General features: G+C 38.6%; 3 protein-coding genes across 10 annotated transcripts in view; 1 reads left to right on the top strand and 2 right to left on the bottom strand.

Annotated features, from left to right (window-relative positions):
• Positions 1 to 42,671: 42,671 nt before the first annotated feature.
• Positions 42,672 to 110,544, bottom strand: PLAG1 (PLAG1 zinc finger). 7 transcript variants are annotated; one of them, XM_017677404.3, is made up of 5 exons: positions 92,395 to 92,592; positions 60,371 to 60,474; positions 52,856 to 52,954; positions 49,986 to 50,344; positions 42,672 to 49,474 (listed from the first exon to the last, which is right to left on the bottom strand). In XM_017677404.3, exons 4-5 carry the CDS (start codon positions 50,225 to 50,227, stop codon positions 48,217 to 48,219), a joined length of 1,500 nt encoding a protein of 499 aa, XP_017532893.1. In that variant the 5' UTR covers positions 50,228 to 50,344; positions 52,856 to 52,954; positions 60,371 to 60,474; positions 92,395 to 92,592; the 3' UTR covers positions 42,672 to 48,216. The 7 variants fall into 7 exon arrangements, 6 of the variants coding, with proteins under 6 accessions (XP_017532893.1, XP_073085634.1, XP_017532894.1 ...); XM_073229533.1 differs by lacking the exons at positions 60,371 to 60,474; positions 92,395 to 92,592 and adding an exon at positions 110,423 to 110,509; XM_017677405.3 differs by lacking the exon at positions 60,371 to 60,474.
• CHCHD7 (coiled-coil-helix-coiled-coil-helix domain containing 7) lies at positions 92,971 to 98,296 on the top strand. Of its 2 annotated transcripts, XM_017677410.3 has the most exons (5): positions 92,980 to 93,120; positions 95,228 to 95,372; positions 95,890 to 95,959; positions 97,337 to 97,435; positions 98,157 to 98,296. In XM_017677410.3, exons 3-5 carry the CDS (start codon positions 95,906 to 95,908, stop codon positions 98,259 to 98,261), a joined length of 258 nt encoding a protein of 85 aa, XP_017532899.1. In that variant the 5' UTR covers positions 92,980 to 93,120; positions 95,228 to 95,372; positions 95,890 to 95,905; the 3' UTR covers positions 98,262 to 98,296. The 2 variants fall into 2 exon arrangements, with proteins under 2 accessions (XP_017532898.1, XP_017532899.1); XM_017677409.3 differs by lacking the exon at positions 95,228 to 95,372 and having other exon boundaries at positions 92,971 to 93,120.
• A 23,305-nt stretch (positions 110,545 to 133,849) lies between the features above and the next one.
• Positions 133,850 to 144,179, bottom strand: part of SDR16C5 (short chain dehydrogenase/reductase family 16C member 5) — a 13,967-nt gene continuing 3,637 nt past the window's right edge. Inside the window, exons 3-7 of the mRNA XM_017677411.3 lie at positions 141,821 to 141,952; positions 139,566 to 139,665; positions 137,349 to 137,493; positions 136,613 to 136,738; positions 133,850 to 134,161 (exon numbers count right to left, since the gene is read on the bottom strand). Of these exons, the coding sequence (XP_017532900.1) occupies positions 134,068 to 134,161; positions 136,613 to 136,738; positions 137,349 to 137,493; positions 139,566 to 139,665; positions 141,821 to 141,952 (597 nt within the window). The 3' untranslated portion in view covers positions 133,850 to 134,067. The remainder of the gene's footprint in view (positions 134,162 to 136,612; positions 136,739 to 137,348; positions 137,494 to 139,565; positions 139,666 to 141,820; positions 141,953 to 144,179) is intronic.

The raw sequence follows: 144,179 nt of genomic DNA, 5'->3' as shown, positions 1-144,179 counted from the left end.
TTTTCAGCAATTATTTCTTTAAAGACACTTCCTATCCCTTTTCTGCTCTCTTCTTCTTCAGGTACCCCTATAATACGGAGATTGTTCCTTTTGGATTGGTCACATAGTTCTCTTAGTATTGTTTCATTCCTGGAGATCCTTTTATCTCTCTCTATGTCAGCTTCTATACGTTCTTGTTCTCTGGTTTCTATTCCTTCAATGGCCTCTTGCATCTTATCCATTCTGCTTATAAATCCTTCCAGGGTTTGTTTCACTTCTGTGATCTCCTTCCTGACATCTGTGATCTCCCTCCAGACTTCATCCCATTGCTCTTGCATTTTTCTCTGCATCTCTATCAGCATGTTCATGATTTTTATTTTGAATTCTTTTTCAGGAAGACTAGTTAGTTCTGTCTCCTTCTCTGTTGACTCTGTGATCTTTGTCTGCCTGTAGTTTTGCCTTTTCATGGTGATAGAGATAGTTTGCAGAGCTGGTACGAGTGACGGCTGGAAGAGCTTTCCTTCTTGTTGGTTTGTGGCCTTCCTGTCCTGGGAGAATAGCGACCTCTAGTGGCTTGTGCTGGAAAGCTGTGCGCAGACAGGGCTTCTGCTTCCTGCCTGGCTGCTATGGAGTTTATCTCTGCTGTTGCTGTGCGTGTGGCCTGGCTCCGGCTACTGCTTCAAAATGGTGGAGCCCCGTTGGAGGGGGAGCTGCCCGGAGGCTATTTATCTCCGTAAGGGGCCTCTGTGCTCCCTGCTGCCCAGGGGTTTAGAGTGCCCAGAGATCCCCAGATTCCCTGCCTCTGGACTATGTGTCCTGCCCTGCCCCTTTAAGACTTCCAAAAAGCAGTCTCCAAACCAAAACAACAACAGCAACAACAACAACAAAAAAAATTAAATAATTAAAAAAAATAAGAGAAAAAAGAAAAGCGCAAGATTTTCTTTGTCCTCAGGCGCCGGTGTCAGGCACCCACTCACCAGTCTTGCTGCCCTGTTTCCCTAGTATTGGGGTCCCTGTCCCTTTAAGACTTCGATAAAGCACTCGCCAAAAAAAAAAACTATGGCCTCACCCGTTTCTTTGTTCTCCGGCGTCGGCCTCAGGCACCTGCTCACCAGTCCTGCCGCCCTGTTTCCCTAGTATCCAGGACCCCATGCACGCACTGTGTCTGCACTCTGGTTTGGACGGCTGGGGCTGGGTGTTCAGCAGTCCTGGGCTCCCTCTCCCTCCCTGCTGACTCCTCTCCTCCTGCCGGGAGCTGGGGGGAGGGGCGCTTGGGTCCTGCCAGGCCGGGGCTTGTATCTTACCCCCTTTGCAAGGTGCTGGGTTCTCGCAGGTGTGGATGTGGTCTGAATGTTGTCCTGTGTCTTCTGGTCTCTATTTTAGGAAGAGTTGTCTTTGTTATATTTTCATAGATATATGTGGTTTTGGGAGGAGATTTCTGCTGCTCTACTCACGCCGCCATCTTGGCTCTGCCTCCTGCTGCCATGTTTTTTGGTTCAACAAGTTTATATATTGTTTTTAAAGTTGTGCATTTAATAGTTGTGTCTTTTCCTTTTTTAATGTTTTAATCTTAAATATGTGTTCTGCTATTAATAATGCCACTTGTGATGCCTTTTTGCTTGTATTCATTTACTAATCATTTTTCATCCATTTCTCCCCCCAAGAGTTTCTTCTGTAATTGTAAAATTAAGATAATAAAAATATTTTCCCTTGTGAGGATGAAAGAAGATAATGACTGTAGGACTATTTGTAAACCATACAGTACTATACATGTAAGGAGTATTATTCTTCCTGCTACTGGGCCTACTAATCAGTCAAGACAATGATGTCTGCCTTCAACAGTACATCACTGGGTTGACTGTCTTTCCACCCACAGATCTGTCTTTTTATCTATCTATCCATCCTGATGATCATCCTTTCCGTTTTAGTCACTACCAGTGAACCATCTCTGCTATTAAAAACACATATAGATAACTGTACTATACACCTGCCAATTTTCATTGCCAACACCTGGAAGAATACCTAAACCATTACTATTTTGGAGTCCATAAATTGTTGAACAAAAAACGTGTTCACTTTTTATTTTTAAGAAAACCAGAGACTGAAACATCAAATAAAGAATAGGGGGTAGGGAGTTAAATGAGGGAAGCCAGGATTTTTAAATTGGTCTTAATAAAGTTATAATTGCAAGCAGTCACATGACAAAACACATTCTTTAGGCCTCCATATATTTGAAAAAAGTATAAACTCAAATCATTTGTCCTTTCTTTCTTTGCCATATTTATATCTTGTCAGCAGACACTTATTTCTGCATCATCAGTCTAGATCCTTCTTTGTTTCCTTACCTCCTTCTAGACATTAAAAAAGGAAAACCCATTTATTTTTAATCTTATTTTATCCCTTGGTCTTAAGTATGTTTTTTGTAAACAACATGTGTAAGTTTTAAAAATTCCTTTGTGACAGTGTACATCTTTTAATAGAAGACTATGACCCACTTCATACATCTGCAGTCACAACTGATATTCTACTTTTTATTTATGTTTAGTATACATTTTACTTTGGAGTTTGTTTTGATCTAATTTCCTCATTTTGTAAGTTTTATGAACTTCTGATTGGTTATATTTTTCTCACTTATTAATTTGGAGTTCTACTTCTCTTTTCATTTAAATAGTTTCATTTAGCCTTTCTTTTTACAATACTCATAATCAAACTCACATATCACCAGTATTATATGACAAGAAGCTTAAGCTATTTCTATTATCTTTTAATAGGAAACATCTTCTTTTTTAAAAAGTCTTGTTTAGGATTCACACAGTTTACATTTAATGTAATAGCTAGATAACATTTCATTCTTTTCTAACTTATTTTAATATTTATAGTTTATCTGAGTTTCCTTGTTTTTTCCTTTCCTTACCTTCACTGACCTGGTTGACTTTCTGTTTATCGCCAATTCCCCTTATTAGTTTCAGAGCTCTATTGTCCTTTCCAGTGCTCCTAGTAGTTGTCATCCTAATCTTTATACCATAATTAAAATGTTTTTCCATTATTATATTAAACAATAAACATATCCTTTCTCCCTAAGACATTTTCCTAACCTCCTCCCACCAAGAAACCCAATGGAACACTTTTCAGTGCCCCCATCTCTTACCTAACTGCTGAGCCTTACTGAAACAGATTAAAATGTTTAGCTACAGGCTAAAATAATTCTTTCTTATAAGAAAACTTACTCAACTTATGTTACAAACTCCAAGTTACATGCTAATCATTTATTAATATGGAGATATAACAGATCTGTTAATAATTCTTGCCTCTAATTTTCATTTTGTGAGAGTCAGAGTGTTTTCCTCAAGTAAGTTACATAAATCTTCTATTTTCTGAATTCTTGCATGTCAGAAAGGCTGGAGAATATGTCACACTAGTGAGGGAGGTGCCAGAATTTTCAATAGTGCTTTTCTGGCTATTCCCTCTAAGCCAGGAATTCTAGTGTAAGATGCTGTAGTTGAAAAGGGCTCCCTAATTTTAATAGTGACAGATGGTGAAGGCCAGAAGGTGGCACTTTGAGCAGCTTATTTTCAGTAACAGATGACAGGGCAGAGATAGCAATCAGAAATATTTGTCCCAGATATATTTGGCTGGGTTAATTATTGGGCAGTTCTTAAATATGAACTAGGTGAGCCATGTAAGGCATTTATTTAATTTCTGTAACAAGTGTCCTTGTGTGATGAACAGGTGCCTAACTTGAACCACTACAATAGTAAATGGTCTGTTTCCAAGCCCCAGTTTCCTTGAAGGAAGAGGAAGAAAACCACCAATCAAAATGGTTCAGTGATATCATACTTCGATGCAATCTGTCTGCTCTAAACACATAACAATAAAAATACATAAATATAGGCAAAAAGACATGGTCCGGTTCAAAAACTAAAATAAAGGTCTCTAGAAACCATACACAGAGAAAAAGTGCAAAGCAATAAGTGAGGCTAAAGCCACATGTTATCTGGGTTTGGCATCCAGAGGCTAGCAGTGGCTGCAAGCCTAGGTTGTAGATCCTAGGTAAATGGAGATGGACCTTTAAGCATTATACTTAGATAGGGGGATAAAAGCCAGGCTGGAAATCAGGATCTAGAGGAGAGATAATATCTCCTCTTTTGTAAAGGCTGCTGCTCTCTACTATCTAGGGCTATGGGCTTATGAAGATGGACAGTCTAGTGGCATGGGAGAACAAACCACCTTTGGAACCAGGAACTGAATCAAGCTTAAGGGGTGAACCTCGGATATTGCCAATTAGTCACCATGTGACAGGAGCCAAATAAAACATTATAAGAGCTCTTCTGGAACAAGGACCATAAGAGGAGGGGGCCTGGCCTTAGAGAAATGCAAAACTGACAATGAATGGTAAAAACAGGGAGCAGAGAAAAACAAGTAAATCTCAAGTATCTCATTCAAATAGTCAATTGTTCTGGTTATTTATTGCATCCCAACATGAAATAGTTCAAAACAAGCAATATTTTTGTTTTCCTTATGAGTCTCCATTTGGGCAGGGCTCATAGGGACTAGTTTGTAGTTGGAAATAGCATCCATCTGTATCCAAAATGTAGATGGGCTGGCAGCACCTGGAGGTTCACTCACTTTCACGTCAGGCATTTGGGCTGGGAATAATCCAACAGTCAGGGGTTGGGACAACTGAGGTTCTTTGTGTTTTTCTCTATTCCTTCATGTGACTTTTTTCTACATGGCCGATTCTAGGCAGCCATTCCAATAAAAGCCAGCTCAGGGCAACCAAAATGTGTGTTCTAGGAGAGGCACTGAGTCAAAGGAAAGCTGTATCATTTTTATGACCTAGCTTTACAGTTCTCACAGCAGCATTTTTACTGCACTGTTTTTCTTAGAAGTGACTCACTAAGGTCAGCCCATATTCCAGAGAAGGGGGATTAGATGGCATCATTTGAGAGGAAGAATGTCAGATTTTTTGGACATGTTTTAAATCTGCCACAGTCTGCTCTCTAGCCTCAAACTACTTAGCAATGGTGTCTCAAATGCAGCTTCTTGATACAGCTCTTCAGGTACAGTACCTCTCAGTCTGAGACCTGAGAATTGAAGAGACTAATAATAAGTATAAAAAACAAACGAACAAACAGAAACAAAAACGATTATGGGACAGGCATAGAAAAACTGCTATATGAGAGAATAACTTTTGTTCATAAAGGGAAAAAAGTGGCACACAATAATCACTGGTTTATATAATTATGAAATTCTGTTAGGCAACATGTTATCTCAATGAAGGCTCATCCCGAAGTCTGGGATGATATGCCATGGCTCTGGGTTCTTGGTTTTGCCTTTTGAGTTAGCCTTTCTTTTCCATGAAGTGCAGCCAAATTGGCAACTAAGGAATTTCTGTAGCCTGCTTCTCGCCCAAAGTGGCATCAGGGTAAAATGGCCTCTTAATTTTGTAAGGTCTCTGTGTCTTTTAGCCATGTTGATACAATTCCTTTAAAAGTTTTTGTGGGTTTGCTAGAATTAACACATGAAGATTCATACCCAAAAATCTTGTTGACTGGGCTTCAAGGGATTGTTGTGTCTCAGATAAAAAAACTAAGATTATTAGGATCTCTACTGTTTAATGGAGACAATCTGTGAGACACACACTTAAGATCCTTCATTTTGTATTGCCTCTGTCCCTTTCATTTCATGCTGATACAATTCCTTTAAAAACATTATGGGTTTCCCATGAATCAATTTACAAATACATTCCATTAAAAATCACTATATCCACATATCTCACTTAGTGAGCTTCCAGGCAGGCTGCTGAGGGACAATAAACCTAAGATTCATAGAAGTCCTATTGTTTAATGCAGAGGATTTTTGAGCCATGCCCTTCAGGTGCATTTTATCTACCTTCAGTGGTTTTCTGAGTACTTAAGTCTTTCTGAGATATTAACAAAAGACTAGCAGTCTACTTGGGATCTGATCTTTTATCTGTAGCCCTTTCTCAAATGGACTACCTTGGAAAAGATGGGAATAAGAACCATTAATTTTGAAGCCAGCAAGTCCAGGATCCCTTAGCTCTTTCTTGAACCTCTCTCTTTCATCTCTCATTTTGTTACAGGAGCAATAGGAAACTAACCCACTTATCAAGTCTCTTTAGTTTTCTTTAATCTGAAACAGTTTCTCAGTCTTCCTTTGTCTTTCATGACTGATATTTTTGAAGAGTATTTTGTAGAATATCTCTCATGTATTTGCTTTGAGATATCAATGTATTTGATCAATATATTTGACATCTCACAATGTACCAGGTTTGCCTGATATTTCCTCATGACTAAATTTAGGGTATAAAGTTTTGGCAAGAATACCAGTGAAGTAAAATGCTGTTGTGTCCTCAGTGTAGCATGTTAGGAGTTCTACTGATTTGTTCTATACTGATGCAGTTAGCTTTGATCAGTTGTTTAAATTGGTGTCTGCTGGATTTCTTTATTGCAAAATTTCTCTTCTCATAAATCATAACTGTTTTGTGGGAAGATAGTTCAATCCTATGTAAATATCCTGCTTCTTGTCATAGTTTAGTCCACTAATTTGCATCCATTGATGTGTCTTTTATTAGGATATTGCTAATACATAGTTTTTGAATTTCATCATCCTTTCTTCAGTTATTAGTTGGAATCCTGTTTCTATACTTATTTATATTTCTTCATTTTATTTTTATCACCATGACCTTATATATTCTCGTCCTATTTAATGGGATATAATCTGTTACTGTCACTATTTATTTTTCCTGTATTTCTCCAAATTTGGCCAGTGTATCCTTTTAAGTTGGCTCCTGTGTCATTTTTCACATTTTCCATATATTCTTTTAACATTTCCTCACTTTCTAGTACAAGATGTTCCAGTATTATCTTGTACTTTCCTTGCCCCAAGAACTAGAACCAGCCATTTCTCCAAGGCGTTCTGAACCTTTTAGTGGATAATGGTAGTTAGAAACCAAGATTTGGGTATTAATGTGTTCATTGCTGCTAGGTATCACTGTTTCTATGTCCTCTCAGAGGGCAGAGTTAAGAAATACATGTGTATGAGTATTAACATATACATACATCTACCTCTATGCCACGTACACATACTGCTTTTTAGAACATGTATTTTATTTATTTATTGACTTTGTGGACAAAATGTCCTTCTTTATACTCCTGAGAATATTAATTTGAAGACTTAAAAAATTTATTTTCTTTTCTTCATTGCCTTTGTTTCATCTGAGTTTCCTTTTTCTATTTTGCCACATTGGTCTCTGTCTCTTTTGTGTGGGAGGCTCCCTGAAATGTCTAATAGTCATTGACTGTCATTTCATATTTAAGAGTAATGCACCAGGGATTCCTGGTTCTATGTAATGGTGGAATACTTTCTTCAAGCTAATCTTTTGATGTAAATAACTACAGATACTGGAGAAAAATATAAATATATCTTAGAAGCAACATAAATGGGAATACATGTGGGTACATACAGATTGGAGAAGAATTTGAGAAATCAACAAAACTGCATATGCACTTACCTTTTGACCCATCAATTCAACTTCTAGAATTTACCTTGAAGATATACCTCCAACAATATGAAAATGTATATGCATAAAGTTATTAATTGCAGCATTATTTGTAATTTCCACAAAAATGGGAAATAATATGTCACATAGGAGAGTAGTTAAACATACTATGCTACATCTACACAAATTAATAATATGTAGTAAAATAAATAATAAGGATTATTTCTATGAACTGACATGGAGTGATATCCAAGATATGTTGTTGATTGGAAAAGCAAAATGTAGAATTGGATATACCTATACCTTCTGTGTAGAAAAGGGGTGATAAGAAAATATGGATTTGATTGTGAAAAAGAAAGGGAGAAAGAAGGAAGGGAGGTAGGCAGGCAGGCAGGCAGGAAGGAAACAAAACTTAGGAGGAATAGACCAGAAACTAATAACATTGTTTGAGGCTAATGGGTCAAAATTGGGCAGAAAGCATGAGGGTATTGAAATAAGATAAAGGTGATGACAGAAGGACATTTCTTTGATTTACTTTTTCATTTGTTCTGAATTTTAGAAACATGTTAATGTTTCACATACTTGAAGAAAACATTAACAAGAGTGGGGAATTAAAAAAAGAACAGAAATAAATTAACCTAAATATATTTTAAATGGATAACACAGCATACTAAATGAAAATGAGGGATAACTTTGAACACAGTATTTTGACTGTATGTCCTCAGGCTAAAGACCAAAAGAACTGTAAATAAATGTTATGCTCTAGTTGGTAAGTATAGGTTAGCAATTATGTAACTACTTTATGTGTATTTCATAACTAGATAAGTAAATATATTGTGGGTAATGAAAGCCAGACTTCTCACTGTTAGAGAAAGAAATTAATATGGGAAAAATAGGAAGACTAGATTGAAGTCTGAGTTGTTGGGTTGAAATTTTTGGATGCACAACTGTAAAATGATAGAGATTATCTATCTATCTATCTATCTATCTATCTATCTATCTATCTATCTGCCTACCTACCTACCTATGTACCTATATCTATTTCTATCTCTCTGTATCTACACACACTTATTCTCATGTATCCACAAGAAAACTTCAGACCATTGTCTCTCATGAACACAAACAATAAAATTCTTAACAAAATACTAGCAAATCATATCTAGCAACATAAAAAAAAGAACAATACCTCAATTCAAGTAGGGTTTATTCCAGGAATTCAAGGTTGGTTCAACATCAAAATCAATCACTATAACTCACCACATTAGTAGACTAAATAAGAATAAACATGATCATATCAGTACTTGTAGAACAGGCATTAAAAAAATTTCAGAATCTACTCATGACCTAAAAAATGCATACAAACTAGGAATAGAAGGGAATTTCCTTAACTTAATAAAATGTATTTATGAAAAAATCTAAGCTAACATTATACTTAATGGTGAGAGACTGGATGCATTCTCCCTAAGATCTAGAAAAAGGCAAAAGTGTTCTCAATTCTTCCATTCATTAGCATCTGGAAGTCCTAACTTGTTCAGTAAGGCAAGAAATAAAAGGTATATAAAATGGAAAGCAAGAGATAAAACTGTCTTTATTCACAGATGATATGATTGTCTACACAGAAAATGCCAAAAAATCTACAAACAAAAAATTCTTACAAAGTGAGTTTAGCAAGGCCATAGGACACCAGGTTAATATACAAGAGTCAACTGTATTCTTATATACCACCGATGAGCAACTGGAATTTGAAATTTTTAAAAATACCATTTATAATAACCCCCCAAAAGTAGACAGAATATTTCTGACAAATATGTGCAAGGGTGGAGCCAAGATGGTGGCATGAGTAGAGCAGCAGAAATCTCCTCCCAAAACCACATATATTTTTGAAAATACAGCAAATACAACTATCCCTAAAAGAGAGACCAGAAGATACAGGACAACAGCCAGGCTACATCCACATTGGCAAGAACCTAGTGCCTCGCGAAGGGGGTAAGATACAAGCCGTGGCCTGGAGGGACCTGAGCGTGGCTCTTCCCAGTTCCCAGCAGGAGGAGAGGAGTCGCAGTGGGAAGGAAGAGGGAGCCCAGGACGGCTAAACACCCAGCACTAGCCATCTGCACTTGAGTGCAGACACACAGTGCATGTGTGGGGTATAAGAAACTAGGGAAACAGGATAGTAAGACCTGTGAGCAGGTCCCTGCAGCTGGCGCCCCTGGGACAAAGAAAAGTGAGTGCTTTTTGAAAGTCTCGAAGGGACAGGAACCCCACAGCTGGGTGGAAATATCCCAGGAAACTTAGCCCATGCAGATGGGAATCTGGGGGAACTCCAGGTGCCCTAACTGCTGGGCAGCAGCGCAGCTAAGAGACCCCTCATGAAGATAAACAGCCTCCCACCTGTTCCCCCTCTGATGTAGCTCCGCCATAGTGGAGAAGCAGCCTGAGGCAGTAGGGCAGAGCTTCTTTTACAGTGGCTGGGCAAGAGTTAGAAAACCCGTCTGCATGCAGCTGCCCAGGAAAAGCCACCAGGGGTCGCTGTTCTCCCAGGAGAGGAAGGCCACAGACAAGCAAGGAGGGACATTCTCCCAGCCAACACACATGACAACTCCCCACAAATACCTTTAAGGCCATGAAAAGGCAAAAGAATTTGATACAGACCAGACTAACCCAGACATCCTCCCCTGACAAGGAATCTGGGGAGATAAACCAAACCAATCTCCCTGAAAAAGAATTCAAAATAAAGGTCATAACCATGCTGATGGAGCAGCAGAGAAATATGCAAGAGCTAAGGGATGACATACAGAAGGAGATTACAGAAATGAAACAATCTCTGGAAGTATTTATAAGCAGAATGGATAAGATGCAAGAAGCCATTGATGGAATAGAAACCAGTGAACAGGAATGCACAGAAGCTGACACACAAAGAGATAAAAGGATCTCCAGGAATGAATCAATATTAAGAGAACTGTGTGACCAATCCAAATGAAACAATATTCGCATTATAGGGGTACCAGAAGAAGAAGAAGAAGAGAGAAAAAGGGACAGAAAGTGTATTTGAATAAATAATTGCTGAAAACTTCCCCAAACTGGGGGAAGAAATAATCGTTCAGACTATGGATGTATACAAACTCCCAACAGAAGGGACCTATGGAGGACAACAGCAAGACACATAATAATTAAAATGGCAAATATCAAGGACAAGGACAGAGTTTTAAAGGCAGCTAGAGAGAGGAAAAAGGTCACCTACAAAGAAAAACCCATCACGCCATCATCAGACTTCTCTACAGAAACCTTACAGGCCAGAAGAGAATGGCATGAGAGATTTAATGCAATGAAACAGAAGGGCCTTGAACCAAGAATACTGTATCCAGCATGAGTATCATTTAAATATGAAGGAGGAATTAAACAATTCCCACACAAGCAAAAGTTGAAGGAATTTGCCTCCCACAGCCCACCTCTACAGGGTATTTTAGAGGGACTGCTCTAGATGGGAGCACTCCTAAGGCTAAAAAGATGTCACCAGAGAAAATAAAATCACAGCAAAGAAAGCAGACCAACCAAATACTAACTAAAGGCAAAAATAAAATCAACTACCCACAAAAGCAGTCAAAGGAAACACAAAACATCACAGAATTAAACACCCAACATATAAAGAATGGAGGAGGAGGAATAAGAAGGGAGAGAAGAAAAGAATCTCCAGACAGTGTGTATAACAGCTCAAAAAGCAAGCTAAGTTAGGCAGTAAGATACTAAAGAGGCTAACCTTGAACCTTTGGTAACCACGAATCTAAAGCCTGCAATGGCAATAAGTACATATCTTTCAATAATCACGCTAAATGTAATGGACTGAATGCTCCAATCAAAAGACACAGAGTAAAAGAATGGATAAAAAGCAGGACCCATCTATATGCTGCTTACAAGAGACTCACCTCAAACGAAAAGACATGCACAGACTAAAAGTCAAGGGATGGAAAAAGATATTTCATGCAAACAATAGGGAGAAAAAAGCAGGCGTCGCAGTACTAGTATCAGACAAAATAGACTTCAAAACAAAGAAAGTTACAAGAGATAAAGAAGGACATTACATAATGATAAAGGGCTCAGTCCAACAAGAGGATATAACCATTATAAATATATATGCACCCAACACAGGAGCACCAGCATATGTGAAACAAATACTAACAGAACTAAAGAGGGAAATAGACTACAATGCATTCATTTTAGGAGACTTCAACACACCACTCACTCCAAAGGATAGATCCACTGGGCAGAAAATAAGTAAGGACACAGAGGCACTGAACAACACACTAGAACAGATGGACCTAATAGACATCTATAGAACTCGACATCCAAAAGCAACAGGATACACATTCTTCTCAAGTGCACATGGAACATTCTCCAGAATAGACCACATACTAGGCCACAAAAAGAGCCTCAGTAAATTCAAAAAAATTGAAATCCTACCAACCAACTTTTCAGACCACAAAGGTATAAAACTAGAAATAAATTGTACAAAGAAAGCAAAAAGGCTCACAAACACATGGAGGCTTAACAACATGCTCCTAAATAATCAATGGATCAACGACCAAATTAAAATGGAGATCCAGCAATATATGGAAATACATGACAACAACAACACAAAGCCCCAACTTCTGTGGGACACAGCGAAAGCAGTCTTAAGAGCAAAGTATATATAGCAATCCAGGCATATTTGAAGAAGGAAGGACAAACCCAAATGAATAGTCTAACGTCACAATTATCAAAATTGGAAAAAGAAGAACAAATGAGGCCTAACATCAGCAGAAGGAGGGACATTATGAAGATCAGAGAAGAAATAAATAAAATTGAGAAGAAAAAAACAATAGAAAAAATCAATGAAACCAAGAGCTGGTTCTTTGAGAAAATAAACAAAATAGATAAGCCTCTAGCCAAACTTATTAAGAGAAAAAGAGAATCAACACACATCAGCAGAATCAGAAATGAGAAAGGAAAAATCACGATGGACCCCATAGAAATACAAAGAATTATTATAGACTACTATGAAAACCTGTATGCTAACAAGCTGGAAAACCTAGAAGAAATGGACAACTTCTTAGAAAAATACAACCTTCCAAGACTGACCAAGGAAGAAATACAAAATCTAAACAAACCAATTACAAGCAAAGAAATTGAAGCGGTTATCAAAAACTACCCAGGAACAAAACCGCCAGGCTAGATGGATGTAACTCGGAATTTTATCAGACATACAGAGAAGACATAATACCGATTCTCCTTAAAGTTTTCCAAAAAATAGAAGAGGAGGGAATACTCCCAAACTCATTGTATGAAGCCAACGTTACCCTAATACCAAAACCAGGTAAAGACCCCACTAAAAAGAAAATTACAGACCAATATCCCTGATGAATGTAGATGCAAAAATACTCAACAAAATATTAGCAAACAGAATTCAAAAATATATCAAAAGGATCATACACCGTGACCAAGTGGGATTCATCCCAGGGATGCAAGGATGGCACAACATTCAAAAATCCATCAACATCATCCACCACGTAAACAAAAAGAAAGACAAAAACCACATGATCATCTCCATAGATGCTGAAAAAGCATTCAACAAAATTTAACATCCATTCATGATAACAACTCTCAGCAAAATGGGTATACAGGGCAAGTACCTCAACATAATAAAGGCCATATATGATAAGCCCACAGCCAACATCATTCTGAACAGTGAGAAGCTGAAAGCTTTTCCTCTCAGATCGGGAACAAGACAAAGATGCCCACTCTCCTCACTGTTTTTTAACATGGTACTGGAGGTCCTAGCCATGACAATTAGACAAAACAAAGAAATACAACCAATCCAAATTGGTAAAGAAGAAGTTAAGCTGCCACTATTTTCAGATGACATGATACTGTACAAAAAAAACCCCTAAAGACTCCTCTTCAAAACTACTAGAACTGATAGGAATACAGCAAAGTTGCAGGATACAAAATTAACACACAGAAATCTGTGGCTTTCCTATACACCAGCAATGAACTAACAGAAAGAGAAATCAGGAAAACAATTCTATTCACAATTGCATCAAACATAATAAAATACCTAGGAATAAACCTAACCAAGGAAGTGAAAGACCTATACCCTGAAAACTATAAGACACTCTTAAGAGAAATTAAAGAGGACACTAACAAATGGAAACTCATTCCATGCTCTTGGCTAGGAAGAATTAATATCGTCAAAATGGCCATCCTGCCCAAAGCAATATAAAGATTTGATGCAATCCCTATCAAATTACCAACAACATTCTTCAATGAACTGGAACAAATAGTTCAAAAATTCATATGGAAATACCAAAGACTGTGAATAGCCAAAGCAATCCTGAGAAGGAAGAATAAAGTGGGGGGGGATCTTGCTCCCCAACTTCAAGCTCTACTACAAAGTCATAGTAATCTAGACAATTTTGTACTGGCACAAGAACAGAGCCACAGACCAGTGGAACAGAATAGAGACTCCAGATATTAACCCAAACATATATGGTCAATTAGTAAGATAAAGAAGCCATGGACATAAAATGGGGAAATGACAGTCTCTTCAACAGATGGTGCTGGCAAAACTGGACAGCTACATGTAAGAGAATGATCACTGTCTAACCCAGTACACAAAAGTAAATTTGAAATGGGTCAAAGACCTGAATGTAAGTCATGAAACCATAAAACTCTTAGAAGAAAACATAGGCAAAAATCTCTTGGACATAAACATGAGTGACTTCTTCAGGAACATATCTCCCTGGGCAAGGGAAACAAAAGCAAAAATGAACAATTGGGACTATATCAAGCTAAAAAGCTTCTGTACAGCAAAGGACACCATCAATAGAACAAAAAGGTACTCTACAGTATGGGAGAATATATTCATAAATGACAGATCCGATAAAGGGTTGACATCCAAAATATATTAAGAGCTATGCACCTCAACAAACAAAAAGCAAATAATCCAATTAAAAAACTTGCAGAGGAGCTGAACAGACAGTTCACCAAAGAAGAAATTCAGATGGGCAACAGACACATGAAAAGATGCTCCACATCGCTAGTCATCAGAGAAATGCAAATTAAAACCACAACGAGATATCATCTCACACCAGTAAGGATGGCTACCATCCAAAAGACAAACAACAACAAATGCTGATGAGGTTGTGGAGAAAGGGGAACCCTCCTACACTGCTGGTGGGAATGTAAATTAGTTCAGCCATTGTGGAATGCAGTATGGAGGTTCCTCAAAAAGCTCAAAATAGACATACCATTTGACCCAGGAATTCCACTTCTAGGAATTTACCCTAAGAATGCAGTAGCCCAGTTTGAAAAAGACAGATGAATCCCTATGTTTATCGCAGCCCTACTTACAATAGCCAAGAAATGGAAGCAACCTAAATGTCCATCAGTAGATGAACTGATAAAGAAGATGTGATACATATACACAATGGAATATTATTCAGCCATAAGAAGAAAATAAATCCTACCATTTGCAACAACATGGATGGAGCTAGAGGGTATTATGCTCAGTGAAATAAGCCAGGCAGAGAAAGACAAGTATCAAATGATTTCACTCATAAGTGGAGTATAAGAATAAAGAAAAACTGAAGGAACAAAACAGCAGCAGAATCACAGAACCCAAGAATGGACTAACAGTTATGAAAGGGAAAGGGACTGAGTAGGATGGGTGGGAAGGGAAGGATAAGGGGGGTGGGAAAGAAAGGGGGTATTACGATTAGCATGTATAATTAGCATGTAGGGGGGCATGGGGAGGGCTGTGCAACACAGGGAAGACAAGTAGTGATTGTACACTGATGGATAATGACTGTAATGGGGTGTGTGGGGGGTACTTGGTGAAGGTGGGAGCCTAGTAAACATAATGTTCTCCATGTAATTGTAGATTAATGATAACAACAACAACAAAAAGAGACTGTAATGGACTGTATCTGGAGGTGCTTACAAAGACCCACTTAACAAACTTTCATGGTGTGCTTGTGTGCCAGGTACTGCAGATACAGAAATGAATTAAGAGTTCCTGCCACAGCCAACCAGAAAACTGGGTAAAATATAAGAAACAGACACTTGACAAGAGGGAGCACACAGGACAGTGACCCCATGACTGCCTCAGTGTCTGTGGGGAAAGCCAGCAGACTATGGTGGTCCAGTGGTGTTCTCAAGGATTTGCACCCAGATCAATGGAACCCAGAAACAGACACAACAGAGGTGATTCATCAGAGAAAGAAAAATCCTTAGATCAGAATACAAAAAATGCTAACCATAATAGAAAAATGGATTAATTTGATTTTATCATGATTCTTGGAAGGCTGGGAGAAAATATTTGCCAAACAGCTATCTCAGAAAGTTTCTGTATCCAGAATATATAAATAACTTCTACAATTCAGTAAGATAGCCCAATTTAAAAAAGGGTTTTAATGGACATTTCAAAAAAAGTATACAAGATGCTGATAATGCATAGAAAGAAGCTCAAAATTAGGGAAATGCAAACCAAACCCCAGTGAAATAACACTGCACACCTATCAGAATGGTTACAATTAAAGACTGATGTTAACAGGTATTGGCGAGGGTGTAGAGCCATTGTAAGCCTGTGACGTGCTGCTGGGGGAGTATAGTGTCACAACTGCTTGGGAAACTGCTTTGGAAGTTTCTTAGGAAGTTACATGTTAGGAAACATATATCCACAAAAAGAATTTTATGAGAATGTTCACAGTAGCTTTATTAATAATAGCTCCAACTGGAAACAACCAAAATGTCCATCAATATGTTGAGTGGACAAGTCGTGGTATATTCATAACAATGGAATAATATTCAGCCATGAAAAGGGAGTGAACTACTGATGTAAGCCATCAATCTGGATAATGGAGAAAAGCCAGAAACGAAAGAGTACCTACTCCATGAATCATTTATATGAACTTCTAGAACAGTCAAAACTAATCTATGGTGACAGAAAGCAGATCAGCATTCACCTGGAGCCAGGGGTAGATATGAAGACAGACTGTGAAAGGGCATGGAGGTACTCTTGTGGTGATGAAAGCACTGAATCACGACTGGTGCCATGGTTACATGTGCATATCATTCTTAGACTTTTGAACTGTATATTTTAAATGGATGAATTTTATTGTATGTAAATTATACCTCAAAATAAAGACGACTTAAAAAGTTAAAACAAACAAACAAAATACATGCAAGGTTTGTATGCAGAAAACCACAAAACATAAATGAAAGAAACCAAATAAGATCTAGCTGACTAGATTTATGTGCTGGTTCATGGATTAGAAGACTCAGCATTTGAAAGATGTCAATTCTTCTCATTTTGAGAAGCAGACTTTTAAATATATATTAACAGTCTGGTTCTAAAATATATTCAATCTACACAATGTATTCAAAAACAAAAGAGATAGCCAAGATAACTGAAAAAGAAAAATATACTTGGAAGTCTCATATTTCCTGATTTCAAGACTACTACAACAATTATAAAAGTGTGATAACTGGTGAAAAGAGAGACACACAGGTTAACAGAATAGAGAGGCCTGAAATAAACAAGTAGTGCCAGAACAATGGGATGTCCATATGCAAAACAAAACAACAATACATACCTCACCCCCTATATGAAATTAAATAAAAATGGAACATAGATCTATGAGGAAAACATAACACTACAACATCTAGAAGAAATCTAGGAGAAACTACAAACTTAGGTTTGGCTATGAGTTTTATATACAACCTCAAAAGTACAATCCATGAAAGAAAAAATATATAAATTGGACTTTATAAAAATTGAAAACTTTTTTTCTTTGAAAGACATGGTTAAAACAATTAGAAAATACATCACAGAGTGGGAGAAAATATATGCAAATCACATATCTTAAAGAGGATTCATATCCACAATATATAAAAAGCCCTTAAAATTCAAAGAAAATAATCCAATAAAAAAATAAAATACATGGTTAAAAAATGAGCAAAGGATCTAAACATACATTTTACTAAAAATTATGTATACAGTTGACAAAGAGGCATATGAAAAAGTTCTCAACATCACTATCATTGGGAAGTACAAATAAAAACAGCTAAAATCCAAAAATCCAAAACCATATAATATTAAAATACCTAGAGGATGTGAGGAAACAGGACCTTTCATTCATTATTCATGGAAATGAAAAATGTGGTATGGCCCTTTTGGAAGACAATGTGAATGTTGGTCATAAAGTTAATCATAGACTTAATCATATGACCTAGTAACCACATAGAATCTTTGCTATCTAAACAGATTACACAGAAAAAAGAATCACTTTATATTGTAGGCAAAGGTCAGGAACAGTAAATTAAGGGAACACACCCAGAAAATACTGAGGAGCCCTTCCTAAGATTTAACAGATTTTATAGCTTTTTCAGAAGCAGGTATAATAAATTAAGGGAAATACAATTCAACTTCCCAATTCATTATTCTCCCAAGGACAACTAAAACTCAGATAAAACTGAGCAGTCTTAGATTTAAAATTTTATTTACTTATTTTTATTTTGGTATTTTTGTACAATTACTTGAACAACATTATGGTTATTAGACTCCCCTTATTATCAAGTCCCCACCACATATCCCATTACAGTCACTGTTCATCAGCGTAGTAAGATGCTATAGAATCATTACTTGTCTTACTGTGACTCCTGTGACCCCCACCCTGCTACATTATGTGTGCTAATCATAATGTAATGCTCCCTTTTCCCCCTTATCCCTCCCTTCTCACCCATTCCCCCCAGTCCCTTTACCTTTGGTAACTGTCAGTCCATTCTTGGGTTCTGTGAGTCTGCTGCTGTTTTGTTCCTTTAGTTTTTTCTTTGTTCTAATACTCCACAGATGAGGGAAATCATTTGATACTTGTCTTTTTCCACCTGGCTTATTCACTGAGCATAATACCCTCTAGCTCCATCCATAATGTTGCAAATAGTAGGATTTGTTTTCTTCTATGGCTGAATAATATTCCATTGTGTATATGTACCACACCTTCTTTATCCATTCATCTAGTAATGCACAATTAGGTTATTTCCATTTATTGGCTATTGTAAATAGTGTTGTGATACACATAGGGGTGCATAAGTCTTTTTTCAAACTGGGCTCCTGCATTCTTAGGGTAAATTCCTAGGAGTGGAATTCCTGGGTCAAATGGTACTTCTATTTTGAGTTTTTTGAGGAACCTCCATACTGCATTCCACAATGGTTGAACTAATTTACATTCCCACCAGCTCTGTAGGAGGGTTCCCCTTTCTCCACATCCTCGCCAACATTTGTTTTTATTTGTCTTTTGGATCTTGGCCATCCTAACTGGTGTGAGGTGACATCTCATTGTAGATTTAATTTGTATTTCTCTGATAATTAGTGATGTGGAGCATCTTTTCATGTACCTGTTGGCCATCTGGATTTCTTCTTTGGAGAAGTGTCTGTTCAGCTCCTCTGCCCATTTTTTAATTGGATTATTTGCTTTTTGTTTGTTGAGGTGCATGAGCTCTTTATCTAATTAGGATGTCAAAGCTTATCAGATGTCATTTATGAATATATTCTCCCATACTGTAGGGTGTCTTTTTGTTCTACTAATGGTGTCCTTTGCAGTACAGAAGCTTTTTAGCTTGATATAGTCCCACTTGTTCATTTTTGCTTTTGTTTCCCTTGCCTGGGGAGATATGTTCATGAAGAAGTTGCTCATGTTTATGTTCAAGAGATTTTTGCCTATGTTTTTTTCTAAGAGTTTTTTGGTTTGATGACTTACATTCAGGTCTTTGATCCATTTTGAGTTTACTTTTGCACATGGGGTTAGACAGTGATCCAGTTTCATTCCCTTACATGTAGCTGTCCAGTTTTGCCAACACCAGCTGTTGAAGAGGCTGTCATTTTGCCATTGTATATCCATGGCTCCTTTATCATATATTAACTGAACATACATGCTTGGTTTTATATCTGGGGTCTCTAGTCTGTTCCATTGGTTTATGGGTCTGTTCTGTTCTTGTGCCAGTACCAAATTGTCTTCATTATTGTGGCTTTGTAGTAGAGCTTGAAATCAGCGATTGTAATTCCCCCCACTTTATTCTTCCTTCTCAGGATTGCTTTGGCTATTCTGGGTCTTTTATGGTTCCACATGAATTTTAGAACTATTTTCTCTAATTCATTGAATAATGCTGTGGTATTTTGATAGGGATTGCATTGAATCTGTAGATTGCTTTAGGCAGGATGGCCATTTTGACAATATTAATTCTTCCTATCCATGAGCACGGGATGCGTTTCCATTGATTGTTTTTTTCTTTAATTTCTCTCAGGAGTGTCTTGTAGTTTTCAGAGTATAGGTCTTTTCACTTAATTTGTTAGGTCTACTACTAGGTATTTTATTCTTTTTGATGCAATTGTGAATGGAATTGTTTTCTTGGTTTCTCTTTCTGCTAGTTCATCATTAGTGTGTAGAACTGCAACAGATTTCTATGTATTAATTTTTATCCCACAACTTTGCTGAATTCAGATATTATATCTAATAGTTTTGGAGTGGATTCTTTAGAGTGTTTTTATGTACAAAATCATGTCATCTGCAAGCAGGGACAGTTTGACTTCTTCCTGCCTATCTGGATGCTTTTTATTTCTTTGTGTTGTCTGATTGCCATGGCTAGGACCTCCATAACTATGTTGAGTAAAAGTGGGGAGAGTGGGCATGCTTGTCTTGTTCCCGATCTTAAAGGAAAGGCTTTCAGCATCTCCCTGTTAAGCATGATGTTGGACGTGGGTTTGTCATATATGGCCTTTATTATGTTGAGGTACTTTCCCTCTATTCCCATTTTGTTGAGAGTTTTTATCATGAATGGATGTTGAATTTCGTTGAATGCTTTTTCAGCGTATATGGAGATGATCATGTGGTTTTTGTCCTTTTTGTTTATGTGATGGATGATGTTGATGGATTTTCAAATGTTGTACCATCCTTGCATCTCTGGGACATATCCCACTTGATCATGATGGATGATCTTTTTGATGTATTTTTGAATACAGTTTGTTAATATTTTGTTGAGTATTTTTGTATGTAGGTTCATCAGGGATATTGGCCTGTAATTTTCTTTTTTTGTTGTGTCTTTGCCTGGTTTTGCTATTAGTGTGATGTTGGCCTCATAGAATGAGTTTAGGAGTATTCTCTCCTCTTCTATTTTTGGAAAACTTTAAGGAAGGTGGGTGTTAGTTCTTCAGTAAATGTTTGAGAAAATTCAGCAGTGAAACCATGTGGCCCAGGAGCTTCTTTTTTAGGTAGTTTTTTGATTAACAATTCAATTTCTTTACTGGTAATTGGTCTATTCATATTTTCTGTTTCATCCTGGGTCAGCCTTGGTAGGTTGTATTTTTCTAGAAAGTTGTCCATTTCTTCTAGGTTATCCAGTTTGTTATGACATAATTTTTCATAATATTCTCTCATAATTCTTTGTATTTGTATTCTATCGTGTCCATAGTGATTTTTCCTTTTTCCTTTCTGATTCCATTTATGTGTATAGACTCTCTTTTTTTCTTAATAAGTCTGGCTAGAGGTTGATCTATTTTGTTCATTTTCTCAAAGAACCAGCTCCTGCTTTCATTGATTCTTTCTATTGTTTTATTCTTCTCAATTTTATTTATTTCTGCTTTAATCTTTATTATGTCCCTCCTTCTACTGACTTTGGGCCTCATTTGTTCTTCCCTTTCTAGTTTCATTAATTGTGAGTTTAGACTGTTCATTTGGGATTGTTCTTTCCTGAGGTAGGCCTGTATTGCAATATATTTCCCTCTTAGCATGGCCTTCGCTACATCCCACAGATTTTTCATGTTGAATTATTGTTGTCACTTGTCTCTATATTGCTTGATCTGTTTTTATTTGGTCATTGATCCATTGATTATTTAGGAGCATGTTATTAAGCCTCCACGTGTTGGTGGAATTTTTCATTTTCTTTGCATAATTTATTTCTAGTTTCATACCTTTGTGATCTGAGAAGCTGGTTGGTACAATTTCAATCTTTTTGAATTTACTAAGGTTCTTTTTGTGGCCTCGTATATGATCTATTCTTGAAAATGTTTCATGTGCACTTGAGAAGAATGTGCATCCTGTTGCTTTTGGATGGAGTGTTCTGTAGATGTCCATTAGGTCCATCTGTTCTACTGTGTTCTTCAATGCTTCTGTCTCTTTACTTATTTTCTGTCTGGTTGATCTCTCCTTTGGAGTGAGTGGTGTGTTGAAGTCTCCTAAAATGAATTCATTGCATTCTATTTTCTCCTTTAATTCTGTTGTATTTGTTTTACATATGTAGGTGATCCTGTATTGGATGAATAGATATTTATAATAGCTATACCCTCTTGTTGTATTGACCATTTTATCATTATGTAATGTCCTTCTTTGTCTGTTGCAACTTTCTTTGTTTTGAAGTCTATTTTTATCTGATACAAGTACTGCAACTCGTGCTTTTTTCTCCCTGTTGTTTGCATGAAATATCTTTTCCATTCTTTCACTTTTAGTCTGTGCATGTCTTTGTGTTTAAAGTGAGTCTCTTGCAGGCAGTATATAGTTGTGTCTTGTTTTTTTATCCATTCTGTGACTCTATGCCTTTTGATTGGTGCATTTAGACCATTTCCATTTAGATCAATTATCGATAGGTATGTACTTATTGCCACTGCAGGCTTTAGATTTGTGTTTACCAAAGATTCAAGGTAATCCCCTTACTATCTAACCATGTAATGTAACTCACTTTGTATGCTATTACAAACACAACCTAAAGTTTCTTTTTTTTCTCTCTTTTTTCTTTCTCCCCCATTCTTTGTGTGTTATGAATCATATTCTGTACTCATTGTCTATCCCTTGGATGACATCTACTTAGCCTTATGGATATTTCCATCTGTAGGGGTCCCTCCTAAATGCACTGTAGAGGTTGTTTGTGGGAGGTAAATTCTCTCAGCTTTTGCTTATCTGAAAATTGTTTAATCCCTCCTTAAAATTTAAATGATAACCTTGCCAGGTAGAGTATTCTTGGTCCAAGGCCATTCTGCTTCATTGCATTAAATATATCATGCATTCCCTTCTGGCCTGGAAGGTTTGTGTTGAGAAATCTCATGATAGCCTGGTGGGTTTTTATGTGATATTTTTCTCTCTCTTGATGGTTTAAAAGTTTGTCTTTATCCTTGATCTTCACCATTTTAATTATTATATATCTTGATGTTGTCTTCCATGGGTCCCTGTGTTAGGAGATCTGTGCATCTCCATGGCTTGAGAGACTATCTCCTTTCCCAGATTGGGAAAGTTTTCAGCAATTACCTCCTCAATGATACTTTCTATCCCTTTTTCTCTGTCTTGTTCTTCTGGTACCCCTACAATGCGAATATTGTTCCATTTGGATTGATCACTAAGTTCTCTCAATATTCTTTCATTCTTAGAGATTCTTTTTTCTCTCTGTGCCTCAGCTTCTTTGTATTCCTCTTCTCTACTTTCTATTCCATTTACTGTCTTCTCCTACATTTAATCTGCTTTTAAATCACTCCATTGTATGTTTCATTTCAGATATGGAATTTCTTAATGATTGAATCTGTGACTGAAATTTGTTCCTGAGATCTTGAATATTTTTCTGTACCTCCATAAGCATGTTTATGATTTTATTTTGAGCTCTCTTTCAGGAAGATAGGTGAGTTCAGTTTCATTTGGCTCTTTTTCTGGCATTTGTGAGATTTTGGTCTGAACCACGTTCTTTTTTTTTTTTTTTTTGAGAGGGCATCTCTCATATTTATTGATCATATGGTTGTTAACAACAATAAAATTCTGTATAGGGGACTCAATGCACAATCATTAATCAACCCCAAGCCTAATTCTCAACAGTCTCCAATCTTCTGAAGCATAACGAACACGTTCTTACATGGTGAACAAGTTTTTACATAGTGAATAAGTTCTTACATGGTGAACAGTGCAAGGGCAGTCATATCACAGAAACTTTTGGTTTGAATCACGCATCACGAACTATAAACAATCAGGTCAAATATGATTATTCATTTGATTTTTATACTTGATTTATATGTGAATCCCACATTTCTCCCTTATTATTATTATTATTATTATTATTTTTTTTTTTAAATAAAATTCTGAAGTGTGAACCAGGTTCTTTTGATGTTTCATATTTCTATGTAGTGCCTTCTAGTGCCCAGAATTTTCAGTCTCTGGAGCTGCTCAACCCCTAGAGTGAGGTTGGGGGTTGTAGGGGAGCAGAGCTGGTGCCTGGGGGGAGGAAAGATCTGTTTTCTGATTCCTGTCTGTGGTGTCTGTCTCCTGTATCAGAGCCAGTGGGCCATGCACATAGGTGTAAGCCCCTTTGCTTTGCATCTTTAGGTGTTGTAGGCGGGGCCTCCCTCTCACTGGCCTGACATCACTGCAGTGACTGCCGGTTTGTGAGCTGATGCTGTCAGGCTAGGAGGAAGGCTTGACAGGCTGCGTGTCACAGTGGGGGGCCTCAGAGCTGAGCAGCCAGACTGGGGGATGGAGTGCCTGAAGCTCCTCAAAGTTCCTAACCTGCTGGGCAGAGTGTGCCCAGAGAACCTTGTCCAGCTCTCCCTTCTCCCACGCAGCAAGCTCAGTGCAAACCCCACCCCTTCAGCAGCCTTCTCACTGCTAGGATGCCTCTCAGACTGCCTGCCTTTCTTTTGTCCCAGAGTGGCTGGATATGGATCCCATCCTCCACAAATGGCTGGAATCTCAGCCTCTCAAGCACTATACCTTTCCCAGCTTCCCAACCTCCAGAGCACCACACAGTGTAGGTTTCTGCTCACAAAGCAGATCTCCAGGGCTAGGTGTTCAGCAGTCCCAGGCTTCCAACCTATCCCTGGCCCATTTCTCTTCCTCCCGCTGGTGAGCTGGAGTGGAGGAAAGGTTTGGTTCCCGCAGGATCAAGGCTTTCATATGTTACCCTATTTCATGAGGTCTGTATGCAGCCTTCTTTCCTGTTGCTGTTTTAGGTTTAGTTGTATTAATTAACTATATTTTCATACTATTTGTGGTTTTGGGAGGAGTTCTCTGTCTCACCTTTCAAGCTGTCATCTTGAATCTTCTATAACAGTCAGTCTTACTAACTTTTAAAAACTAGATGCAGGGTTTGGAGGGAAAATAGCAGCTGGAAAGTGAAGGGGGAGAATCCCAGAAAAGAGAGAGCCACTGAGCAGGAGACAAATTCTGTGTTCAAACTTTTCCCAAAAATATAACCCCTAAATTCACCACATTAGTACACATACAGAAACATGTGATTCATAGACAAAAGAAAACGTGACTAGTGGAGGCTAAGAAGACTGAGAAGAATCAATAGCTAGAATTAGTAGAAAGGGATTTGAAAACTACACTCAAGGGAATAAAAGTAAATCTTCTCCCTTAATGAACAAGTAGGAAATCTCAGCAGAGAAAATAGTAAAAAAGTAGAATCAAATGAAACTCTAGCACTTAAAAATACACTATTGAATAAAATATTTCACTAGATGATTATACAGAGTTATGGAAAATAGTAATTGTGGAACTATGCTTGTGAAATACTGGAGTTGTCTGTGTAGTGTGGTGGGGATGTATGGATGGAGGAGGTGAAAGGATCCTTTGGTGAGGAATAGGGTAGAGGAGGTGGGTAGGGAAGAATTAGTGTGTTATGAGGAGGGTTTCAATGGTGGATAAAAGTTGGTATTTTGCCTACAAATAAAGGGAGAGTTATGTGTGAATGATTAATAATGTAGAGAAAATGGAGCAGTAATGATTAATGGGGTGAAAATATACAAAGGAGTATCGAAATTAAGAGGGGGAAGAAGTGAATAGTAATAGCTCTATAAATTCACAAAAATAAGGTAAAAGAAAGATAAACATTCTTTAAACTAAGTAATAAATATAGAGTAAGATAAGAGGAGTAAAATAAAATATTCTAAAAATGAATAAATGGAATTGCTCATTAACAAAGATTGTTAAGTGAAAAATTAAAAGTCAGCTGTAAGCTGTCACACAAACACACACTTAAAGCAAGCAAAGAAAAGCTGACATTACAAATGGATTGTGATCATTTTTGATGGGTCAACTTGGCAAGGTTAGACTAAGAGGATGGAAGGGAGGGTGACAGATTCAGTGGAGATAAAAAGCATTATGAGAGAACCATAACACGCAAAGCCTATGGCAGAAAATGTGAAAATCTGTAGGAAATTAAAGATATTCTGGCAAAACCAATTACTAAAACTAATTCAAAAATGACTAGAGTATTTGAAGTGAGCAATTGCTCCAGTGAAGATGGGAAGGTCAATAGAAACATTGGAACAGATTCTCAGAGATGGAATTCCTAGGTTGAAGAATATTTAACATTTTCACTTTAAGAGATGTCGCCAGATTGCTTTCCAAGAACGTTATAGTGTTCAGTTGCTGTAACACTTCATGTTCCTATAGCATACGTTCGAGAAATGCCTGGGGATACCCCAAACTATCAGCAAATATCTTAAATACCAAAACATTAAAGCCAGTGCAGTTAACATCAGGAATGAGAAAGTAATGTCATCACCATTATTATTTTATATTTTCTTGGAGATTGTAATAAATATAATAAAATGAGAATATGAAATGACTAGGATGGTCATTAGAAATACATAAAAATATCTTTTTTTTTTTTGATGATGTGAATAGTAAGACCAAGAGAATAGTGGCAAAAACAAATAGAGGAATTGTGCAAATGTGTTTAAGTAGATGGGAAATAAATGTTAAAATAAATCAACTGCTTTCTAATGTTCTAGCAATGAAATTTTAGATGTGAAGTTGGAAGACAAATTTTAACTACAAAGGAAAAATTTTAACAAGAATGACTGAGGACCAATATTAAGAAGCTGTAATATTAAAAGAAGTTAAACACAAGCTTAAACAATGGAAAGGTCTCCCATGTTCTTGGATGTCTAATTTCCAACTAGAATGGAATTAGAAAAAAATTTTTTCTTCCTGATTGAATAAAATATTCTTAAAGTTCTTATGTTGAATAAATGCCTATGAGGATAGCTACAAAAACCATGAAAAAGGTCAGCAGAGGAAAGATGTGCCATAATAGTTACCAGAACCTACCCTAAGGTCATCTCAAGGAAACCAACACTGTGTTAGTGTACTAATGCACAAACAGATCAACGTAACAGCATAGACATTCTAGAATTAGATTCCAGTTTATATGAGAAGTCAGTATATAACATGTGTGGAAGTTTAAATGAGGATGGACTAGTCAACAGCATGATGGCAGCACAACCATCTACTTTTCTGGAAGAAATTAAAATTTCATCAGCATCTTACACCTGATAGGAAAATAGATTGAAATTTAAACATAAAAATTAAAACAAGAAAAATCTTATCAGAAAGTCTGGGAAGTAAAGATGATTCAGATGCCCTTAAATCCAGTAATCATATTCCTGAGAATCTATCTCATGTACTAAAGCCTGGAAATGTAGAGATACAGAAGAAAATTTAGTCATATATGACTATATACAAATCTAAAACTTTAAAAATGGTATCTGTCATATAATTTAACATAAAGGCATGAAGAAATAATATTGCTGGAAAAAGTTTATAATGCAGCTGAGAAATGATTAATTTATCTGTTATACAAAGAAAACTTACAGGTTGACCAAAAACAGCTAGTGAAAATGAGCAAAGTGTATATAAATATGCAAATAATAGAAGAGAAAATCCAAATGGTCACCAAATAAATAAAAAGATATTCAAGTTTACTATTAAGTCATGGAAATACAAATTAAAGTAACAGTTGAGGTATCTTTCCACTCTCATCAGACAAAAAGTAAAAATAAATGTAATGCCCAGTTCTTACTGGTTTGGGAGGTATAGCGTTTTTGGCATGCTGCTATAGGTACGTGAAGTGTTACAGCAACTGAACACTATAACGTTCTTGGAAAGCAATCTGGCAACATCCCTTAAAGTGAAAATGTTAAATATTCTTCAACCTAGGAATTCCACCTCTGAGAATCTGTTCCATAGAATGGACCTATGATTGTTGATGTTTATTAGAGCATCATTCACAGAGCTCAAGGTATGAAATCAAAAAATTCCCTATCATTAGCCTTCATATTAAATGTTTAAGCACGTTTATTTAAATGTTTGTAATCAATGACTAATGCTAATTTATTAGAAAAATAGTAAATTTTGAGGTTTGTTAATAATGTTTGGAAAATTTTGCTTAGTATATTTATTTATGTATTTATTTTCCCATTGAACCTTAGTTAAAGTGCAATATTACACTGGTTTTAGATGTACATCACAGTGATTTGACAATTTATATGCACTACAAAATGCTCACCATGATAAGGGTAGTAACCAGCTGTCACCATACAAAGATATTATTGACTATATTTTTTATGCTGTATATTTCATCTCTGTGGTTTATTTATTTTGCATTTGGAAGTACATGTCTCTTTATCTCCTTCACCCATTTCTCCTATCCCCAAAGTTCCCTTTCCTATGGCAACCACCAGCTGTTCTCTGTAGTTGAGTCTATTTCTGTTTGATTCGTTTCTTTTTTATTCATTTGTTTTTCCTCTTCAGATTTCATATATAAGTGAAATAATATGGGATTTGTCTTTCTCTGATTTATTTCACTCAGCATAATATTCTCATGTTGTTGCAAGTGGCAAAACTGAAATCTTTTTTATGGCTAATATTCCACTGTATATTTGTACCACATCTTATTTATCCATTCATCTGTCTAGGTTGCTTCAACATGTTGGCTGTTGTAAATAATGAAGCAATAAACATAGGGGTGCATATATCTTTTCAAATTAGTGATTCTTTTTTTCTTAGGGTAAATACCCAGAAGTGGAATGACTGGATCGTATGGTATTTCTAATTTTTTGAGTAATCCCCACATTGTTTGTCATAGTGGCTGCACCAATTCACATTTCCACCAATATAGCATAAGGGTTCCTTTTTCTCCACATCCTTACCAACACTTATTTCTTCTCTTTCTGATACTAGCCATTCTGATTTGTGTGATACCTCAGTGTGATTTTTGCATTTACCTGATGATTAATGGTGGTGAGCATCTTTTCATGTGTCTGTTGGCCTTCCCTACATCTTCTTTAGAAAAATGTCTATTCAGGTCTTCTGGCCATTTTTAAATCAGATTATTAGTTTTTTTGGTGTTCAGTTGTATAAATTCTTTATAAATTTTAGATACTAGCCCCTTATCAGATATATCATTTGTAAATATCTTCTCCCATTCAATAGGTTGCCTTCCACTTTGTTGATGGTTCCTTTGCTTTGCACGAACTTTTCAGTTTGATATACTCCCACTTGTTTATTTTTGTTTTCGTTTCCCTTGCCTGGGGAGATATATCATAAATAACTAATGCTGATGTTCAAAAGTGTGGGGGCCCAGCCTACGGCCGAGGCTGAGCCCCACTCTAGCTGGACAACGCCCTCTTCCCTGTTGGGGATTGGCCCAGCAGACTTCCTTACCCGTGCACAGCTCGTGCTGCCCGCTTAGAGTGGCGCGTGACACCTATCCGCTTAAAGGTCACGCATGATACTGTCCCGGATTGGTTGGGTGACTGAATATAAGGGAGCCCGCCGGGAGGGAGAAAAGGTTCCTGACAACTGCTGTAACCGCCGTGAGAGATTAGACAATAAAGCCTAGAGAAGAATCAAGACCTTGGGGGTGTTGCTTCGGTCCCTGAAGGGTCGCGACAAGTCGTGCCGAAACCCGGGAATCGCTAAACTTCGTCGCGACCTGATCCGCTGACCCTGGCGCCTGCCAAACATCGCTGGACGCCGTTCGGTCGGCTGGCCAGACCAGGAGAGGGAACTGAGGAGGGTGAGTGGATCAGCGAGTAAACTGAAAGTATACGTGGCAGGGCGGACAGCAGGCCGTTGCGGTGGGTGTTTATGTGTAGTGTGTGTGTCCTGTTAGTGTTTGTGACATTGTTTATTATAATATATGGAATGAGGAGGCGCCAGTGAAAGTTCGCAGAGCAGCGACGAAATCAAAAGGTTCGCAGAGTGGCGACGAAATCAAAAGGTTCGCAGAGTGGCGACGAAATCAAAAGGTTCACAGAGTGGCGACGAAATCAAAAGGTTCGCGGAATTAGCGACGTAGTCCATCTAAATCATAACTAGGATACTTTCCCCTTTAGAGAGAGGATGGGGACAGAGGCCTCTAGGGTTAGGGCCGAGGAACCTCTGAAAGCGCTCCTTAGAGCTAATGGAACCCCTTTGAAAACGAAGACTGCCAGGGCATTCCTGAACACTATAGAGAATCATGCCCCATGGTTCTTAGATGAAGGAAAAATCACCAGCCCTTTATGGGACAGGCTGGGGGATGACCTACGCCGGGAAGACAAGAGGGAGCCCCTTCCACCAGGGACAATCCCTATTTGGGGTCTGGTAAAAAATTGCCTGAACTGACAGAAGCCAAGCTGCCGAGAGGCCATCCAAGAGGGGGAGGAAATATTAGAGGAAGTACGAGAAGAGCGTGCCTCCACAAAGGCATCGGAAGGGGGATCTGAACAGGGACTGCCATCTGATGAGGATGAAGATGGGGAACTTTCGGGGGACGAGCTAGAGAACAGGTTTAATAGCAGAGTTAAACTAACCACAGACAGTGAGCAGTCTAATGCCATAATGAAAAAACAGGGGTCCAGCCCTCTACCTCACCATGGAACACACCTATTTTTGTAATTAGGAAAAAGTATCAAAGACAGTTTCTTCTCCATCCCGCTTCACCCCAGAGACTGTCAAAGGTTTATTGCCACAGGGCATGGCTAATAGCCCCACCATGTGTATGTAAAGAAGGCCTTACAAACTGTCAGGAAACAGTTTCCCCTGATAATCATCTATCATTATATGGATGACATCCTTTTGTGTCATGAGAGCAGCAGGGAGCTAGAGACAACCCTCAGGGTCAGGGTATGGTGGAACGCACCCACCTCACCCTCAAGAATGCCTTATATAAACAAAAAGGGGGAATAGGAGAAGATTTTAGAACACTGGACAAAAATGGCCGCAGTGCAGCAGAGCGGAACAGCCAACAATCCAATCCAAAACACATGCCTAAAGTTTTGTGGAAGGATGTGTTGGAAGGAACATGGAAAGGCCCGGACCCAGTGATAATCTGGACCCGAGGCTCGGTTTGTGTTTTTCCACAGGACCAGCAGAACCCCATTTGGGTGCCTGAACGTCTGATATGCAGAGTGTAAAACCCCAGAGCGGAGGTACAAGATGATCGCACTGCTTCTGCTCCTGCCGTGGATCCTACAGCAGGCGACAGCGGAGCCGAGAATGCTGTGGGGAGTGGTGAAGGCGTGGCCTCTGCCACTCCCGGTACAAGAGAGACTTCGGCATCTCTGCAGCCATTGCCTTGGCCGTTGCCACTTCCGTGGCCGCTGCAGCTGCAGCCACCGATCAACCAATGCATGAACCTTCTTCAAGAACAATTGGACCTCTTGGGGGAGGTTTTGTCTGTGGGCTGCGTATACAAGGGTGTATTACTGGTATGTTAAACGCCACCAAAGCCTGGTCAGGTGTAGGTGTCATAGGAATATTGCTAATTGTGGGCCTCTCCTGCTTGGGAGGAAAGTCTGTTACAAAAACAGCAACGGGGAGAACGGAAGGTCCTGTTGCAGGCCATGGCAGTGCTAGAGGAAGGCATCTCCCCTAGAGTATGGCTTAATATGCTGGATCAGTAGTCAAGGACGGGTAAGATCGGGAGCTGCGCATATCAACCTAAGACAGGGCGCAGACCTAAGCTGTCTGTTGCCTGAGGATGGGTAAGAATGCTGCAGACTCCGGACGACCTAAGACAGGCATGATCCCGATAGACCTTTGGTTATAAAACAATAAAGGGGGAGATGTGGGGGCCCAGCCTACGGCCGAGGCTGAGCCCCACTCTAGCTGGACAACGCCCTCTTCCCTGTTGGGGATTGGCCCAGCAGACTTCCGTACCCGTGCACAGCTCATGCTGCCCGCTTAGAGTGGCGCGTGACACCTATCCGCTTAAAGGTCACACATGATACTGTCCTGGATTGGTTGGGTGACTGAATATAAGGGAGCCCGCCGGGAGGGAGAAAAGGTTCCCGACAACTGCTGTAACCGCCGTGAGAGATTAGACAATAAAGCCTAGAGAAGAATCAAGACCTTGGGGGTGTTGCTTCGGTCCCTGAAGGGTCGCGACACAAAAGTGTACTACCTATGTTTTCTTCTAGGAGGTTTCTGGTTTCAGTCTTAATCCATTTTGAATTAATTTTTGTATATGGTATGAGACAGTGTGGTATGAGACAGTGGTCCAACTTAATTCTTTTGCATAGAGCTGTTCAGGTTTCCCAACACAATTTATTGAAGAGACTGCCTTTTCCCCTTATCCCTTCCTCCTACCCACTCTCCCCAGTTCCTTTCCCTTTGGTAACTGCTAGTCCCTTCTTGGAGTCTGTGAATCTGTTGCTGTTCTGTTCCTTCAGTTTTGTTTCATTGTTATACTCCACAAATGAGGGACATTATTTGGTACTTGTCTTTCTCTGCCTGGCTTATTTCACTGAGCATACTATCCTCCAACTCCATCCATGTTGCAAATTGTAGGATTTGTTTTTTTCTTATGGCTGAATAGTATTCCATTGTATATATGTACCACATCTTCTTTATCCATTCATCTACCGATGGATACTTAGGTTGCTTCCATATCTTAGCTATTGTAAATAGTGCTGTAGTAAACATAGGGGTGCTTATGTCTTTTTGAATCTGGGAAACTATATTCTTTGGGTAAATTGCTAGGAGTGGAATTTCTAGGTCAAATGGTATTTCTATTTTTAGTTTTTTGAGGAACCTCCATATTGCTTTCCAGAATGGTTGAGCTAGCTTACATTCCCACCAGCAATGTCGGAGGGTTTGTTTTCCTCCACATTCTTGCCAGCATTTGTTGCTGTTTGTCTTTTGGACGGTGGCCATCCTAACTGGTGTGAGGTGATATCTCATTGTGGTTTTTATTTGCATTTCCCTGATAATTAGTGATGTGGAGCATCTTTCCATGTGCCTGTTGGCCATCTGAGTTTCTTCTTTGAGGTAGTGTCTGTTCAGCTCTCCTGCCCATTTTTTAATTGGGTTATTTGTTTTTTGGTGTTGAGGCATGTGAGTTCTTCATATATTTTAGATGTTATTCCCTTGTCGGATATGTTGTTCACAAATATATTCTCCCATACTGTAGGATGCCTTTTTGTTCTGTTGATGGTGTCCTTTGCTGTGCAGAAGCTTTTTAGTTCCAAGTAGTCCCATGTGTTCATTTTTGTGTTTGTTTCCCTTGCTTGAGGATGTATTCAGAAAAAAGTTGCTCATGTTTATATTCAGGAGATTTTTGTCTATGTTATCTTCTAAGAATTTTATGGCTTTATTACTTACATTCAGGCCTTTGATCCATTTTGAGTTTACTTTTGTGTATGGGAATAGACAACAATCCAGTTTCATTCTCTTACATGTAGCTGTCCAGTTTTGCCAACACCAGCTTTAGAAGAGGTTGTCATTTCCCCATTGTATGTCCATGGCTCCTTTATCATATATTAATTGACCATATATGCTTGGGTTTAAATCTGGGCTCTCTAGTCTGTTCCATTGGTCTATGGGTCTGTTCTTGTGCCAGTACCAAATTGTCTTGATTACTGTGGCTTTGTAGTAGAGCTTGAAGTAGGGGAGCATAATCCCCCCGGCTTTATTCTTCCTTCTCAGGATTGCTTTGGCTCGGGGTCTTTTGTGGTCCCATATGAACTTTAGAACTATTTTCTCTAATTCGTTGAAGAATGCTGTTGGTATTTTGATAGGGATTGCATTGAATCTGTAGATTGCTTTAGGCAGGATGGCCATTTTGACAATATTAATTCTTCCTATCCATGAGCACAGGATATGTTTCCATTTATTGGTATCTTCTTTAATTTCTCTCATGAGTGTCTTGTAGTGTACAGGTCTTTCATTTCTTTTGTTATGTTTATTCCTAGGTATTTTATTCTTTTTGATGCAATTGTGAATGGAATTATTTTCCTGATTTCTTCTTCTGCTAGTTCACCATTAGTGTATAGGAATGCAACAGATTTCTATGTATTAATTTTGTATCCCACAACTTTGCTGAATTCAGATATTAGATACAATAGTTTTGGAGTGGATTCTTTAGGTTTTTTTATGTACAAAATCATGTCATCTGCAAACAGTGAAAGTTTAACTTCTTTACCAATGTGGATGCCTTTTATTTGTGTTGTCTGATTGCCATGACTAGGACCTCCAGAACTAGGTTGAATAAAAGTGGGGAGAGTAGGCATCCTTGTCTTGTTCCCTATCTTAAAGGAAAGACTTTCAGCTTCTCCCTGTTAAGCATGATGTTGGACGTGGGTTTGTCATATATGGCCTTTATTATGTTGAGGTACTTTCCCTCTATTCCCATTTTGTTGAGAGTTTTTATCATGAATGGATGTTGAATTTCGTCGAATGCTTTTTCAGCATATATGGAGATGATCATGTGGTTTTTGTCCTTTTTGTTTATGTGGTGGATGATGTTGATAGATTTTCAAATGTTGTACCATCCTTGCATCTCTGGGACGTATCCCACTTGATCATGATGGATGATCTTTTTGATGTATTTTTGAATACAGTTTGCTAATATTTTGTTGAGTATTTTTGTATGTATGTTCATTAGGGATATTGGCCTGTAATTTCCTTTTTTAGTGGTGTCTGCCTGGTTTTGGTATAAGGGTGATGCTGGCCTCATCAAATGAGTTTAGAAGTATTCCCTCGTCCTCTACTCTTTGGAAGACTTGAAGGAGGATGGGTACTAGGTCTTCACTAAATGTCTGATAATATTCAGCAGTGAAGCCAACTGGTCCAGGGATTTTGTTTTTAGGTAGATTTTTGATAACCAGTTCAATTTTGTTTCTGGTAATTGATCTGTTCAGATTTTCTGTTTCTTTCTGGGTAGCCCTGGAAGGTTGTTATTTTTCTAGAAAGTTGTCCATTTCTTCTAGGTTATCCAGTTTGTAAGCATATAATTTTTCATAGTATTCACTAATAATTCTTTGTATTTCTGTGGTGTCCATAGTGATTTTTCCTTTCTTATTTCTGATTCCATTTATGTGTGTAGACTATCCTTTTTCTTGATAAGTCTGGCCTTTGCTGCATCCCACAGATTTTGCAGTGTTGAATTATTGTCATTTGTCTTCATATATTGCTTGATCTCTGTTTTAATTTGGTCTTAGATCCATTGGTTATTTAGGAGCATGTTATTAAGCCTCCATGTGTTGGTGGGATTTTTCATTTTCTTTGTGTAATTTATTTCTAGTTTCATACCTTTGTGGTTTGAGAAGCTAGTTGGTACAATTTCAATCTTTTTGAATTTACTGAGGTTCTTTTTGTGGCCTCGTAAATGATCTATTCTTGAAAATGTTCCATGTGCACTTGAGAAGAATGTGTATCCTGCTGCTTTTGGGTGGAGAGTTCTGTAGATGTCTGTTAGGTCCATCTGTTCTAATGTGTTGTTCAATGCCTCTGTCTCCTTACTTATTTTCTGTCCAGTTGTTCTGTCCTTTGGAGTGAGTGGAGTGTTGAGGTCTCTTAGAATGAATTCATTGCATTCTATTTCTCCTTTTGATTCTGTTAGTATTTGTTTCATATATGTAGATGCTCCTGTGTTTGGTGCATAGATCTTTGTAATGGTTATTTACTCATGTTGGATTGACCCCTTTATAATTATGTAATGTCCTTCTTTGTCTCTTGTTACTTTCTTTGTTTTAAAGCCTATTTTGTCTGATACAAGTGAAGTACTGCAACAGCTGCTCTTTTCTCCCTATATTTGCATGAAATATCTTTTTCCATCCATTCACTTTTAGTCTGTGTATGTCTTTGGGTTTGAAGTGAGTCTCTTGTAGGCAGCATATAGTTGGGTCTTTTTTTTTTATCCATTCAGTGACTCTATGTCTTTTGATTGGTGTATTCAGACCATTTACATTTAGAGTGATTATCAATAGGTATGTACTTATTGTCATTGTAGGCTTTAGATTTGTGACTACCAAAGCTTCAAGGGTAACTTCCTTACTATCTAAGAGTTTAACTTAACTCAGTATGACATTACAAACACAATCTAAAGGTTCTTTTTTTCCCCCTCCTTTTCTTCCTCCTCCATTCTTTATATATTAGGTATCATATTCTGTACTCTTTGTCTATCCCTTTTTATTACCTCTGGTGACAGCTATTTAACCTTAGGAACACTTCCATCTATAGCAGTCCCTCCAAAATGCACTGTAGAGATGGTTTGTGGGAGGTAAATTCTCTCAGCTTTTGCTTATCTGGAAATTGTTTAATCCGTTCTTTGAATTTAAATGATAATATTGCCAGATAAAGTATTCTTGGTTTGAGGCCCTTCTGCTTCATTGCATTAAATATGTCATGCCACTCCCTTCTGGCCTGTAAGGTTTCTGCTGAGAAGTCTGATGAGAGCCTGATGGGTTTTCCTTTTATGTCATCTTATTTCTTTCTCTGGCTGCTTTTAATTGTCTGTCCTTATCCTTGTTCTTTGCCATTTTAATTATTATATGTCTTTGTGTTGCCCTCCTTGGGTCCCTTGTGTTGGGAGATCTGTGTACCTCCATGGCCTGAGAGACTATCTCCTTCCCCAAATTGGGAAAGTTTTCAGCAATTACTTCCTAAAAGACACTTTCTATACCTTTTTCTCTCTCTTGTTCTTCTGGTACCCCTATATAATATGAATAATGTTCTGTTTGGATTGGTCACACAGGTCTCCCAGTATGTTTTATTCTTGGAGATTCTTTTTTCTCTCTGTGCCTCAGTTTCTTTGTATTCCTCTTCCCTAATTTCCATTGCATTTATCGTCTCCTCCACCATATTTAATCTGCTTTTAATACCCTCCATTGTGTTCTTTAATGATTGGATCTCCATCCTAAATTCATTCCTGACTTCTTGACTATTTTTCTGTACCTCCCAGAGCATGTTTTTTATTTTAATTTTGAAATCTCTTTTAGGAAGATTGATTAGTTCAGTCTCACTTGTTCTTTTTTCTGGTGTTGAGATTTTGCTTTGAACCAGTTTCCTTTGATGTTTCATATTTTTATGTGGCACCTTCTAGTGCCCAGAAGCTCTATTCTCTGGAGCTGCTCAGCCCATAGAGTGATGTTGGGGCTTGCAGGGGAGTGGTGCTGGAGCCTGCGGGGAAGAAAGAGCTGTTTCTTGCTTCCCAGCTGCTATGCCTGTCTCCACTCCCAGAACTAGTGGGCTGAACACACAGGTGTAAGCCTCTATGCTTTGTGTTTGTAGCTGCCATTGGCAGGGCTTTCCTCTGGCTGGCCTGATGCCAGGGCAGAGGCTGCCAGTTTGTGAGCCAGATGCGGGCTAGCAGGGATGAAGGTACAGTAGGCTGCATATCACGGTGGAGGGCCTTGGAACTGCATAGCCAGCCAGGGGGATGGAGTGCCTGAAGTTTAAATTCCCAACCTGCTGAGCAGAGTGCACCTGGACAATTTTGTCTACCTGTCCTTTTTTCTGAGCAGTAAGCTCTGTGCAATCCTTGCCCCTTTAGCAGCCCTCTCACTTTTAGGAAGTCTCTCAGACTGCCCACCCAGATCAGCCAGATATGAACCCATTTTCCACAAGCAGCTGGAATCTCTGTCTCTCTAGTTATTCCACCTGTCTTAGCTTTCCAACTCCACTAATCACCAGAGCCCCATGCAATGTAGGTCACAGATCTCCAGAGCTAGGTGTTAAGCAGTCCGAAGCCTTCACTCCCTCCCTGCTCTGTTTCTCTTCCTCCTGCTGGTAATCTGGGGTCAGGAAGGGCTTGGGTCCCACCGGGTCACAGCTTTGGTATGTTACCCTGTTCCATGAGGTCTCTTCTTTCCTCCAGGTGTGTGCCGTCTGGCACAGCCTTTTTTCCTGTTGCTCTTTCAGGATTAGTTATACTAATTATATTTTTGTATTATATGTGGTTTTAGGAGGAGGTCTCTGTCTCACCTCTCATGCCACCATCTTTAATTCCTACCCATCTGCCTACTTTCACTCCATGGGAACGCACTCCAACAAAATGTAAGCTCCATGGAAATAGGAAGTTTGTCTTGCTCACTACCTACCGTATTCTCAGCACTTGGAGTATGCACTTGGTGCATAGCAGGTGCCCAACTGATGTTTGTAGAATGAGTGGATTATGGGAATCATACCTGGGCAGAGGGTGCTGAATCATACTTAGATAAAACCAAGTCCCCTAAATCGGAATGCTGTATTTGGTTCCAACCTGCAATTTATTTGATCTTGATGCCTGAGGCATAGCCATTACTGCCGTGTGCTTCTTCCTAACAGCAAGACTTTGGGGGTCTCTTCAGTTTTCCTTAGAAAGTTGAGCTTCTTCAGTACTTATTGTTTCCTAACCATACGAGATTTTCCAAATCTCACTCCATAGCACTTTGTTACATGGCTCCATGTAGAAGCCTCCCCAGTTATTTTACTCCTTTTTTTATTGGTGATTGTATGTGATCAGCCCTTGATATGTAAGCCCTAGCCACTTTTATGAACATTAAACACTCACTGGAGGGTATTCTGCATTACATTAGAATTTATCTCTTTCAAAAAATACTTATTCACTAGCAAATGGGATCAATACTTTAGATTTAACCAAGAGTTATTAGCATTATTGTTTACTACTTCATTATTTATCTTCTGTGTTCTTGAGCTGTCCATATCAATTCCATTTTTGCTTCTATGGGTTATTTGTAATTTTTTAAATAAAAAGAATAAATTTTACTTTCAAAATCCTTACACGTCAGAACTCACATTTGCTAGAACATCTGTTTGACAACTCGGTTGGATATGGCTCCTCTGACTTCCATCATTCAGTGTTTCCAGTAAGTCTAATGTCCATTCTGATTTTCTTTCTAATGGAGATATCTGGGACCTATGTATTTTTTTCTTCACTTATCCTCATAATTCCCCATGTTTTCTTAAAGAAATATTCCTAAGATATTGTTCCATGTATTTTGTTGCTAGGTTGTTTGGTGTGAAAATGTTTGTTATATTTTCCTTATCTTGGTGGAGCAGAACTTTCTTGGTAATCCTGTCCAGCAAGTGTTGAACCAACTTTGATCTCTGGTACTGGATCTTTCTTCAGTTCAGAAAAGCTTCTCATGTTATTTTGGGAATATCATCTCCCCATCTTTCAATCCCCACTCTCTTCTCTCCTCATGGATGCCTGGGCATTGGCTCTCATGAATCTACACTCTCATTACAGTGGTAGAAGTCACAGGCCCTGAAGACAAATAACTTGGTGTAAGTCCATCATTTCCCAGCAAGTCATGGTCTCTCTCTGACCCTTCGTTTCTTCATCTGTAAAATAAGGATAGTAGTACTGACAAGAAAGGCAAAGATGATTGATTTTCATTATCTTCCCAGAATTTGAAATTTAAGATAAATCATGGGACTTTTAAGAAATTTGTTTTCAGTCTTGCATGTTTATGTGCCTCCCTTCAAATAGAAAAGCTTCTGACACCTGACAACTGAAAGAGCTTGGGATTGTTCCAGGAGACCTGGGCCCTGGTCTTACCTGTGTGGCCCTGGACTCATCTGTAAAAGTAGGGGGATAACGTCAAAGGTCTGTGCTAGGTTTAAAGGGCTTTGATTTTTTAAAAAGACAAAATGGTTTTTGCTGTTTTTGTAGAATAAGAAAATAAAATGTTTTCCATTCAGTAGTTTTTTATTCACTGGCCTAAAATTAGAATTTAAATAAGACCTGAGATTTCAAAATGACACTTTGTTATGAGACCTTATCATAGTGTTTGATGAAATAGAAAAGAACCCTCCCTATTGATGCCTGTATTTAGTCACTCAAAGCTTCCAGACATTTAAACAAAGCTAAAGACTCCATGGTTATAGCATTTTAAGTATGAAGTTACAAGAATTAGAATTCCCAAAGGTTCTTTAGTTTTGCTCTACTATAATGAAAGTTTTTAGAATGGTCTTCTTCTGAAGAAATTGTGCACTTGTTAGAATTTGCTCATTTTGATGCAGAAGGGCAGAATAAAATGGGTTTTTAAAGTATTATCACATAATTTTAGTATACCAAAAAAACCTTTCTACAGAACAAAGATAACCCAAGTGATAAAATTATTACTTACAAAATTTTGGGGTCATATGTTGAAAGATTTTTTAATGTGTCCTAATTATTAAGATGGTTTAAAAAGTTCAGAGCCACCCATAATGGGCTGTGGGCTGCCAGTAAGCCAGCTGTGTTCATTATCTGCCAGGTGCAGGAAACTGTGGACAGGGTTTTATCTTCAAGTGCTTAGAAGAGTTTAAAAAATATGTATACCACCCTAAGAAGATCTTAAAAGCTGTAATAAATGTTCATAGGGAAAATAGATGACCTTTCCATGGGTGAGACTTAAGAAGGTATAGTGAAAGGAAGAGCTTTTATTAGGAAGCAGCAGGAATATGGGCAAGATTTTAGCATGTGGACTTCATGGGCAGAAACAAGAGAAAGCAAGCATTACCAGGGACGGATAAACACAATGAACAGCGAGTAACGCCCCATGAAAATGATAGGAAAAGGAAGAGGAGGAAATGGGCAGAGAATTTTCAGGTTCTTTCAAATCAGACTGTACTTAAGTTGAAGCTCTCTTAGTAAAGGTACAATTTATGAATATGGAAATATTATATAAAATAACTTATGACAGAAAATAAAACAGTAAGTAACAATTTACTCCTGCAAAAGGTAATTAAATACAGAAAAGTGGGGATGAGATGAATTCATTTGCCTGAAGTCTTTAAACAAAATAGCCTTCAAGATACTGACAAGGGTGTGTATTTGTTATAGCCACTAATTCGGAAGTGGGAAAAGCTGGCATACCTTAAATCCTAAGTAGGGCATGGCATAGGCTATTAACCTAATTGTACAATAAACATTCCTAGGGCATGAAAATCTGGTTACAGGAGTCTATTTGAAATGTCACAGTGTGTGAATACTAATAACAGATCAATTATGTATTTCTAGAAACAGTAAATTATCAACATAATTCTGGTAAGACTGACTGCACTAACCCTTTGAAAGTGACCCCAAGAAAGAGATTAAAGTTCTCTAACTACAGAAAGAATAAACCAAAAGTTAAACCTTTGCAAAAACTCTAATATAACATGGAAAACTTCTATAGATTATGTGCGGAGCCATTACACTTCTGACTCTCATTACTTCAGCCCCAGACCCTTGACTGAGGTATTGTCATAAATGGACTGTCTTCCTGTTTCCAAAAAAGATTCAATTTACAAATGTTTCCAGTTATGCATGTATACTAAATATTGGTCTATATCTCAAGTATATTGATTGATATTTACTCTGTGGAGTAAAGCAAGATTAATCTGTTTACATTCTTTAGGAGAAAACCATTTTCATCTGCAATAATGGCAGCAAAATAACAGTATAGTAAAGGAGAGTCTGAGACCTCCTTTAAGAATATAATCTCCATTAAGCACTGGGCTTTTTCCATTTGTCTTCTAGAGCAGTCTGAACCTGGAAATATGTTTTTTGCCATACCAGTATATCACAAGAAAAATGTTTCCACTTCCTTCAAGGTAAAACCAACACCTAAAGAATGACAGTTGTTGAAAGGAGCTTAGGATTCTCCAGAGAGACAGAACCAATAGGATGTGTATATAAATATATATAGAGATATTTACTGTAAGAAATTAGCTCATGTGATCATGGAAATTGAAATCCATGAGCAGGCCAATAGGCTGGAGACCCAGTGAAGAGCTAATGTTACAAGCTGAGCCCAAAGACGGCCAGGAGGCAGAATTCCTTCTAGCTCAGGAAAACAGTCTTTTCTCTCAAAGCCTTCCACTGATTGGATGAGGCCTATCCACATTACAGAAGGTAATGTTTTATTTAAAATCAACTGATAATGTTAAGTGTTAATCACATCTAACAAATAACTTCACAGCAACATCCAGACTGGTGTTTGACTGGACTGGACACAAAGTCTGGGTACCACAACCTAGCCAAGTTGACACATAAAACCATTATACTATGAGTCAAAACAACTTCAGAGTAGATTATTTATCAGCCTCTGTATCAAATAGAATGCAGGTCTTTATTCTGGGTTTGTTTTGTTTTAGTTTTAGTCTGAAACTACCAATAACTGATAATTTTTTGATCTCTGGCACAGGCTCACTGGGCATGGCTCAGTATAGTATTTAGGCTTTCACACAGTTGCAATGCTGCTGCCATCTTCAGTCGGAGGCTTGGTCAGGAAACACTTCTTTCTATAAAGCTGATTTCTTGATAGGACTTAGCACAAAGTGGTGCCTTTTGCTTAAGAAATAGTCGATTTAGGAAGTGACAGCACAACTCAAGCTGTCTACAGCCAGACTGAATTTTTCCCTCCCCTTAGTGGTAAACCATAAGTATAAAGTTTTCATTTAACTGCACAAAGGAAACGTCTTTTAGTCCCATTGGGTCTATTCTGCAATAAGCAAGCTGCATTTCTAATTACTTCTACATAGGGAGTTCACACCTTCAGTGTACTAATTCCAAGCATACTTTTTCAGCATATTCTAACTATAAAAAGCAAAAACATCTTCCTTCTATAAACAGTCCTTAAAATATTTCATACGCATGAATTGAAATAAAAATGTATTTAGAATTAATGCTAAGCACAAAGAAGTACTTTAAGATTTGTTCGAATTAAGCATGTGAAAAGAGGAATTGCCAGCTTTGGAATAACTCTTCATTTTCTTTACCTCTCTGAGAGTAGGGGAGCCTCAAAAGAGGGAAGTCACAGGTAAAGAAGGAATTTTCGCATTATACTGAAAGACGTGCTATGAAGTACATAAAAAATTGTTTCTGCAATTGGTTCCTGAACAATTAACTGGATTTTCAGAATTAATCTCTCTCTTTCTGAAGCTGCATCACTGCCTGCTGAACTGATGGGTTTTTGATGAAATGATGCACGCTCATTTCTTTGGTCCAGATGAACTGTCAAGGGAGGGTTTTCAGCAAAAATGTTAGACAAACACCTCAAAGGGAACTTGTAAAGGGATGATTTATAGTACTGACAGTAAGTGGTAAAGGAATGCTTAATGCCAATTTTATCTCACATGAACAAGAAACTATCAGTTTATACATTCTAGCAGCCTTTTTGGAATTCTTTTTTGAATTCTCACCTGGATTAAAGTTTTGATGCATGATGTTTTTACTTTTTTATTTACAATTTCTATCCTTCCTTTAAAGGTACAAGTTTTAAAACAAAAGAAACCCTAGAACTTTACATTTCATTTTGACAACAAAGATTTGTCCTAGAGCCAGCTATGAGAATCTTGCATTTATCAAATGAGAAAATATTTAAAATTCAAAGTGAAGGAAAGATAAAATTCAAATAGAAATTTATCATCTATTAAAATTTCAGTAAGATCTACATTATCTAAAGTCATTCTATAATTTTATTCATATATTTTGTGGAGTTCACGTATCTTTTTCTTACAGCAAACATAACACTGTAGGCCACAAGAAGCTGCAGTACTATTGTTTAATTAGCAGCAAATTAATATTTTATATCTGGGTAACTGGACAATAAATAGCCTGCTTCTTTGGATGTGGATTTTTAAAATGTGGTATCACTGCAGCTTAATAATGTGATTGCTATATTACAGAGCTTATACACACACAAAAAATACGATCTTTGTCTATATTTTATACAAATACAACAGTAGTTTGTGAATACATTTTAAGTACATGATATACATGATAAGCCACTTGATTTCCCAATATCACAGAATAGCGATTTTAAATGCAATAAAAATATACAAAATTCAGCCTGGAATGCAGATTTTTTTCTTTTCTATTTTGACTCAAAACTTTATCATTAGAACATATTTAGAGTACTAGTCCAAACACTTTTTCATCAGCTAAAAATACAATTTCAGCAGTCCAGCTTATGTTCAGGCATGATGCAATCCATTTCCTAATGGATTCCCAGTTTTTGTTAAATTCAAAGGCCTGTTAGTAACATACAGCATGTTCTTCACTCCAAACCATATTATTAAGCCCACTTTTCATTTTGAGTCACCTTGTGGATAAAAGCTGGGTTTGTTCTGGTAACATTTGCATGTCCAAGATTTCCTTTTGCAAGTGCACATGAATACATTGTGGTGGGTGGTGTAAAAGTTTGTTAACGACAAATTAAGTCACAGTATAAAAATATATTGTACACCTTTACACCTAATGTAGTCCTTTATTTCCTATGGATAAAAAAATATGACTGAACGAGACAGAGAAGTTTGTAGCACCATGAAGAGTTGTATCCCAAGTTACATTAGCAGCATGATCCAAAATAATATTGAGGGAGTGTTTCTGAGAAGATAAACATTCATTCTGGTTCATCTGTACCACTGAGCTTATACAATGTGTTTCATACATTAGCAATAGTTCTGTCATTTCTAGAGCTAGAGAACTTACCAAAAGACACTGCCTTCCGTCCTCAGAGGGCTGAGAATGTTGTAGAAGGGCCTAGGGGTGATGTAAGCATGCCTTTGCCAATGTTGATAGTATTTTGTTTTATGTGATCAAAAAGGAGCTCAGGATGAGTTTTTAGCATGAAACTACGCAACACAACTTATGTGGATCTATTGAACCACAACAGATGATCTGTGTTGCAGACGTCGTTACTGACACAGAGTGAGAAAAATAAGACAAAGCCAACCTAGGCACTCATTTGTCAGAGATAAGTCTGCCATTGCTAATGAGGAATATTCGACATTTAGAAGATCTCCTCCAATGTCAGATGGATCTCAGTAGGCTAGAAGCAACTTGGGTGAACTGGTATTTTTTAATTTACGTAGTGGGAAGACAGTGTGTTTTGAGACACGTAAACCTTGTAAAAAAATAAACCATTGTAAAACCTTATGAAAAGACACACACTGATCCTGTGCAATATAGCAAATTGATAAGAAAACACTGTAAAAATGTACCTGTTTAAAATACCATCTACCATTTCTGAACACAAAGCATTATATATCAAAGGTCTACATATATATCATCTAATGGCACTTGAAACAAATTATAATAAGTCTTAAAATAAAAGGCATAACCTATAAGAAAGTTTCTGTAAAGGTTTAGATTCATTTTGAAAGTGCTATATCTTGTAATATGTGTAGTATAGAGGTTGACCAAGCTCTATTTTTTAAAAAAATATTGGCCTATATATGTATTGCTTACTAGATGAATGATCCTGAAAATATGTACTCTTTAACATTCATTATTAGCTTAATAAAGCAATCAGCTCTGGCTCATGTTTCAGTCAGTATATGGTTTTTAAAAACCGCTACTGCCCAAATTAACACAATATATCACTATATTCCACAATTGACTAAGAATAATAAAGCACAAGCAACAAATAGGCAAAAATACACAGCTTGGAAGAAACACTAAATGGAATTTAAAAGTTGCACAAAGAATGGTGCATGACCAGCCAGGACAACTGAAGTCTTGAAAAACTGAACTTGGTAATAGGATTTTAAAATGCAAATTTTAACAGTGACCAGTAACTATAAGGATATTTGCATATACCCATGGATAATATTGCTTACAGTGAGTGCCACAATTCTTCCACACGCATGCTTCCATGTCTGGTGATCTAACTGGTACATACACATAGAAGTTCAAACTGAATGAGGTTCAAAATCTTGTCTGAGGTCCCGATTCTAATTTTTACTTAATGATAATCCTTTTTTTATTTTAATCAGCAAAGGCACTACTAGAAATTTCAAAGATGGTGATTCTGGCCACTGAAGAATGAAAACAGCATTGGCAATAATTATTTTTAATCGCATCCAGCTGACATAAAAACTAATGTCAATTTCCTTCTAGAAAAAATAAAAGCCAGTTCTGTGTTACACCCTTGTTAGAACATTTTGCAATCAAGATTAATGAATCTGCCTCATGTTTGATAAAAATTCTCTCAAAAAGGGCTTAGTGACCAGTACAATCAGTTTAAAAAACAAATTAGCTGAATTCCCTCTTACTTGGAAGTGTTATTTCAAGTCTGTGGGGCAGCATCAGGCAAAGAGGTGTATGTATGAAAATTAAGACTCCACAATTTTAACACTGATGCCCTGAAAGATGTGCCTCCATGTATCTGAATTCCATGCAGGGCAGAGAATTAGGCTAAAAAAATATATACATATATGGCGCTATTCCCCACTTTCAAAATGTTTTTGTTTAGTAAATCCTGGTACTCCCTTTTAAATTTTTTATTAGCAGTGAAATACAGCCTATGAAGGCCACTGTCTTGGTTCATTACTTTGACTTCTCCTTAAGCAAATTTTAGACAAAATAAAGTAGTGCTTCCACACTTGTATTTGTGATTTCTATTTAAAAATAGGTTTTCTATTTGTGCTCTGTCACCAATTTTTTTTTAAATGGTGATTTAAGCAATATTGAACACTAATCATTCAACTAATGATTTAAGTAAGCAATCTGTTTCATAGAAACTAAAGGAAGCAGTAATAAAGCAGAGCTAAAAGCCTACTTTCAGAGCAAATATTCTCCTAATCAAAAGCTTAGGAGCAATTTGAAAATTTTAAAAATGTATTTCCTTATTAACATATATAATTTTAATGCCTTTGGAACACACTTTCTTATAAAATGTAATTTTTAATAATAAAATTTAAATACATAAGTATAAAAACTACTGCTCCTAGGATTTAAAAAAATAGGAGCATGATAAAATATCAGGAGGCAAAGCTCCTCAAGAGAGCAACTCTGATTCTATGAAGTGCGATATATGTGTCTGTGTGTGTGTATATATATATATATATAATATATATAGTGAAACCCCCATTTACATTATTACAATTTACATTTCTTCACAAATTATACTACTCCCAAATATTTTTAAATAATGTATTATATTCAGTAATCTGCACTCATTTTTAGAAATACTTGGTAAACATTGCAATCTGCAGTGATAATTGGCCCTATAAAAGGGAAAAGAAGCTTTCATATAGGGCTAATGAGTGCTCAGAAATATTTTCTTTTAAAGAGATATATACTCTTCTATAAACCTTCCCCCCTCATACCCTCCCCAACAGACGGTCCCAAAATAAGGTGTTAACAAGTGCTTAATAGATATGCTTCTTATCTCAACCGGTATTTAGAAAAATATAATTTGACCTTTGAGATTATGGCGGTTGTCTAACATGAGGAAAGCCCATAACCGTTTTATTCAGTGAACACAATACTCTTTGATTGTTACTTTCACATTAACTAAGATAGTGCTTGTTCTGCTTTACTTTTCCCCCTCCACAAATTCAACTTATTTGCAACATTCCCATTTCCCACAGATGTGTAAAAGTGGGGTTTTACTGTATATATTTTCAGTTACTTAAGCCTTTGTAGTCATTCCTCACATAGTTTTCTAATGCAGTTAACTTTAAAGTCTCCATCCGAAAATAGCAAGGAAAGATGAATTAACACTGAGTAAGAAAGATACCATGGGGGCAGGACTGTTTTGTTTTCTGCTTTGGGCTCTTAAGGGAAAGAAAATTGTATCAAATTCAGCAAGAAGTGACGTGAGCGATATGCTTTTACTTTACTTCTAGAGTCTAGTTTTCAACCCTGACAACAGGGGACATGATCCCTAGACAAGATCCCAAGTTGAACTGTGTATTTCACATCTTTCTGCTTAGGCGTCTACCACACCAGGTAAGCTGAGACAGTCCCCTCTGGGATAAACACACTTAGCATCTGTGTTCCACAATGGCTCTCTCTACATTCTGGACTAACAACCAAAATAAAATTGCTGGCTGCACTTGACCCACCCTTTGGCCATGAAAGGTGGAAAAAGATTAAAGAGATCTATCTACTGACTCTGAAGACTCCAATGCCATACACGATTAGTATTATTAAATGGAAACAGAGCAAGTTAAGAAGGTGGAAACGTGGGAAAATATCCTGCATATTAATTTGAGGCTATTAAGTAAAATGGAATGCCGTGTCACCATACTAGGAGTCTCTTTGCTGTAAATACTGGTGCTTTGTGTTTAGGTTTTGTTTTCCTTATATGTGCATAATAATGATGGCAGATATTTGAGCCAGACAATAGCAAGTCTTCAAAATATACTGACCTGAAATTATGGTATAGCTAACAGGCATGTGTTATCTCCCCAACTGGATTCTTAATTCATTTGAAACACTTCCTTATAAATCCACTTAAGAGGCTAGTAAAAATTTAAGAATTCTTGGGTTATTCATATATATTTTAGAAAACTTATATTCTACTACAAATTTTTTAATGAGCCAAATGTCAAAAGGTACAGCCATTGTTGTGGGACAAAAATGAAAAATTTAAGATCTCAAGGTAATCTGAACATGAATTTTGTAAGACTTTACTAACAATAATGGTTTTCCTATACAAAAAAAAAAAAAATCTTAAAATTTGACAATTGGCAGTGAATCAGGACAAAATACCCAGGTAAACATAACAGGTTCCAAAGTTCACTTAAAAAGCTAGTCTCTATTTTATACTGGCTTAATGAAAACTGGTACTATACAAAAGCAGAAGTTTTTATACTGTCTTAAAGCAGGCACTAAAATAAAAATGGTCATCTAAGGCAGGGCTACACATACATTTTTGTAATAAATCCACGTCTCGAACCCTACTGGAAAGCTTGATGGAAACGTGGAAGGGTGGTGCTTGTGCTCAGACTACTGGTGAAAGCTGCTGACAGTGAGTGCAGGGACCCCAGCCCGATAGTGTTCGCAGGATCCTGAAGATCCTGGGTCTGTGGGGGTAGCTGAGACATAGAAGAATGTGCTTCATCTTGGGAATAACTCATTCCAAGGCTCCCTACTGATATAGGATTATAGGGAGGGCCATTTAATGGTATGAAATTAAACAACTGAGAAAAATCCAATGCTGGTGTGTTTAGAGGGTCACTGATAGAAATGGAGCTTTTTGACAGGGAGAGGTCCCCTGCACCATCATCGAGGGACCCAATCTGAGGATCCAACCCTAGTTTAGATGACGATGCTTGAGAATCCTGGGACGAAGACGGCATGCCACCTTGTAGCTCCATCAGATAACTCTCAATTTCCCCCTTTAGTGGCTGTTCTTTTTCAGGAATAGAAATTGCATATGAGGTAGAACTGAATGGGTATTTGAAAGAAAGGTGGTGAGAAGGATGAACAGCATCCATATCTATTGGGCACGTCATTCCCAAAGGTAAAGTTGTGATCATTTGGTGGGCAGATCCCGAGCTCTGCATCGACTGAAATGGAGTGTTATAGAGGTTTAACTGCAGAGTGTTTGTGAATGGCTTTGATAACAGTTCACTGGAAGGTAAGGACATCACCGGAAGGAGCTCATCTTTTATAGGCACAGACACATTGCAGGTGAATGGATCCAGAAAGTCCACCGGTTCTGTTTTGACCTTCAGCAGTTCTTGATTGTGACTCTTCTTCATGTGTCGGGTCAAGTGATCCTTTCGCCCAAATCTCTGTGCACAATACTGACAGAGGAAGTCCTTTCTTCCAGTGTGCACCACCATATGTCTCCGGACATCTTTCCGGGTGTAGAACCGGCGATCACAATGCTCGCACTGGTGCTTCTTTTCTTTAACCCCACCAGACGACTTGCCTGCATGAGATTTAAGGTGCTCCAGAAGCACTCCTGTGCTTTCGAAAGTCTGCAAACAGACCTTGCAGGTGAGGTCACCACTTGTTGCAGCATGCAAGGCCAAGTGACGCTTGAACCCAAGCTTGGTGTTGTAGTTCTTGCCACATTCTTCACACTTAAATGTCTCTTTGTTAGGGTCATGTGTATGCAGGTGATTCTTCAAATGATCTTTCCGGTGAAACATTTTCTCACAATAATTACACTTGTGGGTTTTCTCAGGAGAGTGAGTAGCCATGTGCCTTCAAACACAGACATATTCTGTAAGTACCATGACAAAGACGGTGTGCATTCACTTTTCAAATGGAAGCTAAACTACTATGCTAAAACAGACTTTCCCTAATAATGGACACTTTTTAACTTAACATATACTACAAGGATAGTTAATACACCTAAATACTGCAGAACTTGAGCCATTTAAGTTGCCACTTTAGTTTTCGCTGGTTTTTAGCTATTAATACAAAAGCAAATGAGCAAGACTGAATACTCATGTAAATGTCCTACTTTCTTGTAATTTCTTTGCACAAATGGAAATTCTACTCTCATTAAGCATTTCATTTAATCAAGTCCAAAGACACTAATGCATAAAAGTATGTGATTTAAAATACTAAAACTAGCCAATGTCTAATCTACTTAACATTTCCTCTCTGCAAATCAGCTAAAGAATGTGTATACAAATAAAAACGTTTACAATGGCTTCAAACGGCCAACATAATAGAAAATATAATCTGAAAGACAAATAGAGTTTAATACCTTTGTAATTTGTACTTAGAAACAAAGGCCTTGGTGCAGTCTTGTTGTATGCACTTGTAGGGCCTCTCTCCTGTGTGAGAGTAGGAGTGAACCTTTAATTTCTCAACACTGTTAAAGGCCTTGTCACACAGTTGGCAAGGAAAGTTTTTTCTTGGTTTGGTTTCACCACGCTTACGTTTCCCTGAAGGGACTTTCTGGGTATCTCTTACTTCTGACAAATCACCAGGAATGACAGTGGCCATCGCAGCCTAAACCAGGCCTTCTTGTTGGACACTTGGGAACTGCCCAACTCCACTAAATGATTTAGCTTTAGGTGGCTTCTCAAGTTTCATGTGGTCGTAAAAGAAAGCAAAAAGGGACTGGAAAAAAAAATAAGAAACAACTAGTTTGTAACTAAATTTAATTTTTAAAAGTTTTATTTGCTATGTGATGCTTTTGAATTAAAAAAGAAACCATAAAATGGGTTCAGCTGGTCTATTGTAATATCTGTAGGTTTCTTTATATTTGTCAAAATACGTATTAATGCATTGCTCAGAATGAACAGTTCGTACATCTGAAATTCCACCTGACATGCTGTACTTAGGGGAAAGCAGTTGTGATTTGGAAACTCTCAGCAAGCATTAAAACATGACGCTAAAAAGTGGCGCAATTAAGCTTCAATTTTTAGAAGAGACTAGAGAACACAGGTATGGCTAAAAACATAAAAATGTTTCTGCTAATATTTTAATGTCTAAAAATCATTTTAATTTGTGCAAGTCGGCTTCAGTCACACTTTGTATTCTAGGAAAATAGAGGTAAGCAACTGAAAACTCTTTTAGGCACCCTGTGAACCATCAGTTCATGGAATAAGTACTTACTTAATGCACAGACACTGGAGGCCTGAAAGAGTTGAATGTACCACCCAAAGAGAAAATTTGCTCTTTATACCAGTGTCATCACACACAGAGGGAGTTCTGAGACAAGAGTAGAAACGATTCATCTGGCAACAAATATACTACATTCTTGAAATGGTAAAACCTTCTTGTGTTATGTTAGGTGGGGATCGTGACTCCTTGTCATCTGGGAGGAAGGATTTGGTTGAAGTAATTTGCCTCACCACCTTTCACATAATAGAAAATATTCTGTTCTTTGGGCACACTGGGATTAGGGAATGAGCCAGTCATCAGGCCTCCCAAGAGCTGAGCACATCAATCTTTTATACCTCCGTGAAGCACACCACTAGGACTTTCGGCTTAGAGTACAACACCTGTGCAAAGGACACATCGATATAGAGATGTTTCAGATTGTAAAAAGGTATGTCAGAGATTCAATACGCTATCAGTGCTGTGAGAGAGAATATACATATTTCATGGCAAAGAGTATGTCTACTTAAACAAAAAGTTTTAAATTAATTGAAATCTTTGAAATTCATGTACAAGAGACAGTAAATATTAACTCTGTTTCTCAGAGTAAGAAATCAGCTCCCCAAAGATCCAGTTGATATGAGTTACATGATTCCTCAAGGTTCATGAATGCTGGTCTGGCAATGTACTTTCAGAGACACAAATAATAATGACTGAAACCTCTTTCAGAAAGATCTAACTTTTAAATTAAAAACTGAATGTGACTAAATGACTATTACCAACTACTAGATGATTGGATTTCTCACTTTATTATGTACTCAGAAAAAACTCCAAAACCAATTTCTGCATATCGTTTGCATTTTGGCACCAGACAGACACTTATTTGCCTTCACAAGATAGAAGTAGATACCGACTTTGGCAGATTCCAGTTATACTTTAGCAGGGGCTTTAACTTCTACTTTTGTAAAATTAAACGTGTATTACAATAGATCCTATTGTACTTTAATGTAGAGGCTATCACTAAACAGACAAAATAAGCAACTATCCACTCATTTGATTAAAAGGTAAAGCATTTTAAGGGTAAGGCAATCAGAGTTTGGTTCATGTGTCTTTTCTTCACGAGCAGGTAGATGCAGTAGGCCTTCCTTCATGTTGTTCACATTGTCTAAGTCTCCTTTGCAGTTGGACAGTGAGAGTAACACAATTAATTCCAAGTGACATTACTAAAATGCTAACAAAAGATGTTCCCTCTGGTTTTAGATTTTCTGAATCTCAAGGACTTGTTCTTTTCCTATTATATTCTCATTCAAGAGACAGCTTCTCCACCTTTCTCAGAAACAGCTAAACAGCTATTCTGCTGTAACCAGTAATGACACTGTAAATTGGTATAAAGCATTCTGCCAAGGCAGGAAAAAAGTAATTTTGACTATTCATTTTCCTAACATGATGCTTTCATGAAGCTATTTAGAACATTGGGGAACAAGCTGATAAATTTTTCAACTGTAAAATCAATATGGAATGCAAAGTACTTAAATCCCTGTATAAAATATCTGAAAACATTTCAAAGACTGGTCATATTTGTAATTATTGTGCTGTGAGATCCAACCATAATGGGCAGAAAATTCCAGTTGAGAAAAATGAAAACATCTAACTTATTGAAAAAAATGTATTAACAGTGCACCATGAAACAATACACAAATGTTTAATTATATGAAAATTGTTAATACTCAATATGTTGTAACAAATGAATTCTGTTATCTTTGGATGTACATACTGAGCAATGAAGAATTGCATATTTCAAATATTACATTTTTCTAAGACCAGCTGAAATTTTTTCATGGCTGATAATATTTTTTTATCTCAATGTATAACAAAACTCAAATTAGTTATAGGTGCGTTTAAAACTACAGGATAAATATAAGGTTGTGAGCTCAACATCAAACAAAGTCTACATTCATAATACACATATCAATCAAATACTTTAAAGATACATGCAGAGAACTGTAGGGATTTTTGTTCAATGCATACCTGAAGACAGATGGAAAAAGCCTCAGACCTTGATTTTAGCCAGTCCCATTGACTCTTCGTAGAAGAGAGCAGAATCCAGTCTTTCCCATTTTGACCAATCTATGAAATAAAAAATACGAATGGACTACACTCTAAATGGAAACAGTATGTAAATGATGGAAAATAAAGGATAAAAGAATTGCAATTTCATGGCACATGCTTCCATTCCATACTCTGCTGATGAGACATGCATTAATTTTCACCAATTGCAAAGTTTTATTAGTTCTAAGCACATTTACATGGGCAAATAAATGCAGAAACAAAAAGTAAAACAGTATTACCTATATAAATGGCATTTTGTGATGCTGAATGACTCCCCACTTTTTTCCCAAATTCAATTTAAGTTTTAAAAATCTAGCTTGCCTACTGAGAGAAGTGGATATTAAGTACTATTTGTAAAACAAATTGATCAAAATTTCATGAAGCTTATAGGTTTAGGAAGAGACAAACTTAGTTGTCTTTTGGAGAAAATGCATTGGAACCTCACCAAATAGCAGACTCCTGATGAAAGCACTCACATGCCCCCATGGCACACACCTGTGTGACTTGGGCTTCTCTGAGCTACACTTTTGTTAACTGCCACACCTGCCAATTTATTTCTCAGAATGCTGCAAGGATTGCTGAAATGTGGCAATAAGTCCGTGCTCTTTAGATTTCAAAAGCATGCAAGGGAAGTTAAACATAGGTTTGCTACAGGAGAAGAGGGTATCAGGAAGAAAGCATCATTTGGTTTTAGGAGATCATTGTTGAAAAATCATAAAAAATCTCAAAAATGCCTATTAGTAGCATGATCTTCAGTGGACTAAGGACATAGAAAAAATATCTGTTAATAATTCTTGACTTATAAGTAAATATCAAAAGAATAATGGTTGAAAGGCAGAAAAAAACTAGAATTATCACACTGTACAGGGCACAGAGAGATTAGTAAATTCTGAATATTTTGAAGATGAACAATCAGAAATCATGATTGCAAGAACTTGAGAGGAATAATATAAATCAAATAGTTAAAATACAATAATGAAAGGATTCACCAATGAGAGGTTAAATGGAAATAATTTTACTTAACATTTTAGACACAAATCTAATTTTCCTGAAATCAAATTTTCACATACTTTAAGAATTTAAGGATATATACATAAAATATTTAATAGAGGACATTCAAGCATCATTACAAAAATACTAAGGGTATATTTGAAAGCAGCATTATTCTCATAGTTTAAAAGGCAAGAAAAATAAAAATTTAGACTAATAAAAGATATTTTAAAAGTTAAAGCAAAAGCTCCATTCTTTTGTAAAGCACAGGACATGCATAAATGGAAGAACTGAATTCTGCACATCAAAATTGCAAAATAATAAAATTAACTTTGTAAATACTTACTTGCCCAGGGCACATACTGAGGTTTTGGTGGGGTAATTAAGAATATGAAAGCCTGTTTTGTGTATTATGTTACTTTAATAATATAAATACCTTACAAGTGTAGGGTGTTTTCATCTCTATTACCTCCCTGGAACTCAATGGACCTGAGAGGTGGACACACTTAACATCAGCCCCATTTTAAGGTGAGAGGCCCACAGAAGCTGGACACCTTGATTGCATTTGTGGTCAGGATGGGGCTTATGCCCTAAAACTCTTATTTCAGTCTTATTCTGCTGCATTCTAGAAGGGCAGGTTGGCAAACCACCTTGTAAATGGATAAATTCTACCATTACACTTAAAGACAAGAAGAAGGGATAATGTCTATTTTCTCTATTTGAGCTGCCAACATGATCTCCAGAGGAAATAAAGTTAAGACCTAAAAAGCTTCTTTTAATAAAGACAGTTTGCAAGTAAACTTTTAAAATATTTTCTCATCTTTTCCTAATCAATATTTTACTGAATCTCAAATACATTTATAAAAATGTTTATTTATGGTTACTGTTCAATGGCATTTATAATAAAAATCCTTTAGAGTCAAAGTATTTCAACACAGTTTAAAATTACATATCTTGATTTGAAATATTATAATAGCCTACAAACCACCCATTACGTATTTTACCCTCTGAAATAAAATAACAAAGCCATCATTTTCATTCATTTAATCACAAAACATAATTCCAAAGTCATAGTTAATTTCCCTAAATTCAACCTAACTATTCTGAGTCCTTATGAGGGGCCAAATAATTTTAAAGGACTGCTAATTATTTCCCCAAAGGAAACTAGAATCTGGTTAGAGTTCATTATTATTTTGGCTTGATGCAATAAACATAAAAAAATATATAGCTGGCATTATGTAGTCCTAAAATGTTGACAAAAATTATCTGTGTATTTTCTTTTACAGGATTAAGAAAAACTTTTAAAAAGCATTGCGACTACTATTCTGCAAAGACTGCAACAAAATGTGTACTCCTGTTTTTCCTTCTTATGTATCAAAGATTGGTTACTGTGCTTGATTAATGCTCTTCTTTGCCTTGATCTAAAGAATAGTGAAACAAAGCAGAAAATGTACATATACCCATTTCAAACCACCCTGATGATGATACACTGCACTTCTGAACACCCTTCCAGTTTTTGCTGATACCAGGACAGACATTTTTTCCTAGGGCAATTTTGCATATAGAAAAACAATAATTAAAGGGAATATTGTATGTGTGCACACACACAGGCTTATCTTTCTATGCTCTACATTTTAAAACAGCGACTCACAGAGAAAAATAAGCAAAAATGAATCATACATCAGAGGGTCTACTAAAACAAATTCCTATGAGGATGCTGGCAAAAGAACAGGCCTGTACTGAAACTGTTCCTATACTTTAAATTCCACAGTTCTGACAGTCATTTCTCTATCAGCTATGAGTTTTATAATACTTACCTGCATTAACAATTCTTCCATATTTAATTTAAAAGTCAAAATATACTTTGCTAATTAAGGGCAAATGACATGAAACAGCTTTATTTTCCCTTACGGTAATCATAAAACACCATTAGTAAACAATTCAGAAAAAGTCAACATTTGCTTAAAACATGTTTTTCATATAGAGTAAATATGTAGGTTGCAAAAGGAAACTTAGCAGTTAATACCTTATGTGTCTAGAACACAACAGAGCTTTGAATAATGTGAAATAAATTTACAAGATAACAACATAATTGAGGATAGTCAATTTTGAAGAAAGGGCAACAGCATATTTAGAACACATTTTGATCTTGTATGATAATGTGGAAATTTTTACAGAATTCAATTTCTGTAGGTCTATAAAGTCACTTATTAATGCATAATATAAAGAAAAAATATCTTGCAACTATAAAAATCTAAGAATTAAAAATAAGGAGTATAGGCAGCATTGGGGCAGGAGGTCTATCGGTTTTTTTCACTGCTGTTTCCCATAAAAAAAAAGTAAAATTTTGTTGAATGACTGAAAATAATTAGAGCAAGATAAATGTATTCCAGCAACGAAATGAACTATGGGCTTGATCAACCACTACAACAGACACAAGGCAGAAAAAACACACCTATATTCAAGTAAAAAATAATACACTATGGATACAAGGGGATGCAAAAGACTAAATAAGCCACTAGAAAGGTATTTTTGAAATTTCGCAGCTATTTGTAAAGTCTTAGTTTAAAACAATAGCAATTATAATAGAAGCTGTCTAAAATGCTTGCTTCAAAAAACACCTTCTCTGATTCATCTTGGTGCTAAGCAAACAATTAGTTACAAGTAGAAAATATCAATTTGATTCCCATTCATAATAAAAATTTCTAAGGTGGTACCTGCATCCATGCCTGGCACAGAACAGGGAGGGTAGATGGACAGTTAGGTTAGATGAGGCTGCAGAGGCTTTGAGAGAACACTGAGGAGCAGCCATCCCCACTGAGGAGCAGGAGATGCGGCAGGGTTGAGCCTGCACCTCGCACATCTCAGCAGTAGGCAGGTAGGCACCCAAATAACTCATTTTATACCCAAACTACTGACAATTACATATTTATTTTCCTAGAGCAGATGTCATACATAGTAAACTAAAACAAAGAAAAAAAAAGGATACCTGTTTTGAATTACTTGTATTTGATATGTTCAAGTTTTCAGCAATTCATTAAAAAGCAGTTCTGGCACACCCTTCAGAAATTTACCACAAAATTTAGCCTTACTGATGTTTAGAAAGCATTATCTTTAATAAACTACTAATAAAAGCCACCAGAGAAGTGAGGAGAAATAGTAGACCTATTTGTTTTCAAGAACCAAAAGGGTGTTTGATATCTTGATCTGGGTTATGGTTACATAAACGTATACACATGTTAAAATTCATCAAACTGTACACTAAGATTTTGTGCTTTAGTGTATGTACCTGAATTAAAGAAATTTTTTTTAAAAAGAACCAATAGGAAAAAGTCAATGAATTCCAAGGCAAAACCAATGAATCTCAATGTGAGTTCAACTATCCGTACTAATTAGGATGTTCCTTTTTGGGCTATCTGGAACCTGGGTGTGGCTATTTATTTCATTTTCTAGAGTACCCAGAGAGAACAAATAGTCAATCTGATGAAGATGGAATATTCAAGTGAATTTTACCTTCCAATCCAGAAATATTTTCCTTTGTTAATTTTTTAAGGAGAAATAATGTCATGTTAGGTTAAGAAGTTTTAATTCCCTTTTAAAAGCTCTCTTTTATGATCCATAACTTAGAAGTTAGCATTTCATTTCACAACTGTGTGGGAGATTTTTCTCCCTGTGACTGTATATTCTTATAAAGATAAAAGAATAAAAAACACAGATGGGTGGTACACTAGAGTATTTTCATTCTCTTCACATTGGGTAACTAATCAGTACTTACAAACAGGAAATGAGAGAGGAATTGTGCAAAAGAAAAGGAATGACACCTGACAAAGCAAAGAATCGTAATTACATCTGAATACAAAGTAAGATTGCTTAATCAAAACTTTATTTTTACAGATTTTCCTGTTTTTTTGGGGGGTGGTGGTGGCATAAAGCATTTCCAAAATATTGGTGCTCTGGCTAGGATCACAATGCAGGGGACTCACAGGTCAGCTCAATCTGAAAATTGGATATCTCCCAAATTGTGATGAATTAAAAGTTCCTGTTACCACTGAACCCTTAAATTCTTGGGGCTACAACAAAAATGCTTGACACCAACTATAAAAATGATCACACTGAAGAACCCCAAACATTTGGAGGACATGCGTCTATTCATTTATATTAACTGCCTCATGTTGTTAGAATTATAAACACAGCATAATCTGGGTTTCATGTTTGAACTCTCCAAGCACTCATACTGAATCTGCGCATAAATTCAAATGGGAAGATGGAAATAGTACACATTGAAACAAAAGCAATGAGGAAAGGAAATTTTACTTTGTTATAAAAGCTCATGCAGAGAATTAGTTTTAAACCATCTTTAAGTGCAGTTCAAAGATTAGGCATGTGTTATGGTATACAACAAGGTATAACTATGTTAAGTGGTGCAAAATCTCAAGTAGCACTAAACAATATTGTGAAAAACAACCCCTACCCAGGTAAGCTTCTCTAGGTGCCATCACTCTGTCCTCCATGATTTACGCCTATGTGGCTGTCCAGGACAAGACCACTTCTGCAAACAACCACTTTTATTTATTCCTATATAGTTAAAGGTAAATAGGATCAGTTCTAGACAAACATGCCCATTCAGGGGTGGCCACCCCACCTCCATCTCCAGAGGACCCACGCATACCACCAGCTGTTACAACAAGAAAATTGAAAATTATATTCCTTGACCGATTTTACTTGGGTGCAAAACTTTACCACTCTTAGCCTTTTACTCCTATTACAGACTGGAAAGCCCTCGAAATTACCTGTCTCTCCCTGGGATTTTAAATTCATCTATGGAGAAACTGTTATTCATCCCTCTACCCTCAACACCTTGTCAGTGCCCTGGCATGTCACGGACATTTGGAAAGTATTTGTTGAACGTAACTATAGTCCCTTTAAGGAACCAAAAAAGCAGGTAAACATGTTTTGGGATTTTTAAGGCCCAAATCTGTTTACAGCAAGCTCAGAAGTCACACCCCAACCACCGAGGAGTCCATCCTGTTCCTGTCAGTGGTGTCAAAAGCTAGGGAGACTTGAGCGCATGGTACCCAGAGGTCCACAGGTGGCCCAACAAGCACAGAGATGCACCGGGCAGCACTCAGGTGGCCTGGGATTTCAGCACATTTCTGCTTTCAAATGTTCTATTCCACAGCTCCTTAAGCATAAGAAATCTGTATTGGTTACGATTTATTATCTGGAAAGTCAATGACATTTTACAGAAAAGAAAAAGGAATCTTGAAGAGGATATTCTTCATGAGAAATTAAAGTGTGCGGATGACACTGAAAAGAGTAAATATTTGCATGATTACAGATAGAAGAGAAATCAAAAAGGAGAAAATCTGTATAAAAGTAGTTGGCTAAGTCAAAGTAATGAGACATTTTTTCTTTTCCTAGCTGCTAAAGAATAGCTTCACTAAAAACAAGTACAACTATAGCAAAGTAGAAAAAGAAAAATTCATAACCTGTAATGCTGAAAAACCATCAACTTTTAGTATATTTAAGATATATTTATAATAAACAAATGACTAAACTTCATGCTACCTTGATTATAATGCTTTATCACCATATAATGATGTAATTAAGAGAATTTAAGCCAAATTACTCCATATGCCTTTTATTTGATTATGAAGCTCTGTTTGTGCAAAATGTGTGACTTTCCAGGTCTGGGCCCCTGCCTGCCACTGGTGGATCTTAGGACCTTGAGCCTATCCTCTGGCCTTGACACAGACATTTTTGTTTGTACGTCTTCTCATCCAAGTGCTGAGGGTCCTGTCCTCTACATCTCAGTCCTGTTTTTGAGGTCCTGTTGACAGACTTACCTGGTGCCAAATCCACGTGTGCCTGGATTTCCAAGTATTGCTAGACCTAGATTCTGTGCCACTGAGCTGCATCTACAAGTTGGGAAATCTAGATGCCTCTGTGCCCTTCCAGCAGGGCTAGCAAACTGCTGTTGTGTCACTGAGTTTCTTATTCTAACATCTTTCCCATTACAGCAAAGATAGCTACCTTCCTCACCTGCCCATTGTTAATCAGATCCTACCCCATAGACAGAAAGAGATATAATGGTAACTTGGGATAGTCTACCACTCTGAGCAAGACTCAGGGATGGAAGAACTTAAGAGTCCATCTGCGGGCTATTTGGGGAAGATGAACAAATAAGTTTTTACAGCGGTTTTGCATTTTGTGCACAAAGTAGACTGTTTCTTGCCAATATTCCAATCCTTGCATTAGGCCATAACTATTAATGAAATTCTGCTGAACACAACATATATTGGTAGACCTTAAAATAATAGTAAGTGGCATGCTTATTATGTGGCATGCTTTTCAAAGCTTTTAATGCTCCACCTTATGTTATTTAGAACCTGAAATAATTAATTACTTTGAAAGTCATGCCATATAATGAAAAAAGCCACCTACCTGAGGCCCTGATCCAAACTCTACAAGGTAACCTTATTAATAGACCATCACAGAATGAAGCATTCTGGGTGCCAAATACAGCCAATGCAGCACCAAGAGGCAACCTAAAAAGAAAAGAAGAGTTAGTTTGAAATTCCAAAAGTCAGACCCAATCTGGTTAATGGCATTTGAACCAAATCGTTTTTTATTTGTTACCACCTACTCATATTCTTTATACTGTATCTTTACTGGGAAATCTATCTCAGATACTGTTAGAAACAAACATAAAACAAAAATATTTATAGTACATTGAAAAATGAAAAGTAAACAAATCAGTAACCCTTGATTTACACATTTTCTCACTGAATCACAGTTTCATAATGTGATTGTTCATATTTTTACTTGGTAAAATATTCTAAATCTACTGCCATTTCTCAAAATTGCTGCTTATTTTCATTTATATAGTAAACCATCACTATTTTCTCAATAACAGTTTTCAGAAGAACCTTTTGAGGTGTATTATATTGTTCTGAACAATAGCTGAGGGAGAAATCCTGCCCTAGGAGTGTTTCCCTGAGGCCAGATGTTCCCAGAAAAAGGTGCAAACCACAAGCACCCTAAAATAGAGGCAAAGTAAGGAGACAGATAGTTGCCCAGCTCCTGGGCTAGGCTTTATGATGAGACTCTTATTCATTTTAAAGTGAATTCACAGGTGACAAGTCGAACAAAATGCAAAAAACTCTAAAATATATTCTGAAGTATTAAGTGTTTTGGATTATCCTCAGCTTCATTCTGTGGTGCAGGTAATGAAGACGTACGTCTATGGGCATTAAGCAAGAGAGAGAAGGGATGCCAGAAGTTCTGTGCAGAAGTCACCTGCATCATCTCTCTAGAGAGTCAATGTTCAGTTATATGTGGCTGCCACTCTATTAAGATAATAGCTGACACTGATGTAATGAACACTACAAATACCTATTACACATGGCACTGATTTGAATTACTGGGGATGCAGACATGGGTCCTGTTCTCCAGAAGCATACAAGCTAGTTCTAGTTGTAACCATGAGATTGATACCTTATGCTAAATTAAGCAATACCACTATTAAATAAAATAAACGCTGCCATAAAGCAGTACTAGAATGACTTATCAATAGTAAAAGCAATATATGGTATAAACAAGTGCCAAAGAAGGTCAGAAAAGGAAAAGAATACTATGGATTTTGCCTTGAAGAATGTACAATAAAGAAAGAGGGGAATAAAGGGGTGGGGGGATGCCAGTTAGCTAGAAGAGCTCATAAATCAGAATTGGGGATTACTACAGATTATAAATTGACACTGGCTGGAGTGTTTACAGTTTATTATAGACACTGTAAGGATTCAAATGGGATAAGGGCACTGAAGCCCAAATGGCCAGGGCACCATACATTCATGGACTAATGATGAGAAGCAGGGTGACTGTAAAACTCAGAACAGGTCAAAATCACTGAGAATAAGTACTTAGAGAGCGTGTAATGGGGGAAAGGGGGCAGGGAGTGAGTGCTTATTCCAATGAGACACAGAAGATGGGTGCTGGAGTAGTCCAAAGCAGAGAGCTGAAAATCAGCAAAAACATGCATTTCCTACAAGAAAGGCCACTTAAGTGCCTTCAGTGTTAGCAAACGAAAGGAAGGTAGGCAATAATAGTAGTATAGCTTACTTTCACAGATTCAAGCCATATTTTTTGCCATCTTGTGTTGGAGCCTAATGACTACCACTATGAAATGAAACCAAGTCATTTAAAGGGGGAGGCAGAGAAAGAGCTTCAAAGAGAAGGAAAATAAAGATGGCAATCCCCCTGTACCCCACCCCCCCAAAAAAGATAAAGCTGCTAAGAGTTATGGATACCCCTGCAATTGTAGCATAGAGTTCAGAATTTGGAGAAGAAGACACTGAACTCTGGCACCAAAGAGTATGAGTGGGATGAGGAGGAGTGAGAGAATGGGAGGAGGAGGAAGATGCAACACCGAAATTATGTTTTGCTAGTTGAGTGACAGGAAATGGTTTCCAGCAAAAGGATGCCTTCTTCCCAAAAGCTTTGCATTGAAAGAGATGGTAGGATGGTAGCTGAAGGGGAACCCAGCATGCCAGGTGCCAAAGACAAGAGAGTTTATGTGCAGAGAATAAGGAGGAAGGGAAGAGGACAGCATTCTGGAAGACAGGGCAGACTGGGAGCTGAGAAAAGGGAGAGGTTTTCCTCTTAGGTAAGAATGGGGGCTTCTTTACTGACCTAGGAGGGATGAATATTCATCCTGATAAGTGTTTTGGTAAAAGAGTCAAGGGATACAGTTTGCTTAACTTTTCCAGTGCCAAGTAGAAGGGTCATTTGTCTGGTAAGAGTGAGGGAGGAGCAAGGCACTTGGCCTGGGGACAGTAGTGAAGGTTAGAAAGACACTGTGGAGAATAAGAGAGGGGTCCCTGGGGGGGCATTCTTAAGGGTTTTACACAAACAAAATTTGCCATAAATAATTAAGCTTCCTAGTTTTTGCTGGTGGGAGTATAAACTGTTGAAACTTTTCTGGAATACATTGTAGAAATATGTAATCAAAGCCTTTTACATATTCATATATTCTGTCCTGGTAATTTATTTCTAAAACTATAAGCAAAAAAAAAAAAAAAAGATAAACAAAGCCTTAAATTTAAGCATGTTCAAAAGTTAAGAACAAAAACTTATGTCTAATAAAATTATATATCTATATGATAGAATCTATCTAGTCATTAAAATTCATGCATTTAAAGAATATTAAACCACATGGGAAAACACTGCTACAATACTAAAATTTTTAAAGGTAGAACATAGAATTTAATATCATTCCAATTTTGTAAAGTTGATACAATTAGAACTACTCCTTCCCCCACCCAACAATACTCTTTGGTAAATTAGTTTTACAAAATTTACAAGATACAGGCTTTATTTTTCTTCTATATTTTACAAATGTCTTACTTCTATAATTAGAAAAAATAATTTTACCAAAAAGAATAGTTTTTCAAATGATGGTGCTGGAAAAGCTTGTTGTAGATATATAAAAAGTGGATCCATACTTCATACCACAGATAAACTTAACTCTAAATGGAACACAGACACAAATATAAATCTAAAGCTATAAAAATTCTAGAAGAAAATATAGACAAAAATCTTGTGACAGTCAAAAATTCCCTGGCTACAACACTGGAAGAACAACCCATGAAAGAATTGATACTGGATTTCATCAAAATTTAAAACTGCTTTGAAAGACATTATGAGAATGAAAAGACAAACCACTGGAAGACTAAATGAAAATCTTTGCAAAGTATGTATCTGACGAAGAATTTGTATCCAGAATATATAAAGAACTTCTGAAACTCAACTGAAATATGGGCAAAATATTTGAATCGACATTTCACCAATGAAGGTAAATGGACGGCAAATAAGCACACTGGAAGATGTCCAACATCATTGCTTATTAGGGAAATGCAAAATAATACCACAGTGAGATACAGCTATGTAGCCACCAAAACGACTGAAATTTAAAAAACTGACCATTTGACTGTATCAGTGTTGGTGAGAGTGAGAAGCAAATGGAACTCATACCACTGGCAAGAAGGTAAAAATGGTACAATCATTTTTAAAAAGTTTGGCTGTTTCTTAAAAAGTTAAACATGTGTCTACCACATAACACAGCTGTTTTACACTAAGTATTACCCCAGAGCTAAGGAACCATAGGTCCAATAAAAAACTAGATACAACCCAAATGTCCATCAATGTGTGAATGGATAAAAAGTTGTAGGAAATTCACACAATAGACTATTAATCAGCACTAAAATACATACAGTAACATGGATGAACCTCAAAATAATTGTGAATGAAAGAATTCAGAAACAAAGTACATATTTATGATTCCATTTATATAGAATTATAGGAAATGAACACTAATTTAGTGACAGGAAGCAGCTCAGTAGTTATGTGGAGACAAAAGTGGGGATCGGGAAGGATCACTCACAAAAGGACATGGGCAAATTGAAGAATGATGGTTATGTTCACTATATGTTGGTGGGGATGGTTTCAGGTATGTAGACATATGTCATAACTTGGCAAACTGCATATTTTACATGTGTACAGTTTATTTTCAATCATATCCCAATAAAGCTATACAAAAGGTCAAGTTTTCATATTGAGAAAAACAAAATTAAGGAGGATGAGAAACAAATCTTCATATGAATTCACTGAAATTTACAAAAAACTCAATTTCTGTGAACTGATAAACTAAAATCTTTTATAAGGGCAAGTGACTCAAAATGACTAAAATCTTTCCTTCCCATTCAGAGGGGGAAAAAAAATGAGAGACATATTGGCTTAAATGTTAGAGTCACATTCAGCCCTTACGAGAAAGGACACATGTCTAGGCAGTTTTTAGAGCCACATTCTCAGCTGTTGCCCTTGGAAGAAGCCAGTGCAGTCACCTGTTGCTTTACAGCCTGGCATATCCTACTACATGATTTAAAGGCTCCAGGAATACTCTCTAGCTGGAACTGAGATCTACAAGTAACAAATAGTTCTGGGATAAGTTCCATTTATCAAATACCAAATGAGCTACCCACTGAAGCATTTCAATTCAGCCTCTGTACAGACCTTTTAAATATGTTAATTGGTGGTAGCCATAAAAAAAAAAGAAGCACCATGCTAATTGGTAGTCATGCCTTTGATTAATTAAAAAAATAAGTGGACTAACACTTGAGCCAAGATAAAAAAAAAATGAGCAAGTATTAGCCAAGCATGGGCAGGTATTCCAGGTAGAGGGAATCAGAAACTGTAGGGGATCTGGGTATCTTCAGGCAGTTTGTTATTTTTGGAGCCAAGGGAGAGAGAGAATGAAGCTAAGGGGCTGGAGATGGGTGGAGTCGTCTTGTGCGTCATGTTACCAAAGCCTGAACATTTTAAGTTATTCTAATAATTTACAGATTATTCTAAATCTGTAAATGCAAGTGCCTCTACAATTTGCTCCCTACCCTCCCATCCCCAGCCATGTGTGTAGATGATTCAGAGAACAACCAATCTTTGTGTGCTTTTGTTGCTTTCTGAGACAGAATTAAGTGGTCATTCTCCTTTCAAGTTTTTGTTAGGCTAGCGTTTTTCCTAAGAAATTTTACCTTCCTCAATTTTAACTCACTTGGAACTTTGCAGTGCTTGCTGAACAGGTAATTAACAAAAGGAGCCTCAAGCCGGTCACTGTGAGGCCTCAGGACCCTCCCTCCTCCTCGGAGCCTCAGCCAAGACCTTCTCCACTGCAGGACCCCAGTTTGCTCCCCCCACTATAAGAAGTGCTGCAGAAAGAAGGTCTCTCCATAATCTTAACCAGTAACAGTACTGACAACTGTCTTTATCCTGCTCCTTTAAAACTGACTTAGAGGGGGCCTCAAAACACAAATGCTCATGCTGGTTCACGGAACCTGGAGTGATACAGGGAATAGTGGCTGAGAGCAAAGGACTTGCCTTTCCCTAAGTGTAACTTTGGACAACTTAATCTCTCTTCCGGATGGGAATAAATACTTACCTTGCAGTACCATTAGAATTAAACAAGGAGATGGATGTAAAGTCTTTAGCATAGTTCTGAGGGCTCAAATGCAAAACTACCATATGCAGCATGCTACTCAGAAATAAGTGCTGCCCCCAAATGGCCTGATGTACATTTAAAAATAAGGCTTCTAATACAGAATCATAGCCACTAGAATCTTCGAAGGACAAACAATGGGAATACTCCATGTGAAGAAGACCATGCAATCACATGTAATGTGAGATTTATGTTAAAAGTGATATTTGGTAAAACAGCATACTTTCGATCTTCTCATCTTTGTGACAATAAGTGAAGCATATCTGAAATTTTATGGTGGTCATGGTCACAGATAACCCCAAATCATAGCAGAAATAAGACCAATCTGTATGGAGTGGGCAGTCATTTTGTGTGTTGACCTGAATGGTAATTTGGGTACATTGTGACAATTGACCTTCCCAGGATGGATCAGCCCCTTCTTGTGGCTTAGCTGTGGTAAAAGATTATAATGCACCTGTGAAAATATTAAGCTTACTTAAAATCAGAGAAAACAGCCATGTATTGGAAAAAATGTACTCTATTGAAGCACATGGTAAAACCAAAATTCCACATTGTGAATTCTACAACATGGAAATTCTCTTTTGCATGGCATCTCAAATTAATCCCCTACCCTCATGCTACTGAAACTGAAACGAGTGTTGGCAAGAGGGGTGTGGAACTGAATCCTGTCCTGCACAGCCAGGCTGGTGGAGAGATTAGGTATAGAGGGAAGGTACAGGAAGAGATGTGATCCTGGACTGGAAAAAAATGAGTACAATTAAGACATACCATAATGGGGGCTGCTCTAACAGTGACTTCTCACAAGTGTGTGATTTTTGAGGCTTCTCAATGATTGTACTTGCATTTTTTTGCACTCTTGCTTACTCCTTGCAGAAGACATGTTTCTAAATGTTAGATGTAATTTGAACTAAATAAATTTACATTAGAGTCACCTTGTCAAAGTTACCTTTAGCAACAACACAGTCTGTGTCAAATTTATGCATAGGTATCTGCCACAATACTAGACTTGATTGCTTTCATTTGTTTTTAAGAATTTTACTGGCATTGATCTTAGTCAGAATGAATGATACAGAGACCTGACTATGTATTTTCCATGTATTTATGCAATTTTAGAGATGACTTTTGGCCTATTCGAACCTCAGAATCTCTAACTGCAAAGAAGACAGTCAATTCTTAACTAAGTGGGATAACTGGGAAATCTACGGTAGGAGGCCACAGAAAATCATGGCTAAAGTAAAACTAGTCAGAGCAGTAAGTGACTAGTGGTCCTTTGACTTTGCAAACTGAAACCCATTTGGATAAATAAAACTATGGGTCAGTTCCTGCTGGGTGAGAGTGGAAACACTGTTTATTTCTGTTTTCAGGATAACAAAAAAACAGCAAAGAAACTTTTGAGTCTGTCTCCAGTATCTTTAGTTGAGTCCCAGTGAAGGCCACAGAATAAGCTCCACCAGAGCAGAGATCTTGCCTTTGGTTGTCCATTTCTGTATCCCTAATATCTAGAACAGTGAATGCACAAAGGAGGTACTCAAATATTTATTGAACAAATATGAGGAAGAGAGGAAGGGAGACAGGGAACCTTTCCACTGTTGGCCAAATGGAACTGTGGAGGAAAACAGCTGCTCAGCCTGCTTGATTATCTTTGTGAATTATTATGAATTGAATAAATGTTTTAAATTAAAAAAACTCTTGAGCATCCAGCAATCACGACCACCCTGTTCTCTTTCTTGACTTGGACCACCCTCCACAGAGCCAGAATGCTGCAGTCATTGTGCCACCTTGTGGCCACGTCTGGAAAGTCAGTCTTTCTAGTACACCAGTAGAGTCCCCCTCCCTGCAGAGAGGCCCTTGAAATGGACTGTAAGAACAAATTTACAGATAAATAAATCTGTTTTTTAGTTTAAGTATCAAAGTACCATGGAAACACAAAGATTAGTCAGTCACCAGTTCTACCACCAAGAAGTGTGTAATCACGGGGAGGTATCCCAAAAGGATATTTATAATTGATAACACAAAATAGAAGGCCCAAAAGTAAGTAGATATTATGAACAATGGGAATTCATATAAATAAAATATTCTTTCAGGCTTTGAAGAGGAGAATTTGGGAAGGAAGAACTGAATGTAGAGAGAGGTAAGAGGGCATCATGTCGAGCAGGCTGGGAGGTGGGGTGGGCAGCCCAGAGGGGAGGGCAGGCCTGAGGAGCGGGTGGACCAAAGGACCAAACGGGGGGACAGGAAATGAGGGACACACAGTTCACTTCTTGCCTGGAGCCATGGTGCCCTGAGGGGAGGGTGGGAAGTGAGGCTGTGGACAGGCAAGGCTGGGAGCAGCCCAGGAGTCTGTGAAAGGGCCTGTGCTCTAGGATGCCTGGCAGAAGGAAAAGGCAGTTCTGTGGGCTGGGTTAGTCTGAGGGTCTGTAGAAGCAATCTGGTGTGGTAACTGCAGGGCCAAGGGGGGCAGCTGTGAGGCCTTGTGTAACTCATCTACCTTTTCCAGCTTGGGTTCCTCACTGAAAAGAGAGATAATTAAAGCGTACAGGGTTCTAACGAGGAACAAATGAAAGGGCACTATGGAAAGGGCACACAAAGTGACCAGCACTCAGTAGGAGTTTCACTACAGTTAAGGAACAGCCAATAACATGCAGACCTTGAATGGCAGCTTGTTTAACAGATGAGGAAGAGCCAGCAGAGGTTTTTAAAGAGCAGGGTAAGGATCTCAGAGGAAGAGGGCCTGTGGCAGAAACAACTTAGGACACACAGGAATTCTGGGGGAAAGGAGGGCTGTGCAGTCACAGAACAATGGAGGGGGGTGCCCAGAAGGGGCAAGGATCACCTAAATCCTACTCCCTTTGATTCAGCAGCATGTAGGTCTTTAGTAATCCTGGAGAGTATTTCAGGGGTGGAGGAACAGGAATGGAACACTGAGCCTGGGGAAGGAGTGTGATGTGAGCAGTCGGCATCCATGTCACTCTGGAGAAATGGTACTGCTGGAGGGAAAGCACAGCAAGGAGACAGCTTCCTGTCACAGGTGTTTGTTTTTAAGGTGGCAGAGGTTTGACATGTTTACCTGCTGACAGGAAGACACAAGCAGAGAAGGAAAGGCTGAGAAAGAAATGGATCAGTGGGGATGGTGCCTAAAACACAAAAGCAGACCAGGAGGACAGGGCCTCTGAGGCACAGGCAGAGGACTGAGAAGATGCAAATTAATGTCACCTCACACCTGAGCACAACTTTCAAGGACAAGGAGGCATTGGCCAACTGGCTGAAAGGAGGTAAGGACATTCCAGCAGCAGAAATGGCATGAGGGCAGCAGAAGAAACAAGACCAATGTGCCTGAGGAACAGAAGGTGTTATGGGGTATCAATAGGAAGGGGGCACATACTTGATGCAGAGCTGCAGTGACCCAGGACCAAATCTCAACAGGCCTTAGACTCTAGCGGTAGTTTCAGGCCTACTTACACATGCTACTTCTGATCACCGAGTAACATGACTGTCTCCAGTCATCTTGGAGGCCCAAGGAGAGAAAAGGCAAGGGGAGAGGATTCTTCCAGGGTTGGGAGTCGTAAAGCAGGTACAGAAGGCAGTCGATGGACTGGATGTTCTGGAACACTGGCAGGAACAAGCTGTGGTGGCAGGGACCAAGTGAAACCAGAGAGGGCAGGACAGACCAAGAGAAAGCATCAAGAGTGAGAGAAGGAGCAAGAGGGCGAGCAAAGTTAAAGGACACAAAGCTGTAGTCAGCAAGGCCTATTTTCAGGTTCAGATTCACAGAGGTGAGCAGTTTTAAGTAACCATGACAAGTTGCAAATTATTATAATTTCAGAGAATCTTGATTATAGTGTTTAAATATTCTTGATACTTTAATTTTCTCAACCAACATCCCCCTAGATAGTTAATACTTGAAGGTATAGAAAGAGGTGACAATCTAAATCCCGATTCTTCAAAAAATGAATTATAGGGTAATATGGATAATTACTCCCTTAATTTATTTGCTTGGCAAATTCCGATCAATTCAGAATTTAGCTGGTGAGTTTTTTCTCCTCACCTCAACATGAACTTGTTGTATTAGCACACAATGATCTTTCACTCAGTCTGCAATATCCATGATCTAAAACAGGGATGGGAGGACAAAGAGGAGGAAGACAGGTTCTTAACAGCCAAAGCAGACATTACATATACACACAACATGCACTTTTTCATGGATGTGAGCACGATGCACCTTCCCTCTCTGAATGCCAATCTCTCAAGCAAAATGACACCAAGCTGGGTTACTGAGATTTTTGGCGGAGAGAATATTAGGACCCTCAGGCATCAAAGGCAAATGTAATGATGGCAGGAAGAAGTGACTGCAAGGAAGGGAAAACATATGAAAGATAAATACAAGAGAAATCAAAAAGCGTAGATTATAGCAAGGTTCCTTGAAGTGGTCACGGCCCACACTGGAGGGGGTTAAGGAACTGAGCACTCCATGTACAGTCCTCCTGGAGGTCACACTGGCCCTGCAACTGCCAAGCAAAAGAAGGCATTTATCATTTTCTCCACTAGTGTTACACCTAAGAATTTATCTGCAGAAAATAATGTGAGATGTATTAAAAACTTATGTACACAAGGCCATTCATCACTGTATTATTTAGAGAATGGAAATAAGCTATATGGCCAAGAAGAGAGTTAGGCTAAATACACCATGATGCTTGCCGACTGGTATTCTAACATATGCAGACGTAACATACAAGTACATGGAAACAACCTTTGCACAATGGTAGGTTCTTAAAAGGTAGGGATACAGAACAAAGATCCCAATTCAGTTTATATAATATTATGTATTACATAGTATTACATAGGTTTAAAGAAGAAAAATATCAGAAGGAAATACCTGTTAGTATTCAACATATTTAAGATGATGTGAACATTAATATTACACCAGAAGTAAGCTACCATATATCTATATTTGTAACACCTACTTCTTCCACATTCAATCTTTCCAAAGTCTTCTTTCTAGGGGATTTTAACATATTTGGAAGTAAAAAACAGAAGCTGAATCCTACATATAATGAGAGGCCACTGGAGCTTGTCAAACAATCCTACAGGGATGCAAATAGCAAAATCCAGACTTGCAGAAAACTCTACAGGACAAAACCAAAATCAAACCAAACCAAAAAATCCCATTTCTTCAACAGATTTTAAGAACAAAAAATAAGAAGGGATAACCTGTAGGTCAAAAGAGATGTAAGAGATGTATCAACAGACTGTGGATATAGGCCTTATTGGATTTCAATCATGCGAACTGTTAAGATTAAGAGACATCTGCAGAAACTTGAACACTAACTAAATATTTGATGACATTAAGGTATTACTGTTTTTTTGGGGTGTGATTATCACATTCTGAGTATACCTTTAAAAAGAGCCTGTATCCTTTGGAAATACCAAAAATTTAGGAATGATAGGAAACAATTTTACATTAAAATAGTCTGCAGGTGAAGAGATGCACATGGAGAGGGGCACAGACAAAATAAGACTGGCTCCTGAGTGATAACTATTGAAATTGATATGGAAATTTAAGGATTCATTCTACTGTTCTACATTTGTGTAACTCTGAGATACTCTATAATACAAAGTTTTTAAAAACCACCTAAATACAGTGCTACACTTAACCTACATAGTAAACCTGTATGTGATACAGTATAAATTATGTGAGTGCTCAATAAAAACTGGTTGATAACAGCAAAGCCAGGGGTTATTTACATGCAGTTTATGAAGCTTACAACTTCTGTGAATTAAGGACTGTACGTGAGCATTTCTGAAACCCCGATCCTGCTACAAAGGCCACAGGCCAATCAATGGATCTATGCTACTCTACTGATACTGAGTAGTTACTTCTTAGACTTTGAAAGGATGTAAAAGTAATATAACAAATATCTTTAGTAGTCATGACCTTTCAACTGTATAAATTATTTTTTAGAAATATTCCAGGAGAGGATTAACATTTTGCATAAAACTTGTGCTAAAATCATCTAGCATAAAATGACTGGGTAATTTTCAATTCTAGTAAGGGTGGGGAATCAATTAGTCTAGCAAGATCAAAGAGCTGTGTCAGGCTGTGTGGTGGATGAATGTGGTGACTGATGGAGAAAATGGGCACACACTAAGCAAGAGCCAAAGTCACGGAGCAGACAGGTCAGGAACCAGGGGAAAGTGCTGGACTTGGTGATGGGGTAGGGGTACATGTGTGCTTGTCTGTGTGTGAACTGGCAAAGTCTGAGTAAGAACCAAAGAAGACCTCAAGGTCTGTAAGAGAAAGAGGATGGCTGGATGAAGGTGACAGGGTCAAGAGAAGGCTTCAAACTATTTTTGTCTGCAAAACTCTGAATATCTCACTGGCTGAAGGAAAAGAACCTAGAGGTGAACACACTGCTCTATTCAATGAAGCAGGAAAAGAGATGGTAAGCCTTGGGTAGGAGAGCAGAGCTTCTCAGCAGCCAAGGAAAGAAGGTGTTAGGGTACAAATAAGAAGGGTACTCTTGACAGGGCATACCTGATAGACCCAATTTTCTCAGTAAACTGGGAACAAAGTTATCTAGTGTCTTTTACAGATTCTAATTAGAATCCCTATTAGACTATTAGCTATTAATACATCAGTATTAATTATCAGAATGTAACAGATCTGACACTCCTATTTTATTAAATATTAGAATATAAATAAAATGAAAATATTAATTACTTAATACACTAGCTTTGGTCCATTAATAGACTATTAGACTTAGAAATCCAGTTCCATGAAAGAACAATTATTGTTATCTTTATTAGCTAGAATTTCATAGAATAGTTAGAAAAAAATCATTTGACCACTCATATGAACCAGGTACTATGCTGAGAATTTTTTCATGCATCATCTCATTTAATACTTAGTTACTTAACTTCTCTGAGCCTCCTTTTCTTCCCCTGTGAATGGGGAATACACCCAGTACCTGTCTTATGGAGTTATTGCAAGGATTAAAAGGGCCCCAAGGTGGAAGTGGGCTGGGCAGTAAGCACAGAGTAACCACCTCATTATGTCAGGTGATACTGTTGTTCCAAGAAATGAGGTTAACGTCCTAACTCACTGCCTGACTTACCAGGCGCCCCCCCACAGAAGCTGACCAGCTTCCTTGGATCATCTGCAACAAGAGGAGAGAACGTGCAGGGGACAGGTGGCCAGAGACTGGCAGTAGGGCAGCAGTGGTGCCAGCTGCATGGTCTGGGCAGGTTGAAGGTGGTGAGACAGCTGCCAGGTGCCCCCAAATCCGTTCCCAGCAGTTAGGGAAGTGTGTGCAGCTTCCCCTGCCTGAAGGCACCCCAGCCCAAGTCCACAGAAGTAAAGGGTCTGGAGTTCAGAGGGCCTGGCTTCTTATGGGGAGCAGGAGACAGTGCATGCCAGAGGAGCCAGCCCCTAGAGCTCTGTGCAGGGGAGAAATAGGACCCAAGACTCTGCTTTCCTGTTACCATTTGGGAGGCTTGCAGCTCACAAAACTCCCTGGGGGCTTGCCGTGTGAAAGTAACGTGGTATCAGGAGAAATAAGATCTAGATCCACGAATAGAGGAAAAGGACATCTCCTTTGTGAGTCAAAGCAAGCTGTGTGCTCAGGGCTGGAACACAAGTACTAGGACTGTGGGGCACAGAAGTACCACTGAGTCAGGCCTAACAGGATGCTCTCTGGTGAGAACTGGGAGAAGAGAATCCCAAACAGAAGGGAGCTCAGCGCCAAGCGCAGGGTGGGGTCAAGTTAGTGTTTCAGGTAACAACCTGAGGTGCCAGCTGAAACAAAGGATTCTTAAAGTGGTTGTGACCTTTAAGATGGTTAAAGGCTTAAGATGGTTGTGACGAATATGTACATGATACTCCAAGAAAGAAAAATCTATGTGAACATATAACTTTTAGTATTTTAATTTGGGTAAAAGGGTCAGGTGTGACCTTCGTCTAGAGATCCATCACTGGAGTTTAAGCTACCTTCAGCAGTCAAGGGATGATTCCATGCACAGATGCTATCTGGGAAAACAGACTCCCGGGACTGGGAAGCACAACGACCAATTCCCAGCTCTGAGTCTCTGCCTGGTAGCTTGAACAGGAACTCGGTGTCTCTCGACTCCCCAAGCATGGAGTCTTCCCTGCTGTCTCCTCTCGCTGTCCCCGTGCAGCTTTTGCTTGGCCCATGTCTCTCTCTGCGTGGGGGCTTCCATCCCTCCTCCTGCCTCTTTCCCTCCTGGTATGTATAGATGTGTGTGTCTTCCTCTGTGGGCATCTGTACATCTCTCTCCCCCACCACCTAGACATGTGCACACATGCGTCAATTCCTTTCCAATTTCTGTGGTCTGGCTTTGCCAATCAGGGCTGTATATATCTCTCTCCCCTCTCATGGCATGTGTGTGAGGGCTCCTCTCTCACCCTCTCTGCGTACATGTGTCTCTTTCTCTCCCTAGGAGTATGTCTTTGTCCCTCTGGGAGTGTCTCTTTCCTGCTGAAGGGGTGTCTGTTATCTTTCCTCCAACTCTGGAAGGGCATCTTCTCCCACCCTCTGGGTGCCTGTGGCTGTATCTAGATCCTTTTCCTCCCCATCCCAGTGTGCTTGGTGTCACTGTGTCTCCCTTCACATCCTGGTGAGTGTTAACTTGCTGCCCCACCTTCTGGGGCTATCTCCTTCCTGCCCTTGAAAAGGTGAGTGTCCTTACCCCATCCTGGTGTATGTCTCCTGCCCCCACAACTTTCTGTATGTGTGTCTCCCCCTGCCTCCCATTCTGGGGTCTCTCTTCCAACTTCCACCTTCTAGACATGTTACTCTCTCCCTGCACCCAGTTATCAGTGTCCACAGTGTCCTGTGGAAGTCTGGGTGCACCTTTCCCACAAGGCTGGGGGGAGACAAACACAGCTGTCTGTGTGATTCTTCCCTGCCTGGGTGTGAGCTGGGAGGGCTGCTCCCTCCTCCTTTCTCTGTCTTTCCCTTGCTTCTCTCCCCTTCCTCAAGTATGGACATTAAGTTACACATACAGACAGAGATGAAGTGTCTCCAGGGTGCATGTCTTCCATTCCTACTGTAAGTGTAGGTCTGGTGTCTGGGTGTGTTTTTCCTTCTGGGACTCAAGTTTCCCCTGGCTTTGGGTGCTCTGGGTACAGGCATGCTAACCACCATACACGTCTGTCTGCCGGTCTTTGGAGTATGTGTACTTGTCTCTGCAGCCCCACTGTAAAGCTTGCTTTGGGTGGGGGGTGGGGGTCTGTTCATGCACACTGGGGAGGGCTTAGGTCAAAAAGGGAGCAGGAGGGCATGGGGTGGGTGAAGCAGCGTGGATGGGACAAGCCACTTTGCTGTCTTGCACTTCACAGTTGCTGGCTGCAATTCCTTAGGGCCACACCCAGGCCTCTTCTTGCCAACCTTCCTATGTGGCTCAATGCCACCTGTCATTCCTTGCCTGTGCTCGCTTTGGACGACTCTCATCACACAGTTCCTAACTGCTGTTCAAAGCTTCCTCCAGCTTCCCGCTACCACATTGTTCCTCCAGTCTGCTCCTGAGGAGAGATCCCTCCTCCGCAGCTATTTACTGTGTGCCTGGCTCCAGAGAGAGAGGGGAGGAGTCAGGGCTCAGCCCAGCTGTGAAGCTGGGTAACACAGGGTGGGAGCAGTGCTCCAGCGTAGTGAATAGAGATGGCTCTGCAAGCACAGAGGTGTCACCCCAGAGAGACAAGCAGGCTGGGAACACACCCTGGGGCCCACCTAGCAACTGAGCTGCAAAGGAGCAGGGGAGGGAGGTGAGGAAGGTGTGAGCTAGGAGGTCATTAGTTCAAGGGAGTAGCCTTCTCAAGGTGGCCATGCCCTGGGGAGAGGATGGCTTCACCAGCTCTGAGCCCTCTAGCCACATGAAAAGGGCATCACAGGTAAGGATGAGGTGGCAGCCAGCTTGCAAAGGGCACCCCGGGAGTTCTAGCTGCAGTGGCATAAGAGGTCCAGCAGGGCAGCTCTCTGGCCTTGCCCTCCACTGGTTCCCTCTGCCTAGCTGGGTTCCTCCTCCATCAGGGTCCTGTCTGGAAGGACATCCCCCAGGTTGTTCTTGGCTTGCTCCTTCTCATCATTTAGGCCTGAGTTCCTTTGTCAAAGATCTTCCCTGACCAGCGTCTCTAAGGGTCCCTTCTCGCCCAGCCCCCAACTCTTCATCCTTGCATTCCTTCTTCTTTCCTTCATACCACCTGCCACAAGCCGAGAGAATTTTTATTTACTGTCTGTCTCCTTCGTTCAATCTGACTTAGTGGCTGGCACAGAACCTGGCCCACAGCAGGTACTCTGGAAAGGTTGGTGATTGAATAAGAGATGAGAGGAAAGGCATCCTGTACACAGATGTGAGATGTGTGTATAAAGAGAACAGCAGGCTTGGGGGCCCAGGGGAGACATAAAGAATGAGACTTTCTTAGCACCAAGCCACCAGGTCAAGACAATGGCGGAGTGGGAGGTGGCACTCAGGAAAAGAGCAGGGGCCAGAGCGCCCTGGCCTGGGAACCGTCAGCATGCTGGAGATCAGTGATGGCTAGAATAGGTGCCATCAAAGTGGCAAGAATGTGCCAGAGCAGGGGCAGCAGGGCCAGAACAGGAGAGGCAGGAGTTGCAGAAATACATCCAGTACTAAGGACAGGCCAAGTGGGAATGAACTAGAAAAGCAGCCACTGATTTGGTACCTGGGGACTACTGATGGATGGTCTCACACACAGACTCAAAATGGGATAGGGGCAGGATGGGTTAGAGAGAAAGAGGAGTTGGGGGAACAGAGACCAACAGACACCACCCTTTCAGGGAGTGTGGCAAGATGGGAATAGACATGTGAAGAGGGGATGAGATGAAGGCAAAAGTCTCCTAGGGTACTTTGTTTTCCACAGGGAAAGCACTGGGCATACTGTGCAGTGAGGAGGAAGGGATGGGAAGTAGTGGGCTGGCAGGGTGAATGGGGTGGAGGAGGCCACTGGCCCAGCAGCCCTGTTGCATGCCATGTAAGGACATGGGACCTGGCCTCCCCAACTAGATGGACTCCCCCTGAGGCTCAGCCAAAGCCCTGTCCCCCAACAGGAGGGGTGGCCACTAACCCAGAGCCATCAAGAAGTAAAGAGGGGCTGGGTGCAGAGCTGAGCTGCTGGCCCGTCTTCTCTGTGAACCATGCAAGTCATCTGATGAGGGGGCTTAAGGAGGATGTCAAATGCTGAGAATCAATGAGGAGACGACTGAGGAGAGACTGAGGACAGAGACAGCTAAGACAGTGGACCAGGCCACAGGCCCTTTCTGTCATGAGGACCTGACTCTGGACTTTGGTGTGGCATTTTTATAACAGCATAAAAACTCTTTGGTGCGGGTACATCCTGGCCCTGGTGTCCTCCCAGCCTCACCTGCCACCCCTACGCTCACTTCGACTCCACACTCCAGTGGCAGACAAGGACAGGCACAAGTTACACTCAAGAATGCCCATCTTTCCCTTGTCCTTAGTAGCCTGTCCTCATTCCTGCTCTGAAAATACAATTCGCCTTCTGTTAGTAACTACTTTTTCCTTGACACACCCACTTTGTGTCACACTAAACCTAAGACAGATTCCAAATGAACGTAGAAAAGGTGGTTTCACAACCAGGGGCCTGAAAGAATGCTAAAGCCTCTAATAAAATAACTGAGGTCTGAATTGCTAGTTTTAGGGATGTTGAGAGTCTGAGATGATGATCATCTAATCCAAGCAGCTATGACAAAGAAGCCTTTGAAAACAGATCTCTAGAACTTGTTAGTGAGAGTGGGCCTAGTGACAGAGACCTGAGTTACGTGCGCAGCAGCGGACCACTTCAAATCTGGATTGACATTTCTGTAACTTTAGTCTCACACTCATGGGCTCAAGTTATTCTTGATTATGAATGGACTTAATTTTCCTAACTCCTCCTCCCCTGCTTGAAAAGCTTGCAATGCCTGGGGCAGAGAGTGCAAATTCCTTAGGCTGGCAAGTAAGGGTGTTCACAAGCAGGCCTCAGCATACCTTCCTAGTCTCACCTTGCACCACTCCCTCACAAACCCCCCTCTCTAGTCTAACTGGTCTTGGTGGCCATGAACAAGCACATTTCTCCCTCCTAACCCCCTGCTGCAATCATTCATTTAATCTGCATGTCCTCTCTTCTTTCTGCCTATTCCTAACTCACACCTTGTTTAAAGCCCACCTCAAGTTCTACCTCTCCTTCCCTTGAATACCTATAATTTTTCTGTCTGTACCATTATTTTGGTATTTAAAAATATACTGCTTTGTGACTGCTTCCAAAAGGCATAGAAGACAAGGAAAAAGTTGAAGGCAAATAAAACACCCTAAGACTGGCAGGAAGTACCCTTACCCCCTCTGGTTCCCATTTGGAATAAGAAAAAAGAAATTTCACAAAGAAGATGGGTTAAGATGGGACTTAAAGGACAGGTAAGATGTGGACAGCACTGCAGAGACACTGAAAAAATGCAAACACATGAGTCACAGTTAGAGGTGGGGGTGGGTCTCTAACCTCCCGAAACCTATGGAGACAAGGCCATGAGTAACAAAATAAGAGATTTTGAACTTCACTTGGAATTCTGGAGTAATTGGGATGACACCGTATACAGTATTAAATTCTTTGAATTCTCCTGAATGGTAAGATCATCAGTGACATTTCTACCCTGGAAACCTAATATCTACAATCAACCAAACTAAATAATATTTTCAGTTGTTAACAACACAGAATCATATCATCTACTGAAATAAAACCATTCAAAAATTCAAAAAGAGATGCTCATTATATTAAATCAGATGGCTTTGCTGTAAATGTTTTTAAAGCAAAAACTGATGAAACTGCACCTATTACAAGATCATTAAATCCAGTAAAACACAGTTTAGGTTTACATCTTTAGTAAATTTATAGATTTTTCTCTCAATTCCTTATATACAGCTTAAATATAAGTATACATGCATTTTTAACTTGTTACTCAGTGTCAACTTTATGGCCAAAAACTTTATTTTTACAACAAATTTTTAAACTATATTAACTTCAGTACGGATATAATATAGGCTTACACTAGCAAATCAATGTATAATAACTAGCTTCTATGCCTTGTCCACCCTAAAGACTCAGTCATAAGTAGCAGCATTCCAGATTCAGAAATCATTTTTGTTTCTTGCACACAGTGCCGGCATGTCCCATCTCAAAGGATTGCTGTGAGAATGGAATGACACACTATAGGCAAAAGCAAAGACTGCGATCCAGCCAAAGTATTTTATGGCGGATGCACAGTTATTAATACTCAAAATATTTTGGGTGATATAATTTAAAAGTCATGTTGGCTAATGAGTCAGGGAATAATTTAACCAATCAAGTTGTTTCTTCTCCTTTTAAACAAAAACAGCCTCTTTTTTTGTGCTCATTTTTGGTTTTGCTTTTACTAGGAAGAACTTTTAACTAAAACTTAGCTAAAATAAAAAAACCTTACAAAGGTTCTTACTGTTAAAGGAGCAAAACCTCTGCATTCTTACTTGATCAATTTCAAGCTATATTTAAAATTCTAGTCTGATTCCATCTTATTTCAGTCAAGTGAGAGATGACACAGATATTTTACCTTTAAAAATGCCCAAATTTCATTTTTGGCAGTTGCATACCATAGTTCTGAACTGTGTAACTTCTGAAATTCTACATCTAGTATAGCATTAGATATGGAAACATAGTATACTAAAATATCTTAAACATATGTTGTAATATGTATGCTTATTGTCCAGAAGTGGTTTTGGATGTTATCGCTTGAAAGAAAGCACAGAAAATTAGTGCATACAGTACAGATGCACTGCCATACACAGGGTGGCAGCACTGAGAACAAAATACGTGCAAACGGCAGAACGCTTGGAGTGGCCAGTGCAGACCTCCAAGAGTGTCTGAAATCTGATTATGAAAACACTCCTTAGACATATGAGTATTTTGGTTTTAATTAAGAAATTCCTTTTAATCCTGGCAGAGGTATCATGCATTTTAGAAAAGCTCTTAGGAGTCAGCCTCTGAATGTGATCAATTACACTTTTCTCAAAACTGCTTTTCTTCCTCTTCCTACACTGGCTGATAAAAGGTGAACTGAGCGTGATTAAATTTAAACACTATATCAGACTCAATGTTTATATAGAGCAATTATATCCCTAGTATATATAGTTAATTTTTGTTTTAGATTTTTTTAAACTAAAAATAACAAATACAAAAACAGTTCATCCATTCCTCCCCTGCACTCCAATTGCTTCTGGCAACCAGCAATCTGTTCTCTGTATCCGTAAGTGTAGCTTTTGTTTTTAGATTCCACATAAAAGAGATATTACAGTATTTGTCTATCTCTGTTCACTTAGCATAATGTCAAGCTCCATCAATGTTTCACAAATGGCAAATTTTATTCTTTTTTATAGCTAAGTAATATTCCATTTGTATATTTATCCATTCATCTACTAATGACACTTAGGTTGCTTTCATATGTTGGCTACTGTAAACAGTGCTGCAATAAACATAGGAATGCATATATCTTTTCCAATTGTGATTTTAGTTTTGGGGAGGTAAAGTCCCAGAAGTGGAATTATAGAACATGTGTGTATATGTGTGTGTGTGTGTGTGTGTGTCTATATATATATATCTCAAAGATATATGTATCTCAAAGTTTCTTTACACATTCATTCATCAAGGGAACTTTAGGTAGCTTCCATATATTGTCTATTGTGAATAATACTGCAAATATATGGGTGTATATATTTTTTCAAGTTAGTTTTTTCATTTTCTTTGGATAAATACCCTAAAGTGGAATGCTGGATCATATCGTAGTTTTATTTTTAATTTTTTAAGGAACCCTCATACTGTTTTCCATAGTGATTGCACCAGTTTATGTTCCCATAAACAGTGCACAAGGATTCCCTTGTCTTTACATCTTTGACAACAGTTGTCACTTCTAGTCTTTTTGATAATAGCCAACCTAACAGATGTGAAGTGACATCTCATTGTGGTTTGGATTTGCATTTCCCTGATGATTAATGATGTAGAGCATCTTTTCATCTACCAGCTGGTTATGTGTATGTCTTCTTTGGAAAAATGTCTATTCAGATCATTTACCCATATTTTAAACTGGATGGTTTACCTTTTTGTTATTGAGTTGTATGAGTTCTTTATAAATTTGGGCCATTAGCCTTTATCAGAATATGACTTTCAAATTGTTTTCTCCCATTCAGGCAACTGCCTTTTCATTTTGTTCACAATATCCTTTGCTACGCACAAGCTTTTTAGTTTGATATAGTCCCACTTGTTTTTGCTATTGTTGCATGTTAAAAAAAAAAACACCAAGACTTATGTTAAAGACCTTACTACCTTTTTTCTTCTAATTCTATGTTTGATGTCTATGTTTATTTTTAATCCATTTGAGTTAATTTTTATGTGTGGTGTAAGATAGTGGTCCAGTTTCATTCTTTCGATGTGGCTGTTCAATTTTCCCAGCACGATTTATTGAAGACTGTGCATTCCCCATTGTATGTTGTTGCCTCCTTTGTTGTGAATTGACCATATACGTGTGCACTTATTTCTGGACTCTCTATTCTGTTCCACTGAACTATGTGTCTGTCTTTGCCAGTACCATACTGTTTTGATTACTACAGCTTTGAAGTATTGTTTGATATCTGGTAGGTGTTAGCCTCCAGCTTTGTTCTTCTTTCTCCAGATTGCTTTAGCTATTTGGCATCTTCTGTGGTTCTAAACACAATTTTGGATTTTTTGTTCTAGTTCTGTGAAAAATGTCACTGGTATTTTGATGGGGATGGCAATTAATCTGTAGATTGCTTTAGCTAATGTGGCCGTTTTTTAACAATACTCTTTCAATCCATGAGCACTGAATACCTTTCCACTTATTTTTGTCTCCTTCAACTTCTCTCATTAACATTTTGTAGTTTTTAACATACAAGTCTTTCACCTCCTTGATTAAGTTTATTCCTAGTTATTTCTTAATACATTTATAAAGGGGACTATTGTAAAGGGGACTATTGTCTTAATTTCTATTTATGATAGTATGATTAGTATGTAGAAATGCAATGGATTTGTGTTTTGTATTTTGCAACTTTACATAATTCGTTTATGAGTTCTGACAGTTTTTTGATGACGTTAGGCTTTTTTATATGTAATACTATGTCATATGAAATAGTGAGTTTTACTTATTTTCCAATTTGGATGTCTTTGATTTCTTTTTCTTGCCTAATTCTGTGTCTAGGACTTCCAATACTATGTCAAGTAAAACTGGCGGGAGTAGACATCCTTGTCTTTCTCCGGATCTTAGAAGCAAAGCTTTCAGCTTTTCACTTTTCAGTGTGATGTTAGCTATGAGTTTGTCATGTACAGACTTTATTATGTTGAGGTAGTTTTTATCATACCTCTATGCCTTCTTTTTGAGGAGTTTTATTGTAAATGGATGCTGAATTTTTTTCAAAAGCCCTTCCTGCACCTATTGATGGAATCTTATGATCTTTATCCTTCATTTTGTTAATGTAGTGTATCATATTGATTGATTTACAAATATTGTATCACCCTTACATCCCTGGAATAAATTCCCCTTGATCATGGTGTATGATCCTTTTAATATACTACTGTACTTGGTTTGTTAATATTTTATTGAGGATTTTTGCATCTATGTTCATCAATATTGACCTTAAATTTTCTTTTCTTGTGGCATCTTTGTCTGGTTTTGGTTATCAGGGTAATGCTGGCTTGGTAAAATGAGTTTGGAAGAGTTCCTTCTACTATGTTTTGGAAGAGTTTGAGAAGGATTGGTCTTAATTCTTCTTCAAATATTTAGTAGAATTTGCCAATGAAGTCATCTGGTCCTAGACTTCAGTTTGTTGGGAGGCTTTTGATTACTGATTCAATCTCCTTAGTAGTTATCAGTCTGTTCAGGATTTTCTATTTCATCATGATGCAGTTTTGATAGGTTGTATGAATTTCCCTTTTCTTCCAGGTTGTTGAAATTGTTGAGAGTAGTCTCTTATGACATCTTGTTATTTCTGTGGTATCAGTTGCAACATCTCTTTTCATTTCTGACTTTTTTATTTGAGTCTTCTTTTTTTCTTGTTGAGTCTAGCTAAAAGCTCATCAATATTTTTTTACCTTTACAAAGAATGGCTCTTAGTTTCACTGACCTTTTCTATTGTTTTTTTAGTTTCTATTTCATTTATTTCTATGATCTTTGTTATTTCTTCTATCAACTTTGGGCTTTGTTCTTTTCTAATTCCTTCAGGTATGAAGTTGGGTGTATTTGAACAAGAAGATATAATGTTTGTAAACATTTATGCAACCAACATAGGAGCACCTAAGTATACAAAACAAATATTAAAAGACCTAAAGGGAGACACAGACAGCAATACAATAATAGTAGGAGACTTTAATATCCCACTTATATCAATAGATAGATCACTGAGATAGAAAATCAATAAGGAAACAATGGCCTTAAACAACATTTTAGACCAGATGGGTTTAAGAGATATTTACAGAACATTCCAATGAAAAGCAATAGAATATACATTCTTCTCAAATGCACATGGAACATTTTCCAAGATAGATGATGTGTTAGGCCAAAAAACAAATCTTAATAAATTTAAGAAGACTGAAATCATATCCAATATCTCTTATGATTCCCAATGGTATGAAACTAGAAATTAATTTATAATAAAACTGGAAAATTTACAAATTGTGGAGACTAAATAACATGTTATGAACAACCAATGGATTAAAGGAGAAATCAAAAGAGAAATAAGAAAATACCTTGAGACAAATGTAAATGTAAATGTAACATACCAAAATTTATGGGATGCAGCAAAAGTAGTTCTATACAGGAGGTTCATAGTGATAAATGCCTACCTCAAGAAACAAGAGAAGTCTAGTATATATTTGAAAAAATAACCCAAGCTATGATTAAAAGTGCTTCAAGATAGGAACTTCTTTTAAGAATAACATGATCTTGGGAACAGGAATGCTGTTATTAAATAAAAGAAGGTAAACTTTTAAAATAACTGTCTTAATTAGGTGATAATGTCCAAAATGAAAGACTTTTAAGGAAAACATCTGTAAAAATGTTTTAAAAAACTAAAATATCTCTAAGAGTATAAAATGGGTAATGAATAAATATTTAATTACAATGGACATTCAACTGATGCAAATAAAAACAGTACTAACCCATTTGTCACCATTTTTCTTTAAAACTAAACTATAATAATTGACTATATTATGATTTTTGAAGTACTTTTGCCCACATATATGAAAAATGTTTTCATAAATTGTCAAAGGATATGTGTTTAGGAACTTCTACAAACTGTGAGACATTTGTGTGGGTTCACTTTGTTTACAAACTTCTAGGCATACACAAATAGATTCAAGTATAATAATAACTGCTAATTAAAATTCCCTATATTTCAGCAGTACATCGACTTATCCAGTTCAATATTAAAATCCTTCTATGTCTAATTAAATCTATTACCTGATAACTAATTTTTTGATTTATGATAATATATTTTTATGTAGTATCATTTAAAATGTGATGTACACCAATTATTGCTAAGGCTTAACTATCTTTTACATTTTTTTCTTAAAAGTAAATTAGAGCAAACTACAATAAAAGCTAAATCTGATACATGTACTGCACACAGGGCATAGTTAAGTCAATTATTTGTTTCCATGACAGTAGCTTTGAGGATGCTCAGACATTAGGAGACAGATAAAGAAAAGCATAAAATACCACTAACTGCTGTTAGAAATGTGCCCTGTACTCAAAGGCACTTTTTTTCTTGAAGCATTTTTAACTCTTCAAATAAGAACCTAGGGCTGCTTCCACCACTCTTGGTATAATTAACCTACCTATTTTCTTATATGCCAAATTCTATTTTAGTGCTGAAACACTGTGCATTTTGAATAGTGATTTGCAAATAAAATACCATTAATATTAGAAGAGAAAAATAACCAAGATTGAAATTTTACCCAAGTAAATCATCTCAGACAATAACAAATTAGAAAAACACATGAAAAATATTTTATCATATTTACTTAGAAAATAACCTTAGAAGTATAAGGAAAGCAAATTAATGTTTGTGGTGTAGCTTATAATCAGATATACTAACATTAATATTTATTTTTAAAGTTATAATAGGTTATATGCAGATATAAAGTGCTAACTCTCACAAACTGCAAATTTAGAACAAATTTAATTTTAAAGTATGGGAGCTAATGTCTCTTCTTTGGGATGGAAAAGTTAAAGAAATTGAATTTAGGAAATGCAAAGAGCTTAAGAAAGGTAATCTTATATGAAACGATATTTTCATTTAACTGTTTAAAGTTCATAAAAATAAAACCTATTATTATAACTCTTTTAGGATATGATAAAAAGTTACTTGGGCTCTATGTAATCCCAGCACTAAGACAATACAATAAAATAAAATCAAGTTATTGAGAAAATCTAGCAGACTAAACTTCAACTTGTAGTATTTTGAACCTGGATATTCAAACTACCTTAAGCTTCCAGGTTCAATTTTTAAAAATTCTCCTGATTAAGAACAATTCAATCAACTCATTTCTAATGTATCTTCAAGTGAACAAAAATGATAAAAACACTTTCCAAGTTTGCCTTTTAGCCAAAGGGGCTAAATTCCTTACACACCAAGTGATTTCTAGTTTGCCTCAAAAAATGTTTCTCAAAATTAAAAGCTCTAATGTCCAATTATTGACTTAAAAGATGTAATTTAAAAAAAACATCAGATGGTTGCTCTTTAGTTGTAGCACTTAATCTGAGATTTAATATTCCCATATTCATAAAGCAAAAGACAGGATATCATAATCAATATGTACATGTGCAACTCCAATATTGGTTTAAGACAATAATTTAAATATTTAATAATTGATGTTTAAAATGAGTCTCTCACTCCCATAAAAGGTAGAGTTCAAGATTCTGCAATGGCAGATCATTCCTCACAATCTGCAAAGGATTCAGTCAACCTTTAAGAAAAGAAGCCTCCTTTACTCCCAAAATATTTTCTAACACTAAAGGAAACTTCTGTTGGGAAATAACACTATGACAGATCTAAATTCTCCTTCAGAAATTCAATTGTTAATTGATAAATGGGAAATAAAATTAAATTCCTCTACTCATCAGCAAACACCTAAAAGTATTCTAGAAATTAGGAACTTTGTTAGTAAATGCTCTTATCTTTACCTTGTGAAAAGCTTTTTAAATTTTATTAAATCTGAAAGAATGGTTTAAATTGCCCTAAAAAAAGTCCACAGAGTACACTGTTCTTAGGCTAAGGTTTTACAATTTATTTCACTAACTTAACGGAAAGTTTTAAACTTTCTGATAAAGAATGAAGAAAACAATTTTCAATAGTTTCTAAGATGTTTCAGAGTACTTCACTTAGGTACATATTTAAAATAATCTTTAAAATCTTTTTAAAAAATAGCAGAAAATAGATTTTCCTCATTTAAAAATATAGAATTCCAAATAACTACTACAAATTACTCTTAGAACTTAATTTAATTTAATTTAATTTAAATCTAAGAAGATATGGAGGAAAGGCTTTGGGGGAATCTATTTTTAAAAGTTTATCATAAAACCAGCAATTTGTATTAAAAATATTCTCTAATAGATTCCTCCAATTGCCACTCTCATTTTGGGGAGTTAATTTATCATTTTTCTTTATAGTTATTCTGTATTTACATAAGTCAAATTTTAAATTTACCATGGATATTACTTTATTCTAAAATTTTCATCTAGCCAGTTCTTTCTCATCACTCTTGGACATTTTAGTCCATATTTATGTTCCTGTTACACACTTCCATTATTTATAACTCTTATTTTTAAAAGGCATAAAAAAGAACATTATTGCTTTGTAACACCTTCATGTTTCTAGGTTTTCTATGTTTTTAGATTAGGAAAAGTTTTCACTTAAAAAAATGCAAGGGAACATTTCAAGCAAATTGCTTATCCTATTGACCTAGGACATAATTACCTAAGTTCATTCATTCTACATATGTACACACATTTCTTAGGTAGTCATCTCAAATTCCGAACACACACTGAGGTTAGTTTTAATAACATGATTCTGCAGTAACTCTGTTTACAAGACATCCAGGGACTTTTAAATACTAGTAATTTTAATGCAGTATCACACCACTTCACTTTTTCACAATGAGATATTATTTATGTTTCATGAAAATGGGTTTTTGTTTCATGAGAAGCATTAAAAAAGCAAAAACCTTACCAGCTTAACAACAACAAACAACAACACATACACAAAACAAACAAAACAAACATTTAGAAAAAAAATATACCAAAGCACCCTTGGTAGTTCCATGCCACCATATCTTTGTCAATGCCACTCAGGAAAGAGGAAGCACGGACAGGTGTACTAATTGAGTAGAATGTAAACCACTGGGCAGCAGGCCAAGTGATTTAAAAGGAACAATCAAATCATGCCTCTGAATAATTTTTACTAGGCTTTCATACATGTACACTTCTCATAACTTCAAATATTAATAATTATACACCAATACTTTTATAAAATATTATAACCTAAAATTTTTCATTTTACTTCTCAAATTAAATTTACTAATGAGATATAAAAGTTACCCTGATATAAATGATAAATAGTAACAAAGTAGCTGTCAGATTCAGACATTTCAAAAAAATTTGGCACTGAAATAAATACAAAAAGTAAAAATCAGTTACCTCTAAAGTGGTCTTATTGTAAAATGGAAAATAATTCCCATGCATGAATTCTACAATCATTGTTAACTTTACAGTTCATCAATCCGATGTACCCTGCCCTCACATTTAACTTATTTGTAAATACTTATCTAAGGCTACCTAAACACTTAACTATTGGTTAAATATGCTGCCTACATTAATTTCTGTTAAAAATTAAAGAAATTAAAGGTTCATTTTTGTTTTTTTGCAGTGACTGATGTATTTTCCAAGTGACTGATATATTTTCCAAGTATTCCATGTTTCAGAAAAGGTGTTTATCAGGTTCTTAAAACATTTTTATAAAGTAGCTCAAGGGAAAATTTATAGCCCTTTTACCTTTAACATATTCACTATCTTGGATTTTGTGGAACAGATTAAGTTGTTTTTTCCTTCTTCTGAAACTCCTCCCTTACTCAAATAACCAAAGATTCTAAGATGTTATCAATATAAAAAGAAAAAAATTGTGTATTTCCTATACATTTGGAAACACATCAAAAAGAACGAGTATTCCAGGCACTGGAAGAAGTAAAGCTATTCAGTAAAACTTGTTTTTTCATTTTCTTGGGTGTGTGGTACATGTGTGTGTATATAGTAACAGTTAATTTTTCATATATTCTAGTTTTCCAAAGAACAGGATTCTAAATAAAAAATATTAGAACATTTCTAGGAAGAACCAATATTTGATACATAGTTGAAGAGGCAAATGATTATTGAAACAAAATTTCAAAGACCTCTATAGATATATGTTTTAGCTATCTGGCTTTTCAAACGGCAAAGACAGGAGCACTACATTTAATTTAGTAAATAATAATTTAATCCTTAGAAGGGGAAATTTCCATAATTATAAACCAAAATGTATACAGTAACAACCAGGATTATGTTTAAAATGAGGGGAAAAGAAACCCCACCCTTGTATCATATTAAAACACAGAGAGTATTCTTAAAAATTTTAAACTGTATTGATAAAAGCAAATTCACTGATTTATTTAGCTATAAAATACGTGTTTATTAAAATATGTTGGTTATAATGAATATAAAGATATAGAATTTTATTGGTACTAGACCACTTATAAATCTTCTGCCATAGCAGCTAAATTCCTTACAGAATTTCAAATAGCAAAATTAGCCATATAAATTGCAAATAAAATCTCAATCTATGAAGTTTCTCTAATTTTAACTGAAATAAAATTTCTGAATATATAATATCCTTATATTATTTTTGTAAATTGGTAAAATTTAATAGTAACTTCAGAAAAAGGATGTTAAACAGGTAGTATTTCTAAGGCATCAAAAAAGCCAATACAGCCAATTCAAATTAGATACTGTCCTGTGCGCTATCTAAATAACACTCTCTAAGGAATTATACATTTTATTCTTGTGCACTCTCAGTGCTTTTTCTAATTCACACAAGTAGCTAGTTGTGTAAAACCCACACATGAAGAAAGTTTTATATCACCCTTTGTGAAAGAGAAAAAAAAATCACAATACCAGCACTTTGATTTAGGCTAACAATAAACTAATCATAACTTGAATTGTCCAGACCTGAATAACTCGATGGTCTAATATAACTGGAAGAAATGCCTTTTCTTCACTTCTATAGAAACTGAATTTATTGATACTAGTACTTGGTTTGTCAAAGTGGCAACTATTCAAGATCTAAAAGTCTCACTTATTTTGAACACATAGCTTATTCCTGACTACTTATAGTCAATGTAACTGTCTTGAGCCAAAACACAGTGAATATAAAAATGTAAGATAAATTTCTAAGGTTTAAGTATGAATGGCATTCTGAAACATCTGGACTGAAGATTATTTGGGGGAGGGGTAAGTTTCTTCTCTCCATTGACAGTTAATCATTTTCCAATCAATTTGCATTTAATAGTGGCTTATGGGAATAATTTCTTAATGAGTTCTTAAAAAGCTGTGATTGCTTCCAAAATCAGAAACCACAAGATGATGTACTCAAACACTACACCAATGCAGTGCTATTATGGAGGTATTTACAGAAAGGTGCAGGTAAGGGCTCAGATGTGAACCCATGTTAACAAACAATGGATTTCAAAATAATAATTTATACAGTATGACATGAAAAAATATTCTGTATAAGTCTAAAATCCCAGCTCTAATTTTTAATCCATTTTTACAAATCATAAAAACAGAGGAAAATAGGCATTTATTTCAGAAAACCCATATACCTGTGGAAATTGGAACACAAGTAAATTCTAGTCAAGATCAATCTTAACTTCAAATAAAGTACAATGTACATGTTTTAAATTTTGAAAATATTGTGAAAAAGCAAACCATTAGAGTCTATAATAGCTTATGATCAGCAAACATTCCTGTTAAAAATACAAATTCATCTTAAAAGATTTTAAAAAATTGATAGGTCTCAGGTTTCTAAAATCTTTTAATTTCAAAGGTGCAGAGTTACAGCACATCTATAGGATGGGCTTTAAAATTGGGCATACGTAAACTTTTCCATGGGGTTGGTGCATGTGCTTTTTTTCCCTTAAATAAATGCCTACTGCTTACAGTGTGAAAGAATCTCCAACACTCTGTCTGCAGTTTTCAACCAGAAGTCCTCAATGTACCTCAAGCCAAATTGAGTATTATTAGGTCTTTTACAGCTTTTACAAAATGGCTGTAAAATCACATTATGGGCATACACAGCTCTTTGATCTCACTGCACAGAATTCATAACTGTTCAATAATGCTGTATCATTACACCATACACCTTAAACTATTTCCATTTTTCCACGATTCCTTCCAAAATCAGCTTCAAAAGCAAAGAAATGTAACATGAAAAGTTCCTGGGAGGCTTGTTACACAAAAGAACAGCTTGGATACACTCTAGTCTACACCATATCCATCTTTTGTTGAGTTTGTTTATCCCTCCTTTCCCTCCATCACACCTAAACGTGGGTTCACTTGAATAGTGGAAAGAGAAGGCTCTTCCATCACCACACCCTCCCAGCACCTCTGCTTTTGGTCCTCAGACAGTGATTCTGTGTAGGTGATGAAAATCCTAAGAAAAGAGAAGCTGTCCCTTTAAAATGCCCTGCTCTGTCCCATATCCCACGTGGAACCAACATCAGCAGCACTTTCCCATTAACTTCAATGTGATGCAAGAGACACCATCCTTTTCTATACATAAACCCAGAAAACCTCAGCTTAACATTCTTTAGTGAGGATGAACAGGTGAAGCACACGGGTCAGGAAGGGAGAAAGTAAGCAACTCCCCACCCTCCCCAAAAGATGCTCCAGTCGTGCTCTCCAGCCTCTCTGTGCACATCACCTCCCTACCCCTCCTCTATGGAGCTTAGTTTAAAGAAAGGAGGGAGCCACTAACAAAACCTGAAACATAAATGCGACGAAAATGCAATCTAAAGCCAGAAAGGTTTATTCTTCCAATCACACATATTAACTCTATTAAGAAAATGGCATCGCTTTTTTTCCACCAAAAAAAAAGAGCCTCAAAGATCATTAAGAGAGTTATAAAAAAGCAAATATAGTGTTTATCTTATCTCAGATCAGTCCACATTACCAATAAGTTTAGCAGTTTCTGCACTACCACCTCCCCCCTCCCTCCCCCTCCTTCTCTTACATCGGATTTTCACATTTTCTCATTGTCGGTTGAGTTATAAAAGGCTTTTGCCCTTCGAAAGTTTTAAAAAATAAATAAATATTAACTCCTTGGTCCCTGCAAAGTCAAAATGGACTTCAGGGGAAAGGCGGTTCATACTTTTACCTTCAGCGAGAAAAGGGGGAGCATCCCGGATTTTTAGGGATTTTTTGCGATTTTTAAAAATTTTTTATTTGGTTATATGCCTGAGTTCTCCCTCCATTTTGGTTGTTTATGATACTGACAACAAGCTGTCCCTGCTCTGTGCAGATCTCCTGCTTTCATTTAGCACCCCCTCCCCCTACCCCCCCCCCCCCCCCCGTCGCAGCCACACATCCAGGGCTCACACCTCCCCGCAGACCCCGCAACCCGACCCCGACTTGCCCACCTGAGGAAAGGGCAAAAACAAATTCATTTCTCCAAAAAAGAAAAACCTCTTTTGAAAAAGGGGCAAAGTTACCCCAAGTCACTCAAAGTGCCCCCCAAATATTGCCGACTGCGGGTTTCCGCCAGGCCCTTTGGGAAGCCACCTTCCCCTGGGATGTTTTGGTGGAAAATGCGGAGAATTTACTCTCAAAACTGAATTTATATTAATTTTTCCCTTATTTTTCGGGTCTCTAATGTCTTCCGCTCTCGCTGCCGCCGCTGCCGCTGTCACAATATTCACAGCACCAGAGAGGAGGAGGAGGAGGAGGAGGAAAACTTTTCAAACTTTCCAGACCCTGAATAAAGGTTTTTTTTTTTTCCCACCGACCTCACCTTCGGGTCTCCAGCCGCATCGCCCCCTGCCCTGTCAGAAGCGACTTCGGGAGTCCTCACAACCCCGCTGAATTATTTTATTTTATTTTTTATTATTATTTTTCTCTCTGGGGTCCTGAGCAGGGGCTGAGAGTAGCACAAACTTTTCCTCCTCCTGCCGCCGCCGCTGCTCCTCTGCCCCCTCGGCTAGTCCCATAATTTAAATAACCCTGATATTTCTCCCGCTAAACGCCTCTCCGCCGCCCCGGACCCCGGGAGAACTCACCGCGGGGCTTTAACATCCTCCCTCCGGCCCGTCCGCCGCCTTTACACCGCCCGCGGAATTTCTAATAATTTTTTTCTCATATTTCGGGCTGGACGCGGCGGGCCTGGAAATTGTTTCCTTACGCCTCTTTCCAGCAGCCATTGTAGTGTATGCGCTGCCCCTGCAGCCCAACTTGCAGCTGCCGCCGCCGCCGCCGCCGCCGCCGCCGCCGCCGCCGCCGACGTCGCGCCCACCGCCGCCTCCCCCGGCTTGCTCAGCCACCGCCCCCGCCTCCCGCCGGCCCGCCCCCGGTCCCCGCCCACTGCTATGCCCGCTCCCCGCTCAAGCTCCGCCCCGAGGCAGGTCACTAGGCACCGCCGCCGCCAGAGACCGGACTGCCGATTGGTCTGTGGCACCGCCGGTCAAGCCAAAGTGTTAAGAGGCGGGGAGCGGCGCCGGGGGCGCGGCGGGGCGGGTGAGGGGCGGGGCCGCGCACTCTGCCCCGCCCACTCTTCCCGCCTCGGCACTCCTCCCGTCGGGTGGGGGCGGGGCGAGACTAGCCCGCCCCCGCCGCTCAAGGCACCGCTTGGCTGTCAGTCTGGCGGCGGCGCGCGCCGATTGGGCCAGCTGCCGCCGGGGAGCGGGGACAGCATGTTGGGATGTGCGCTACTTAAGGTCCAGCTGCGCGAGCCATTGACGTGTTTGGAGCGGGAGACGGCCTGGTCACTGGTGAAGCGGCTGTTCGAGGTAAGTGGTCCCTTGCCCCTCCTTCCGCGGCGGCTGCCGGAATTCAAGAAGAGAGGGGCGCATCTAGGGGCTCGAATCCACTTCTTCGGCGTGGAGCCGTTTCCACCAGGCCTTAACTCAGCGCGGGCCCCTTTGCCGTCGCTCTGGTACCCCCGACACGGGTCTTTTCGGGCGGGAGGCAGGGAAGGTGACCCCTGCCCTGTCCGGGCGCCCCTAGCCCTTCTCCCTCTGTCCCAGCTTTTGAAGCGTAATTGTCTAGTCTACACCCAATTTCCTGCGTTTTCGTCGTCCCCTGCCCTTTCGCCATTGTCGAAGGTCGAAGCAAGGTGTATTCACCTGGGCCCGCTGTCCACGGTTAGACCGACGGGCAGCACGCGGAAGTCGGCGAGGCCCGGGCCTCGCATCTCTCCAGTTTCTCCACTCGACCACTCCGACCCGCTCCGGCATGCCGCCCGGACTTCCTGACCCGATGTCTCTGCACCCACCAGTAGGGTTATAAGGGCTCTAGGTTCCCGCATGAGGTTTCTCAGCTTCCGGATATTTGCCTCTGCCGTTGATCCGAGCCTCGGCTCCGATTAGTATGTGGGCATGAATGTGTTCAGTAACGTTCCCTTCCCCCTTCCCTTTCAAAGCTGTTTGGCGAGTGGGGCCCTGAACTACCGAATCGAAAATCAAAGGAATACTTTTTAAAGCAGTTTGCCCTTTGCCGAAAATTTTAGAGTTATTCCTCCAATGTGATGTGTTTTTGAGGCCCTTTCCTCAAATCTTTTGGTTTCGTTCTGGCTATCCTCCGCAAGTCGAGCTTTGTAACATTTGTTTAGTACCTTCAGAAAGTAAGTAGATGAGTCCTTTCCACGAAACACTCGATCTTATCCTTCAGCCCCGCTCCTTACTGTAAACTGACATTTCCTCTTCATATCCAGTTTGTACATGAGGATTCAAGCAAAGGAGGTGACATTAGGAAATCCAAACTTTGGTTTGTATTTAGAATCCGCAAGAGAAGGGAAATGAAATGTGAATAAACTCATGCTGCAAACCTGAGAAGGGTGTATGTGATGTTACTTAGGTGTTATTTTTAAAGAGTTCCTGACTTATGATAAAATGAAGAGTAGAACGCTTTCATGTAAGGCAGGCAACCAGAGTTTTGTCAGCGTCTGATCGCTGAGATACTATATCCAAGACATATGACCAGCGAAGCAGAGCACGGTGTTCTCACATCATGGGCTAGTTGTGAAAAAGAGGGCTGCGAGTTTATTCAGTGCCATCATCTCTCTTAGAAGTCAAGCCTGCAAAAGAATTGTGTTCAGGTGAGGAAGAAGCTTCTAGATGTAAATGAACAGTATCTTGAATTTCCTTTTGGTCAAGATGTTTCTTTTAGCTAGATATATTCATGTATTGTTCAATGAAAATCATAAAATAAGAGGATTACTTAGAAGTTAAAGGACCCTGGGATGGCTATTTTTCTATCTTCCTTTGCAACAGTTGATTTCCTTTAGCCTGGACATCCTAATCTCTTTAAAAGAAAAAGTAGAACTAGGGAATTCTTGATTGTGAATTCTTCCACTTTTCAGGAGCTTAGGGGTTTTTATTGTTTTTCCTGAATGTACTTTTTTACTCTTTACATGACTGGTATTTTTTTGATGGTCCCATCTTTGGGCAAGAAAAGTAGAAACCAATTCACACAAAAATTCTGCTCTGGTTATACGGACTAATGCAGTTTTTTATTTGGTAGTCGTTCACAGATCATCCTGCATTATATGCTGGCTTCTCCTTCATGCTTTAGGTGGAAGCTGATAAAGATAGAAAAGGATTCGTGGAAGTAAAAGTTAAATCAGCTCCTTAATCTTAGTGCAGAGCATTTAAAAATATTTGTGGATGGCTTCTCAATTGTATACCAACATATTGAAACAAAAAACACTGAAATAATTAACAGTAGACTTGGTTTTTAATGTTTCTCTTACTTCCTTTCTCTGGTGTCTTTGACAGTAATAGGCATACTAGTTTGATTTGAGCTCCATTACAGAGAGCTATTGTCCTGGGATATAGTTGACATATGAGTCCACTTTTGAGTATATGGCTTGATTTGGAATCACTAATTGGCTCTTAGGGAACTGAGATCATCTTTCATCAATAAACACTTCTGCAGAACTGTATTTGTAAGGCTTGAGTTGGAAGATGAATGATCCAGAGTAGCATTCCCTGCCTTCCTTCAACCCAGGGAAGTATCAGTTAAATAGAAGATGTCACTGGAGGTAAAGTTTCAACTTTCTTACCTTTCCAAAATGTCAATTAAGCAGTAACTTTGTCTTTTATATGGCCATTCCAGTGCTGGGGTCAGAGGAGACATTCAGACACTTCAGTTAACAAATGTTTTTGCTAAAGTTGGGTTGTATTAAATAATTCCACACTTATTTGGTATGCTAATTAATGTGTAGTAAGGAAATAATGCTGTATGACTAGGTTTTCTTAGTACATTCAGTTGCTTAAACTTTAGAAATAAGAATAAACTAAAATTGAATTATTGCTGAGCTGTCTTTCTAGACATAAGCAGATTTCAGTAGGTACATTTAAATACGGTCTTTGTGCTGAGGAATTATGGCAATGCAAAGGAAAAACACATCCAAATCTTTATTCTCAAAACAGGATATGTGGAATTCCTCACTGAATAATTATGCCAAATTTAATTTTTCAAGTACTTATGGGACTAATGAGACTTACTGACTTATTTTCTGTCATCTACTGTATAACTTTTCCCCAACATCTCTGCAGTAAGAAGACTGTTAGGATGCCCATGGTGTCACAGAGGCTGAGAGATCCTGACATAAATCCGTGCTTATCGGTAAGGTGTTTTGCTTTTGATTCTCATGAGTGTTAAGTTGGAAAAACAGCTTCTGATTTTTTGGGGCATCTGTTTACTGCAGTTCTTGAATAAACTTATTTCTGTACAAAAGATATTCCTTGCCAGTGTATCCTTATTTCACAAGAGCATTTTTAGACATGCATAATTTAGCTAACAAAGTTTCATCTCTTAAGTTTCCCTTATTTGTATAATATGCAAGTATTTAGTTGTCACTGTAATACCAGGCATATTTAAAACAATGAAAATCTTTAGTCCAAACATAGAAAGTTGGAAATGATATTCTTAAACTGTCACTCAAATTTATGTTTTAACAGCAATAATTTCATAATGTCCTTGAGTCAACCTGGCCAAGAGTTTAAGGGGCTGATAATAGAATTAGCCTATTTAAAGCCTAAAGGTTTTCACAAAGGTATCATATAAACAAACTATTTTGTTGTGATAATGAGTTTTTATTGGTGTTTGTTTGTTGTAACTAACAATATCTGTGACCTTGTCACCCTTGAATAATGCAGTCATCAGACTGGTGCTATGAAAGTTATATTCCTTAATATTATATGCATTTTCCAAATAAACACATTCATCAGACATTTGGCACAGAAATTTAGCTTTGTTCTGTATATTAGATCTCTTTTCAACAGCTTTATTAAGTCTCTTTAGATAGATCATGTTTCTAAGATCTGTGAAGCAAACTACCTACCCCTTTAGTAAAGCTTTCCTTTAGATGACCTCTCTCTCAGATTGATAACCTTTCACTATGAAATTTGTTACGCAGTCTACTTCCAGTTCAGGCCACTTAAATTTAATTCTGCAATGGCAGCTGCCCTCCTTTGAACTGTAGCCTTGTGTTTTGAAGTGATATTTATTAAAATTGCTTACATCATAGTGTATGTACTTGTGTAATGGAGTGAATGATAGCCAAAATTACGTTAAGATGGTGGTGTTAATTTAAGTTGCCTTGATGTAGACTAGTTATTAGCACCTTAACATAGGATCTGGAAACCAGCTTAACATCACACACTCAGGTTGAAATGAGAACTTGGAAAAGCAGGAGAGCTGCACTCTGGGTTTGATTCTTGCTGTCCAGTAGTGATTTTGAGCACGTTGTCCCTGTCTCAGCTTCTCTGTTAAATGGTTAATGTCTTAAATTAGATTTTAGTCAGTGCCGCGGCTCAAAATCTGTGATTAGCCCATCCAGACTATGAAAAGGCAGATAGATGTCTGCTCTGAGTAGAATGAATACTGGGAGAGTTGGAAAGATACTTCAGTTTTCATTCATTGTATGTTCATTAAAATGAACAAAAAGGTACTGTTTCACAGTACCTGCTTTGAGAGATGATGCCTACCTTACTGTTTAAGGAGTCTGATGCTTCTACGAGATGTATGGATGAAAATAACTATGACAGAGAAAGGTGTTCCACTTACTTCTTGAAGTACAAAAACTGCCGGAAATTCTGGGTAAGCCCAGCTTTGGTTTTGAAGTGATATTGAGTTAAAACTCATCTTTTAGGCTTGGAACTAAAGCCTGAAATTAGTCAGTACCCACAGTCCTTTCTTAATGATGACTGGGGAAACTTAACTATTCAACTTTATCCTCTGTGTACCCTAAAAGATGCTTGAGCACCCTTCTTAGCTGCCTCATCCTGCTCCCAGGATATAGAAGGCATTTTTAGTATCAGTGGGTCTTCCTAGGTGTGTAATTATCTGCAGCCCTAAAACAAGATCCTTGTTATTTTAGTTTTCCTGAGATGAACAGAGCGGATAATTTTCCCTGTCCTGCCACATGGTAGTCTTCCATTTCTGCCACCTCTTCTCCCACTACCACCCATGGTAATTAAAATGGTCCCATTTTTCTTGAGACAATATATAATTTTTGTTTCTCTGAGCCCTGGGTCCAGCTACTTCATTCTGCTAAGTGGTTTCTCAGTAGCTTCACTTGGTGGACTATACCCTTGTCCTCAAACTGTATGTCCCAATCCTAATTACTGTTAACATTCCTATGGGAATAATTGCATCTATTTAGTTGTTAACACTTTGAAAACCTAGAATTAGTTTAAAAAATTTTTAATTAACTTTATTTAGAATTTTCTTTTTGAGGAAGTGATAAAAATTATTGCAAAGTGATTGGCATTTAATATATAACTGATTTTGGTTCCTTCTTTTTTTATACTTCATGCAGAATTCAGTCATGATCCAGAGAAGACGTAATGGAATGAAGCCATCTATGCCTACAGCAGAAGAAAGAGATGAAATCTTGGGAGCAATAGGAAAAATGCCCTATTGAATATTTGCATTAAAATTGCTTAACTTAAAAGCAGATGAATATTTTTCGTAAATGATTACTATAATCTCTTAAGATCTTACAGGCCTTACCCAGCAGACCTTAAATCCTACAAGAGGAAACAAAACTAAGTTAGCCCTGTGTCCTTTGGATTTGTTCTCTGTGCCGTGATGATAGTATGCCCCTGATGGCCCTGCCATTTGACTGATTTTCCATTACTTCCTGAAGATAAGGGAGTGTTAGAAAAGTAACTGAGGTTCTGCTGACTCTCGAAAAGTAAGATGTGAACAAGTAGAGACTTAATGGTGGTGAAAGGAAGTGAGCATTTCCAAGGAGGCAATGATATGAGCAGTAATGTGGTAGAAGGAGACCTAGAGCTAAATTTGGACAGTAGTCTGAAGACTCCCACCTGGAGTTTAAGGTCTTTGGGGAGGTGGTGGAAGAGAAGCTGGAGGGTAAAGTGAGGGTGGATGTGCAGTGGGCCTCACATCCCAGGCTCGTTACTAAGGTCTATGTCCACTCACTTTCTGCTTAAATCAGGATAGTACATTCACTACGCAGGGATGCAGGGAGCAGCAGGAAGACTGTCATAACTAAGTGGTGTGCAAAAGAACTGGTTTTCTTGAAGGAAATGCTTATTAAAATACTTGGTAACTAAAATCCATAAATACTGAATAACCCTCTGAAGGCATAGTACTAGTTATTGAACCACAGTAATGGAGGGGAAAAGGTGATTCCTTAGAAGTAGGATTTCCATATGCAAGATGATGGGCAAGGAAAAGGTGTGGGGGTTCATTAGGTGAGCTCAATGGGATGCAGCTAGAGCTGAATATTTTATGATATAAAATGAGAATTCAGTATGGTGACCAGAGTGAATTGTGTAGCAATTCTCATACTCAACTGCCTTTTCATATCCAGTTTGTTCTGTTTACCAAATAGTTTTATAAAGATCATTATTACTTAATAAAATTTAATGTATACTAGAAAATCAACGAAAACAGTAGCTTGTATTCCTTTTCTTCATGTGGTCTGGGATCAAGGTTGTTATTTTAATGGCTGCTGACAATAAACTTCTCAGTTGGTCCTAGTCCTGAACCCAGGTCAGATGTTTTTAGGCCTTTGACTTGATTGTTAAGTGTGATTCTGTTTGAATAAAAGAAAGATTGTTTCAGAAAAATTCTTTGTATTGATTGCTCTAAGAAAGATGGACTAAAATAGGACCTGACAAGTAATTAATACATACTTGTGTGAAAAGCTTCTCAGTACTTTTAAGCATGCATGTTTGAGGGTTTGTAATTTTAATGTCCCTCTTTAAATGTACATACCAATATCAACATACATCCAGTAACTATTTGTCCTTGTCTAGTTATTTTTTTTAATAACTTTACTGAGATACAATTCATACATCATATAAATCTATTCAAAGTGTACAGTACAATGGTTTTTATAATGGTGACAAGGTTGTGCACCCATTGCCCCAGCTGAGTTTAGAACATACCACCCCAGAAGGAAACCCTGTGCACCCATTAGCACACATTCTTACTCCCAACAGCACCATTCATCCCCACTTCCCCAACATTTAGGCAGCTATTAATCTGTCTCTAGAATTGTCTATTCTGGACACTTGTGTAAATTGAGTTATTGTCTTTTATGACTTGCTCTTTCACTTAACCTGGTGTTTTCAAGGCTTGTTCATGTTGCGTGTATCAGTACATTCCTTTTTATTGCCAAAAAACATCCACTGTATGGATATACCGCATTTTATCCATTCATCAGTTGATGGGTATTTGGGCTGTTTCCAATTTTTAACTATTAAGAGTTGTGTTGTGCTGTCAGCACTCGTGTACAAGTTTTGTGCAGGTGTTCATTTCTTTTTCAAGTTGAATTGCTGGGTCATGGTAACTATGTTTAACCTTTGGAGGAACTGACAAACCAGTTTCCAAAGTGGCTGCACCATTTTACGATATATGAAAGTTCCAATGTCTCCATGTCTTCATTAACACTGCCTTTGATTATAGCCCTTCTAGTGGGTGTGAGCTGGTATCTCAGTAGTTTTGATTTGCATGTCCCTGATGGCTAGATATTGAGTATCTTTTTAGGAGTTTATTAACCACTTTGTATATCTTCTTTGGAGAAATGTTCATTAAGATCCTTTGCCCATTTTTAAATTAGATTGTATATATTTATTGAGTTGTAAGAGATCTTTATGTATTACTAGATAATGAGCCCCCTTATCAGATACATGGTTTGCAGTTTCTTTTCTCTCATTCCGAGGGTTGTATTTTCACTTCATGGTGTTCTTTGAAACACAAGTTTTTTCATTTTGATGGAAGTCCAATGTATTTTTTCTTTTGTTGCTTTTGGTGACAGACAGTGTCCAAGAAAATATTGCCTAATTCAAGGTGAAAAAGATTTACACCTATGTCTATTTTAAGAGTTTTAGCTCTATTATTTAGGTCTTTGATCCATTTTGAGTTACTCAATATTTGTGTGAGTGGTTATCCAGTTGTCCCAGCACTTTTTGATAAAAAGACTTTTTTCTTGTTGAATTGTCTTGACACCCTTGTTGCAAATAAATGGATTATATGTGTGAGAGTTAATTTCTAGACTTTGAATTCATTCCATTGGTCAATATGTATGTCTTACCCATATGCCAGTGCCATACCATCTTGATTACTATAACTTTGCGGTGATGGCATAGCTCTTTGATGTTGGTTTATGTAAGTGTGTTTTCTATGAAGTACTTCTGATGACAAGCTAACTGGGGGTTTTGATTAGCCAACTTTTAATGCATATAATCATAATATGGCTCTACCTAGGCAAAGCCATTCATCTAAATTTGTCTTCAGGGTTTCCCTAATTCTTTGCATCTTTACACATGTCCTTCTAACTTAAGTAGACTCTTCTTTGTTCAAGAACGTGTTGTACCACTTTGGAGAGGCAGAGTCCCAGGGATGCTCCCCATCACTGCTGTTAAATTTGCCACTATTATATTTCCTTCCAAGACTATACTTTGGGAGAGGTGAAGCTACTTAATCTGATCAATTGTGTCAGGATGTTAGTGTGTGCACGGAGAAATTTTGGAGTCAGGCAAGCCCTGAAACCAACTAACAATCAACAAAATACACAGAGGGCGTTTGACGTGTGCATCTCACTTTCATGGGAAACATCTCATTACAGATTCTGCACACAGTGGGGCAGGGTGGTGCATTGCAGTGTGCAAAAAGCAATCCTTTTGAGAGTCACCTTATCTATTTGCAAGCTCCTGGTTACAAATATCATTCATGATTATAAATAATGCCTGGTAAGCTCCTACTGTGTTATCAATGATCACAAATATGTATGTATTTGGCCAGGGGTGGCTTTTAAAACTGAACACATTGAAAACATGCTAGTTCAAACAGTGTGAAAGGGTGTATACAATGTAAATAAATCTGCTCAGAAGCAGCTAATGTCAAGTTCAAGGTTTTCCATGCGTATACAAGCATATTTGCATTTTTTTTTGTTCTGTACAAAAGGAAAATCATAGTACATGAGCTGGAGGTTCCTTGCTTTTTTTCACTTAGTGATATAGTTTAGAATAGTTCTCCATCAAAGATTATAGATTACTCCATTTCTTTCAGTGACTGCAGTTTTCCATTATGTAGATGCGCTATGTGAACCAGTCTCCCACTGATGGGTTTGCCATTTTAAACAAGGTTGCAACAAGCATCCTTGTGTCTGGTTCTTTGCTGCTTCTGTTTGAATATGTGTGATGAATTTCTAAGAGTGGAGTTTCTAGGTTAAAGGTTTCTTCATTTTAAATTTTGTAAATATTGACAAATCACCCTCCCAGGAGGAGCACACAAATTTTTATACTCCCATAAACAAAGCCTGTGAGTGGTTCTCTTTTCCTCACATTCTCAGTCCCACTGGGTGCTTTAAACTCCTTCATCTTTACAATTGATGTGTGAAAAATGGAATGGGTGTATTTATTTCCTTTGCCCATTTTTTTTTTTAGATCATTGGTCTTAGTGATTTGGAGAACTCTTTGTATAGTCAGGGTATTACCTCTTTGTCATATGTATTTTGTGTATTTTTCCCACTTTGTCTTCTGTTTTCTTATTTCTGCACAGTGTTTCACATTTTAATATAATTAAATGTATTAATTTTTTTGTTTATAGTTTTGGTGCTCAAAGAATATTAAATGAATCTAAGTACAAGTACTGCTATTACAGTTCAATTCTGCTCAACAAATATTTGCCAAGTGCCTATAATGTGCAAAGTGCTAGGCTAACCAGTGTGGAGGAGCATGGCTGAGTAAGTCACCATCTGGCCCTCAAAGAACTTGACTGTGCTGCCTGGGAGAATGAAATGAGTACCTCAGTAGGAACAGGAGCAAACTTGTAAGAGGGCAAGTAGCCTTCATACACACCAAGGGGCATATATACGTGGCATATTTGGGGGCTAGTTCTTACTGCCTTAAACCAGGGTAAGTGAAGAGAGGTAGTGGGAGAAGAAAAATCTATAGGTGGGTGAAATAGGTCCACATTATAAACCGCCTTGAAGGCTATGCTTGTGACTTTAAACTTCATACATAAAGGAAAACTATGAAGGATTTTGAGATGGTGAGGGTCAATTCAGTTTTTGTTGGGAGGAATCATTCAGGAGGCCAGAGACAGTTTATTACAATGATCCCAGATCATGCAAATGGACAGTTTTCCCCTGTAAACTCTGGTCCCACTCCAATTCTTTCTCTATAGGGCAGCCAGGCAAATCTTTCTAAAACTCAAATATAGTAATTTCCCTGCTTAAAATTCCCAAGACCTGCTCATTGCCTCTGGACAAATGCCCAAATTCCTTTTCTTGGTTTACAAGGTCCTCTAAGATCTTGTGACATTTCTGAAGGATGCAAGCTTCAGAAAGTTGGGAAGGGGTTTGTTCTTAGACACACAAGACTCTCAAGGACCTTAGATTTCAGTGAGGGAGACAGACATAAAAATACTGACTATACCCTGTCCATGGACAGCACAGTCCTGCCATACTCCCCATTGCACCCAATTTTCTCAAATTGAATGGCTGTCCATCAAGTGCTGTAGTTAGACTCTCCTGTATCCTTTCGGGTTCAGCTCATCTGTCATGTCTCTGAAGCCTTTATCGAATCCCCAGTCAGAATTAATCTCCCTCCTGTCTCTACTGTGGCATTTTCTTTGTGTACCCTGGGTAGCTGGGTACCTACCCAGATGTGGTAAATTAAGCAAATACAGTCATCTAAACATTCTTTCAATTTTTCACTTACTGTTTTTCTTTTGTACAGGAAAAATAAAAGACATATTGCTTAAGTGTCAAATGCTTTTTTCTGAAAAAGACACTGAAAGAGGTAATTTTGTTTTGCTCTTGACAGGTTTCAATATTATGAGTGGTTTCTATGTCACTGGTTGCGGCAGATAGCGCTTGGCCCCCTTGAGATTGCAGAGTAGTCATGGGAGGTCTGTGGCCCATGGGCTGTTCTCAGGGTCTTGGGCTCTTCCTCTGGTGACTGGGTGGAGCCATTGTACAACAAAACACAAGCTCTGTTCTGGAATACCCACTTTATTCCAGGAAAACGTCTCAATTTAAAAATCTGTTGGTCCACAGAGACTGCAACCGGGCCACGAAAGTGACCTAGGTCTGTGCACTCTATTTTTCTGTATCTTTCATCACAGCATTTTGAGACCACAAATAAATGGGCTTGGGACCAAGTCAGATACCCTCCACCAGTCCTGATAGTCCTAAAAAAACTGAAAGAGGGTAAGGGTCATTCCAGAGCATTTGAGGGAAAAGGGGCAGGTTGCAAGGAAGTTTAGGCCAGGGAAGAGAGAAATGATGAGATACTGAGAGAAAGGAGAGAGCAATTCGTGAGTGCAGGGCCCTGGCCATGGATCACAGAGAGCACTGACAAATAAAAAATAAAAAGATCATTAACAATGAAAATAAAGGTGCCAATGCCCAACCTAAACCAAAAATCCCACTTACTACACAGAGGTAAAATATGCCATGATGTAGCCACAGCACTGCATTTGGGGTCAAAATATCTGGGTTTGGGTTCTGGCTCTGCCACTTACTGCCTGTGCAGTAGATTACTTAATCCATTAGAGCCTTTCATACTGTGAATATGTATTTTTTTTAATGCCCTAATTATTCTCTAGGTTGTTGTGAAACCCAAAGAAGATTTCACATATGTTGTGCAAGTAAATGTTATTAATATTTGAAATACATTTATAAAAATAAATACTGGGTTTATTTGTAATAACTGAAAGCCTATCTGATTCTTGGTCCACTCTGGTAATGCTACAGTATCAACTACTACAAACTTCTCACTAACATTCACCTTCCTGTTCCCTGACCAAGCGCTCCACTCTGCCAGAAAAGGTTACAAAATCACACTGTTGTCTTATTTCACTCCTTCACTTTGGCCCAGAATGTTCTTTCCTTAAAATTTTCTTCTCATTCACACCTTGCCACTGTCCTAGCTGCTCCATATATACCTGAAGTCTCCAAAAAGCAAGAACAAGTACAAAAAAATTCATTTGGGGTGGGGAGATTATAAATAGAACTGGAAATATTTACCAAGTCACTCAGAAGCAACTTAATATTTTCCATCAATGTTCGTGCATGACACGCATAAACAGAACTGACTGTTGGCTAGACTGTCCCTCTACTCATGAACAGGAGCCCTCTCTTTTTCAGAAGCTGTCTTCTAGCCTCTTCTCACCTCGGAAATCTTGGTGTGTCAATTATACCTCACACCAGTTCTATTCCAAAGTAACTCTTAAACCTTACACACAGCGCCCCTCTCTGCACCTTCCCTGTGCCTTAGCACTAAGGACAGCTCTGGTTGGCACTGTCTATGATCATACAATTGGTGCCTATCATTTTGTCCTGCATTATATGCGTATGTTGTATCTGTCATGTCCTGCACTGAATTGCAGAAAAAGAGACCATTATGATCCTTCACATTTGCTCAGCACCTTGTAATTTACAAGGTATTGTCAGAAACATGGTCGTGTGTAAAACTCATTTCAACTCTGTGCAGTCGGTACTCCTGGCTCACAGACGCATGATTGGGAGACTCTTGTAGCTTAAGTAACCTGTGATTGAGCGCGGCAGCATGTTGCCTCTGCCATCTCACTCCCATTTTCCCTGTGGTGGGCCTAACTCCTTGGCATCTTTAATTTCCTTTGCAGCTCCTGATTGTGGCTATTTTTCAAATTACTATTCATTTCAACACTTACTTATTGAGTCTGTACACAAATCAAAGACTTCCATAGGGGTTATGAATAAGAAAATCTGTACTCTAGGAAGAAATTTACAAATTAAGCAGCATCGTTAACTGTATAGTTGATTCTTTACCAAACCTTTTCATTGACTAATGAGTCTTTCAAAATGATTCTGTGCACCTTGTCAACCCTGTCTCCCTCCATCTTCTACTCTTGAAGTAATAGTGAGACATGACTGTTCTTTGTCATAAAACAGCAAGGAAGAATAAGGCCAAAAGCTGGGGTGGTCCACAGAATGGACTTTTTTGCTGAATCAAAAGGTTGTTTTTGTCCTTTTGTTGTACTGAAGAGGTTCCTGACACATCCATAGGCTCCTTAAAGACTTGGGCAATTGTGGATTGGGGTAGGGGTGTTTTCAATTTATAGTTTGTATATGTGGCAACCAGAGTGTCATGTCCCTGTTTCTTTAGCTTCAAATGTATGTGTCAGCTTGTAGAACAACATTCCAAACCCTTGACAGCTTCTGTGTATAACTCCCACTTTTGGAGAGTGTCTTTCACAACCTAATAGACTACAGTACTCTACCTCTTGGGAAAACAAAACCAAATACCGACAACCCTCAGACTGGGCAGTTCTTCTGCGGTCCTGTTAACTGTGGGTTGTATGTCTCCAGCCCCTCACAGCCCTATGACCCCCACATCCAGCACGAGTACTGCTTGGGTCAGTTACCTCTATTTATTTTTAAAAAATCCCTTTATTCATTTATGACTTATGTAAGGGGCTGTGGACAGAAGATGTGAAAAGCTGAGGAAGTAAGGGGCAGTCTGAGAGGTTGTGCTGTTGTACTGAAGCTCTGCTTTGTACTGGTTAGATTGATAACCCCACTTATTTCTAGCTGTCCTAAGCTATCCTAAGATGTAGGCTTTGGATAAATTACTTAGATGTGAAAGTCTCTAGTTCTGCAACTGTAAAATGTCAAACTCAGAGGGTGGTTGTGAGTGTTGAGTGAGATGATGTCTATAAAAAGCTTAGCACAGTGGCCAGACCTTAGGAAGTACCAATAAATATTAACTATTTTTATCCTCCATTCCTACCTTTTGAGGAGAAGGAAAGTAAAAAAAAAACAAACAAAAAAAACTACCCATGCACTCTCCATTCAAATAATGGGGTTTAAATTTTGAATATCAAGGATCTTACATTTTGCTTTTAATTTGCTGGAATAATAGATCAATACTGCCTACTTCCATTCTTGAACTCTTCAATTCCAGACAGCACCCTGGTCTTGAGTAAGGATTCTTTAGTGCTGTGTGATTACAAAACTAATTATAGTGATTTTACTATCTGGGTATCTCTAAGGGAGAAGGTCGGGTGCATAAGCTTGCATGGTTTGGCAACTCAATTATCTTCGAGAAGACTGTAGCATATTTACAAAGATAGAGCATTACATTAATTTGGATAGAGACTTTTCTCCTGAAATGTTTATGGCTCTGAAGTTCTGAATACTTCTCTAAATGATACAACAAAAGATGGGATGGATTTACTTACAAGGGGTGAATAATCAAGAGAGAATATATTATATATTGAAACATGGGTTTATATTCTTTGGTGAAGAATGGGTCAGAGTGGACCAAACAGATGGGTGTGTCTAGGTTAAGCAAAAGTTCTGGGCCACAGGGAGTTGTGGGAGGTAAGAAGGTAAAGAAGAAGAGTAGAAGAAAGACATGGACAAAGTTTAAAATCTTGCCAAAGTTTTGCACCTAGTGATAAAAAAAGTGAGCAAGGAGAAGATTTAGCAGTAAGGTATGCTTTATGCCTTGAGCATTACACAAGTACCTATCTTTTGGCATTCATTTGTACAGCAAATATTATTGAATACCTACTATGTGCTATGCTGTCCTTGGAACTTGAGGTTCATTACTGAAAAAATAGGCAAAGCCCCCTGCCCCCTGGGGCTTATATGACTGTAGATATATAAAGAGATGATTAATAATAAACACTACAAATGAACTAGATATCATATTAGAAAGTTATAAGTGCTATGAACAAAAGGACCATTATAGCCAAAGAAGAGAGGTGAGAAGTAATGGGATATCAGCAAGGGAAGGATGTGGTTGTATTGAGCATGGCAAGGGTCAGAGGCAAGAAAACTCATTCCTCTCTGACAATGGTTGGGGCCACCACCCAAGAAGGCCATTGCTTCTTGCTGTTCTGTCTGACTTGGCTTTTCTAATGAGCATTACCTGGAGGTAAAAGAGGTCATGTGAGTGACTCTCTGATGACAACGGTAGACATTTAAAGGACTTGGAAATCATAAATACAGAGGTAATGAAAATGCACCAATGAAAAGTAGTGCCAAAGCTTTCCAGACTCCCTGCAGCAAAGGGCAACAGAGAGACAGGAAAATAAGTGCGTGCAATGAACTTTAAAAGTACATGCAGCAAGGAGCGAGTAGTCATATGTGAAATAAACAAAGGCTGTGAATGAAGTGTTAGATTCCAAAATACTTCCAATTTTGAATCTATGGATTACTAAACACCTTTGAAGAAAAACCTCCTGCCACAGGGGATTCTAAGGTCCTAAGTGAAAAATTCAGTCAGTTGTCTGCTGACATGATGCCAAGTACCTAGATGACTGTCTCAGTATCTCCCCTTTCTCCAGGACATTGCACTTGTGTTCACTGTCAAGCTCAGAGCTGTGATCACAGGGCTAGTGTAAAATAATCAAGCTACTAATCTGAGATTGGGGTAATGTAATCTCAGGTAGAAGGAATACTTTTTCCCCTTTTAGGAAACATGTTGTCTATTGTCTTGGCTGCCAAAAGCCACTCTGTGCTAAGCACATGGCTTATTGGACTTTGGTCTCTGACAGAGGCAATCAAACCTAAGGAATCCACATCTCAGTATGTGGAGGGTCCCTCTAAGCAATAGGGAGAGTTTGACAACCTCTGATCTACTGCTTTACATTTTGTCATAGTACCCATAGGGGTACCACTCTCCAATTCCTGCCCCTGGGCTAGGAACCAGTTCAGGAGAAAGAGAAGATCAAGGGGCCTTGTGGCAAATTCTGAGACCTTCCCAGGACCACCCTCAGTGTGGTTGCTCTGAATGTCTTTGCACTTGGCTCATGAAGTGAGCAAGAATTCTCTGAACCACTTATCTAGACAGGATTTGTCTCCTCTGATGTTTCTACTTAGTGCTTGAAATTTCACAAAATAATAAAATACCACTTTTTAGTAACGATGGAGGCAGCAATATCTCCCCAAAAGAACTGAATGAATGAGAAAAAATCACCTCTACACTTCAAAACACCTCAGATAGTCCATCCGTGCAAGAAGTTGCTCAAGTCAAAATATTTCACAATATTCCACCCAAATTAAAAACAATGGGGACAACTGGAAAGTTCTCCATTTGCATGCATACCCAAAGGAAAGAGAGAAGAGTCTGTGTGCAGCTATTCTTAACATAGACTGGCAAACACAGAACATATAAGTGAAAAATTGGCACCTGGGTTTTTTTGCAAGTTTTTTTTTGAGTGTGGGGGATTCTTTCCAGCAGACCTTCTGGACATCAGAAGAGGATTACGGGAGATGTAAGGGACAAGTGTAAAACAGAAGAAAGCGGACACAGCCAGGGGAATAGGAAGCATATTTAATTTTAATTTGAACCTAAACATTTTCACAGACTGTAGAGTTTGTTGGCTTAGCTATGTAGCTGCTACAAGTTGCAATTGTTCCACAACATAGACATGACGGAATGTTCCACCGAATTTTGTTTTTCCTCTTTGGTTCTTGGTGCAAAATGTAAAGGGAAAGTTTACTCCGTGGTTTATTCTAAACAAATTCAATCCAGGTATTATTGCTCCATCAGCCAACGTGTACTTATTTTTAAAAGTGTATTTTTGACTTTAAACACTTAAATCCATTGTGGTTTATCATGTCAATATATATTTTGGCGTGTGCACAGCTCTGTGAAGGCCTGGTAAAATTCCTTAAAGGCTCCTGTGGCAGAAGCATGGCCTCCCTGTTTCCAGAGAAGAGAAATCCTCATCTGAATAGCTCAAGGTATATTCTGTCACAGCCTGTCCCTCCTTTTTGAGAGCCAAACTTGGGCCCTAATGCTGGGGTAAATGTGCCCACCAATAAGTTGTTTTCCATTTGGTGCCAACAGAACCCAAGAACTGGTGTTTGTGTGGTGAGCAAGCTCACATTTTGAAATACGAACAACTTAAATTTGTACAATGAGTTCAACTACAATGAGATCCAAGTTTTTCCTCCTCTGATCTTCAATAACAACCTTAGGAGACTTAGGCAGGTCAGCTATTAAGCTTCCTATTTTCATAGACGAGCAAACAGCTGACACATAGCCAGCGATGGTCCAGGGCCTTGATATGCTACTCAAGACAGTAGGCGGGGGAGTGTCTAATGTAAAGTATGTTTGTTTTCTTGTTTTCAACTGAAAATTCAGTGCACATCTGTTATAAATAGTGCCTCCTGAGAATACATGGATTTCAGATAAATTATTAATATAATATTAGACCAGTGAAAATTTTTATATTAGAAATATTGGCAGGAATTGTTATTGTTTTTATGAGTATCCTAATTAAATAGCTCAAGAAAGATTTTTAATAAATCAAAGGGAACAGCTCAGGAGGGAAAAAAATGTTTCCCTATTCTAGAAAATTACTGGGTAACATGCCCTTCTAATTCATCCAGAACATTCTTTCAAAGGTCCTTGCGCTGTTCAGAGAAAATGGGTATTTAAAATGAGCTCCAGTTAAAGATGGAAACATTAATTCTGCCAAGGACATTTTTCAGAGACATTCCACTGTTCATGATGGCAAGTTATCCCCCAAATAAAGCAATACTACTACCATTGCTATTGCATTTCCATTAATAATAACAATAACCAATATTTAAAAAATACTTACTCTGCACCAGGCCTTGTGCCATGCATTTTCAGTGGGTACATTGCTTTTTTCTCTCATTTATTCCTCATGACATCCTTCATCCTCCTGTTAGAGAAGGAACACCTGTAATTTGAGACTAAATAATTTTCCCACAGTCACACAATTAGTATGAGGTGGAGCCAGAATTTTAACTTATGCAATGTAACTTCTGAACCCACAAGCTTACATGTTCTGTGAGTTCCCTCCCAGCAGCTGCTAATAATGACAATAGCTGAAATATGTTGCTTGTTTATTATCAAACTTATCAAACTTGTCTTTTATAAACAATTTAAATGAGATTTGAAGAGGTGAACTTGAATTTCACCTAGGTTCCCATGGCTAGTAAGTCAGAGGAGAGATTCAGATTCAGAGAGTCTGATTTCCAAAATCAGGCAAGTTGAATCCCATGATTCTACCACTTCCCCTTCTTGTGATGATCTCACAAATTAAATTGTAGGTACGGATTCTCTAGGATAAGGGCCTCAGACCTTATGTCCTTCCAAATATAAATTTCTTGGTTAGGAATTCTGAAACTTTTGAACTGACAAGGAATCTCGTTCATCCTCTGGAACATGAGGGATTACCGAAGATCCAAGAGACCTGGCAAAGCTGTAGGGTCATGTTTTAAAAAAACTTAGATGATTAGGAAGTCTTTTATTGACACTGTAGAGGTCTGAGACCTTGAGATTCAAGGAATTATGCTCATTTGTCCTGAAGATGTTACCTATCTGGAAAAAGAAAGCATTACATCTGTTTTCATGAGATAATATCACAAGGGAATGTGTGGTAGCAGGTTGGATGCTAACCTATCTGTCTGGATCCCAAGGCTATGGAGAGAGTGGTCTCTGCACGAGCAGGTGAGCTGAGAAAGCATAGCTCTCCTCTAGCCTGGAAGGTGCCTAGGGTCTAATCAAAGGTGCTGCAGAGGCGTGCTGCGAGGCTGGCACAAGGTGTGGTGCTTGTTTGCTAGGTTGCATCCCATGGTAAAATGGAGGTGATCATTACCGTATCAGGTAACAAAGGCCCTTAATTATTGCCAACAGGTATAATGAAGGGGACTGTCTTCTATCACGGAGTCCCCCTTTACTCTATCTTCTTTTTCCTGGGCAAATCCAGAGAAGAGATGCTGAATGTTCCAACAAGTGAATTGGCTTTTTTCTTTGACTTGTTAGTTTGAATTAAGAACATGTACAAGGTGCTATAATCCAATGGCTTTCTAACTTTACAAATTTCTAGAGTCTCTTCTTTGATGGCAATACAAGCCCCTCCAGCAATAGGTGGTCCTGTTTGCCTACTGCTATTGCTAATACAGAAAACACCTGAGTGGCTGCCTCTGCGCATTATCTGGGATTGTGTTCACTGGGCCCACTTTAGAGAAGGACCCAGATCGGAGAGGCAGGGCGGGGGTGCATCTTGGATCCCATCCCAGAGGTATAAAATGACTCCAGTACCATCTCCTTGTACATGACCTCATTAAGCTCACAGGCAGTCCCAAAGGCATGAATGGGGACCAAGTGTGGGAATCAACAACAGAATTGAAGTACGGCTGTGGCTTTGATTAGAGCACTACAGACCAGCCCAACACTGACTGCTTAGGAGCGCTTCACAGATGAGGATGTAAGGCAGTGAAGCACCCAGTCAGACATTTTGGGAGTGAGTCATCATTCCGTGGGACCTTTGGCAGGTCACTGGACCAGCCTGGACTTTACTTATCTTGTGTACTAAGTAAAAAGTTGGACTTGTTGTTCATCAACACTTCTCATCCTGAAATGCTCTAATCTCTAGTCTAGACTTGTAGACCATGCTTTGAGAACCATTGATCTAGTAACCTAAAAAGTGGACTGTACTTTTACTTCCTGAATTTTGAAAGTATAAAGAAGAAAAGCTTCCTCCCTACTGGAATTTGTTTTCAGAGATATTTAATTATAGCATTTGAAGATGTTTCATTCATCCGTAGCTGGTAAACGTCACAGTCAGCTGTTTTATTAAGTCATTTTGCAGGTCATTCTACAATGACCAGTCTCTAATTACTTGATTCTATTCCACCTGTTTGTGTGAGGGGAGCCTTACTCTTCTATCCTCTGCATCAAAGCTCTAAAATAAATCTAAGATGTTTGTGATCATTTTTCATTCTGTTGTATTTCAAGATTTTTCTGTTCCTGATTTCCTATCTGATTATTCCTACTTTTCCTGGATATAGAATTATAGAATAATAGTCTTTTAGAACTAAAAGTGATTTTAGGAATTATTGCATCCTGCCTCTGTTTTATTTAGTTGGATATTGAGAAGAAAGATGATGCAATTTGCCCCAGCCTACAGCTGGTTAGGAGTAGGGTTATGCTCAATGTCAGGTGCCTAAGCCTCGACCTACAGATTTCAGCGAGACGCAGTAGGTTCTGGCTCAACCAGAGGGCAGGGCCCACTCTGATCTGACTTGAGATACTTGCATTCAGCTGCTTGGCCTCAGAAATGGCCAGGTAAAGAGCCATAATTAAAATTGACATTGGGCAGCCCGCTGAAGACAGGGGCAGAGGGGAGAATACAAGTGGAGTTGAGAAATGCCCTCCTTTGCAATTTGGCAGAAGGAGAGTTCTACGGATGAGTGAGAAGAGGGGGATTTTACTGAGATTAAACAGTTTGCATGTCTGCAAATGCTAAAATATTCAGCCAGACACTTCATTCTGTATTTTGCCCAAACCTCTACATTTGTGAGGTATTTTTGGTGAATGTGTACAACTTTGTTGAAAATGCCAAACACAAAAGGCATATGTTGGCTTTTAGCTGCTCTGGTGAGAATAGACTGGACTGAGGGGTGACAAGTAGAGGCTGGGAGCCCACTTTCCAGTCAGGAGATGATGGAGGTTTGGAACAGAAGGTAGTAACCACACACAGGGCACAAAACATCCACGACAGCAGGGACATGGGAACACCTGTGGGGTCGGAAGGTGCATTGTGGGTGGTTGTATTTTCTTTCTTAATTTCCCCTTTTTGGAAAGAGTACATGTTTTTATTATTAAGAATAGAATAAAGTAGAACTTGCTTAACTCACTCTTAATCTGTAATGACTTTCTGGCTACCATGTTTTTTATGGATTACCTTTTACTTTGAAACAATTTCAAATTTACAGAAATTTTGCAAGAACACCGCAGAGGACTTTGAAATACTTTTCATTTAGATCCACCATTTGTTAACATTTGCTGTATGTGTATATATGCTTCCTTTCTCCTCCTTCATGTAAAAATTCTATATTCTTTTGAGTCACTTGAGAGTACAGTTTCCTTTTCCTCTAAATAATTTAAGTATATATTTCCTAAGAAACAAGGACATCCACTCGTACAACCATGTATGATTATCAAAATCAGGAAACTTTACATTGATACATTATTATTATCTAATCTAAAGACTTTACACAAGTTTCATCAATTATGCCTGGTAACCTCCTATACAGCAATATTTTTTTTCTGGTTTGAGATTCAGTGAAAGATCATATGTTGCCTTTATTTTTCATGTCTCTCTAGTTTTCTTTCATCTGGATCAGTTTCTCCTGTCTTTGCCTTTCATGACTGATAATTTGGGGAAGTACAGGCCATTTATCTATAGAATGTTCCTCAATTTGGGTTTACCTGAGATTGCTCATTATTGGATTCAGGTTATACTTTTTTGGAAGGAGACCTTTCTAAGGACTACTGTGGCCTGCTCAGTGCATCATATGAAGAGACACACAGTGTAATATTATTATCACTGATAAAGTCAATTACTGGTGTTGTTAATTTTAAGGTAAGACTACATATTTCAAATAGTTGATATTTCTCCTATCTTCAGCTCAGTGTACTGTCATTAAAAAATAGTTTTGGAAATATTTTAAAAATTAACATCACTCATATTTAATCTACATAAGTTAGGCACACATACAGAAACAAGGGATGTAAGCATAACTGTAGGCTGAGTTCTATCTACCACAATAACATTCAGATTATTGGAAAATTTCAGGTCTAAGTGAACCTGAGAATTTCAGGTCTAAGTAGAAATAGCTTGTTTCAGCTTCTAAATATGTGTAGTTTCTAGGGCATCATTTGGATTCATATGTTTTTCATATCTCTGACTAAATCTAAGCACCAACTGTAAATTATAGCATTTGGGGGACATTATGTATATTTGTGAACTTCTCCTTGAATGACTTTCTTTGTCCCAATTAAAAATGAATGGACTTACTAGCTTGAATTAATACTTAGTCTATAGGCACACACCTGATCATCTACATTTGTCCTCTTACAGCACTAAATTATGTTTTCTACCTTTATCTTGCATCTACCTACCACTTCAGCATTTTATTAAAAAAAATAATAATAATAAGGGAGAAATATGGGATTCACATACAAATCAAGTATAAAAATCAAACTAATAATCATATTTGACCTGATTGTTTATAGTTCATGATGCGTGATCAAAACTGAAGTTTCTGTGATATGACTGCCCTTGCACTGTTCACCATGTAAGAACTTATTCACTATGTAAGAACTTGTTCACCATGTAAGAACCTGTTCATTATGCTTCAGAAGATTGGAGACTGTTGAGAATTAGAGATGCCCTCTCAAAAAAAAAAAAAAAGAATTAGAAGCAGATTTGAAGTATGTAAATCAGACTCATGACAGTAGTTATCTTAGATCAGGGATAGAGGCAGATAGGACTAGGTAGAGATCAAAGTGGACTTCACACAGAAGAAAACACTGGAAGGAAATAAAACTAAATGTTAATTAAAAAAAAAGAAATGAATGGACTTAGAATGATGATTCCGTAATATTTGAATCCATGATGGGCCACTGCAAAGTTATTCCTATTTGTGGCTATAAAGGAAAATGACCAGTTCTTTTGGATAAACAATGAAAGTCTATAAATACTTTGTTTTTTTGGATGAAATACACGTGATATGATTCCATTTAGAAGCTATTCAGTATCTGAAAACTGGTCTTTAAAGATGTTGATGGAGTAATGATTGACTTTTCTGCAAAAAAGCAGTTGGATTTCTATGGCTTCTTTGCTGTTGAACTACTCTTGTCCGAATGGGACTTGTCTATCACTGGCGGTGTCAATCAAGCATGGCAAAGGGTTTTATTTCAATAAGAGTTATAGCCATAGCTGAACCACTATGGGTTTAGATAGAACAGGTAAAATGCTTGCTGTAGAGTGTACCCTGCAATTCTTTACTTTGATTGTAGAATGATGCTCTTTTGTAGTAAATCAAGTTTAGTAGTCATTCTACATTTTCAAGAACAAGAAGAAAAATTCGGGTTAGTGAAAATGGATGGATAGAAATAGAGTTTCAGGAACACTGGTGCTCAGGGCTTGATGGTGCATTAGAGGGAGTTCAGCTGTCATAATTCCTATTTCCATTGCTGTGAACCCAATTCCTCTTTGGACCTCTATCTAGTTCAGCATGATCCTGCTGCAATGCTGCTCGAGGGTGAGAATGGCAGTGGCTCTATGCTGCCATCTGGTGGTAGACTGCTGCATTGCCTCACCTCGTGACAGACTCCACTGTCCAAAGGCCGTAGGCTGCCCCACCAGCCATCGTACAAAATGGGGATTTTTGACCTATTTGTTCATTATTGCCATAGGAACGTCTCTATTCTTTTGGTGTTCTTTTCTCCTCTGTGGAACGTGTCTCTCCTCCCTTTAGATAATTTGATGCCCTTTGTACTGTCTCTCCTTTTCTCATCCATCCAAGAACAAGAGCAAGAAGAACATTGAATCCTTTTTAGCTATCAGGCTAAGGACTCTTTAAATATTTTTTTATTTAATCCTGGAAAAAAAAATGTGGTAGAGATCATTATTATTTAATTTTACAAATGAGAAAATATATATAATAGTGGTTGAGTCCTTAGATCCTTAGATCTTTAGATCCTAGATCCTTAGATCCTTAGTCCTTAGATCATTCGCCTATCTAAATGGAGCCGGATTCACTGCATTGCCTCCACACCTGTGTGTGAAATTGAATAAAATATCACCTATCACACGGATATTTTGTTTGGTCTTATTTCTCATTGTGGGATGAGAGACTTGTCTCTTATGAAAAGATGCCAGGCATTAGTGACCAGGTTGCAAAGCTATTTGGGGGATATAGGGAGCCTTTGGAAAGTGCTCCTTAAAATTGCCTATAATTAAGGCAACTGTATTTCTGAGGTGGATGAGCCAATCTGGAGAAAATGGAGTGACTCAATAATTGTGAAAGACAAATGAGATAATGCACATAAATTGCATTTGGATTCTCTGGACCAAAATTAATTATTAAATCATAATGTTGGATTGCTCCTGAACATTCACAGATTACCAATGCAATATATTCAGTAACGGGGTAAATACTCATTTTGGGGTCATTTGAGTTGAGTACAACTTTTTTTATTTGAAGAATGAAAACTCTGGTTTTAAAGCAAGGTGTTTAAAAGAATACTCAATCACCATTACATATTTTGTATTATCTTTTAGTATAGATTTTAAACAAAAATAATAGCCAATCAACCAAACATTCATCCAACCATCTAAGTACAGATTCTTATGAAACTTGTGAACATGATACTGTACTAGTCACCATGTTTCCAGGAATTTCTTTTTGATCTGCTTTTTAAATAGACAAAATATTTATAATTAAAATATAGACTTTCATATTTTGTATTATATTAAATATGTTCAGTATTTTATTTTGATATTTTAATACATTTTAAAATATAGACTGGAAGCTTGTGGTGAGTAGTATATATTCCATCTCCTTCTGTAGCCCCACCTAAGCCCTCAGCAGTGGGGTTTGTGAAACCCCAATTTCCATCTACTTTCTCTTGCTCCACCTTTTTGATTTGTGAGGATCTCTGAGTGGGACCCAAAGCAGTATACAGCCTGTATATTCAGCCATGTCTGGAGATATCCAGAAGACCTCCCAGAGATTAACTAACAAGAGATTAACAAGAGAGGGCATTGTAAAACATTTTTTGAAGAGGACTGGAACCCACATAAGTTTCTTTTCAAGCTTTAGATAAGAAGGAAGAAGTCATGGTAAACCCGGTATAGTGAGGCACTTGCTCAGATTGCTCTGTGGTATGCTATTGCGTGCCCAGTGTTAAGAGAAAGGTAGGCTGTGACACACACATGAGGCCAAAGCACCCACATCTCTGGGGGCTGCCGAACATGGCCAAGAGGCCCATGTGCGCCTACATTGGTGTGGGGCACCAGGGAAAGACAGGCAATGGTGAGACCCCGATGAAGAATGGAGCAAACCAACGGTACTGAGCCAGATGCTGCACTTTGGCTACTCCAAAGCCATTCCCAGTGTCCTTTCCCTCCCTCTACTGTAGGGGCTGAAAGCTCACACTCTTGCCCTTCCCGATTCTCATGTGGGAACAGGTTGCCATGTGAGCTAGAGATGTAAGTGGAAGCCATTAGGTTGGGCTCTCAGGAAAGTTCTTGAAAAAGACAATTTGGGTTAGAATGCTTCCTCAGCCCTTTGCCCTCCCTCTTTCTTCATCCCTCCTGCTTAAAACCAGCCTTGAACACTTACTGCTAGATTTCTTTTTGAATGGATAAATAAACACCCATTTTTTTAAAAGCCTCTGCATAGTAGGAATCTCTGCTATTTGTCATTGAATGCATTCCTGATGGATAAGGGCTCTACAAACACACGTGCTGGCTGATAAACACCAAGGTGGTTTTGGGAGCTACCTGGAGCAGCTCCTATGTAATATGGGAGGCAACATCAGGAGCTGTGGTGGGAGAGCTGACAGATGCCACATGCATATAAACTCTGGTAAGTGCGTGCTGGGGATGGAGGCCCTCAACTGCCTCAAGAGGGGTGGGAGGTGGAATTGGAGCACTACACTTTCAGTTTCTTTGCTGTGATTCCTTGGTGCTCGTCAGCTGGTACAGCCTGAGGAAGCTTGGGTTGAAAATGTATTGGTGTCTATACTCATGGATTTCAATGTATCAAGTCACTTATTTTTTTAATGGGCATCTATGATGTGCTTAACAGTTAATTGGATCAAAGTTTCACAAATTTTCTGTAAAAGCAGCAGATAGTAAATACCTTAGGTTCCACAGGTGGTTCAGTCTCGTTCCAGCTACTCAGTGCCACCATTATTGCTTGAAAACAGCCATTGACAATGTGTACATAGATGAGTATAGCTATGTTCCAATAAAACTTTATTTACAAACCCAGGTGGAGAGCTGGGTTTGACCCGAGAGTTCTATTGTTGCCAGTCCTTTGCTCTAGATCTTAGAGTGGCAGGAAAAATAAGTCAGGCTTTCTCTTAAGTTAGCTTTATATATCCCTTTAAATTGTGTTCACACTGTTAATTTATAGAACAAAATTCTTTTGTCTCCATAAAATTTTTCTTAGGGTTTCCTACAGAGAAGCTGGGTACTGCTGAGCAGACTTCGGGGCCAGTTGTGTTTCTGGTGCATCAGGCCCCATAGCAGTGTTGCTGAAAGTGTGTTCTGCAGGACATCAGTTTCACTGGATATTTAAAAAAAAAAATGGGTTAGGGATAAGTAAATTTGGGAAGTACTGAATTTAAAAAATTAAATCAATATTTCTATCTCATGGTATAACATCTATCCAGTCACCCAAGCTAGAAATCGGTGTGATATTATCTATTTCTCTCTTCCATCTAATCCATCTCCCAAATCCTATTAATTTTACATCCTAAATATTTTTTGGTTTCTGACCTCTCTCCATCCCTATTCCCCCAGATATCCTATTTGAGATTCTGGCTGCATTCATATGCAGTCTCTCCCAGTCCCAAACCCTACCTGCCAGACCCTGTGTCAGAAATGCAAATCTAGCCCTGCCACTGCCCTGCTCAAAACCCACCTACAGCTCCTCACTGGCCAGAAAGCATTTTATAACTTGTGGTCACAGCATGTTAGATGTGCAAGATCTGCATGAAACCTTGGATAAACTAATTTAAACAGAATTCATTTCCTAAACCCAACTGAACATGTGCCCGTTTTTCACAGGGACACCACGAGTGATTAGTATTTAACCAAACCTGTTGAGAAACAGTTCCCTATAGATACTGCAGAGAATGCGAATTAACGAATTAACGGGGACTCCCTCAACTCACTCTTCCCAGTCTAAGAATTAGTTTCTGTTTTGCTGCTGCTCACAATTATTTTTCTTTGTTATGTTAGCTACTTATCCCTTGTGATGCAGCCTGGGCAAGTGGGGGAAGATGGAGCTTGAGAGTCAAAGAGATTGGCCTTGAAATTTCATCAATTTACTAGATGTATGAACTTGGGTAAATTTCTTCAGTTTCTTGAAGTCTCTTTTTCTTCATCATTAAACTTGATTAAAAACCTACCTCATATGAATGTTTTGATTAAATTAGTCACCATCCCTAAGGTAGAAAGCTCAATGACTGGCACATAGAAACTGCTCAACAAATGCTATTTCTACTTATGTTCAAACATTCAGGGGATCTCAGCAGGAATGCCATGGAATCAACTCTGCTTAGCTCAGCCTACTCTCTGAGTAAGGGTCCAGAGAAAATATCTTATGTAACTAACAGAGTGTTACCCATACTATGCCGTAGGAGCTAACGAGCAGGTGTCAGTAGCCTTCCCTTTGTTTGGCATCCAGGTGATTATCTCTCTATCACGTGTTCTGCAAAGCCAGGGATACCTTCCCACAAGGGCTCCAATGATGCTTTTCCCTGAACATTGTTTGCATTTTGTATTAAATAATGTGAACACATCTGGCCATTACCTTGTGTCAACAATTCTTCCCTGCCCTGAATTTTTTTAAATTTGACAAAATGAGTGGTAGTTTTCTGTTTGCTAAGGACTAATAGTTTGGACTTAAGAGCTGTGGTATCCCCTCATTTTTATTTTTAAAATTCTAATTAAACACATTTAGGAAAAAACATTACACATTTTAAGGAAAATATGAACAAAATGTGATGTGTTTTAAAATGGGCATAGAATAGTTATTAAGGAGATGTGAAGTTTTCCTAAATATTAACGGACTGAAAATAATCTCGAAAAATACTTGATAAACTATGCAATGGGCAGAGCAAGAAATTAGGTGGGACATTCCCACTAACAATTCAAAAATGAGAAATCTGAAGCTTTCACTTATTTGTTATGCTCCATTTTCTCAGTAGATGGCACCCTTCTACTTTCAAGGCTTTTATTTACACTAAGGTGTAAAGGGCTGGCCATCCTTTCCGGCAGTTACTAAATCCTTTTTGGGTCTTAGCTAATTACATATATACAGCCCTATGGCACATAGAGCCCTTGCACATAGAATGGATTGCATAGCTAAGTCAATATTTTAACTACAGTAAAGAAATTTATTCTTCTACTGTAATATTTGCAAAATTCAGTTCTTTTATTCATCTCTTGGTGATTCATAACCATAGTTGCAAATGTTTTCTTCTTTCCAGGATTTTAACTTCATCCTAGGCCTCTTGCTCTAGGTAGGTGACCCATCTACTATTTTATTAAGAAGATCAAGCCATTCATTTAGTACCTACTGTGTGTGAGATGCTGCTAGGCTCATAGTATGTGAAGGAGCATGAGTTGTAGTCTTTGTCTTTAAAGAGTTTACAGTTTGATTGGAGAAGACAGATAGAAACAGTTGTTATTATGTACACAATTATAGTTATTACAGTATTAGAGATACATACTTGGTATTATGGGAGTCCAGAGAAAGTGGACCAAACCCAGCCTGGGGAAGGGAGAGCAGCAGAGCTTCCTGGAATATTAACATGGCCTAAGCCAGGTCATAAGGAATAAAGAGTTATTAGTTCAGCAATTATCAGGGCAGAACTACACTCCAGGCAGGGAGTATTATGTAAAAACGGAATGGAGATGAGACACATAGATGGGGAGGTACTTTTCAGAACAGCTCAACCTTAAGTATTACCAGTAGTTTTCAATCCTGGCTGCATATTAGACTCACTTGGACACACCTAAAATATACCAGTTCCTGGACTTTATTCCCAGATAGTCTTCTTTCATCCATCTGGAGAAGCCTGGGCACTAGTGTTAAAAGTGTTTTTTCCCAGGTGATAGTAATAAGCACCAAGGGCTGAGAAACACTGTGTTTTGAGGGTGGGTGAGTGAGTGATGTCAATGAGCTCAGGGAGGGAGGCAGGGCTGTTCACATTTTACATTTGGGAAGCTTGTTAAAAGTGTAGATCCTGAGCCCTGACCTAGAGAATTTAACAGTTTCCAAATGAATCTGATGGAAGTGGCCAGAAAGTCATACTTGAGGAACACCCCCAGAGAAACCTTGAGAGGCATGCTAAGGTGGTTGGACTTTGTCCTGTCATCTGCATGGTGCCATTAAAGAGGTTTTATTTGCTTTGTTTTGTACATTTGTCTGTTTTTTGTTTCTTTGCAAAGGACAGAGATGATTTTGTAATTGCTTCTGAGAGGAGCCCCTCTGAGGTCCTGTGAGAAGGGTGGTGTGACAGGAGTCATGGAGATGATTGGGGAAACTCCTGTCCAGCTCCAGGTGGCAGCCGAGCCAGGGCGGTGGCAGGTGAGGGGGAGAGTTGGGGGGTGTGGGACAATGGGATGCCAGCGATACTTCGAATGCTAGATCTTCAGGCCTTTATGATTAATAGGGGCTAAAAGAGAAAAACAGAACCAGAATAAGGTCTTTAGGGACTCTAAGTATTAAAAATGAACATGTTGTCTCATTATACATAATTTTTTAAAAAAGCTCTAATGGACCATATAATGAGTATAAGGAAATGAAGCCAAGTTCTGTTTTTAAATCCTTTCCCATAATAAGTTTCTTTGTTTTGTTTTGTGAAATTTTAAATATTGAGTTCTTTCCAAATATTTATTTTGGTGTCCCTCAGTTGTTGGTGCTCTGGACACATGAGATCTGATTATTGAGGTTTAATAATTGTAAGCAAGAATAAAGGATTAATCCATGTGTTTCTACCAACATACACCAAGAAGGCAAGGGGAGGAGGAGCATGTCTTCTTTGCAGAGGCATCAGTGCAAATTTCCCTTGGGCTTGTAGATATCCAAGATTTGGAGCAACAGCTGGGTCTCCGATGCCAGTTTAGGAACCATAGGCATATTTGTGGTTGCCAAAAAACATAAGAGGAGATGGTTGTGTTTTATGAAATAAACATGATTGTCTATCTAACTAAAGAAGGTGCCAAGAGTGTAAACCACAGCATCCCTAGAAAGAAACCCTGGGGCTCACCATGTAGTTCAGAGGAGGTGAAGAAGTACAGTCTGAAGAAGAATGCAGAACGACCAGGAAGGAAGAAAGGTGTTAAAAGAGGCCAGGTGTCAGCTCAGGTGATACAGAAGACAATTTCAATAAGTAACAGACTGAAAAAAAAGTTCAGTGATGAGAGTATTACAGAGGAATAGACGATGAAGGATACAGAAAAGAAGGAACTTGCCAAAGGAGGGCAGAAACATACACGTGCGAGAGAGTGACTGGATATTGTCGCCAGAATGGGATACTAAAATTTAAGCTATCAGGTATGACACCCTGGTGGGCAAATGTCTTAGTAAGCTTGGGCTGTGTAGCAAATATGCCATAGACTGGGGGCTTAAACAAGAGACATTTATTTCTCACAGTATGATCCAAGGCTGGGAGTACAGGATCAAGGCACCGGCAGATTCCATGTCTGGTGAGAACTCTCTTCCTGGTTTGCACAAGGCCCACTCATTGTTTTATCCTCATATGGCAGACAGAGAGAGACAGAGAGAGGGAGAGAGAGAGGGAGAGGGAGAGAGAGGGAGCAAGAAGGACTTGGTGGGCAGGGAGAGCCTCTAGCTCTCCTCCTCTTCTTATCAGGACACTAGTTCCGTCATGAGGGCCCCATGCTCACAAGCTAATGACCGCCCAAAGGCCCCATTACATTGGGTGGCTAGGGTTTCAACATAAGGAATTTGGAGGAACACAAGTGAATGTCCATAACAGCAAGCTGGAGGGAAGCCCACAGATGACAGGGTTCCCGAGGAAGGTGACCCTGGAGTACTGGGTTAGTCAGGGGTGCACTGACAGCATTGTTGGGGCTCCCAGGAGAGTGGTAAGATGGTGGGGACAGAAAAGGAGCCATGAACTAGGGAACCAGGTTCAAATCCTATTAAAGATGGAAAACTAGGAGGAATTGTTTGGTATCAGAGATAGAGGGCAGTTTAAATGGAAGACATAACTTATGGGGAAATATACTTTTTTCACTCAAAGATGGAGTAGTAGGAGTCTAGAACCTTGTAAACAGATGTTTATGCTGTGTTTCATGGCCCAGTATGTGGTCTATCTTGGTGGATGTCCCAGATGAGCTAGAGAAGAATGTCTATTTTGCTGTCATTAGATGGTGTATTTTATAAATGTCAATCAGATCAATTGATAGTGCTGTTTAGATAATCTGTATCCTGACTGATTTTTTACCTGCATTATCTATGCATTACTAATGGAGGGCTATTGGACCTATAATAGTGGGTTTGTCTTTTTCTTCTTTCAGTTCTATAAGCTTTGGCCTTATGTTGTTTGACTCTCTGTTGTTAGATGTATATACATTTAAGATGGTTATTTTTTCAAATAGAATTGGCCCTATGGAGAAAGTGAAGGTTCCTATGGCTAGAATTCTTACCTGGCCCTGGATGGCTTGTTCACTACACAAAACATTGTTACTGACTTTATATAAAGAGCTCTATCCAGTGCTCTGAGCTGCATAGCTGCAGGAGAGTAGAGACTGGAGTGGTGGCAGCGCTGAGGACAGAGACTGAGATGGTTGTGGGGGTAGAGAGGCCCAAAGGCAGAGATTGGCTTGCTGCATGCAGACTTGCTCTGAGGTGGACAGGATTCTAGTGCTTGACCTGCCACTAGGAGAGTAAAGCTGGGTATAAACCCTGTCACCCCAAGAATGTTCCACTGTCATTTTTTTCAGTCTCACTGGATCTATAGTGAACTTGTCTAAGATTGAAACCCACTGGCAAGACAATAGGTGACATTGGCAGGATTCATTGTTGTGGATAAAATGAGAGGTCCTGTGGCCAGGATTCTCACCTGGTCCTGGTTGACTAGCTCACTGCACACCTGTGGGCAATACATGGCTGTTGACTCTATAAAAAGAGCTCCGCCCAGTGTTCTGGGCGTGACACGGTGGCAGGGCTGCAAGGCTGCAGGAGAGCAGAGCAGAGGCTGGAGTGGTGGCAGCACCGAGGAGAGAGGTGCAGAGGATGGCTGTGCGGGACGACTGTGCAGAGAGGCCTAGAGGATGGCTGTGTGGACAGAGAGGCCCAGAGGCAGAGACCTACTTGCTACATGCAGACTCGCTCTGAGTGAATGGGATTTTAGTGACTGACCTGCCACCTGGAAATAAAGTTGGGTATAACCCTTTCACTCCAAGAACATTTTAATGTCATTTTTTTTGGTCACATTGAATCCATAGCGAACTTGCTGGGGGTTAAAACCCATTGGCAAGACAATTGTAGACCTAGGAATGGAACAGGCAGCCTTCATGGGAGGGGTGCTTCAGCAGGCTCTGCCTATGGATGGGGAGACATTAAAGTGGCCCTCAGTGGACATGTGGTCCTATGTGGCTTGCCTCCTAGAGGACTGGGCCCCACCCCAAGAATGGGAAGAGGTGGAGGCAACACCTGAGGCAGTAAAGTTGGTCCTCAACAAAATAGGGAATTCCTTAAAGATAGAGAGTGCCCATGAGGCTGTGGGAACTGTGGGGAGTGTTTTTTCTCACAGTACTGAGAAAGGCCTTAAGGAAAAAAGGCGTCCTCCTGCAGGAAGCATGAGAAGAGGCAGCATGAGAGTATGAGGAGGTAAAAAATTTGCTGGTGACTGAAATGGCATCCCTACAGGGTACTGTGAAAATGGTAAAGAATGTCACAGTAGCCTGAGAAGTGGCAGCTGGAGAAGAAGCGGTGGCCTGAGAAGAGGCAGCATGAGAGTGCAGGCTGCCAGGTGCTGTGGGGCAGGTGAAGGATGTAGTGGAGCCCTCAGGCCCAGAAATGGAGGAGTGGAGGTTTTACATACAGGTGGCGGTGGAGGCTCTGCCAGTGCCGGAGGTATCAGCTCTTCTCGGTTGAAACCCCACCTGGTTGAAAGCTGGTGGAAAGCCAAAAAGAAAATGACTCAGCAACTGTGGATTTCTCTAGGAGAAATGCAGCCCCCTCCTCAGGTCATGGAGCACTCTACGCTCTGCTTCTATATTCAGGCTCAAGCAATGAAAGAACAAAAGAGAAATATGGTCGGCTACCTGAAGGAAGAATTTAAAGGGCCCAATGAAGGTTATGAACACCCAGATGTTGATTTGATAAAGGCAGGAGTGGACAGAGAGAAATGGGATGGAAAGTCAAATAGAATCGTCTGGAGCTGTGGCAGCAATTGAAACTGGAGCAGAGGTTCCAGCCAATGAGGACGAAGCAGCAGAAACCAGACGCAATGCAACAAGACCAGCTTGTGTGTATGCAACACTTTCCCCTGGAGAGGCTGGAGAAGGGACTATTGCAGAAGACTGAGAGTGCATAGATTGAGAGGGGAGAATCCTGGAAGGGTGCAGTGCAGAGAAAGTGAAGGTTCCTATGGCCAGGATTCCCACTTGGCCCTCATCAGTTTTCTCACTACACATGTGTGGGCAATTCATTGTTATTGACTCTATATAGAGAGCTCTGCCCAGTGCTTTGGGCTGCTGCAAGGCTGCAGGAAAGCAGAGACTGGAGTGGTGGCAGCTCCAAGGACACAGACTGAGACAGCTGCAGGGGCAGAGAGGCCTGGAGGCAGAGACCTGCTTGCTGCATGCAGACTCACTCTGAATGGATGGGATTCTAGTGAATGACTTGCCACCATGAGAATAAATTTGGGTATAAACCCTTTCACCTCAAGAATGTTCCATTGTCATTCTTCAGTCTCATTGAATCCATAGTGAACTTGTCTGAGGCTGAAACCCACTGGCAAGACAGACCACTTTATCAATTAAATAATGCTTCTCATTATCTCTGATAAACCTCCTTCTTATGAAGTCTGCTTTGTCTGAAATTAATATAACTACTCCAGCTTTCTTTTGATTAGTGTTAATATGGTATATCTTTCTTCATCCCTTTACTTTCAACCTGAGTCTACATTTAAAGTGGGTTTCTTATAATATACAGTTGAGTTCTTTTAAAAATCCACTTTGACAATCTCTGCCTTTTAATTGATGTGTTTAATGATTAACTTTTAAACTGATTACACAGGTGAATTAAACATTTTCTACTTGGTGCATTTGTTTTGTTTTTTCCTCTTTTTCTGCTTTCTTGGTTTTAATTGAACATTTTATGTAGTTGTATTTTATCTCATCTCTTTGGGTATCAACTATACTTCTTAAAAAGTTTTTAAATATTTGCTCGAGTTTACAGTAAGGTATGTTTAACTAACCTAGGTCCACTCTTACATCACATTGTACAGTTTCATGTGGCATGCAGGTAGCCAGTAATAGAGTACTACCAATTCCTTCTTCCTATTCTTTGTGACATGGCTGTTATTCACTTCACTTAAATATATCTATAATCATACAATACATTGTTGCTATTTTTCCTTTACACACACAATTATATTTTAGATCAATTAAGAAAGATAAAAAATAAGGTTTTATCTTACCTTCATTTACTCATAACATTCTTGTTTTCTTTATTTAGGTCCAAATTTCAGACCTATATATCATATTTCTTCTCTCTGAAGAATTTCTTTTAACACTTCTTGCTTACAGGGTAGCTTTACTGATGATGAATTCCTTCAGTTATTGTCTGAGAAAGTCATAATTTCTCTTTTACTTTTGTGGAATAATTTTGCTAGATATAGAATTCTGGGTTGGTACTTTTTTTTTCTTTCAACACTTTAAATATTTAAGTTCTACTCTCTTCTTACATAGTTTCTATTGGAAGGCTGCTTGAAATTCTTATCCTTGTTCTTCTATATGTGAGATATTTTTATACTCTGGCATCTTTATTTTTCATTTTGTCTTTTTTATTTTATAGTTTGAATATGATGTGTGTGTGTGTGTGTGTGTGACATTTATCCTGCTTATGTTTCTATGAGCTTCCTGATTTGGTATCTTTCATTAATTTTAAGAAGTTCTCAGCTGTTATTACTTCAATAAATATTCAAGAAATTTTTTGAATATTCTTCCACTTTCTACTCTCTCTTTTACCTTCTGGTATTCCAATTATGCTTATGATATACCTTTTGAAATTGCTCCAGTTTGTGGATGTTCTGTTCTGTTTATTCCGATTCTTTTTTTTGTCTTTGCATTTGAATTTGGGAAGTATCTTTGATGTATCTTCAAGCTCATTCTTTCCTTGGCTGTGTCTAGTCTACTGATGAGCTCATCAAAGGCATTCATTTCTGTTATGATGTTTTTGATTTCCAGTATCTCTTTTTGATTCTTTTTTTTTTTGAGAGGGCATCTCTCATATTTATTGATCAAATGGTTGTTAACAACAATAAAATTCTGTATAGGGGACTCAATGCACAATCATTAATCAACCCCAAGCCTAATTCTCAACAGTCTCCAATCTTCTGAAGCATAATGAACAAGTTCTTACATGGTGAACAAATTCTTACATAGTGAATAAGTTCTTACATAGTGAACAGTGCAAGGGCAGTCATATCACAGAAACTTTCGGTTTTGGTCACGCATTATGACCTATAAACAGTCAGATCAAATATGAATATTCATTTGATTTTTATACTTGATTTATATGTGAATCCCACATTTCTCCATTATTATTATTATTATTATTATTATTATTTTTAATAAAATGCTGAAGTGGTAGGTAGATGCAAGATAAAGGTAGAAAACATAGTTCAGTGCTGTAAGAGGGCAAATGTAGATGATCAGGTGTGTGCCCATAGACTAAGTATTAATCCAAGCTAGACAAGGGCAACAAAACATCCACAGATGCAGAAGATTTCTCTCAAAACAGGGGGGTTGAGGTTCTAAGCTTCACCTCTGTTGATCCCCAATTTCTCATCTGATGGCCCCCCTTAGGTTGTTCCTCCCTTGAGGAATCTTACCCGTCTCTGGCTAACCAGTCATCTTCCGGGGCCATACAGGGAAATGTAAAGTTGGTAAGTGAGAGAGAAGCAATATTGTTTGAAAAGGTTAGCTTTTTACTTCTTTGCAGATTTATGCCCTGTGGCTTTTATGCCCAGCATTTGTCTTGAGGTATCTTTATCACTTGGAAGAATTACGATACTCGGTAATTTCATTATGTGGCACGAATTCTACTTAAGGGTTGTAATTATGAAGGAAGAAGAGAAGCTATAGAAGTAGCAGACTGAAGAAAACATGGGAAGATTGATTATTTCTTTGACATATCTTCTTGTAGAGTAACATAAGCATGTATAGGTTTTAAACTACTAATTAAATTGCACACACACATTAACATAATAGGAATACAGCTACATAACCAAAGCAGACCTACAATTACCAGCCATCTCCAGTGAAACCAAGAAAACCAGTTAGGCAGCCTAGGCATTTGTGAAAACTTATCAATGATATGATGGATATTGTCTAACTGAATTTGAATAGTTTGAGAAAAATCAGACAAATTAAAACAACACATTCCTGGGAACTGTTCACATTGCATATGTTCTTTTAACAGTAGATAGTCTGTAGTTGCAAGATTTTGGAGCACTGCAACCTGCACTTTTCCTAATTCTTGGTTGAGTTCTGACAGTATAGATCCAGTCAAATTTGTTGTTTTACTGTATGCACAGGCCATCTTAGATATCTCCTTCTTCATTCCAATGGCAAGGCCAGGAACCGGTGGGATGAATGCAGCTACAACTGCAACAGCGCCAGGATCTTTGTTGAAGTTTTTTGAGGATCATCTTCTGGAATAACTCTTCCAGAGAATGTTGATGTTGGAAGTTCTTCTTCATATCATATCTTTTTGATTCTTTTTCAGAGTTTCCATTTGTTTACATTACTCTGTGTTTTCCAATACCAGTGGAGTCTGAAAGATACATTCTTCCTGTGTTTCTCCTATACTCTCACACTACTACCACTTTCACAAAATTTATGATATCTTTGTATGGGTTTTCTTTCCCACATCAAGCAATTTCCCAATTCTCAATGGGTAATGACTTGGAGTCTCAAATTTAAGATAGTTCTGACACTATTTACCTAAAGACACCATCAGATTCCCTAAGAGCTGTGACAGGACTAAAGGAAGCCTCATTTAGAATGAAGTTGGGAGGCCAGAAGAGGGTGCTCTTACACTCTATCACTCATCAGTTGCAGACCCCACTGGAAGAGACTCACCTTGCATTCCCAACAGGAAAACACCTATTTTACTACTCCAGCAGGAGGAAGGAGGAATACTACCCTGCCCAGCAACAATCTCAGTCAATAAGAAATACCACAACTCAGCCAATGAGAAACTGTCACCATCCTGAACTCACTTTCCTTCAATGGACTTTTGTTCAAAGCCACCCATCCCAACTTCTTCCTTTTCTCTATAAAGTAACATTCTTCTCTTTTGATGTCTGCACTTGCCTATGGTTTACCACAGCTTGCATGTTCCAAATCACAATTCCTGAATAGACCCATTTTGCTGTAACTGGCTCTTTTTCTTTTAAGGTCAAAAGGGCTTAGTCTCACAAGACTTCCCCCACTTTGGATGCCAATTTCAAGTCCAGGATATAACCTGTACTTACAACCAACTGGCTATAAATTGGTAGTTTCCATGACCCCTTCTTCTGGTTTGATTAACTTGCTAAATAAAACACAGAACTCAGAGAAACACTTACTTAAATTTACTGGTTTATTATGAAGTATATTATTAAGACTACAGATGAATAGCCTGATGCAAAAGTCCATAGGGTGACTTTGGGTAGTGTTCCAAATACAAGAGCTTCTGTCCCAATGGAACTGGGATGCTCCATCCTTCAGGCATGTGGATGCATTCCCCAGTATGGAAAATCTCTGAGCCTTGTCCTTTAGGGTTTTTATGGAGGCTTCATTACATAAGCATGATTGATTATATCATTGGCTATTGTTAATTGATTTAATCTACAGCCCCTCTTCCCTCCTTGGAGGTTGTGGCAGTCGGTAGGGGTGGGCTGAAATTCTAACCCTCTATTTATGATTTGTTTCCCTGGCAACCAGCCCCCATCTTTATACGTTTTTGAAAAGTCCCCTTATTAACAAAAACTGAAGTGTGGTTGAAAGGCGCTTGTTAGATGAGTAACAAGACACCATTTCATCTTTATCACTCTTATCAGGTAGGAAATTCCAAGGGTCTTAGGAACTCTATGCCAGAAACAGGGAAGACAAATGTATATATATATTTGTAATCGTGATTTATGTTAAGAAATATATTTATTTATAATATCACAGTTACCCATTGGTTTATGCATGTTTCTATTTTATTCATTAGAGCTCTTAATAAGCATAGTTACATTAAATTCTCTGCCTGGTAATTTGAATATCTATGTCATATCTGTGTCTTGTTCTGATCAGTACTTTGTCCCTTCAGATTTTTTTTCCTTCATTTTTTGGCATGCTTTGTTATTTTTTGTTTAATCCTGAGCATGTTTTATTGGGTCATGGGAACTGGGGATAAATAGCTTTTTGGGGTGAGAGTTGATGTTATCCTTGCTAGGAGCTGGGCTGAATTTAATATATGCTGCAACTGCAACTGCCAGAGGCTTTAGCTCCCTCTAGGGCTCCTGTTTCTATCTCTCCTGCTGTCCTTAGGTTTCTCAAAGTATTTCTTTTCAGAGAGAGAGCTTGCATTTTTAGCTTTATCAGCTCTAATCCACTGTTATAATTGAGCATGTTGATAAGGTTTGGGGAGAAAGATAGTATTTTATAAATTTTTGATTAAACCTCAGCCTTCTAGTGGACCTGTTTCTCAGGCCTATAACCTTTACAAATGTTTGTTCCTGGGGTGAAGCTTTTCCCTGCCCCCTCTTCCTTCCCTGACTGCAGTGCCAATCTGTTTCCTTGAAGCTCTGGCCTATGCTATTTTTTCCCCTTTGGGTGAAACAGCAGGGCTGGAGGGGGATAGGGTGAGGAGAAATGCCCTTCCCCCAGCTGGGATGAGGCTTTGGTAGAGTCCTTTTCCCGGGAGAGTAGGCCTTTGTGTGGGGAAGGCTCTGGGCTTCTTTCACAGTGATTCCTTTCCCCATAGCCAGGAAGGGATCTTTCTTAGAATTTCACTGTGAGAACCTGCTGGGATTCCTGGAGGTAAGGCCCACCTGAGTGTGGGGACCCACCAAAGCCTTTGATTCCCAAGTTTCTCACTCTCATGCTAATTCATACTCAGCCTCCAGTAATTTGTCAAATCTGTCATTAAGTGTTCCTACCAGGTTATACCTCCACTGTGGCTTTGGCTCCAGGTGAGCAGATCTTGGCTGTGTCTCTCTGAATGGATTTTGGGGTGGCAGTTTGCCCTCAGTTCTCTGATGGCACCTGTCTTTTGAGAAAGAGACCTTGCCAACTGTGAGCCAAGTGGGCTCGCCAGACACCAAATTCACTGACCTTGATCTTGGACTTACCAGCTTCCAGAACTGTGAGAAAATAAATCTCTGTTGTTTAAACCACCTAGTCTGTGGTATTTTGTTATGACAGCCCTCACTAATACAGCATCACAATTTAAAAAAAGTAAAAGGAAAAAAAAGCATAGTCACACTTTTTATCCAGCCAGACTCCTCATACATAGAATTCTTAGTTCTTGAGCAGTATGGCTACTACAGGCTGCTGGGTGATGCCATCCTGGAAGGCAGAGGGCACAATGCCAGCGACAGCCCTTGCCTTTAGCTTTAATTTCTTAAGGCTTGCTTAGGTGTTGGGCTCTGGATCTTGGTTTCATTAGGGTTACATTTCAGATGGAAACTGGCATGAAACATATGCTGAGAACGTGGTACTAAATCACCTTGTTATTTATTATGCTCTAGAATCCTCTAATTTACACGTGGTCTCTTCTCATGAGTACTTTGAGTCAATCTGAATTTGTTTAGACAATTTTATGGGTATCATAAAACCACAGTTGAATTTGAGGCCTTTGTAGTAGTGTAGCCAGGATGCACTCCAATTACAAATAATTGCTGTCAATACTGTTAAGATGTGGTGGGTGCCCACTATGCCCTAAGACCTTCTTTATGCTAAATCCCTTAAGTGTCTTTGGAACATCAGTTGTTAATCTACAAGGGCCTTTTGATCCTCTCATACATATCTACAGTTGAGTAGGATGTCACTCTTGTGAAATAAAATCTTTTATCAATTGGTATACAATAAATATTATTCTTTGATTAATCATGTGATATTCTTGTTTAATGAAATAATGTGTGTAAAGTGCATAGCTTTGTGCCAGGCACTTTAAATATTAACTATATTTTATTATTACAAAATATGTTTTTTGAAGGTTTTCTGAGTGGAAAGGAAATACAGGGGTAGTTGTTGTCAGTCATTCAGGCAGCTCCAGACCAATCAGTGCACAGTGGATTCCAGACTCCACATTCCCTGAGACTCTTGCCCTTCTAAGAGCATTTTACCCTCAAAATTTTCAAACTCTTGTTTTCTGACTTTCAAAGGGTGTTCCAAGGCAGCTCTCATCCTTTCCTGCTCCCACATGGAAGAAAAAACAACGTCTGTGGTTTTTCTTGCAAGACAGGAGTCCCCACCAGCTTGGGAGGGAGTTCCAGGGATATGGTAATTAATGTGTTTGTCTTAATCTTGCTTTTTATAGTTAATTTCCAAAGCATGAGAGCAGTTGGCTAGTTGATTAAACCATAAGAATATAATAGATCTGAGATGAGATGAAGGCAGCACTAATGAACACAAATGCATATAATTGTACATTCTGTGGAAAAATACTTCAGTGTGTATCCCAACTTGAAATACAAAACATATGAAATACTAAACACTTGGAATTAACCACATGAATATGTTTTCTAGATTAACAGGTGGAAGTTCGTCTTCAGAGTAAGAAGTAACCATTCTTTGATCTCGTCTAGGAAAAAAAATGTGATCCTATTTAGAGTTTGGTCTAGGATCCCTGCCTAACAGAGTCATTCAGAGAATGTGCAGTAAAGCTCCTCGACACGGTGGCACCTAAGGTATCTTCAGCAGGACTGGCCTTTGGTCTGTGACGCCCGGGGCATGGAGAAACAGCTCTTCGTGTGGCTGCTTTGGAAAGAAGGACATGGGTGGCACAGGTTCAAAAAGGCTGAGAGTAAGATGGCAGAAATTCAGAGCTCTGTGTCCTCTGAAAAGAGGGCATTCCAGCTAGACACTAATCTAAGCTCTTTACCTCTCACCCTTGTTTCCTAGCGCAGGCTCAAGCACAGCCACTTACCCTATTTGAGTCACCTCCCCCATGGCCAAAGGACTGGTCATGAGAGACAGGATTATCTCTCTTACACATCTGTTGCAAGTAGAAATGACAAAAAAATGGGCAGCTTTTTAATTTAAAAAACAAGAACAAAGAATCAGAGAGCAAGATTATTTTCAAAGGCATTGGTTGAAAATATTAGTCCAGATAGCAGAAGAAGATTGGTACTAGCAGTTTCCAGATATATGCTGTCATCCATACTTTTCTTCACTGATAGAATTATGATATGTTGAATATCAGATGATATTAGCCACAGAGTTGGTCTTTAGTCTTTTTTCTTTGGGCCACTGAAGTTATCCATTGAATAAAAGATGCCCAGATAGTCAGCCATAAGCAGTAGCATCCTGAGGGGCAAGATACTAAAGAGAACAGAAGAGTAAATTATCTTGGTTATCATTCAAAAAAGCATCTTTACCAGTGCAGCTGAAAAGCAGTGTCCCTGACTTGTCACAGGTGAAGTCATTCACAGATGCACATGTTAGTGTGCATGCCTCAGGGCCACCCTCGGCTTGTTCACTATGCGGGAGGACACTGGCCCGGCGACTCTGTATCTCTCCTTGCTTTATTTATGACCCAACTCACTCCTCCTGTCAGTTTCCAAAGCTTCCCTACACAGTGTAATGAGTGAGAGGAAGCAGAGGTCTTGTGGAGTCCATGAGCCTGGCTTGAATCCTAGTTCTGTAATTACAGGACCACCTCAGGCAAGCTACGTAGCTGAAGAGCTGCAGCTTCTTCCAGTATAAAATGATATCATCCATCTGTCTTTCTGGGATTCCTGTTAGATGCAACAGCTCCTCAGAACTTTGGCAAGACCCAACCAAGACTGTTCATCTTCTCCACCACCACCCCGCCCCCTCCCCAATGGAGCCCTCGGACCCCACTCCATCCTGATGTTCCCACTGCAGAACACGGAGAGGCACAGTAAATGGAGCAGGCACAGTAAACCTGAGACTTGTCCTACGGTGGTGAAGAAAAGGAACCTGAGCTTGCTGTCCTTGGGAGGGCACCCCAAAATATCCAGGTGGCTCCTGCCCTCCCCAGCTTCGGGTTTCTGGTGAGACGTTACCTTCTCCATGGTTCCTCTCCTGAGCACCATATGGCAAATGAAGTGTCACCTTGTACCCGTCTCCTTCCCAAGCTGGGATTTTCTTCTTCTGCTTTATATTTTTGCATAGCACTTTATGACCACCCAGCATACCTTTTCGTTTACTTTACGTTTTTGTTTTTCTGTTCCTGCTACCCACCCTGCAGGAAAATAATTTCCAGGAGGACAGGGACTCTTATATCTTGTGTTGTTTGCTATAACCCCAGGTCCTAGGATGGGCAGCAATGCACGGCAGTCACTGGGCACTCACGAATGCTTATCGAATGAATATCTGAAGGAATGAGTGATGTGATCCCTTTACTGAACTTCAGGTTTCCAAAGCCCTCTCAGGAACTATGTAGATCTCTCTCAAACTGAGGCCCAGAACTATTATCCTATAAAAGTAAATATAATTATGACCTCTATAATTATTCCAAAAAATTAGAAAAATGAAGCCCCATGTTCTTTACAAGTGGCATTACTGAACTATAAACCTCTGTTAGGCAGTAAGCAGCTACTGAACTGTCAACACACATACTGCCCAATAAATAGTGGGTTGAACTCAATAGTCTATAAGCTGTAACAAGCACTGACTTCTACATAGTAACTGAAAAAACCAGGCCTTGAGAATAAAGGGCATGCTTAAAACCACAGACTTAGTAAGGACAATAACCCCAGATTTGAAACCTCTTGCCAAAGACTTTCATCCTGTCCCCAGTGCCACAGTTAGCCCAGTCACTCAGGAGCTAGGGGAAGGCTGGGGAAGTCAAGGGATGTAAGAATAGTTTTGGTTCATGGCACAGAGTAGATACAAGTAGCTAAAAAGAAAAGATATTTCCTTATACAGGAAGGGCAGTGGCTGCGAGCCATGGTATCTATGTTCAAATCACTGAAGAACGGTTGTCAAGAGGAATGGAATCACTCATAGTGCCAGAAGATAAAGCTAAAACCAAAGGAAGTTAAAAGGACACCGATTTCAACTCAGCAGAGGGAGTGGTTCAATAATGGGTTGTACATCCTTGCCAAGTAGAAACCCCTACGAAGGGGAAGTATAATGAGATAACCTGTTAAAAGTCTAGAAAATGAATTGGGATAGTGGGACTCAGCAGCTGTTTCAGCAATTCAGCATTGCTGTTCCTGTAACTGGGTCTAATGTTTGTAAACTGCCGCTGATGAATCTCAGCATTGAAATCCAATGGCGAACACAGAAGGATAGACAAAGATGCGCTCTTTTGCTTTTAAGATGTTGGTTATCTTTTCAGTTCTTTCCCCACAAGTTCTTTAGTCATCTTATAGCTCAAATTTATCCTCTATTGCCAGTTTTCCCCATATCACAAATTCCTGAAATATCTGGGTTAATGTCTGGCCTTGACTTCAGGGCCCTGTACTTGAGGGATCATAAGCACAAAATCTATTCTACCATGATTATTTTTATGATGAGCAAAAAAGAAAGCATCTCTCCTAAAAATCAATTATTTCAATCTATCCACAGATCATTCAGTAAATCCACTTCTCTTTGAAAGTAACACACTACTAAGATGGCTGGGAGGCCCCAATTCCATTTTCTAGACTTGTGTGAGGAGGAGATTATGTCAGCATTCAAGCACAAGAAAGGGCTTGCAATCTATGTATTCAAAGATATTTTTTAAAGTGGCTCTTCCTGGTAGGATCTGGAATAAATTGTTGATTGGCACATTAGAGAAATAATAAAAGATGATACTGTTACCTTTTAAAAAACATGATTAAGTATAAAGACCTTGGTATATACACATAGAGTTTTTCTTGCAGGATACCATCTAGTATCTTTCTGGCTGCATATTCTGGTTCCAGAATTGGCAACAAAAGAGGACACCTAGGAGTGTAAAAAACCCAAATGAACAAATTAGTAAAAATTCTTAAAAATTAGGAAGAAAAATGTTGCAAGACATTAACATGTATTTTTTTTTCCTTTCTGGATTCTATTTCTATATTTGCTTCCTTATTATCAATACAGTGGGTAAGAAAATAGCTGTAATTTGAAATGGAAAATGATGATTCTAATTAATACTGACATTACAATACATAGGTACATGAAAACATATTAAACAAATGGTCTGTATATTGTAAAGAAATCTTTGAAACTGTCCGTAATCTCCATGAGATGCAGAATTCAGGGAAGATGTAGGCTGGAGTTGGGTGACAGAATGAGGATGTGACCAAAAATGATGAGGAGACAGATGAGCAGACCCAGCCTACAGGGCGGCTACAAGTGTGACATAGCCTTGAGAAACCATCTGCATTAAACTCAGTATCTTAAATACAAACATACTTGAAGAAAGAAGAAATTCTGAAATCATTTGGAAATCAGACTGAGTCCTAGAAAAACATCTTTTTAGACAACTACAAAAGAGATGGAACAAAGTAAAATAGTTGGCCAATCATTTTTTAAATGTAGTTTCTTTGAAATCAAAGGACATACTTACCCTGTAGTACAACCTTCAAACATTCCTGTTTTTATAAAAAATGGGCACACAATAGTTGTTTTGATCCCCTTTTGTTGCTGGACAAATGTTTCTACAAATACAGATTCAGCAAATCCAAAGGCTGCAAATTTACTTGCACAGTAATCTGAAAAAGACAAACAATGCTAATGTATGTTGTTGTTTTTAGATGGCATTACTTTAAGGGTTCTTCGTAACCCTACTACCAGCAGAGAATGGGACCACCATTTCAGAATTCTTATTTTGTTATGCGCTTGGTCTATGGCCCCTGGAAGAGGTGAGGAGTGGGTGGGAAGAAAAACAGTCACCCGGAGGTCAGTGGATAACGATCGACCCAGGGGAAGCAGGAAGAGCAGGGTCATGGGCGGCTTCCCACTGGTCCCACGGCTAGATTTTATTTCCACAAGAATGGATAGCCACACATTGTGCTGGTTGTCGATGGGACAAAAGATGCATGTCTAATCCATGTTCCAAAGACCGAAGAATAAAAATTCCTTACATATAGATGAATAAGGATAAGACTTTCAGGTGGCCTTCCAACAGAAAGACACACAAAAGAAGCAATAAAGTAGTAAGTGATGCAGAAGTCTAGGCAAGAGCAATCAGCAAGGGCGGCAATACTTAGATAAAGTTTTCTTTCAACTGTAACTCTTTCTTCCAGTCCCAGAAGAAAAACAAAGGACTCTGTAGCTTCAGATGCTACCGCTTAAATATTTTGAAAATGTAGGGGGAGTAGAAAGTGGGATTGGTGTCCATTTTGAGCTTTCTGTCTTCAATCACACTCACTTTAAGTAAACACTTGAATATTCAATTGGCTGAATGGAAGAGTTTGGATAAAAAGTGTGTGGGTGAACTTTTATTTTCCTTTGCTTCACACAGAAGAGGCACAAGAGGCAGAGTTACCTGCTCTACTGAGAGGTAGCTGCTACAATTGGAAAGAATCAGGCTACAGGTGCCAAAGCGTGGAGCTGTGAGCCCCACTGCTACCCAAGACTGCAGGTAAGAAGATAGGCAGGAAGGGAAGAGGATTCCTGAGCAGCTTTTCAGCTCATCTGAGTTTTTGGTATAAATGCAGTTCACTGAGCCCTCAACTCCTAAGATTCAGATGAACAGATATGGCCCAGAACCCACGGAATATGCATTCTAAATAGCATCCCTGCTGGTTTCTGTGCAGGGAAGCCAAGATCCATAATGTGGGAATAACAAAAGGTTTACACATGTTCTAAGGTGGGAGAGGGTGGGGAGCCTTGGGGGGGATAAAGATAGTGTGTCAGAAAAAAGATTCATAGGAGCTATAAACACATCTGTATTAGTTCAAAGATCCATGATTTATCAGACATAAGTAATAATTACACCTGATGGATTCTAAGAAGGATAGAGGAAGGGAAGTCCAGTGTACAGGGAGATGTGTATAGACTGGTGATATTTTGGGTGACTGCTGGTTCTGATAACATATTCATATAACTGAGATGAGCTGTGCTAAGAATATTGTTGTAAATCTTGAACTATGCTGCTTGGCTCAAAAAGCATGGGAAGCACCCAATTTGCATGCTGGCTAATCTGTTATCTGAGTGTTACAGCTATGCTATCTAGAGGATGATTCTCAGAGACTCGCTGGCTGGTAAGGACAAGATCTCCCACTCCTAGAGCCAGCCCCTGAGTTGGGCCACCTTTACCCAAGATCCTGATCTATCTCTTTGCCCACTCTCCACTGCTAATGTCAAGTCATTTAGCTGCAAGGGAGATGGAAATGATGACTACTTTCTGCAGGTCTTCAACCAGTGGAAAAGCACAAAAGTTAATTTCAGGTTTTTGGGGGTGGAGAAACTTTATCTAAACTTATACCAGTGGAGATGTCAGAAGGCAGAGTGGTTCTCCTTATCATCCTGATAACAGTGCAATGCGAATCTGGGGGAAGGTACATTGCTAATCACTTGTGAAAAATGTATCTGTAGGGGCTCCCTCTTTAAGGGCTCTCTCATTCTTTTTTTAAAGCCAGAGGACTGAACAGACCTAATGATTCCAAAGTACACAGTTCAACTTGACGTAAGTATATCTGATGAGCAATTTTGCAGGATCAATGAAGTTCTCAACCACATATCTTACTGGATGTAACCTTTATTATTAATTCATCAAGTCAGAGCTGATCATTCAGAGCTATCATATTTAGCTGTATGAAATCAATCACCTTTCTCTTACCTGCCAGTCCATTTACTCCAACTAATCCAGCTGAACTTGAAATGCAAACCAAATGTCCATGCTTCTTAGCTATCATAGCAGGCAGAAAGGCTTTGTAAGTCTAAGAAGAGCAAAATAAAACTTTGACACTTTATTACCTTTTTCAGATGTTTATATGATTACTGTGATTAATTTTTTTAAGCTCATAAAAATACCTGAAGGTACTGGGATATAAAAACTTAGCAATCTGGAAAGTAACTATCTTAATTTGCTTAGCCTGTTAAATTAACATTTCCTGATGGCAATTCCAATATTATTAAAAAAAATTTTTAAGACCTGTATTTCCCTCATAGTTGACTTTTAAAAATATGCTATTAAGACAATAATTGAAGCAGTACTGGAAAATCTTAGTTGTGACAGCCACAATCCACAAACCAATAAAAGTACTCAAGGATATGATTATTTGGATTTATATTGCCTTCTTTCCTCTTTGCATCTATTTGAATTCCAAATTTTTTGAACATTGTTCACATAACATGCTGCTGTTGGCTTCGGTTTAAAAATATCACTTTGTTTTTATACTCAAATCTACTTCCTTGAGACACAGTTTCTTCCTTATTCCATGTCATAAAAGGGAATATCTGTTAGAAAGAGGGAACCTATGCTGTGTCTTGGTACAACAGAACAACTTCACCTTTGATGTGGGACCTGGAGAAAGAAAGTAAAGAGGCAGGAAATGGGCTTTGGGGGAAGATGTATTCTGCAACAAATAAATGGTTTATCAAAGATGAATGATTGCACGTTTATATGACAGATTTATATTCCATACTTAGTTTTTACAAATACAAATAATATGAATAAATATGAGAAAAGGGATCTCTTATGAAAGTCAAACAACCTTCGTCTGCATCACAATGAGTTTCAGAGAGAAGCTAAATGTAGAGAGAGGCAGAAATTAAAAATAAGCAAAGAGTTCAGGATAATAAAAAGCTCCAAGTTTCAGTGGTTGGCAATGAGCTGCTTCACTTCTTTGTGAGGACACTCCCCTTGGGAGCATGCTCACCACGAGCTTGCGGACCCCTGCAATTGAATTTGCCTGCTGTGTGCAGGTGCTCAGAGAACACAGGTGAACCTGTCCAGAAAGAGTGTTTAGAGTGAGAGGCTGACAGCAGCTGAAGCACCAGCATTTCAGGTGCAAGTAGAAGAGGAGAGAGAAAGAAGAGGAAAAGGGGACCATGGGGAAACATAGAGACAGGGGGAAGAACATTAAGCTTCTTCTAATGAAGGAGAGGGATATTTGAGACAACATGAATTACTTGCAGTAGCTCCTGAAGGGACATGGTGGCTGCTTAATTCTGAATCTTTCCATCTTCCTCCTGAATTCTATTGAGAACACCAAGAATACCACCAGCACTATTGCTCTGGGAGGTGAAACTAGGAGACAGAAACCCTGCAAACACCCAGTCACAGTTGAAGGCTGTCAGTTGAAGGAGAGCATGTGGCAGTCCCTTGGAGAAGAGGGCAGAATGGCGAAGAGCCAGGACTTCCCAGAAAATACATGCTCCCAGGAGACAGTTTGCCTGGGCAGGATGGCCTTTGAGCAAGTCAGGAATGAGGGAACGCTGTGGCTCAGGAGCCAAGAGAGGAGCCCAAGAGCTCTGTGTGGGGGGCCTGCCATGAGTGCACCAGCAAAGGCCAGGGAGGTGCAGCTCCTGAATGTGGGCACATCACCCAGGAAGTCAGGGGCTTTGCCCCTAATGTCCATTGCATGTCATCACCAGCACTGGTAGAAATGGTCCTGTCCCTGGTCAGGTCCTGAGTAAGATGACTGGATGTCATGGTTTGCTGAGAACAAATCTGGATAATGCCAGCTTAATAATAATGCCCCCTTTCACTTTTGAAAGAGCTCCAGTGTAAGCTAATGACAAGGTCATCCTGGCCATGTCTAAGTGCTGTGTAGACTTGAGCAGTTCTTTCAACGTCTGTGATCCCTTATCTCACTGAGCCATTGTAAGGTTTGTACAGGAGGTGCCGGACTTAGGCTGGAAACCCATAAATGACAGCTTTATGGGTAGGATTCCCTGATCAGAGGCTCTGGGAGGTGGCAGTTAAGTTGGTTCAGAAAAGGATGGCTGGGTAGACCAGGACAAGTCTAAAATGGAGAAGTCTGGGCTTTATTTAGGGGCTGATAATATTGTAAGAGAATAAGATGAAGGTACTTATAAATGTCAAAGTAACTTAACTCTACATTTATTATAAGACCAAAAAACAGTTACCCATAAATGTGCTTTGAAATTCACATCAAAAGACTTTTCCATAAGCTCATCTGGACAGTTGAGGAACTTTTTGCCTGTTACGATTCCAGCATTGTTGACTAGGATGGAAACATCACCAACTTCTCTTTTAACCTGAATTGAATAATGACAACGTCACCAGTGTAGTATTCCTTAAGCAATCTAAGTTCAGTTTTCCCATAGCTTTAGACACTTCTTATCCTTGTCAACTCTGACTGGGTGTATGTACTCTGAAAACAACGTATGTCTTATTTCCTTTGCTGAGCTTACAGTGCATCAAAGATCCAAGCCTAAGTCTTTTCTCCCTATTTCTTTACTTCTTGGTATAGTAGCTCCAGCATTGCCCTACTACTTTCCATCTACAGTTACAGCTATTCTTATATTCAGTGATTAGTAACTTTGTTCTATGCTCTGTGTAAGTAGCATATTTTAATCCTTACTCTGGAATATAGGCCATTATAGCCATACAGTATAAATCAAGACCCAGCATGCATAGAGATGGGGATGGAGTAGGGAGTGAGCAGGAAGCATGATATTCCTGTACATGATTTAATCACATCGCACGACTCAGAACCTGTCTGTCCTGTTTTCATCACCTGGAGGCTGTTTTCCCTACCATAAACTTTTAGGTGTAAGATCTGTAAGGTTCCCAAAATAACACTGGACAGATACTCAATGGCTTTTATTTAATAAATAAAATTTCTGGTTATGACATTGGAGCCTTTCACTTACATCAAATCTTCAGCATGTCACCCCAGATCTTATGTCAGAAATGAGCACAGGATTTTCCAAAATTGATGATGGAGATGGTACTGTCCCTTTGCTCCTCTTTGTGTTTTGAATTTCATTACTTTGATTTGTATCACACAGCAGGGGCCCTGCCCCCAATCAGAGAGAAGCTGCAATTGCCATGTGTGTAGGAGGCTCACAGCAATACCACTTACAGCTCTAGTTGTGTGTGTGGGGGTGGTGGTGGTGGGGGTGCATGCACACGCTTGTCTATGTGCATCTGCCTGTATGGATGATGCAGTCTGGTATGGGGGGATGTATTTCTCAAGCCAGGCGGAAGCTGCCACCTTTCTCATCTGCTGTAATGGGGGACCTGGGTCCCAGCAACAAGAGTGACACATGTTAGGTATTTACTAGTCAACCAGATCTGTAAGCCGAGGGAAAATCTAGGATCAACTAGAGAATAATGAAACCTTACATTTTATGTTATAGTTTCCAGATAAAAACACTGGAAACAATCTAACATAAAGTCTGATTAGGAGAGTGGTTAAAATATTTAGTCAAATCCAAGAGGACCAAGCAGTCAAGGCTAGAAATAACTTAGGTAAGCCCTCTCTGAGGCAAAATAAAAAGTGGGACAGGGATACAGGCTGGGAGACAGCCCTAGCAGTAGAAACTGATGTTCCTAGTTCAGAGTCTGGGAGAGTAAAGCTAGAAGCTAGAAGTTACATCTAAGAGAAATAAACAGGTACGTGTATTCTATCACCACCTCTCAAATGAATGCAGGATGTTATCATACACTTGATAAGATAGGCACCAGACTTTAATTTCAAAGTAGGTACCTATGGTTTTATTATCCATGATTTGCATCTTCGCAGTCTACAAAAATTATATCTTTATGAATCATCTCTTAAGTGTACTAGAGTAGGCACTTGGAACAGGATTTTTCATTTGAAAATCTTCTTTCCTATTTATCTGTTTTGTATTTAGGGTTTTCTTGTTTTAAAAAAGGGTTATCTTGCTCCAAAGTCTACTTTTTTCCTTTACATTAAGCATGGAAAGGCATCATAAGTACTCAGCCTCTGCTACATTAGGGACAAAAGGGACTATTTAACTATTACTGACCGATGATAACACAATAAACACTCATCCTTGGGATGAGAGTAAACTTGTTGGTACTGTGTTGTTTTACAAGGGGCACAGGGTAACATCTAAGGGAGAATACAACAGGTTTTAGTTTTTAACTAGTTTTCCTTTTTTGTGTTCATTATCCTCTTCATTATAAGAATGTGGCAACAGTCTACTCAACCCTGGATGACAACTCTAGTAAGACTCCCACAATGAGCCGTGCCTGCCTGCTAGCAGGGATTCCTCTGTGAACATCCACGCTATGAAAACAAGCATCTGCAGGAAGTCTGTGCAGGTCAGTTTCTAAGTCTAAACGGCCCAAGACAGCTGATTTGAATTTTACCTATTAGCGGTAGTGGGCAATAGGAAAAGGTCTGCTAGTACCAGTGACCATGTTAAAAGATGAAAGAATCCTACAGTTTGATGTGGGACATCAAGAATCAGTAGCAAGCCTTAACAAATTTTCATAGATGCTACAAATAAA

The sequence above is a fragment of the Manis javanica genome, chromosome 2 (assembly GCF_040802235.1).
Source record: "Manis javanica isolate MJ-LG chromosome 2, MJ_LKY, whole genome shotgun sequence".
In the NCBI taxonomy this organism is placed as follows: domain Eukaryota; kingdom Metazoa; phylum Chordata; class Mammalia; order Pholidota; family Manidae; genus Manis; species Manis javanica.
The sequence above is the reverse complement of the archived record's forward strand: the minus strand, read 5'-3'. Positions and strand labels throughout refer to the sequence as shown.

What these genes read in the sequence shown, in the direction of transcription:
- PLAG1 (XM_073229533.1), bottom strand. Translation starts at nt 50,227, where the DNA reads ATGGCCACTGTCATTCCTGGTGATTTGTCAGAAGTAAGAGATACCCAG. An exon ending in TCTAAGTACAAATTACAAAG is followed by an intron (nt 49,475 to 49,985) that starts GTATTAAACTCT and finishes CTGTGTTTGAAG; the next exon opens with GCACATGGCTACTCACTCTC.
- CHCHD7 (XM_017677409.3), top strand. Translation starts at nt 95,906, where the DNA reads ATGCCCATGGTGTCACAGAGGCTGAGAGATCCTGACATAAATCCGTGC. An exon ending in ACATAAATCCGTGCTTATCG is followed by an intron (nt 95,960 to 97,336) that starts GTAAGGTGTTTT and finishes TTACTGTTTAAG; the next exon opens with GAGTCTGATGCTTCTACGAG. An exon ending in AAAACTGCCGGAAATTCTGG is followed by an intron (nt 97,436 to 98,156) that starts GTAAGCCCAGCT and finishes TACTTCATGCAG; the next exon opens with AATTCAGTCATGATCCAGAG.